The following is a 144,179-nucleotide window of genomic DNA, read 5'->3' on the forward strand; positions in this document are numbered from 1 at the left end:
GTAGTAAAGATTAGTGGTTCTCAAAAATACATCAAAAAAGGGTGGAGTGCAGAAGTATTCAGCTCTAATATTTTGTAGGGCGAGTATAGCTACAAGGTGCAGGGTTTGTCTCCCTGATGCAGGTGGATGTTATTGTCCATATTCCTACTAGGATTACATGGAATTTGGCTCCTTTTATTTTCCAGGCAGTTCTGGCCTGTGTCATTGCATGGATGTTTCGTGTTGGAATTCTGTATTCACTTGTTTGTTTTTGCTTAGATTTGATCTCATCTGACCAGAGCTCCTTCTTCCACATGTTTGTCCCACAGGACCTCTTCTGGTCTTCTTTCAACAATGGTTTTATTTTTGCAGCTATAGAGACCAGGGACATGCAAGGCACCATGTGCAGCACAGGGAACCATTGGTGGCCTTGGCACTGTGATATTTATTGAAAGCACATCTTAAACGTCATGTCTATGTAGTTGTATGCTGGCTGATGCTTAATAATGATCATCACTCTACTGGCTAGTTTTTCTAACAGTCAAATGGGCAACAACAGAATAAAGTACAGCAATGACACTAATGTGTCATTGCTGTACTTTAGTTGGTAATTGTTAGTAATCAATTCAAATTCAAACATTTATAAACCAGCTTGAAAAAAAACATAGTTCAAAGATAAAATTGTAAAATGTGGGGCACAGGTAATATAGGTTTTTAAGTCCTGGAATGCTACATTTAGGCACACTACACTTAAAAAAAAAACATAAAAATAAAATTGGCAGCTTTGTGCAAAATCCACTGTTTGAGCTTTACATTTTATGTTTTGTTATGTTGTTCTCTCGTCAAAGATATAACTGGAGTGTTGCCTTGATTCTTTCATGCATGTTTGAGAAGTCCTTTAATCACCATGGCAACCATTCAGCTGTGCAATATGAATGGGTGGACGTAGCACCGCTTTCGAGACGCTGAGCTTCCACATTACAGAGCAGCCGTCCCCCAGGATTCCTCCACTCAGCTCCTTCAGACTAGCCAGCAGCTATTGGCAAACACCTGGTGGAACTGTGCACCTGCTGAACTCATTGCAGGAGCTACATCTCAGTGCAATGCTGGTTTAAAAAAAAACATTAAAGGGTTAATAGAGGAGTTGGTATGACTTCCTGGAGGAGGAGTTTCTAAAGAGACAGAGGCCCAATTTGTATTCTTTGATATGTGCAGCATTTATACAATAAGTGAAGGTAACATAGTTACTTGATTGTGCTATAAAATGGCACTATGTGCCTGGAAAACACATAATACCGGCCCTTTCAAAAAAATAAAATAATTTCAGAACGGCACTTTTTTTTTTTTTGTAAAGAGGAAAAAGGATGGATTCTCTAGCCCCTCCTACCATCTATCCGTCCACAGCACTGTTCACAACTAATAGTTGTCCCGTCCACAGATTCTTCCACCTGAGCCGTGGAGGTCTGCAAGCTCCTCCTGAGTTCCCCTGTAACTTTCCACATTCAAATGGTTGACCAGGATGCTGTAGATCTGTTTTCTATCCTTCTCCCTGCTGTGTTCCTCAGTCTTCATGATGCAGTTTGTTCACCGATGTTCTCCAATGAACATCTGAGGCTTTCAGTATGAAGCAGATGTTTCAGCTTAAAACTGGAGGAATATGGCGAAGATCCTTAAATCGCAGCTGAGCAGACACATTTAACAGCCTGAAGGTACAGGTTGCCTCTGAAGAGCAAAGGTAGTCATCAGTGAATTTATGGAGCTAGTCCACACGTCTCCACAAGAGGGGGAAGTTCTTACTGAGGGGAGAAGCTTGTTTGTCTTTTGATAGTGTGTCAACAGCATTTTGTGTTCTAAAGAGAAAGAGGCCCAATTTCTAGGAGTTAAGTCAGTACAGATATTTGAAACCAATCTGTTTGTCTCCTCAAATTAATCAGAATGTCAAAAGGCATCGGCAGCAATCCCAGAAAAAAAATGTACTCCTTAATCTGGAAAATATTCTAAAGCCATTTCCTAACAATCTGGCTTTCTGGACAGAGAGAAAAATGGTTACCAGGAAGAAAACATAGAGCAGCTCCCAGGTGTGGACGTCCCACCAGATTCACCTCAGGGTCAGACCATGCAGTGCTCACAACAAACTTATGAAGCTGCAGAATTTGCAGTGACTTTCAGGGATTACACTGACAGTTTTTTTCTAATGTAATTTGCTATTCTAATACGCTCACATTCTCCAACCACCAGCCATTGTCAAGAGGATTCAGCATCATGTTGTTCTGTTATAAACTTTTAGAATCTGTTTGAATCCATGAATAAAAGGAAGGACAGCAGCAGATACACATGTGACTTCCTGCCCAAAGGGGCGGGGCTACGGTGACCGTGAGAATCTGGTTTGTTTTGACACACACAAGATAAGATAAGATAAGATAAGTTAAGATAAATCTTTATTGTCATTGTCACAAGAACAACGAAATTTAAAAAATGCCATCAGTCAGTGCATATGCTTAAAAACAAAAAATAATTGTCCCACAATTCACACACAATGTAAGAAATAAATAACAAATAACTGATAAAAAAACTAATAAATAAGAATAGCCACATTCTCACATCCATCATTCATGATGATTAATGTTTGTTTTTGATTGCATTTAGTTTTGTTATCGGGTAAAAACTGTCTCTGAGACGGTTGGTTCTTGTTCTGATTGCTCTGCATCTTCTGCCTGAAGGCTGCAGTGTGAACAGAGAATGTCCAGGGTGAGAAGTGTCCTTTGTGATGTGTTGTGCTTTTTTTAGACAGCAGTCGCTGTGCAGGTCCTCCAGTGAGGGGAGAGAAGTCTGATACAATTTATTTAGATTGAACATTACATTTCTGGCTCAGTTTCAATCTGGAAGATCAATCAATTTGACAAGCTGTTCATATCTAGTCGTGTATATTTATATATATGTACGTGATGTTTTTCACCATGTTATCTAATTTAAAAAGTACTTTAATCAACTTGAGTGGCTGTAAAGGTGTTCTATAAATAGAGTTGGTTTATTGACCATTACAGATTCAATAAGAAGCTTTTCTTAAATAATTAACAGTATGACAACTGGAAGACATGGAGGACTTTCATTTTCTTTCCCTAAAGGTCAGTCTAAATGTGATTGACAGCTGGAGAGGAAATTCAGCAGTTTCACGTACATCAGTATTTGGAGACAAGTGCAACTCTGTCAGCTGAACCAAATGTAGGAAACCATGTTGTTAATATCTCACAAACACTTCCTGTTGTCGGTGTTGTAACACCTACAGAGCCTGGGGAGAGGAAGCGCGAGGAAACACAGTATGCACGTCTTTATTTGGTGCCAATGGGAAGATCACACTCTGTACACCAAACTGTGTCCTCAGGGCAGAATCTGATCTGGTTCAGGATTTCTGACCTGTCCCTGCATGGTTTTGTTTACAGTACAAATAATAACTGCAATCTGAGGATCTGCTCTGTTAAGCTGCAGGTTTGAGTTTCTGAATGTTTCAGTGCATTGTGAAGGTTGTCAAAGGTATCCCACAATGCTGCTGTATGTTTCACAGTGTCATGTCCAAGATAAGATTCCTTGTATCTGATATTATATTATATTATATTATATTATATTATATTATATTATATGTCTCGTGTTTTGTATTTGACTCCGCAGAGAAGTTGAAGCTGTCAGGATGCCACTCAGGTTTTACATGTGTGAAAGCAGATGAGCGAATACTTTGGTCCAAACTGTCTGTGGTTTTTCTTAAATGAGTTTTTTGTGACATTAAAAAGGAAAGACACATCCGCATGTTCTCTTGTTCTCCCTCATTCAGGAGGGAGAAAATAAATAGAGGACTCTTTTTTTATAAGAATATTTTGAATGTCAAAGCAATTAATCAACTTTATTTAGATGTGGTCACAGGGAGGCGGGTCAGCTTTTTCGTGTCAAACAAGATATTTAACATAGACAACACCATAAATATAAATAGAACATGATTTAAAATGTCTAAGTGCTGAATACTTTAAAATATTGAAAACTATAGAAACAGCAGAAACCAAACTGGTTTTATAATCTTTAGTTTTACATCTGGGGATCAGCTATCCAAAGTCCAGATGAGAGATATGTTATCTTAAATGTTAGAAAATAGTGCACCTGTAATCATAGCTTTGTGGATTGTATTTGTTAGCTGTTCTTCAGTTTACTGTAAATACATGTAGGCATGATAAAAATGTTGAAGCCTCAAAAGAATCTACAGAAAAACGTGAGTTTGTGCTAACAAAGAACAGAGGATTAAAAAATTCCCCCTGGGGAGTTTTTGGATCTTTATGCTACAATTTGCATAAAGTTCTGATTGATTCTCAGTAATTATTATTGAAAACAATGTATGCTGATATATTATATACAACTTTAAGTCTAACAACAACAACAAAAAAAACACTTGGAATAGAACTTCTTTGCCTATATTTTACAAAGTTGATGTTTTCTCTGTGCATTGTTGTTGATCAAATAAGATTTCCTCAAAAGTGTGTAGCAGTTTCTACAGATGGAGAATGAATGAAAGAAAAAAAAATACCCACATCTCTCCAGTTTTCGCTTTCTTGTGTACTTTTGGCCAAAACTGTGAGTTCCTTTGAGTGGCCCGGGAAGAGAAACACGTCAGAGGTTTTCCCCTCCTCTGATGGCTGGCATGTTGTGGTTTCATGATACTGATCTGTTTCGCTTCAGTCACAGACATGAGTTCAGGCATTTTACTTATAACACTGAGGTCTCAGTTTCTAGAGTTGTGGAATTTCTAAGCAGCTGCTTTCAAGGAAGCATCTACCACGTCATTTTCTGGGTTTGTTCTGCCCTCAGAAGTTATTTCTAAGCTTCACCACATGGACAAAATCTTTGCGTGTGGTCGCAGGTTTCATTTTACAAATCTAAACAGTTAAAGATTAGAGCAACAGTAGATAACAGAATACACTTTAGATTGGTTGAAAGGACAGATAACTTGATGTATTTACAGATTCTTCTGTTTTGCTTTTTCCTTCCTCTTACATGTTTCCCATCAAGCAAATTTTGAAATAATAAAACAGCTTTAGTAAACACAGCAAGTAGTTTTAATAACTACTTGCTATGTACAGTATATATACAGTATATATATATATATATATGTGTGTGTGTGTGTGTGTGGGGGGGGAGGGGGTGTCTGTGTGTGTGTTGATAAATACATATGTTGATAAATCTTAATTTAGTCTGTTTAATTCTTCTTAATTACTTACATTATTAATTTCAAAGAGAAATTATTGTCTGAAATAATAAAAACTTGACCTGATTGAGAAAAATGGATGTCAGTTTTGGATCCAGTGATGGAAAATAGTCCTAATTCAGTTGAAAAACATAGACAACTTCCAAAAAATATTTTTTTCTAAGCCAGTGTCAGCCAAAAGTGGAGCTTTTGAGTGGATGTTGCATAAAACTAACCGAGCCTTTTAGATAAACAAGAGTGGGTAAAGTTTTGTGCGCCAAGTGACTCCAGATTTATATCAAAACACCCCAAATAGTAAGGTGAAGAAAAAAAACATGACTTTAAATTGACTGCTCATGTAGAAACCTTCTAGTGTGTCTGAATTATAATAATTCTGTAAAACAGAGTGGGCCTGGCAGTGCTGTAGCAGACTTTACCACTTATAACAAACACTTGATGACTGCTATTGCTGCCATGGAGGAACAAGCAGTTAAATATTAGGATCTAGAATTTTATACTTGTTTGCCATTAATGTAATGACATTCAATTCTGGATTCAAGTAAAGCCTTTAAGTGTTACTTCTCATGTCTCACTCAGGTTAATGGCTTCATTTGTTTTCATAAAGTCACCTCTCAGCCTGAGTGAAACATGTGGCTCACTGCTGACATGGTTAATCAGACACCTTTCATTTGCTGTTATCCTCCTGAGCTGAGACCGGCTGCAGTGCATCTGTGAACAAAGTGACTGTATAAAGGGACATTGTGAAGGATGTGCTGTGGTCATGTGAATTCAGCTGAGAAGTGTGCCAGTTTCCTCAGAAATGCTGCTGGATTCGACCCAACTCAGACCACATTACTCTGATTTAACCTTCTGAAATAAACCACACCGACGCCGGAGGACAGGATTCAACAAAGTCTGCTTTAGCAATAAACGTCTGAAGTTAAAGGTATATTCACGTAAATATCCAGCATGTCCCATTCAGTAGGATCTCAGTGATTTTTTTTTTTTTTTTTAGATAAATAAACCCAAATCAAATCATCCTGAGAGATGATTCAGATGTTTTTTCTCTTTATTTTTTATGGGATTCTATAGACATGTTTTGAACAGTTAATATCTTACTTGCTGTAGTGTCCTCACTTTACTCACCTAGAGATTAGTTTATCATCTAACGGCTGGTCTGTGTAAGACTGGAAGCAAAGATAATGTCTTCTGCATTCCAGTGGCATTTATAACAACTATTCATCTAAATGAAGTTTCATTAACCTTATGAGGTTAACCTTATAAGGTTATAAGTAACCTTATAAACATTACATAATATCTTAATGTAATGTTTGCATTAAGATATTATTATTTAAAGAGAAAGTCTATGGTTACAGTATTCACAATCAAGACTTTGGTATATCATGGTTTAGCAGCAATGGCCTTCCCATGTGAAACACCAAGAATAACCCCGAGTAACTATTTATTACAAATATAAGGAGACGTACAAAACCAAAAATTTTCAGATTTTTCCAGTTAACCCCATGCCAGTCATCTTCACCCTGGACGCCCTCCTCTTAGATGCTTACTTTGACTTCAGACCTTTAAAGTTTTCTATTTTCACAGAACAAGTTTGACAGACGCAGATTTCAGGAAGCGTTCAGTAACAGCAGAGCACTGCAAAAACACAAAGTCTTTCAAAGTATTTCAGTCTAGTTTCTAGTGCAGATATCTTAGTTCATTTGAAATAAAACTTAAAAGTAACTTTTAGCAATAGGAGCTTTTTTACAGTCAACAATTCCTTAGTCTTGTTGAAGAAGTATTAGTTCCACTGGCAAATTATTTTACTTATATCAAGACATTTTTCTTAGTAAAATATTCTGCCAGTTGATCTAGTACTTTTTCATCAATGAATTATTGACTTTAAACAAGCTCCCATATTTTCCTGTAAAGTTACTTATGGGTCATTTTTGTCATATTTCAAGTCTATAAAGATATTGGCACCAAAAAGTAGGCCAAAAATACTTAGTAAGATGTTGTGTTTTTGCAGTGCAGTTCAGTTTTCATGAGTAGAGGCAAAAAAACCTCTTCGCCTCAAAGACACTCTACCTCATTCTGCAGTGGTTCAATAGTCCTGCTGTCTGTGGACCGAAACAGATCTAAGACATTTTTAGGACCTCAGAAAATCCCTGTTACAGCTCTGGTCAGAGCAGACTTATAAAATAAAACACTAAATAAAAAGTTATGATCAATAATAGTCTGCCTGCTACTAATTTTGTGTTTGTGTCTCATAAAGTCAGTTCCTCACATTCTCCCCAGTTCGTCTTGGAAGTAAAGACAGAGTTATTCACTGTTATTGACTTACTGTGCTATTCTGGTTTCTGAGAAAATCAATTTGCAAATGAAACCTGATTCACCAGGATCTGATCTCTGAGTTCTGGCTCCTAAACGGAGCAAAGGATGAAAGCAAATAGGACAAACTGTTTGCTTTCCGGCAGAAATGCAAACAGTTCATCCTATTGGAGCAAATCCACAAACACACAATGACGTTGAGACACACACTGACACTGTTTTAATCAGAAACACTTTGGACCAAGATTTTTCTAGATTTAACATAATTTTTTATTCAGCCAGGACAAGGAGAAAGGCACTTCTGAAAAGATATGCATCTGTTTAAATTTGATCAAAAACATGTCTTGTCAAACATTATGTTACTTATTTATTCTCAATAATCTATTGAAAAAATCTTTACTGGCATTACAGCAATCAAACACAAGTGGTTTGATTGCTTTATACATGTAGGGTTAATACTCCTGATAAAAACCAGACCCTCATATGTATCCTTTGGTTTTTACTGCTTTTTATTTTGCCAGATTTTTTTGTTGTTGTTTATTTTGTCTTGTTTTGTCTTAAACCTTTGTTCATACAATAAACTAATAAAACACTACCTGTGTTTCACCTTGCCTGTCTATGTGAGCCCCGGCCAACAGCACAAGGCGGCAGTGGCAGGAGTGTGTCAAGTAACCAAACCTCTGCTCTGTCCATCTCTCCAGCCGGCCTGCCTGCTGCTGGTCAGACGGCGCCGGTGCATGGCAGCCTCTGTCTGTCTGCCCGCTGCAGGGCAGCTGTGGCTAAAGCGCTGTACAAGTTCAGGCATTTACCATCAGTACCCACTGCAGGCCAGCTGACACTCCAAGCTGGATGCTAATGTGTTGCAGAGACGTCACATGCTGGTCCAATGATTGAGCTCATGTTACTTTGAGCTCTGGTGTCTGATTTACAAAACACCCTGTCTTCAGTAAGAAGGCAACAGCTTTGGTTCCTGTGCAAACAGAATCTCTCACACAAGCACACACACACACACACACCCACACAAACTGTGATAGTATGACAAGAAAATGTGAAAAATACATATTTTTTCACATTTGCTTGTCATACTATCACAGTTTGTGATAGTATGACACAACTATCACAATATATTATGTATATATTCCATACATAATTTCTTATGTATGGAAGTTATGTATAAGGCAATTTATAATTACATGGGGATTTTATAAAAGTATTTGATCAATAACTGAACTAGATGAAGGTCAGACACATGGGGCTCATATCACATTAATCCCCAAGCAGGCAACATGTCTGACCTGCAGCAACAGTTGCTGTTTGTTCTGTTCCACATATTTACACAGATCATAGCATGAGCTAAATAAGTTGGATTATTGTTTCTGACTGATGGATGAATTAGGGTTAGGTCTAGATTTAGATTTTACAGTTTGTAGCTTTAGAAACTAACATAGACATAAAGAATGTGGAAAGTTCTAATAATAATTAAAATTTAAAAAAATCACACTGGACTAGAACAGTACCTTGAAAAATAATCCAGACCCCTTAAATGTTTCGCATTCTCATTTTTACAGCCTAAAGAGCATTTTCAGGGGTTCTCCTCAGAAAACCTGCTCAGCCTGCTAGTAGGGGTGCATGGCAGTCCACCACTGCCCAGCATGTTTTGGTGTTAAAATTTTTTAAAAATTACAAAAATTTAGAAGTGCAGAAGCAAGCATCATAATTTGGAAATAACAGGGTGAGACCAATGCAAAGCTGCAGGAATATCACATTTGGTGTGCAACATCCCCCTCCCCCCCATTCCCCCTGGATACATCTTTACTGTCCCCATTACCGGTGTGCAAAATGCCTATATAAAATGTACAAATGATGTTTAGCCTGGTGGGTTAAGCATCATTACATATTTCATGATATGTTAGTCATGTTACGCTATGTTCTTATGCTTATGTGCTCTCACCAACTGAACCTCTCGGAAACACACCCAAGGTTAGATATTGTTTTCTTCAGCTTCTCAGGACACAGACTGTCTCTGGCGCTTGGCAATTGTTTTTCTTTCCCACAACAAGGTTAAACCAACACAACAGTGTATAACTGCAAACTGCAAATAATTTGTGCATGTTTTTCCAAATTGCGTGTCATGGATTTGAATCTAACCCTCTTAACTCTGATACGTCCACATAAAATCCAGTGAAGGTGGAGAAAGGAAACTTCTGCAAACCCACCAGGACACATTTCTCTACCTACACTCACCGGCCAGGCAAGGAGGGTATTAAATCAGAGAAGTAGTTACAAAGTCTGTAGTAACTCTGGAGGAACTACAGAGATCTGCAGCTCAGGTGGAGTAATTTGTTGACAGATTATCTATTAGTCACACAATCCACAAATCTGGCATTCATTCCTGCCATTTAAGAAACCTAATAATGAAAGAAGTTTGTCACAGATTGTGTGACAAACTGCAAACATCTGAACACAAGACCAAGTTTTTTAGTTTTTTTTGGCACAATTAAGTCTCAAGTTTTTTCACCCAAATCCCAAATAAAGGCATGAGGGTCTCAACCTGAGCCAAAACTGTTTATTTTGAGTCTTAAACAAATAAATTGACCAATTATGTAATCTCATCTGAGCAATACGGAGGTTTTGAACATCAATCCAAACACAGTTTAGATTTGAATTTGCAGAAATGATTTTGAAAGCCATTTCACAACCATGTACAACTTTGTGTTGGTCTATGGCACAAAATCACAATTAATTACATTGAGGTTTCTGGGTATAATGTGACAAAATGTGAATAAAGTGGTATGAATACTTTTATCCATGGACACAAGAAGTCGTTAAAAACATCCATCTGAAACACCTTCAATTAACAACTCAGAGAACAGAGACTGAGATTAAGGAAAGGACTTTACTTTTATTCTTAGACGCCTCCAAAGGCCTTTCAGTTTAACTCCATAACTCAATTTATGCCTCTGCTCTTTTTCCAAGGGTCTATAAAAAGTTGGGCATGGAATATGTGAAAAATGCACTTCCTGAATACAAGCACTGATGCTGTCTCTGATCGTAATCCATCTGGAAAAAAAAAAAAAATCCAAACTGAGGTCAGGGTAGCAAAAAGTGCAGTGACACAGCAACGTCTTCTACATATGGACTCATATAGACTTTGATGCAGTTTGACTGATGCACTATCAGAGGGATTGTTACTGTGCTTTATGCAACTAGTCCGCTTCCACTATCCGGCTTTTGTATCTGCTGGAGACGTGGATACTTTTGAGAAACATTTACCTGAGGCAATGAAGAATTACATATAATTATTCATTAAATACCTCCTATTAAAAAATTAAGATTGGTGAATGGTTACTAACTCCTGGATGGAAATTGCGGGAGGAGCTTGTCTGCAGCAAATTGTGGCGCTAGGTCCATGTCAGTTTACAGAGGATAGTGGTATACCAAAGTGGAAGAGGTTACCTGTATGAAAGTTGTGTGCGAATTCATCATCATCATTCGTCATTCACCCCCTATTGTCACAAGCTTTTCAAGCCCCCTTCTCCATGCATAACTATTGTGTGACTGGTCCAAAGTTCGTGGGTGTGTTTGCCCCAACTACTCAACTTCCAGAAGCAGGTCCTTCAGCCAGAGGATGGGTGGTTTTAGGGAGCAGACGGCTGTGAGAAATTACGTACTTTTGGACAAAAACCTCTGTTAATATGGAAAATAAAATTTGATATCTCAGCTCTCCAGTCATTATTTCCTCCCTCGAATGAACCTGTGAACTCATTCTAGTCTTACCTCTCTGGTCTGATTGTGTGTTTACTAATCTATAATTACTCTCCTGCAGCTGTTCAGCTTGGTGTGTTTTGTGGGTCTTGATTCTTTGGGTTGTGCTAAGCTCTTCCTGTCCTCTAAACAGTGCAAGTGGAAGCAGCATTCTTGACTTTACTTAGTTAAGCTCTTAGTTTGTAGCAGATGTGTGGTAAACTGACAGCAGAGCCACTCAGCCTTCTAATGGTTCCACTTCTGACAGCTCACATCACATTTACACCAAACAGATTAACCAGACTTCCTCTGCTGCACACCATTCAGTAAGCAGTAGCATGGTGAACTGCACAGGACACACGAGCGCAAACCAAGTAAAAACTAATGAAGACTAAGACTAAAACCATGTGAAGGGAAGCTTTTGATGTAGAATTTCAGTTCAACATGACATTCTCATAAAATACTGCAACAAAAACGACATTCATCCTGTTCGTTTAGATGAATTTATGTTATTCCAAATGTGTCATTAGCTTCAGTCATTTCTGTTTTGTGTCACTGTCCTCTCTCTCTCTGTCACCCTTGCTCTCTGTCCCCTCTCTCTTAGTCCCCCTCTCTCTCTGTCCTCTTTCTCTCTGTCCACTCTCTCTCTGTCCTTCTCTCTGTCCTTCTCTCTGTCCTCTCTCTCTCTGTCCTCTCTCTCTGTCCCCTCTCGCTCTCTGCTACGATATACAGTAGGTTCTCCTGTCAGGAGATTCTGTCATAAATGTTAAGACTAGTCAGCATAGCCACCCATGACAGTTACTGTAACGGTGAGTTTTTTTCTCAGCACATTCACAAGGATGATTGACAGGGCTAAGCCCCTCCTCCTGCCTCTGATTGGTTGTTTTTGGGGCATTTTTGCAGATCGCACTAGTAACACAGGGAGGAGGTGGAGGAAATTGATCTTTTCACAAATTATCTATCTTATATCATACTCTCATGACATGGTATGATATGATATGATATTTTTAACAAATATGTAGAAACATATTTTTGTAAAAGTTACATACAATTCTATACTAATTTCATACTAGTTGGTGTGAGGCTGTAGGTATTCAGACGAGGAAGCAGAAGACCTCCAACTAGACAAACTTTGCCTGTCGACTGCAAATAAGGGGTTTTGAATGGCTTATTTTTTCTAGTTCAAAACTCATGTGTTCAGTGTTTGTAAGTGCGCAAACTTACACAATCAGAATTCAAACAAGCACTTGGTGTTTCCCAAGCTATCTTTACACACCACATGATCAAGAGGAAAACACTCGATTTCAGCAGAGTTCTTAGGCAAGTATTTACATGTACAGCACGACTGTTTGAGGACAGCACTTGTTGCCACAATAGTGTGCAGCCTTACATGCTTTTCTCAAGCATTGTTTTCAGCTTTATTTAACCGGTTAAGTTGATTGAGAATAAGTTCTCATTTTCATCAAGGGCCTGTTCACAAAACATCAAATAACAGAATATCATGCAGCAAAAGACAGAAGAATATCATAAAATAGGGAAAAAACTGAAAATACAACCAATATAGTGCAATATAGTTACTGACTAAATGCACTATAATACAGGTGATAAGTCAAAAGTTTTAGAAGCAGGTACATTGGCCATGAATTATGGACTTTATTTCACTGAAAAATGTTGATATTTCAATAAGCGGGTGCAGCAAAATGAAATGAGGATTAATGATGACAAACTAAGCATGATGCAGCCATGGAAGTTTGCAACTGCACATCTTGAATCAGACTGAAGGTCAGATGCTGTACAAAGAAAAACAGCAAGAAAATGTGCCTTTCATGAAGGTCAAATAACATTGACCTTCATGAGACATTCTAATTCAAATTCAATTCAAAAATACGTTATATATAAAAAAATAAATACTTTTTTTTTAGATGATTACTTTGGAGAGAATTGCATCTGTCGGCCTGTGTGGGTGTGATTTATTTCTCACAATGAGATAATCAGCTCACCATGCATTGCTCACACTTGAACCTGCAGCACCACAGCTGACCTTTGACAAATATTCACCGCTACCTGCCTTACTCTCGCACAGTCAAAATCACAGCCATGCTCATGCTGACATGAGATCAGATACAGCCCTTAGTGGTACAAGTAGAGATTACCTCAGTACAGGTGGTAGCATTATTTTTGGGTCTGTTGCTTTCCTGCACAGGAAGCATCGCCCTTCCTCTGTGAAACGAAAGATGAGCTGTGAATGAGTTTTCACAGCTTGGTTCAACTAAACTAAGTTTTTGGCCTCTGTGTGATTGACAACTAAAATTCTTCTAAAAGCTGAGCCCTAAAGTTTCACTATGGTTTTTCCCAGTTTCATTGGGTATGTTTTTGTTTGAACTTTCTACAGTGAATATTATAGAATTCATTTTCTACCTGCCACTAACTTGTGTTCTGGGTGTGTTATAACCAGAAACGTTACCACTGTTTTCTCGAAGGTTCCTGTGAAGACAAAGGTAGAACATCTGTTAGTGTTTGTTGCTGAGCTGGACTCAGAGCTGTGTGGCTTATAGCTGTCATACAGTAAGTGGGCTCACATGCATTTATATAAAACCCAGTCAGAAAACAGAGCCTCGCTGAACAGATAATGGCTGCTCCTTGGATGAAGTTACAATCAATTTATATTACTGTGGATTTTATTGCTTCTACGATGAAGCACTTCGGAACTTCTATTTTAAGAGGACCATAAAAAAGCCTCACTTCCTTATAAAATATAGCCTACTAGAGTTCTGAGTAAGTGAAAAGGTTTTTAGAAAACTCCTGGAAACAGACTTTTCAGTCTGGGAGTATTTATTCAGGGGAATCACAAACTTAGTTTCTTTCTGTAAAAGAGAGTATGCTAATCTGGGCTGAGCTACTGGGTGTTTTGGCTAACTCCACATTTTCCACCATGCCAAAGAAAACACTGAAGTCCCCATTCATAAAATAGGCTTAACACCAACTGTTAGCAGCTAGCACTCACCACTTTCTAGCTAGTTTTTGCGCTACAATTTATGTTTCCGAGTAGTTTTCAGAATTTTATTTATGTAAACACAATAGCGGCATGTTGGCTAGCAAATCTTTAACAGTTTTGGAGTTTGATTGATTTACTAGGATCCAAACCATTAGCAGGGCAGACTCCAAGTGCTTAAAGACAATGGAATTGTTACAAAGGAGTACATTTTAATTACTGTAGCAATGTCTAGCCGCCCCCTCAAAAGCTACAGCCAATCACCTTCAAGGAAAAGGAATGGCATATTCCAGCCAATAGTCTGTCAAGCAGCACTAGGCATTTCCACTTCCCAAGATGCGTTTCTTTCAAATATTTTAGAAAAAAGGATATTTGCAAATAGAACTCTGGAAAAAATAAAGAGCCCACTGCATTGAACCCCACTGAAAACCTCATGCTTATTCCACCAAACACTGATTTCAGAATTCTTCCTGAGTTACAAAAAAATTTGCATTGTTTCCAAATGAATGTGAACTTGTTGTCTTTGCATTATTTGAGGTCTGAAAGCACTGCATCTTTTTGTTACTTTGACCATTTCTCATTTTCTTCAAATAAATAAAAATATTTGCTTGGAATTTCAGAGACATGTTGTCAGTAGTTCATAAAATGAAAGAACAATGCTCATATTATTCAAACACATACCTATCAGAGAAAATCAGAGAAACTGATCATTTAAAGTGGTCGCTTAATATTTTCCAGAATATTAAATGTAATTTGGATAAGACTGTACTTTTTTGAAACAGAAAATAGTTCTCCACAAGTTCAACACAGAAATCTTATATCATGCATCAGACAGCATTTTTGGTACATTTTGCTCATGATTTGACATAATGAGACTTTTCAGGAAGTGCTACTCTGAATTTCTTTTATGCAGATCAGGCATCAAGCACTGTAAAGGAAATAATAAATGTAAGCACACACTCATGAGTCACGACGCTGCAGAAGTGCATGTGTGTTTCCATCAGGGCTGGAGACAAAGAGTCTAGAGGTTTGAGGATGTGAAAGTTCAGCCTGATTAACAATTAAGGCTTTCGGGTGACAGAAAGCAGTTAGTGGTTTAGCAGACAACTTTTAACTGATGTTTCACTGTATTTTAACTTCACTGGCCCACATTTTCCTTCTCTCTATATTTAACTCTGCTTAAATACCGAGAAGCACTCTGTAATCATTTGCCTGCATTGTTTGTTTCCCCACATTAACTATTCTGAAAGCGTTTGCTGCTGCTGTCAAGACTAAGTTTAGCGTTCATTCCAACGTGTTTCAGGCTGTTCCCACTTCATCAGGCAGACTGCAGCTCTACTCAAGTCCTCACATGATGGACTGAGCCCATAATCGTCTCAATAATCTCAGGGTGTTTTCCTGGCCCACAACCACCAGCTCTTGCCTTCTGCAGATAGGACAGAAACATTTCCAAATGATGACAGTGTGGTAGTGAGACAAATCATTTTTCATAAAATGACCTACATATTTAAATCTAAGTAGATGCACGTTAATGTACAGTGCGTTGCAGAAGTACTCATAAGTCTAAGTTTGTAATTTTGCATTTTTCACAAACTTTGATATGTTTTGTTGGAATTTTACTGGTGGGTAAATCAATCAAGGGAGGCAAATACACATCACTGTACATCTGAGTGAACACTGAATCATTTTCCTTCCACTCCATACACACTCTCAAAGCCGTGTTGGTCTGTCTCATAATATCACAGTAAACACACTGAGGTTTGTCAGGGAGTGAAGAGACTTGTAAAGGTTTCATATTTAGAAATGTCACGTGATTATGAGAACATTTTAAGAAACCTTTGTATATTTTGGATAGTTTTTAGCAGACTTATAGAAAGTGAAACAAAGTGTTGTTTGTAGTTTATTTGTGTGTTTTGCGCATGTTAATGAGCAACATGATGTAAAAGTTCATTATCAAAAACAGCATAAAAAGCTATTCTTGCGAATATCATATTTGTCATGATGGGGGATAATCTTCTGACTGGCAGAATGTTTTGAGGACATGGGTAATGAAGATCAGAAGATTTCTTTACAGTGTACTCACACTGTAAAGCATGTGGGTACACTGCTGACTATGTCTGCATGTATGAAATCATTTTTTTAAATAAACTGGAGCCTGCCGTAGAGACCGGCGTCATGTGTTCATGTTCATCTCCTCCTACGTTGATTACATTGCCTTTTCCTTTATTTTGGATTCCAGCTCTATCTGTAACTGACAAATTGGTTAATTATTAGTGGCATAGTACTGAAAGGTCACTGAGCAAGTAAACAGTATCTTGTTAGTTTTTTTTTGTTTGTTTTTGGCCATCCAGCCTGGTGAGAGTTCAGTCATTCAGCAATGCTCTTTGGGTTTGAATGAGGACTCTGGAGGAAGAATTGAGCTGCAGCTGAAAAGGTAATATTCCAAAATATTTCAACTTAAATTATAATGGCTTGCAGCTGAAAAACTGCAGATTGAAAATGAGGGAGGAGCTGTTGCTCCTTTTCAGGAAGAGGAATAAAGGCTGCAGCAACAAGGCGTGTGTTTCAGTGGATGATGTGTACTTTTGGAAGACGAGGCGTGAGAACATCCAGTAAAGTCCTGATAATGGATGTTATTGAAATACTGTTTTACAGGAGGAGATTGTTTCTCTGGTCTGTGTGGTCATGCTGCTGTGTTGCCTCTGAAATAGAAAGAGAACGGAAACAAAAAAAGTAGCTTTTATCATGGCTTATGGAGAACAAATTCACAACGCTAGCCCGGTTAGCCTTGGAATAATCTTGCTGCTGGAATAAGGAATTCCTTTATGAGATTAAACTATTTGTTTGAATCTTGTCTCTGCTGAAGTTCACATGCTTTTTAAGCTCTGGAGAAAATGGTTCCCAGAACAGTGAGAGGCTTTACTGATGGTGGATGTTCAGACGTTCCGGTTTTGAGCTCAGATTCAGTTTTTTCATCGTTTGGCAGGAAAAGCACTGCTGTAATTACAGAAAATATCAGTTTTAAAAATTAACAGAAAATTCTTCCACGATAAATAAACTAATCATATACATAAATATTTATAGAAATGACTTTTCGCTCTAAGCCCCTCCTCCTGGCTCTGATTGGTTGTTTTTGGCCAAGACAGCAGACAGCTGTAATAGCTCAGGAAGGAGGTGGAAGAGCTTCTTTTCAGAGATGATCTAACATGTTGTCACAACATGGTGACAGTTTTAACAAATATAGAAAAAACATATTTTTTAATTACAAAAAATATGCAGCGTAAACAGGAAGAATATGGCTAATATCAACCAATACCAATGCCAATGCTGATTTATTGTGCATCTCTAAAAAAAATTATATATTTAGTAACAAAAGAACTGGTAAAGTTAGAAAATTATCTTTTATAGGGAAGAAGTTGAAGAATTGTGGTGGACTGTGGAGTGGTTGTAAAGGCGGTCCTAGCCTCTTTGGCACCCTGGGCAAACCACCCTACTGGTGCCCCCTGGGAATTGCTGAAGTTCAGGTTGGTTGGAGTCTGACTTGGTTGTTGTGGCTTCTGCTCCAGGACAGCCTGCTGATTTCCAAGTAGTTCGAAGCCAGAGATCAGACAGGAAGATAGGTGGAGGTAAACGGTGTGTTCAACTGAAGGACAGCAGCGGATTCTTGAGTTGGCTGAAAGGCGCTCCAGGTTATCAGTATGGAGGCGGAGCTGACGAAGAATTAAGTAAAGGACTGAAGTGAAATTATGAGGTGAGTACGTGTAACGGATACTAGAGCTCAGAAGGAGCAGAAGAAAAAGGTTTTTACAGGAACCGCTTTCGACAATCTGGTAGCTGCTGACTGACCAACAGGTTCCTGTTGGTCCTCTTTACAGATTAGCAGCAGGTGTGAGGAGCAGCCCCACCCTTTAAGAGCCGGGGAGAGGAGAGACAGACATGACTTATCCCCAAGCTGCAGTCTGATCCGTTCAATCCATTAAAAAGAGGGAAGAACATTTTTATTGACATTCCTTGCCAGGTGAGCCAGAGATCTGTTTTAAGATGTTATAAATGAAAAGCCAATGCAAATATTTGGAGAGTTGCTTCTAAAAAATATGCCTCAGTTCAGTTTGATATTAGAGGTAATAAAGCTGTAAAAAAAAAAAAAAAGTGTTGCTCGAAAACACATAGCTAGGAAAGAAGCTAACATTGAGGGAAACTGGCAACATGGTCGAGATGCGCTACAACTAGTTAACCCTCCTGTTATGTTGCGGGTCAAATTGACCCGTTTTAAAGTTTAATTTTTTTTTTAAATAGTTGGAAGTATTTTTTTTGCATGAAACTTTTTCTATTTGTCTTAATAGGTGCACTCTACAGATAAATTGAAAATGTATTCATTTTACACATTTGCAACTCCCCCTGCATCTACTTTTTACATAGATACTGTTCGGGTCAATTTGACCCGACAGTCAAGTTGAAGTGCAAAAAAAGATTTAAAAAAATGTCCATTCCTATATGTTTCCTTGCAGCTCTGAACCATATTTCACCACACACACACAAACACACCCCACCATGCACATACAGTATGTGCACACCCAGACACACACAAGCCCACTTTCTCACTATTCTCTTTACTTCACGGGGAAACTGCGAGAAAGCAGGTGTTCGTACAACTTTTGACGGGAATCTTTTCTGTCCCCGTGGACAAACTCCACCCACACTGAGTGGAGGGAGGAAAACATAAATACTCTCTGCATGACTCATTTGTCTTGATTTTAATCAGCAGGTCAATTTGATCCTGAACAGTATGTGTATCTCAAGTTCAATTATAAAGATCACCCATTGAAAAAATAAAATAAAATGTAATATAAAAAAAATTACCAAAGATCTATTTCAAGGAAATTATTGTTTTTTTGTGTCTTGGTTTTTTTCAGTGGACATAAAAAATGTAAATTCCATTTGTTATGTCCAAATGAGTAAATGAGTAGGTTGTCGTCATTGACCCTTAATTTCTGAGAAATAAAAAAACATCATTGCACAAATATTGATTGAAATGGTTAGTATAGGAGTTAATAATCAGATACAAAAATGTTTTGGAGGAATTTTTTGGTTTCTGACACTATTGCATGATTATACACTCCCCGGCTCAAATTGACCCACGAACATTATTGCTGTACCTCAGAAACGAACATAACAGGAGGGTTAAACTACTAGTACTTTAGACAGTAGTAAGTTCAGAGCAGAAGAGAGTTTATGAACAAATACTCCTACATCCCAGTGAATTTTCTATGTGGTAAAGTCTCCTTTTCTTTTTTCTCAGTATAGAAAAATTTATACATTTTCTGGGGTGAGTTTAGTTTCTAGAATTTGTTATGTCACTATAACACATAAGGAAACTGAAAATACATCTTATCTCTCCAGTAGCGGAAGGTTAGTCGAGCAGTCTTGTTGTAGATATCTCTGATCTGTGGTTTAAAGGCAGTGAGGCAATTCTCCATGTTTGGTGTCTTCTTTTAATGGAAGCTTGATCAATGATTATAAACTCTAACTGCACGCGCAAATATTACTTAGAATGCACAGGATCAAAACTATACATACAGGCTCACATACGAGATCTACATGAGCCAGGAATGATGTATTCAGACAAATGGTGCCGAGGATGTTTCAAAGAAACCACATCCTGGTAAGCTGTTAACAAGTCTGCGGCACATTTGACAGATATTGTAGAACTCATTTAATGTTGGTTGGCTTCCATAAAGTTTTAATAGTGTTGAGGCGGAGGCACGTTTAATGTTTTAAAGTCAAAAACAAGTTTTAATGTTGGTGATCATCCTGATCCCATTGGAATACCCAACTCTGTATTCCAATGGGAATACAGTTTCCCACTGGAACTATAGCAACTGAATTTAAATAAAACATTTTACAAAAGTAAGGTATTTAAGTAAGGTGGTCCTGAAATGTATACAAAGCTATATCTACAAACACTTGGTTTGTTCATGCAAGCAGCTTCACATTTTGATTGAGCTATAAGTGATAATTGTAGCATCTAGGTGCTTCTTTCTTGCTCATCAGCATCACAGTCTCTAAGTTGTTTTGAATAATCGATCCAGTTTGACCGTAACGGCGTGGGTCAGTTAAAATCTGGACATAAGTGAGACTTCCAACCGGACAATGACCATAAACACACATTAAGAGTTGTTTTAGAGTGGATGACGCCAGCTAACAACAACTTACACCTTTGTGGTGACTTACACCTCCAACTTTGTGGTGAAAGTTTTATGGATTACATCTCTGGAATGTGATTAAAGACATTTATTGTAGAGCCACAGGATTTGCCTGTTTGCTGATTTTTCTGTGGATCATAACTCCAAAGTCTTTGAGAAAACAACGGGTCTTCACAGATTTATTTCGTAGAACATATGAAAAATATTCAAAAGAAAATACTTTCAACCTTGAAAGCTGAAATACCTTGCACAATGTTGCTTGACATTGGCTGGCTCTTGGAATCAGCCAATCCAAGAACCACTTTTATTGGAATTCAAACTCTGTACATAGACAATTTCCCTGAAAACATTAATGGGAGATGTGGAACTGAATCAGTGAATACTTTTGCAAAGCACTGCATACTGTTGAAAGTTGTGAAAAATGCACACTAATTGGTGCATAAACCAACACAAAGTCCATCATTATTGTAACATTATGCTCCACTTTATCCCACTCTGCTCCACTGTCCACATATTCCTGTATGTTGAATAAGGGACATGTGCAGGATCCTTTTATTTACTTCCTAGGTGGGCATTTTCCTCATCTATCATTTACAGCAGTTAATGATTCTTTTAGCCACAGTTAAGCTGTAGTGGTGCAGAAACATTAATTAGATGTGATGAACGTTGGAACAATGAAGACAGGGGGAAAAGGTGTCAAGGGATTAGAACCTTTAGAACTTGTGGTAAAGGCAAAATGTCAGATTCCAGAGAGATTTTCAGAGAACTTGTTCCTCAGTCTTTGTGTTTATTAAAGGGTTGCTGGTCAGGAGGAGATTTTACTGAGTTGCTTCCAACCTCCGGTGAGCCTCCTTCCTGATGCTGAGCTTTTGAATAGCTGTTATTTACTATCTCAGACTGAAATAAAGCTGTGCAAAGTTATATAAGCCTGTAGGCCAGTAGTCACTATCAGCCTGGATTCCAATTGACTTAAGCGTGACTATGAATGGGTCTATAATTATATGAGCTACAATAACAACTTCTGAAGCATTTATTTACTGTTTCCATCATCCTCTGATCTCTGGTGAGCTTCTGGAGCGGTATTTAAGGGAAACCCATGCTCCATTCAAACTGTAGGCGCTGTCACTGAAGGAAATCAACAGTTTTATTCATTCAATTTAGTCAACTGTTTGTTTTTATTCAGCGGATGGGGAGGATTATCTGGGCTTGTTTAGTAGCTACTGCACTTTGAGTCAACCCTTATCTCCTGTGTACAAAAGTATTCTGAAGTTAAATGTGACACCATTAGCTAGAGTGTGCACTCAGCCATGAGGGCAATGACTCCAAACACAGCAGAAGATATGCAACAGATGAGAGAAAGAAAAAAAAGATCTGTGAGAAACTTTGTTAGCATTCCTCTGCAGAAACTTAAACTAGTCGATGGTGTAGTTGGACCATTTGAATCAGCTGTGTTAGAGCAGAGACACATCTAAAAAAACACACTCTGTGGTACCGCGGTACATTTCATCCAGTGCAACACATTACTGTGATGGTTTATTTGGTATGGTATTGCATATACTATACTACTGTACATATGTCTCGTCTTACTTATGCAAATTGCAAATTGTATGTTTTAGCATTGCACACGGTGTGCTTTAACTGTTCCAGTCCAGTCACTATATGAAATTCCTGCTGTAGTCAGAGACTTTACATATCCCACACTCCATGGTAGTGCAGGTTCAGATGTTACATGTCCCATAGCACTGTTACTATCCACCTCATGTGATAATATGAGTGATAATTGTCTGTGCTGATAGTAGGTTTTCACCAGTTATCAGGCAAATCTGAATGTAGAATGATCCAACATGGAGCAAACTTTTCAGCATGATGGATTGTCAGGCATTTACATGCTTGTCTTGGTTATATAATGTTATCTTAAGAGGGAAACAATCCCATAATTTATTTATCTATTTTCCCAAATCTAAACACTATGCTACATCTGACAGTAAAGTGTAAAAACACAAAATCTTACCATGTAGTTTTTGTCTAGTTTCTAGTGCTTGGATACCAGCTGCTCACAAATTTTCACTCCTCCCTCTTGTTGTTTGTTATGCAACAGCATCTTCCTGATAGCAGAATCTGCCAAGAATGATAAGGCTAGTTAGCATGGCCACTGATGATGGTGGAAAAACAATTTTCCTGGAACGGTAAGTTGCTTCTCCACCATTAGCACATGTAGCAGCACATACACGAGGTTAATTGACAGCCCTAAGACCCTCCTTCTGGCTCTTGTTGGCCATTTTTGACCTGGAACGGTCAATAGTAGCTCAGGAGGAGGTGAAGGAGATCGGTCTTTTCACATTTTATCTGTCATTGTATTGTCACGACATGGTGACAGTTTTAGCAAATATGTGAAAAACATATATATTTTTTTATAAAAGTTTCATGCTACAGCTTCAAGATGATCCTGGGGGTATAGATGTCAAGTTTAAATACAGAAACCCAGAGCAAATAATTTTATTGTATGGTTCCCAGAAATAGAAGGTAGAGGACTGTGTTTCCACCATGTGATATGATCATGAGTAAATATCGACCGGGATCCATCCAATGAGGTGTCTGTCAACAGGCAGTCCAACACTGGCAACTTCTTTAAACACAAATAATAAAACTTAATGATCATCCTTGTACAAATATTCAAGATGACATGACATGCTGATTTTACTAATGTCTGCTTAGCCTAGTTGAGGTTAGGTTATTTAACTAACGAGGAAGACCGACAAGCTAGTGATGAATGAAGAGATTCCTGGGTTGTCAGTAAGAGGTTTGATGAGCCAATTGAGTGAAATAGAATCAATTTCATTGAGAAAGAACCATATTTCTTTTCAGAGTTGAGCCTTTTTCCCACAATAAGCTTTTCACAACAGATGCAGTGAATGGGTAAAACTTGGACGAGATTTGACAGGAAACAATACCACCTGAACAGCGAGAGCAAATGAATGTGGCTCCTCACTTTGAAGATGCATTGTACCCCATTGGACAACATACCCTAAAAGTGGATGAGCTGTATAACTCACCATGCTGATCGACTAACACCCCATGGAGAGCAAATGCTGCTATTATTTTTTTATTTTTTTACCCTGTGACAATTCAGTCAAAGAAGTCTATTTGTGTATGAGTGCATCTCAGGTTTTGCCTCATGTGTCATTCTCCTTCCTGCTCCTAATCTCCTGAGCTCATCTGGAGAACAGCGGGTGAGCAGATTCTATTTCCTGCTTGATTCAATATTAATAGATCGGGGTGCTACTCTGAGACGCTCTTTGCAGGGTAAAAACGGAAAACTGACGCCTCACTGTTTCGTCATCTCTTAGTACGACAGCTGCTTGTGCAGAATACAAAGGCTTTGTGAATGTCAGGAAATGATCAAGAAACAAGATATGTAAAGGAAGACCCCAAAATAAGAGTAACAGGAGCAAGAGAGTGAGGGGACATGATTATGGGCACAGCAGTCTGCTGTTACCTGGGGTTGTGATGTACTAAAAAGCCAACTGGAATGAAGGTTGTCAGAAACAGTGGGCTGTTGCATTAAGACACCTGACAGTGGCTGCTTTTCCAGTGCGCAAAAATAATAATAATAATAAAAAACGCAATTTTGCAATTGCATTGTTTCCATTAAATATGAAACACAATTAACATTACATATGAATAAGTTTGCTCACGCGATAAGTCATTAAAAAACATGCTGCACCATCATCCACCTATCACTTATTGTCTTCTTCGTCTTTTCCACCAATAGTAACATCCAGCTGTTTATCACATGATTTGTGTGATGGAAAAAAGTGTTTTCATTGCAGTTTTGCGCAATACACTAATTTTGATAAGCCCATCTCATCCTACTGCGAAATCCTTTTTTTTTTTTTTAGTAAAAATTGCCGTGTCTCCACAAAGCAAATTTATTTTTGTGATTTCAATTTGCACAACTTTAAGATCAATGGAAATGTAGTGATTTGAGCAGAGGTCCTTCAAACTGTGGCCTCTAGACTGAGTCTGTAACAGAATATGAAGCTCACTATACATGGACAAATCAGTCTCCCACACTATGCTGATATAATTTTTGCAAACATGTTTTGCTACTCCATAATTCAGTTTTGATTGTGTACAGTTGCCCACAAAATAATTTAGTCAGGACAGTTTAAACAATTAAATAATCTAGTATTAATCCCAAATTCAACACTAAATCCTATTTTTAATGACAACTGTTATCTCGAAATGTTGTTCACATGGTTCGAACCACCTTTCTGCTCCCCCCACATTCCCCATCACCCACCGTTCTCCATGAAGTTGTTGGGTACTGTTGATATTCAGAGCCTCAGGTTGTAAGAGAGTGGGAAGGGGGGATTTGGGGAATGATGACCCATTTCACCCCCCACAAAATGCCACCCTGGATGGTTGCCCATGTTGCCTATATCAAGAACCACCACTGACTGTCAGGTTTGTAGAACTCCTTGTTTTCAGTTCTATCTGCCAAATTTCTATGGAACTGAGATCAGGTCTTTGTGATGGTCACTCCAAGGCATTTTGCTACTAATTTGGCAGTATGCTTAGGGTCATTGTGCATTTGGAAGACTGATTTGTGGTTATGTGTTTGATGTCTTGAGAGGTAGCTTCAGGATTTTCATATTATCTTCGTTCTTTATGACATCATTTATTTTGCTGTCCCTTCAACAACAAAAGAATCATATGCGTCTTCCCCACAAACTTCACAGCTGTCATGTTGTTAGGCTCACAAACATCCTCATTTTTCTCTAACAGAAGTCATTATTGAAAAACACCTCAATTTTACTTTCCTCAGACCACAGGACACATCTCCCAAAAAAACAAAAAAAAAAACATTTCATGCTTCCTTCGGCTGACGAGCTTCATAGAGATCCTGATTTTATTTTACATCTCACCAGAACCACAGGCGGCTCTCCTCCATGCCACAATGCATTGATGCAGTTATTCATATAAAGGGAGCCCAAACCAAGTACTGGCTGCATATTCAGTGGAGTTTTATTTTACTAATATAGATGTGAAGTTTGTCAGAATCTGTTTATTTATTCTTCAAGTTCGTTTTGTTTAAGAAGTTATTTTCCCTGCCATTTTATTGGTTTAAGGTAAGCTGATCTTGCTTACCATAGTGGGTTACCACGGTTACAGATGGTGACAGACTTCTGTAACTGTGGTATGTGTTAGAATCAGCACTGTTTTCCTTACAAGAATTATAATTTAACATATTTTAGATAAATTTAATCATAAAGGGTTCTGTGTGTAATTTGTCATTGTATAACATTTTAACTGTTATCGTGATAAATGTCTGGCTGTATTTAATTTTACAACTGTTAACTTTTCATTGGGAACCAGTTTGTTTAGGGTTATTTATTGTATTTTATTTAATGTATAGCGGCAGAAACAGCTGGACTAATGTTGACCACCAACTTTATTTTGTCTCTTGTTAAGTATGTTTTAAGTTTTGATACAATGTAATGTTTCAGTTAACAATTGTGGGTCTTTGAATTTTGTGATTTTATTTTCTGTACTATATTGTAATATATTGTGTTAAACATGAGCTGAGTTATGTGGATTAATTATGTAAATTTATGTTAAATACTATAATACAATCACAGTGACTGTGGGGTAGAAGAACTACCAACTTCATTTTCTCTGTTAGAATAAATACAGTGAATGTGTCTGTTGTGAAATCAACCTATTGGACCTGAGACGAACAAAGAAGTGTTACTTATGTAAATGAACGCACTTTTCAGAAATCTGACATGTCTGTTTAAAACATCTTTTAAGTGATCTTATGCGATATTCTAATTTTCCGAGGCTGAATTTTGTGGTTATTCTTATAACTTTAATAAGCATCAAACTTAGAAGAAATAAATGTTTTAGATAGTTTATGTATGGTTTAGTTACCACAATAAAGAGCCACTTTTACAACGCTAATAAACAGCTCCTTAAAACAAAACATGCCAGGTCCCACCCGCCCTAACTCAATGAAAAAGAAAGAAAGAAAGGAAAAAAAAAAAAACAATAACAAAACTTTGCTGGCCAGCACATACTATCGTAGCGTGGGAGAAGTAGACCAATAAGCGCTATAGGTCTGAGGATCTGTTTCCCTGCTGCTGAGCCAGGACTATTATAGCTGGAAGGGGGCTGAGCCATGGGCTGGATATAAATGCTTTCAAACTGAGCGAAGAGCAGTGCAACGTTGATGTGAGTAATACCCTTCGTGAAGAAACGGATGGTCTGGTGCGATGATCTAAACCCCACTAAAACAGGGAGCGGAGGGGCGCATCTTAAGTCAGTCACAGACGAACTTCCTTATGTGACTCCAGTGGCTGTTTATGGACTTTAGTAAGCTGCTGCGCCTGGGAATCTCTGAAGGCTCTTCTCGCAGAGCTGTTGAGACTGGCTGAAACGGCGCAGTCATGCTGGCCCTGTTCTGCTTAATGGACTAAGGACCTCCACAGATGTTACCAAAATGTGTCGGAGAAGAAGGGAAGCATGGTTGCTTCAACCTGTACATAATTTTATTTGAGGAATCATCTGTTTCACACCCTGGGACTCAAATAAAAAGAAAGGTAACGTTCGCGGACTGTCACTAATTTACAATGAATTGTGGTGTTGAGGACAAGACGTCGTTACGTTCTGTTCGCAGCTGAGGTTGTAGTTTGATTTAAGGGACTGGTTACCTGTTGTCCGATGCGCTACATGTTTTATGTTGCGGACTTCGGTATAGGCCATACGTGTGGACTTTTTTCAAGGAAATTCTGAAACATTTTTATGTCAGCTGAGAAAATATCTCCACCAACGTTGTGTTACGTAGAAGGCCTGCCCGGTGGTTCAGGCTTATGCTGTGCCAACGTAGCGTCGTTAGCATAGCGGTTAGCTCACGCACAACGGTCGCCTCGTATTTTCCTCCTTTTTATTATTCCAAACTAATATTTGTATACCACACATGCATAGTAACAATGAACAGAACGAGGCACGATACTTAAAACAAGTGTCTTTGTTATGACTTAAAAATAACTGCTTCGTTTTGTTAGACCGTAAAGCAAGTTACCGTTATGTTTGCTTTTGCTAACGGACTCGGAATGTTTTTGTCAGGTAAATGGCTGAGACTTCGTTATGACCTGAACTGTAAAGTTTCAGAAGACCCAAACATTGTGTGGGAACTGTCATTGAGGTTAAACTGAACAACGATGTAGCTGTTTTTTGATAAATCTGTTTATTTTTTCCTTCGTTCCTTCGGACATCACCTCATAAACAGGACATTTAAGTGTTCTTTGCAAGAAAAAGGTACGTTTAAAAAACTGTACCTTTTTTATACATAATATATATACAGTATATATAGTTAAATAATGTGATTAGAATTTTGACATTCCCTATAAAAAAGCAGCAAAATGCTTTTTCTTTTATTACTGACCCAAGAGTTGATAACTATATTTTCAGTTTCTGTGGATCTCATTTTTGTATTAGTGTTGTTTGAACAGCTGATGAGCATAGAACGTAAATGTTACCTCCCCTGAACATGGAGTACAAAGGTCTCTGACCCCAATGTTTTAGATCAGAGGTTCCCAAACTTTTCAGATTTTCTGTATTTACGAAAGATTTAAAACAAAAATGTTTTAACACTTAGCTAAACATGAGTTATGACGTTTAGTTAAGTCATAAAATTTCCTGTTGATGCTATAAAATAATATAATAGTGATGGGTAAATGAGGCGTCATGAACGTTTCAACCCATAGCAAAACTGTATTGATACTGTGTCGGTACTGTGTCACTGAATACTGACACCTGCTGGACATTAAAAATCCCTGCAGGCAACATAGATTACAGACTGATTTGATGACCTATAATATACATTAACATTTAAGTCATTGCATTTTATTGTGTATTATATATTGTACTATTTCATATCTTAAGTAAAATTTAAAATATTTGATATTCTTAGATACAGTCAATAAATAATGTGAACGTGTATCATAAAGTGAAAATTTAAGTGAATGTGTTTTGGAATGAGGATGCTTGTGGACTGGGTTTTTTTTTCACAAATCTTTATTCAAAAAAATAAGTTTTTCCAATGTTTTGAAATTTAGCCTGTTAGGCTTTTTTGAGATAACTTCTCCTGCTGTAGAAAACACCCTCTCACACGGCACAGATTAGGCTGGAGTGCAAAGGTATTGCAATGACAACTGGAAGAGGTTTGGATAAATTGTCTTTTTTTTCTGCCAGTATGTCATTAGATCCTGACATCTGCAAATATTGCTGTCTGTAAGGTATTTCTGCACCTCCTGGATGGCATCAGCTGTGGCACTTTTGGTCTGCCTGCCTACTTCAGTGTCAAGATGGTGCCAAAGGTTATCTAAAAACATTTTAGTACATCATGTCCAAACAAACAGCAAATAATGCTGAATGAACCGGATGAAACAACGAAATGAAAATAAATATGTTATTTTCCAATGCGAGATCAAAATGGTCCCACACTGCGGAAAACTTTTGCTTCCCTTGAGGTTGCTCCATAGTTGACGCCGTACAGTAAAAGATAAAGAATCTTTTCGGCAAATGCATCCCGTTGACAGATTCGCTTCCTTATAAACACATGTTAAAGCAACATCAATCTAGGAGGCAGATATCAGAATAAAGATACAAGTTTATTAAAGCAATTGCAATTGGAGAAAGGTCATTTAACACACAGTGGTCATCAACACACATGAGTGTCAAAAGAGTCTCTCTGGCTGCGTCGCCTCAGTAGCCTCCTTTTATACAGACTCAAACACGTAGCCAATGGAGAGATCATTAACCACACAAAGAAAGGAAAAAAACAATAAAGCAATAAGTACAGACAGTTTCTTCTTGACAATGGGGCATAGGTGACACACAGGTCATCTGATGGAAACATCTGCAGTCTCGAAGCGTTAACACCTTAACCACAAACTGCATATAACACTTTTATTGACCTTTTGTTGTACGCGGTTTACTTGCAGAATCAACAGTTTATTCTTGGATAGTTAAGTGAGAAAAAAACCCTATCTATTGTCCTTTTGTTCAACTCACAAGTCTTGCATCCGTGCAGCTCAGAGGCCCCAATTAACGGTGGCTGCTGAGTGAGCTAAATTGTGGTCAGGAAGTTTCCTGTTAAAACAAGTCTCCAGAGAACAGACAACTTGTCACCCTTAAACCGCAGTCAGTGTCAGAAACTGTGACCTTTTAACACATCTAATATATAGTAAAATAGAAATAAAGAATAAATGAGTAATAAGATTAAATGAGTAATAAGATGAGTAAAACAATCAATAAACACAAATAATAAAAGTAATCAATAGAAGTAAAAAGTAATTAATAATAAAAGTATTCAAAAGTATTCAAAACCTTTATGAAATAATAGTCATTAATAATTTACTTCAACACACAGTTTCGCATCGGTGTTGCCGGACCCATCACTGTAATATAAAATTAGGGTTACAATTATGTTTATAGTTTTTTCTTTATTGAATCAGGAAATTTACTCTTATGAGGAATAACATTTCATTCATTAGGTAACTATGTAAACTGATTGGTAGAGCTTTATTCAGCTCCCTAATAAGACACGTTTTTTGCTTCTTGGTGAATGTTCTGCCTTTTAGTGTGTAGAGTAAGTTACTTTCCCTTGTAATATTCGTTTTAAGTCATGTTTGCGACTTTAGAATACATCCTTACCCCTATGACAACTTAAAAGAATATTGAGCTTGCATTATTTTCAAATAAAACAAGTGGAATCCTGAATAAGCTATAAACAAATAAATTATGTGAACTTGTCTGTCAGATTAAGCATGCTTGCAAATCAGATCAGTTATTTCTTGTTCTATAGGTACATTCAAGAAACGTTAGTAGACCATTTGGGTAATGCAAAAAATTTTACATCTCTTTAGGTAAATTAAGCATGACATCGTTGGATTAAAACATTTTCAATAGATGCCAACTATGGGGAAAAACTAGCTGAACCCTGATATTCAGGGTATGTATTTGACGTTAACCTGGGAAAATCTTGAAAGTTTTACCAAAGAGAGAGCAGGTTGTTGCATAATCACTAATCATCAAACTGGAGCCAAAGACTCACTGATCATTTAAAGCTATGTAATGCTAATAGAGGTGAGATTTATTGTTTTTCAGTTCGGCAGTCATTTTTCTGATGGCTAATCCTGAAAAAGTAATTATGTCTTCTTTCCTCCTGCTCATAGCCTGAGAAGGAGAAGCTGGTTGCAAGTCTTAGAGCAGCAGGTGTTTATCAGTCATAGTGAATATTCTTCAATTTGATCTTCATGTGAGAGAATGCAGACTCTCACAAATGAGTGCATCCAAAAAAGAAAAAAAGTTGCAACGTTTAAAGCCCAATTTCTGAGTGTATTTTTCTAACGGCTTCCGGAGGTGTCGGCTCAGACCAGATGTGGTACTGGATTTGATTTAGTCATTTGAGAGTGTGGACATCTTATTTTCAACAGCAGACCTGTCCAGGTTGAGAGGCGTCGTTATTTTGGAGCTGATCTTATCAACATCAATATTGTTACTCTGCTGTTCAATGACAATAAATCTATTCTTTTTTTTTTAAAGTTTCTTTGTCAGTCTGCTGCTTTTTTTTATTATTTAATACAATTTCAGATTTTTGTTTAATTTTGTCCAGGTTGAAATAAAAAATTTGCTTTTTTTGTTACAGGTTAATTTTCTAAGCTACATAAAAGTAATTATTAGAAATGCACAGATTTGAAAATTTGGGTCAATATTGATATTGCTGCCATGTCAGAATTTACCAATATTTTATATATTTTTTTATTTACTTGATTTAATTGTATAAATAGATTTTTTTTGATTACTAAAATAATTATTCACAGCAATCCTACAGGCCTTTAGGTCTAGCTCCATATCTAAACCTACATTTCTGCCATGGACTACAGCTGCTGGTCTCATTGAGTGAATTGTTGATCTCGTTTTTCTGTCTCCCGTCTTTTCTGCATGAAGCTGTGTGAAGGAAAAATTTAGTAGACAAGTTTAAATAAATTTGAATGTACACTTTATGATGTTTTTATTAAAGGTTTGCACTCAGTTGCAGCTCAACAGAATGTATGCTCTTCTGACCCTCCTCAAATAAGTGAAGACCAGGGTGTTCAGCAGTTAGAAATGTGAAGACATGGCTAAGGTGATAAGCGTAGATTGTAGAAATTCAGTTTCTAGTATCTGTTTAGCCATCAGCAGAGAGGCCTTCTTGGAGAAACGCCTTACGTTGAGCTGTGAATGTGTATGCAACTCTGCTCCACTGAAACTTACAGATAAGTAACGTATAGATTTTTACCTGACACTTGAGCCAGGGGGTGTGACTAAGTAATGTGTGATGTATCTAATGTAAATGAGGGGACGTTCAGCCCCAAGTCAGAACTCATCCGATTCTCACTGAGATGTGAGCTTTGTATGTTTTCTCCATTTGCAAATGTTAATTAAAGCTGTGTTTGTTCTCTTTTAAAGCTGAAGTTTGGTCTCGAATTTTGTGCAACTTAACAGCTGCACTAAACGACTAAGGGCCTGTGGTCATATGGTGGGACGGGTTCGCAGGTGATGTCTATGGTGATCACTATCTGAGTTCTGTTCATTTTTAATTCAATTTAGTGTAGAACTCCATCTGAAACAAAGTCTGATGGAGGGGAAAAAATAATGTATGGTATTCTAGAATGCTGTGTAGGATATAAAAGTTTTTGCATGTCTTTCATTTTCATTATGAAAGACATGCAAAAACCAGAAGTCCATTAAAATGCTGTCTACATCTTTTTAAGCTTTGTGATTGTGAGCGTGAGTGGGAATAAAAATAGCAATAGGTATTTTGTTCCATATAACACAGTAGGAGTGTAACCGGTAAACCTTTCATGGATGCAAACTCAACTAAAAACCCACCTGTTTAGGATTGTATTTGAAACGTAATCAATTATAAATTTATTGATGGAACCTGACTTAATGTCGTGTTTTGATTGTTGATTCTATGTTGCATTGTGTTTCTGTGTTTGATATGATGTAAAGCACTTTGAAATGCCTTGCTGCTGAAATGTGCTATACAAATAAAATTTGATTGATTGATTGATTATCTTTGGTTACACTTAGATAAATGTTGCATGTAGTTATTGCTGTTTTAATTCTCCACACATGCAAGGGCTGGCTTTGAAGAGTCAACAGTTTGATAGTCAGGTGACCTTTAGCCTATCAACAGTTTGCCACCATTTAATTTACCTGAATAAATATTGGTGTTCTACATTTTATCAAGAGGTTTAACAATTCCATGACCTAAATTTTTATATGACTTATGAAATTTCATCTTTTAGCATTCCTTTTTAAGTTTGAGAAATTAGTTGTGCTTTGGTGTGAACTGAATTCAACAGTTTTTGTGTTTGTGGCTTTATGGAAACTGATGTATACATTTTATTGAGGTTGCATTAAAGAAGTTCAGTGCCTCCTGTTGGACCTGGTTTGTTGTTCGCCCATAGAGTCAGCTGGTGGTTTATTTTATTTGAGAAAAGTTTTTTTTTTAAAACCATGTCTTGGTCAACTTTCTATTATTCCTATCCTGATTTGATACAGAAAGGACTCTTGTATTCACCATATCTGTGATCTCTGTCCCGTTCACTTTTTTTTCCACTAATAACCTGTTTATCTAAGCTGGCTTTAAATGCAACATAAGATGTTTGCACCAGTGTTACACCTGTGTGGCAGACAGAGACTTGCAGCTGTTCATTACAAGCCAGAGCTGCTGCTGGTGTGTGTGTGTTAGTCATGGCAGCAAAAGGCAAAGAACTTTGCACAATATTTTCCAAACAAACCAAGTGAGTTGAGTAATGCTACAGCTAATGTTGGCTAAATCACTAGTTAATCCATGCCAAGATGGCATGGTTATAATTTCTCCTTAACTTTTCTCAGTTAAGGAGAAATTATAACTTGCTGAGAAAAAATGTATCTGCTGCAGGGAGAAATCAGGCAGGAATTGGGACAGGGTTTTAAGAGATTTCAGAATCACTCATTTATACTCCAAATTGTTTCCCTTGCATAGACTTTATTTTTCACACATCACTGTCTGATTTTTGAATTTATGGAAACAGACTTCAGAGATTGGAAACATTATATTCTTAGGGATTGGAAATATGCTTGATTGAAAATTGTATGTCACTAGACTGTTTTGTTGTGCGTCATTTTGACTGGCGGCCTCAAAAATATAGCATCATATTTTATTTTAACCGGGCAGGTTTTAAATAATATTGGCATTTGCTATTGAGTTGCACTTAATTTTTATGTGGTTTACTTAATATTTAGCAAGTTGAACAGAGAATCCAGATCCCATCACACAGATGAACGTATGAACTTTTTCTCTGCAGTGATTAAAAACCACTGACAGAACAATGACAGGGTCTCTCCCAGAAAACTTGGGAGCCCCATGGTTGGTACGTTAGGGTAGTCCAGCAGCGGTCCACATGTAACTTTTTGGTGTTAAATGTTTAAAAGTTACAGAAATTCAGACATAAAAAAATCCAACCGGATCCGGACCGAGTCCATAGACATCGTGTCCGAGCCTGATCCGGCCCGACTAATTCATTTTAATTAGAGGTCCCAGGCCGAATTAATCCCAGCATATTATTTTAAGATTTTACTGCTTTTGTTTCTACGTACATCACAATTTCAGTACGCTGTGCAACGTGCCCCATTTCCTGCTCCATTTTGTCACTTCTTGTTACGGCAGGGTGTGTGAAGCGCAAATCTTCTATAATATGTGGTTGAAAAGATCCTAGCTCACTTATTACTTTCTGTAACAAGATAGACAGTCTGCTCCTCCATTTAAACAATAACAGGATTAGCACAACATATCTTTCTCTTTAGTTTTCTCTCTTCTGTATCTACTGTTGGCTTGTTAAACGCGCCACTTCAGCCAAAGTTTTAAATCCGCTTTTGAACCAGGCGCGCTCCAAAGCGTCCTACCCATAACTCAACCCGCTGTCAGCTCCTAGTCAGCAAGATGCATTTAGTTAAGTGTCCATGTCAGAGTTGATATTTTATATTGATTGATTTAGTTACCTCTGTGATGTATATTCAAATTACCATTCACGTATGTATGTAAGTAATCCTCTCCCACCATTTCCACTGTTTCAGGAAGCAGTGATATTGTAGGTATTCTTACATAATAAAATTATAATAATATCCTCACCTTCCTAAAATAGAAATTTTTTTACAAGAAAAGGACTTTGATCATAATTTTAGGAAGGTGATGGTATATTTCCTTACCTTGATAGTATCTGAAATAACTCAGCAGTTTTTTGTCTTCACTTTTTCTCCAGATCTGCCCTGCAGTCGTTGTCATTGTGCGTGTTTTTGCCTTCCCTTTGCTGATGTCTGCCATTAAAACTCGCCTCTTCTCTGCTTGTCAGTACAGGTGATGACCTTGATGGTGCCATGTGAATGACCTTAGACCATGAAGCCCACACACAAGCTGCTGTTTGTCCTGTGTGCCTTGCTGGTGCTGGGCTTTATTTACTACTCTTCTTGGAAGCTACATCTATACGTATGGGGACAGAAACCTCGTAAGTTGCTCCTTCAGTCTAACATTGAACGTTATTACTCACAAATTCACCCATCTTTCTTTGTAATCTCTTTGTAAAACCTTGCATCGTCTGTTTGAGTGTGAATGTCTGTCTTGATGTTCTGTTTCACAAAAGCTCGGGGGGTCTGTTAATGTCTCAAACACGGTGTAGGTTTTCTTTCAGCTGGTCAGAGCTGTGGATGTTGCTGGGAGAGAATTGTAATCAGATTTACCCAGAAGGCCTGTGTTAAAGCTACCTGCATGTTGCTCACTTCCTGCACTGGCAGATACTGACATTCACTCCTTCTGAAAGAAGGTGGAGATGACATTTGTAGATTTTCACTCTGACATAGGCACTGTTATTAATGTAACTGTCGTTAAACTGTAAGGAAAGGCTTCTTCTTCTTGATAAAACACCACAGATTGTTGCTTTTTGAGACGGACTCTCACAATTTCAGTACGCTGTGCAACGTGCCCCATTTCCTGCTCCATTTTGTCACTTGTTACGGCAGGGTGTGTGAAGCGCAAATCTTCTATAATATGTGGTTGAAAAGATCCTAGCTCACTTATTACTTTCTGTAACAAGATGGATGGTCTGCTCCTCCATTTAAACAATAACAGGATTAGCACAACATATCTTTCTCTTTAGTTTTCTCTCTTCTGTTAGAGAAGAGAGAAACTCAAAAAAGAGTTTTTTGAGACGGACTGTTTTGTGACACGTTAACAATGAAATAAAGAGAAACTGGATTTAGCTAAAATCACACTATGGACATTTTTATCCCCTCCTGCCATCTAACTTCTCCCTTTTTCTAATGTTTTTTTTTTTTTTTGGAGGATCAGCTAATAACTTTACCTATTGTGGTAATCAGGTGGTATTACCACAGCCACCTGCTATGAAATGTGGTTTAGCCTTTGAGTTGCAGCTCAGGAGGAAAATCTAGCAGATAGTGGTATCAGACTGGAGTACATCCTGCTTTTAGAAGTAACTAACGCTGGTATCCGGCCCGTTGCCAATATCGGTATTGAGAGAACACTCTCAAGAGTATTGTGGGGGAAAATAGAACAAGTCAACTGTTTGTATTTTGTTTCACATTTAGAGCAGTGAAAATTGTGCTAACTATTGAATAAAAAACTGTTTCATAGAGGTGTTACGAGGAACTTCAGTAGCAACAAGAAGTCCGTTTAGATTACACCATATTTTATCATCTTATACTCGAGTTTAAACAGCTGATGTTGGTCATGAGAAAAGTGCTAACTGCTAGTAAAGCAGTTTAAAATGTTCTTGATTTTTCACTACTAAACTCCTCTGTTTTATGAAGCTGGTTCACCTCAGGTTCCCTCAGCAGGACGCTGTCCTATTAGTGAACAATTGACAGTAGACAAGCTTGTTCTATTGCTATATTACAAAATAAATTAGTAATTCAACGTAACAGATTTTCAGATTGGTTTGCCTATGTTTTACAGCTCAGCACAGCAGCAGCTTTAGGATTGTGAAGCTTTCACAAATTCTAACTAAATGATGCGCTAAACTTCAGTATGGTGAAATATTCACTATCAACAAAAGAGTAGTTTCTAAATATTTAATCAGATGAGGTTTGGTCAGTTTGGCTGATTTCCCAGTGCATTTAGAATCTTTAGATGCATCATGTCCAGACTAAATATGTACCGCCACTGTTGGCTTTATTGTAGAGGAAAAGCAGGTTGAAATATGAAGCACAACTTCAGAAAACGACATTCTTCCTAAAAAAAGAAAAATTAGCCAGACAACATATGGAACAATGAGATGGCTGCTGCATTTTTTTTTTGATGCAGTTAAAGTTTGGATTGACAAAAGGGAAACATTAGTGAGGTTTTGTTTTTATCCTACATGGCTAAACTTAAGTCGATAGACCAGGCTTGCTGTAGGTAATAGCAAACCTATGTACTGTTTTCTGGCCTTCTCATTGAATTGTTATGAATTTTTTAGAAATTGTTGAGGTTTCTTTGCTCTTTGGTCCCAAAAACTCCCCGATCTAACCACTGTAGATGTTTTGGTCAAATTTACATGTAGGTTCTCTGTTCTCTAATTATTCCCAGTCATGCAGTCTCATGTTCTATTCCAGTGGGAACTTCTGTAGTCAGGCAGCCTCTGGTGTCTTGTAATTTGATTAGTTTTGAAATGTTTTATTTATTTACTTTTTTACAAACCTTGGTGGTGTTCCTTCTTGGGTCCACCAGAGGGAGCTAGAAGACTGCTCTTTAACTTTATTGGCTTGGCCTGCTGCAGACATAATTACGTGGAGAAACATTGTAGTCAGAAACAAAGTAGATCATATTTTGATACATCCTTCCATGTAGAAGGCCATCCTGTATGTGTTTCTGGGTGAATTTTGAATTTAACAATTGAGTTATTCTAAAAAACTAAAGTCATTAATGTTTTGGTGGGACAGTTTTTTTCTATCCATTTTAAATAACATATGACTTCTTTTCTATTATTTATTATTTATTTTTCCACCTATCTATTATCTTACAACCATAGTGGGGTTGCCAAGGATGCTGGTGCCTATCCCAGCAGTCAACGGGTGAGAGGCGGGGTCACCCTGGACAGATCGCCTGTCCATCAAAATCATGTAAACAATCATGCACGCACACACCCACACCAAAGGAGAATTTGGAGAGATCAGTCAACCTGACAGTCATGTTTTTGGACTGTGGGAGGAAGCTGGAGTACCCAGAGAAAACTCACACATGCACAGGGAGAACATGCAAAAAAAAAAATCCAGGCCAGGATTCAAACCCAGGACCTTCTTACTGCCAGGCAACAGTGTGCAACCCTTATTTATTTTTATTTCTGTTTTTCATGCAATTTTTTCTATAGATTACATCCCAACCATTTCATTTTAGTGTATATGTGCTAGATAGCTGCTGAAAGCAAAACTAAAAAGTTCAATTGCATGCGAAATAAGTTGAGAACTCTCAAAATAATGGAGTAAATGACAACAAAAAACCTGGAATTTATCTGTTGAGGTTGCAGCAGCTTATTAGCTGGTAAAGGGCACCATAAAATGGGCATCTGTACCCACTTTTTTGTTTTTCTTTTGCAATAGTTCCAAGGAGCCTACCTTTGTTGCAGATTAAACACTGGATCAACACAAGACTTTAATTTGAACCTTATACCAGCTCTTTTTCAAAATAAACTTATTGTGGAATTCAGTCATAGATTTTTAGTATTTGTCAAAAATATTCAGCTATTTATTTGTCTTCTTTTATAGAGGGATTATTTGTTTGTAAACATAGCAGATACGTGCGTGAGTTGGATGCAGCAAGAGTCCGGGCTGGCCTTTAAATGCTCACTTGTTATCATGGTTACCCATATTTATCTAGCTGTTTTAACATTGTCTAGCTTGTTGTCAGTGTTGTACAACTGTTTAATACAGCATGATAAAATAAGTTATGCTACTCAATTGACATTAGTGAATGAGATTTATTTTAATAACCCATAAGCATTAAATGTGCTTAACGAGGGAAAATGGCCCAAATGTTGAATATTACTATTATTAAAGCAATTTGTTAACGGCAAGCTCATCAACTCTCAGTGAGATTTGTCAAGTCTCGCTAAATAAGACAAGCATGGTGAACAGTAAGGGCACCGGAATATGATTGTCATTGGCAGTTTATACAAGCAATGAGAGTATGAAGGCCTGTCACAATAACAAATTTTGCTGGATGATAAATTGTCCTAGAAGTTATTGCAATAAATTATATATTGCTTTTGAGACCATTTCCAAGGACTCTAATGGTAATGTCATAATAAGGCAAGAACACATTCTCAAAGACCAATAAACTTTCAATTCTAATTCACATTCTGCACTGGAACTGGAAGACGTTTTAAATATCCAAAATAAACAAACAGAAACAAACAAATGAAATGAATTAGGAAGTTTCTATAAACAAACTTGTCCTTCAAAAAAAGGGACTAGGTGAAACCAAAGCACCAAACTGGAGACTTTTGTCATTCAGTCTTTGGTAAAAAGAGAGAGAGAAACAATAAATCATGCAAATGGAAATTACTGAGCTCATTTTAATTCATCATGCTATTAACTGATTTACTGCTTATTGCGACAGACCTAATGAACATTAACATACAGACACATGCAGTAGTGTGACGTGTTCTTTGCTCATAAAAAAATGTGATATTCTGAATAAGGCATTTCTATTAAAAGAAAATGCAATTAAATTTAGTCTCCAGTCTTTAAGTTACATTTAAGAACAAACTGGGAGGGTAGAGAATTTTTTATTTTTATTTTAACCTCTTTTTCATTGATAATGGAAGTGTAAACCTTACCCTGACACTTACAATTCTGGAAATCCCACGTTTGTTCATGTAAGCCCACAAGTTACCCAAATCTTTTGATATTTGTGTCCAATAATATCCCTTGATTAAGTCCGCTTTCTCCTTGTTCTAATGAATTTCCTGCTCTACTCTGCAATCTGGCAATGGCTGTACTCTACCTTTTCACCTTTTCATATTAATGTTCATAGTTTGCACGGACATTAGTCTAAAGTTCTACACTTAAGCAGTGGACATATTTTTCATCAGTAACCTATTTCTTAAAAATGAATTAATATTTACATTTATGCATTTCATTATTTTATGGTTAAATATGAGAGTGCATTTTTTACAAGGAGCGAACACTTTTCACAAAGAGTTCTCTTAAAACTCATCAGGGAGCCATTGTAATTTACTTCTCTACTTCAAAATATTTAGTTTTCATAAAATGTCAGAGCACAGACTGTCCATGTCTGTTCAAATTCACTTCTGAGGGGATTTATATGTATATTTAAAATGATGGGTAATATATCTCAATAGAAGTTTTGTTTAGAGGTCAGAGATGGAAAATATCTTAAGGGAATTCTGGGACAGAGGAATTTCGAGAATATTACATTTCATCTTTGTTCTGTTGAATGAGCACATGCTTTTCTTATCAGTCATTTGATTAAAGAGGCGGTATTATGCATTTTCCAGGCACATAGTTTTGTTTTATAGCAGAATCAAATGTTAAATAAATGCTATATATATCAAATATGACTGAAGATAAATTTGACTTCATAATTTAGCACTTTGAAATTGGGCCTTCAGGAGGTCATCTCAACATGGCTCCTCTACTAACCCTTTAACAGATTTTTACCAGCATTACACCGAGAAGTGGCAACAGGTGTTTGCTAATTGCTGCTCGCTAGTCTGAAGGAGCTGTGTGGAGGACGAGCGCTTTGTGAGAAGCTCAGAGACTTGGAAACTGCACCTCCGAGGAGGAACTGTGTCCCGTAGGCGGTGCTAGGTCCACCCAGGCATTTTACACAGTCAAATATGCATGAAAGAATCGAGGCAGCGCTCCAGGTATGTTTTTGACGAGGAAATAACATTATAACATCATGTAAACCTCAGGGGTTTATGTACTACTGCCAGAGGTGTGACCAAGTCACTGTGTTGCAAGTCTCAAGTAAGTCTCAAGTCTCTGTCCTCAAGTCCGAGTCAAGTCTCAAGTAAAGAAGGCAAAAGTCGAGTCAAGTCTCAAGTCAGGAACCTTTAATTTCAAGTCATTTCGAGTCGTTTTTATTTTATTTTTTTTTTATAATTTGCAATTATACATAAAATTCAAATAATAGACCATTTGTTCTTTTTAAAATATGTATTTGAGGTTCATTTGTGATCCTCTTATTCATCTGGTATTCTTCAAATCTGTCAGAAGTAAACAGATGTCAGAAAATAAATTACAGCCATTCATGAATTACATTTGACTTCAGTTTACTCCTTCTATTCATAAATAAACATCAACACTACAACAATCATAGTTTTCAAAAAATGAAATAAGTATAAATGAAGTTATCACAAGTAACCTCAGGAAGGTCTGGTGCATTTATTTTTCTGCTTTTATTTCTAAGTATGTTAGTTTCAGTCCTCCGTAAATATGGGACAGATATTCTAAACACAAAATTTTTTTGGGACAGTCACTGTATTTGGTCTTTTTTTTTTTCCCAGCAAAGCTATACTACTTGGAAATGGGTTCTGTGCCACATGTGACAGTCACGCCTTAACTTAACAGTAACTGCAGTAAACAATATATTGTCAATATAATTTCCCAACGTAGATGTCTTCAAATACACCAACCATCCTTAGATGATACTAGACCCGGCTCATCATCATGATGGGACAGAGAGACTCTGTTCCCTGTGTTCAGGTCCAGAATCTGCTTTCTGTTCCGGAGCCCCGCTCACTATCCACCGGCTTCCTGAGCTAACACGGTGCACATTATTTGTGGAGGCATTTGAAGGACCGGATTTATGGTAAATCATCACCAATTTAACCCGGAGTACACATGCTAACACGAAGTTAGCTAAAGTCAACTATCTTACAGCAAAAGAAAAGTGCCACCTACCGATCTTTGTGAAGCTTCAAATGTCGGACAAAGTTGGACGTCGTGGCATCTCCATCCGATATTCTCTTCTTGCATGTTTTACAAGTTGCAGTTCGTTTTTTAGTCGAAAGTTCATAACCTACGTAGCCAAAAGAAATTACTCGTGGAAGCATATTCGAGCGGTTATTTCGTATTTCGTTCCCTGAGCTCTGTAGCTTTGCCGCGTTTTTTTAAACGTCCAAATCCTGTTAATTTGATTGGTTGTGCTGCAGCTACGTACACACACATACATAAGGAGAGAGGAAAAACATAGTGACTGCGCATATTGATACGGAGTGAGTGAAATTAATTAATGACGCCACTTTATAAATAATGTGTTTTAAATTTTAAGACTTTGAGTAAAAAATATCAAGTCTTTTCAAGTAAACAGCTTCAAGTCGAGTCAAGTCCCAAGTCAATGGCATGAAAGTCAAAGTCAAGTCCGAGTCTTTGAGCATTTTTTCAAGTCAAGTCTCAAGTCGTGATTTTAACGACTCGAGTCTGACTCGAGTCCAAGTCATGTGACTCGAGTCCCCACCTCTGACTACTGCCCCTTTAATAGTAAATGCATATCTGTGCATTTTGTTGGTAGAGCTGTGTTAAAACATTACCAAACTGTTTATTGTCCTAATGCAGGGGTGCTCAAAGTCGGCCCTCGAGGGCCGGCATCCTGCACATTTTAGTTCTCTCCCTGGTTTAACGCACCTGAATCCAATGATGGCTCGTTAGAAAGCCTAAGAAGAACAGTGGCATGATGAAAAGGTTGTTGGTACTACCAGGGAGAGAACTAAAACCTCGAGGGCTGACTTTGGCCACCCCTTTGGGCAGATAAAAAACTAAGTTCAGAGAGCTGGTGGACCACTTTTGTGAGGGTGTGATCATCTCATCTGTAGTGTGAACAAAACAAAGGAGATGACTGAACTTTTCCTGTTTGTCTTAAAATCCATAAACACTGTTTCCGTCGTGGGAGAAGATGTGGAAGTGGTGGAGTATTAATACCTCTATAAACACCTGGACAGCACAACAGACTTTCATAATAGCAAAGTTGTCAGAGCGGACTTTACATCTTGAGAAGCCTTTGTCCGACAGTGTTTTCAGTAAGGTGCTGCAGATCTTCTCCAAGTCTGTTGTGGAGAGTGTAATGTCTTCTGCCATCATCTTCAGCATCAGAGCCAGGAACTTAAGAAAACTCAACAATCTGATAAAGAAGGCCGGTTCTGTCGACTGTTCTGGTGATGAATGATAATCCTCTTCACAACACAGCAACAACACCAGTGTCTTCAGTCAGAGGCGTCTTTAAAGTCGCTGTAAGAGAATTCTACAGGAGACCCCTCCTATCTCCTATCTCCAGTCTCTGGCTTCTACAGCAACTCATTGAAGAAACTTTGATAGTTTGAATTACATCGTCATTTAATTTCCGTTTTGGAAGTGATGAAGTACTTTAGATTTTTTGTAGAATTTTGTGTGCCTTGAGGCGTGATGCAGAATCAGCATCTCGTGGTGATGGAGGCGTCTGGCTCAGTGGATTTTTTTTTTTTGACTGATGGCTACAGCTTCCCAGTTATGTCCTTTTTGTGACAGATGCTAAAAAGCATAAATAAGTACCTTTTCTAGATTAGCACAGTGATGGTCATACGTGTAAGACCAGGTGCCACATGCACCCTCTATAGCTTTTTATGTGGCCCTCTAGACTCCAGAGGCACACAGAAATAGAACCTCCACTTTTTGTGAAATTTCCACAAAACCAACAAATGCAAAAAGTCCCCGCAATTTTTCACGCTAATGCATAATTGTGAGTTCATTTCACATTTTTTGCCGAAATGGGTCAAAAATATTGAGTTTAAGTGACTAACTCCCACCTGCAGGTGGCAGTATTTCATACTCAGCATTACTTGAGTATAATATACTCAAGTACTCGCTGTATCAATCATGTAACCCATGATTGATACAGCGAGTAACAAGAAGGCACATTTACTATAATACATGATGTAAGATAAATATAGCAAATTTTTTTGCAAATATTTATAAATTAGCTCTACGAAATCAGTGATTTTGATTACAAAAAAAAAACAATTGTGAAATCCTGGTGGGACTGATCAGTGAAAAGTTGGTCCATATTTAATTTTTAAAAGTACTTATCAAATGAAGATGCATTTAATTATTAATATTTTAACAGTTTTTAATGGGTTTTATATTACATTTTATATTACATATACGTATATACATTGTGGCATAACCTGCCTTTTGAGAACATTCATAATGGCCCAAAATTAAAATGAGCTTGACATCCCAGCCTTAAACAATCTGTTTATTGATATGGATGTTACAGCTGTTTTACCACAACAATTTATTTAAAATTTTGTTTTTATTGTTGTTAAAAAAAATATTTAGGAATTTTTCTGATTAAATGTAAATAAGTAAAAAAAAAAAAAAAAAACTGAGAAAAGCTTCCACAGCAGTGTCATTTAGAGGCAGCCTTTCTTGTGTGATTTATTGTATTTAAACTTGAGACACAGTACAGTGGGGAAAAATATAAATGCCTGTTCCCATTAATCAGAAAAACATAACCTTTTGAAAAAGTTTATTTCAAGTCTAGACCAGTTGTTGAGGCAATCTGTTGTAGGTCACGCTAATATTGCTCTAACGTTAGTACGTGTTTTCCAGCCCTCTGCTCTGAATCTCATTAACATTGAGCTCAGCAGCTGCACAAGGAGCCAGCCATAAATATTCTTGACCCCAGCTCGGTTTTCAACATCAGGGATCGCCTTTTCTCGTCTCCAAGGTGTAGTGATCCACCTATACGGTTTCAGCCGGACCCGTTGAAGTTTTCTAATTGGGGGAATTGGATCTTCCTGGGCTCTCACGGGGAATAGGTCACATGGTGGTCATAATTTGTTATAAAAGAATACATGTTTATATTTTACAAAAATCTGTGCTGATTATTTTTTTTCCCCCTCAGATTTTATGTTGCCAGACTAATCATTGACATGTGGATGAAATGACATTCCAGCTGTTCTTTGGTTATTTTGACTGAAGTGGGATGTTTATATTTGTCTTTTTTTGTGGGGATGCTAGCTCATTAGCAGTTTAGCTTTTCCCCTTTCAAGTTAAGCTAATGAAGTTATATGAACTCAAACTAAATTGAAGTTTTTACTTCTTGCCAAATTCTTAAAAGCATAAATGGTTCTTTCACACATGATGGTCATGTTGCCAACATAAAAATGAGCAGGATCTTGGTGAGGCCTTCTGGAGTGCATTAAGAATGCAGTGGGCTGTCCATGAAGCATGATGCTCCACCAGAGTCTGATGGATTTCAGCATTCCCAAAGCTTCCAAAGTACAATCATTGTGGTTTATTATCGTTGTGTTAGATTATTGGAGAAGTTGGGTGGAGTGTTGGGTAGTATTGGTGGTTTGTTGGCCCTGTATGCATTGCCTCATTCCTGTCCTCACCACCTTGATTGGACCATGAATGCTCTGCTCACATCAGCAGCTGTGTAATAAATACTGCAATATGCATACGCCCCTTTATACATGTATAACGGCATGCGATTGCTGCTGAGGTTGGATTCAGATAAGAAGCCAACGCATCTTGATGTGGCGCTGAGGCCAGGCTGTGCTAGTGCTGTAGCTGCACCTGTTACCTGCAGGTTTACCACCAATGGGGCGAATATCGGTGAAGGGGCTTAATGTTGGATTTCTCTGATGTGTTCCTGAACAATGGTTTCCAAGTTTAATATAGCACGAATTAGCACGAAATAGCAAATTCGTATTCATTATTCCTTTAAAAATGGACAAGTGCATCCTTCAGAGCCTTGTTGACAGCACTGGTTCTATCACCAGTGTCTTGGTCAACCCGGGCCCCATCCACATGGTACATTTTTGTTGATGATTAAGAAATGATGTACATACGCAGGACAGGATGCAGCACAATTGAAAATGCTGTAATAGGTATGCCAGGCCACGCAGTGGCGCTGCAACTTTACTACATGACTACGCAACACACACCGGAACAACATTTGACGGCGCCAGGTTTATTTGTGAGAGTGAGGCGCATGCAGGATAGAGACATGGAGGTACGCCGTCATCGGTTTCTAAAAAGACCTGGCCTGTATTACCACAGGGAGACATTATTTTGAAAGCTGAACCTGCAAAATAAAAGCTAAACAGTAACGTCTTTTTTTTCATAAACCATTTTGTGCTGTAGGATTTGCCTATATTGTGTATAGTCATGACTGTAACTAACGCAAGGTATGCTTGGGACATGTCCCCTGCTTTTTCTTTAGCTGTTCCTTTATCTGTGGCATGCAGATAATGTTAGCTAAATGATTGGTTCATATATACCAGTATATCTTATTAAGTTTAAGAATATGGAGGTTGTTGATTCCTGTTTTATATCCCTTGCTAGTTAGTTAATGCCAGGAATAAACCCACTCTATCCTCTTTAATTTATTTACAGAAGTTCTGCTCAGTGTTGTTTTCCACATATTTAAAAGAAATCTTTATTGTCAGAAATAGCAGAGTCAGGGAGGATTCAGACTAGAGGCCAGGATCAGGACAAGTGTCAACTCAGGTAAGGAGGGATTAGAACTTGATGAGGAAAAGAGAAGGAAAGGGAAGGTTATGTGTTAGCAGTTTCAGCGGTTTCAAAAGACCATGTTACGTCAATAGTAAACCTCACGAAAATGTGCGACTTTGACAGCAGCTTTTTGAAAAGGTTTAGGCCACAACAACCACAAACAATTGCAACATCCTAGTGGGTCTGTTTGCTTTATTATCTACCAGTTAAGAGATGAGAACAACTTAATTTAATGTGGTACACAATTTACCAGTACAGTCCCCTTAATAACCAGCTGTACTTGGTCTGCCTCTATGGTCAAAACAGTTTTGTTGTTTTCTGGAAAGAAAGTTGGATCTCTTCCCAGAGATCACCTGTTTGCAGTTTAAAGGAAGTTTGTCCCAGCTTTGTTAACATTTGGAAGAAAATGTCTTAAGCGCATGCGAGTGAAACTCAGTCTTTCTCCTTCCTCCTGTACCTCGTTTGCATTGACCACACACCTTCAGACAACTTGACTGCACACATTGACTTTAAAAACCCAGCCACATTTGAAAACGACAACAATAAAAGTTTACAAGCTTACCACATGAAAATGGGCTGTGGTGACATTGCTATGACTGTCAGTGTTGTCTATGGTGTTAGCAATGTTGTAGTGGAACATGATCTTCTAGTGCAGAGGTGTCTAACTCCATTCTGAGGGCTTCACATTGACCTGTTTGGTGAGTAACATAGTATTGCCTTTGCACTGACGGGTTTGTTCTAACTCTCAGGGTCCCAGGCTCATTCTAATTTGTGGTGTAGGGGAGCTATTGGTTTCTAATTCTGTCTGAAGAGGTCTTAAGACTGCACCAAAACCTAGAAAACTCCTATTATTTCTGTTTGTTACTGTCTCTTCTTTCCTTGTCTGCATTTGTTATGAAGCTACTGTCTGTGTTTTTGCTAAAGTTGTTCATTTGAAGTCCTTTGCATTACTGTGGTGTTGGTTAATGGTTGTTGAGATGACGTTGCTGTCCAGTCCCAATGGTCTTACTCTAGTGTTAACCCCTTTTGTTCACAGAGAAAGATGCAGAGGAGACGTCTGTAGCGCTGACTAAAGGTGCTGAAGTGAAAAGAATTGCAGGTAGAGGAACTGGGAGCATTTATTCTGCGTGACTATTTTCAATCAAGTGACTTGACTAATAAGATCCCCTAATATTTGTTTTTATGTTGTCTGAACTTCAAATGCAACAGTTTGTTGTCTAAAATGTCTCATTCTCTCATTTGTTCATTTATGGTGCATCTTAATTTACCGTTATAGCAATCACATAGGCACTAATAGGGTTTCTTTGGAGTTAATTTTCCACCTCAATGGAGCTTTTAAGACTTTGCATAAGTTTGACACTCTGAAATCTAATTCACTCTTCTGGGACTGAAGCTACTAACCTTTTATCCTCCTCCGCCTTTTGGTTCTATAATATGGAATAATTGCAGTTTGCCTCATTTTTACAAGTCCAATTTTGCCTCTTCTTACTGAACTCAAATGCTGCTTAATGACCCTTTTCTGTTTCAGAGCTGGAAAATGACATCAACGTTGGACGAATAGTAAGCTCAGGTACATGTGCAGCCACGCAAGCCAAAGCCTCCACCTCCTCGCTCTCTGTGCTCTGCTAGAAAGGAAATGACAAACTCCTACAAAACTCTGGAATAGTAACGCAGCCCCATTTGTGGTCAGAAACTAGTTTGCTTTTTATTAGAAATTAGGAAGCTTTGTCAGTGAAAGCTTTGTATTGAAATAGTTTCACAGTTGGTGATGAATCAGACAGACAACACTGCCCTCTGTTTCCGTTTGATAACAATTGCCAGCAGGAGTTTTTCTCCAAAACATTTTTTCTTATCTGATTTAATATTTTCCATGTTGCCTCGTCTTTCACCACGGCTGTGTGATGCTTCTCAGTGTAAATTTCCAACACAAATGCCCTCACCTTGCTTGTCAGCGACCACTCTCCCTCGGCAGTGCTTTGATTCTTCCTCAAATACTTGTCAAGCATTCCCATTGTCCTTTTCTTCATCTCTGTTTGCCAGCTTCTCTTTGAAGTCAAGACTCACACACACACCCTCAGGAGTAATTCTGCGCTATGTTTAACTTCGACTAATGTCACATCTGTTACATGCGTAGGACATCACATTATTTCACTGATAGAAATAATGTGAAATGTCTTCATTTTCAATGGAAGGCTGCAGTGAACACTGAAATTTCCCAAATCGAACTAAACTTTTCATTTCACCTCAAATATGTTTTTCTTCTGGTTTTCTGTGCTCTTCTGTCTACCTCAGTTCTTCAAAACACCTACTGGATACCCATAGGTGATCTCAAACTGTTTTTCTAATGTTTATTTATTTATTGTTTTATCTCAACAGATGGTTTTTGGCTGGCCTCTGCCTAACCTTGCTTGTTTGTGTTGATTCCTTAATCCAGATGCTTTTACTTTTCCATATGCTGCATTGTTCTCCCTGTGGAAGCCACACATGTCGTTTACAACTACAGTTACTGAGCTGATAGTTGAAATAATGTAGAATGGATGTCCACAAAACGTCCCCAGCAAAGATGAGCCATTTCAAACACATGTGCTTCACAGACTCATAGGCCTTTTTGTTTGTCTTCACTTTGCAGGGTACGATAAGCAGGGCTTTCTGCTGCAGCTGGAAACGAAACTGTGAGTATATTTCTCTCTCATAAATGGTTATTAATGCGACAGGTTCATGGATTCTCCATGCAATGCATGGGAGATGAGTGATTCAACATCTGGCTTTAAAAAAAGTGGAATCACAACTCTTGGAGGGACCAAAAGAAATCATGTACTGTTTTCCAGCCTTCTGGGTTTGTAGAACATCCATCTATTCAGCTTCTTCATGTAACATTCTTATCTGATGGACTTTAATAACAAGGGGAAGAGGGACAGAAAGCAAAACAACATAGAAGAAACATAGAACAACATTCATTTCTTTGCGACCTGAAAATGACAATAGAATAATAGAAAGAACTAGAAAATTCCTGAAGAAATTTAACCTGGGCCTGCCAAAGTGTGCTGGTCGGTTTAGACACAGCGTTCTGATGCTAAAACTTAGCATCAATGCTAAGCTAATCTAAAAAATTACAAAGTAGCATGTGGAGAATCACAAGAATGTTGACTAACATGGACTTGCACCATTGAGTATGTTAAAGTAAGTGTATCAGTTGAAATTAGCCAAAATGCTAATGTTAGCATGCATGTGGGGTATCACTAGCATGTTGTCTTACATTCACTTCCTCCATTGAGTATACTAAGCATAGCTAATGTATAAGAAATAGCTAAAATGCTTATGTTAGGGAAAAGGCTCATAGTGGAAGAAAGTGAAATGATAATATTTGTGCTAATGCATTGCCTTGCTGCGCAAGGCAGCGCACTACTAACCTGAGAGGAATATTGAGGCTTTTATTGACATCTTCTATGACATAAATCTATGTCATAGATCAAAGAACATCTGTTGTTATGAATGCTTCCATCTCAAAACATCAGGTATTATACAAGCAGCTCTTGGACCCTTAGCAGTGTTTTTCAACAATTTTAGTATGGAAGAAGTCTTAGCCACCTTTTTTTTCCCCCTGACTTTTGGCGCTGGATATTTGATTACCACAGGAGTGAGGAAAGTTTTTAACCAACTACTTCCAGGTATCGAATTTGAAACCAGTAGCTACCAGGATGAGTGCACAGAGTACGATGAGTTTGATGCGTATCTTTTCAAACCTTCTCCGGCAGGAGAAGGTTGCTGTGAGAAAAATCTTAACCATCAGGACGAGTGCACAGTCTCTGAGTATGACATGTTCGATGATTATCTTTTCAGTCCTTCTCCAGCTGGGAAACCGGAGAAGGATTCTCTGGATTCTCTGGCCAGAGAAAATGCAGCAGAAGTTTGCAGTGAATTTTCAGAGGACAGTACTCTTGAAGAGACCTCTGTAGAAGGGAACAATCGATTCATCCAGTCTTTCTGAAGAGCAAACGTCTCCGGCTGGGGAAGTTTGCTCTGAAAAGGAGACGGGTGAGTCCAAAAACTCCACTGTCTCCTTTTCAGCGCAAACGTCTCCGCCTGCGAACGTTTACTCTGAAAAGGAGACAGTTGAGTCCAATAACTCAACTTCTGCTGAAACAAAAGCGGCATTAGAAGACCGGACCGATGAAAAGAGATCTGTCCGAGGGAATGATTTCACCAAACGTCACGAATCTCCCAAGATCCCAAGACCACCAATTTTACCTGGCTGCAACATTTGCAATGAAGAGAATAGACGTTGCGCTGAAATGAGCAAATGTTCGCGTAGATGTCATAAATAATAAAAAATAAACAGTTTCTGCTGTGGTGATCAGTACAATGCAACGACAAAAGGAGTAAAAAGGGAACAGAAAATAAATAAATATGTTCTATTCATCTACTTCTATAGCCACTTAATGTGGGCTCTCTGTTAATAAATGAGCTGTTATTACTTAATGTGTCCAAATTAAATAATAAACTCTGACAAACAAACTCCAAATTTGTCAGAGTTCTTGGCAGGATTGTGGTGACGTACAGGGTTTCTGCTGCGTTACCTTGACAGAGGCTGCCAGCTGTATCTTTCTGTTATGGAATCTGTGTTCCTGTGCGTTCCAGGTCTCATTGTCTGAAAATGATCCTGGCATATCCACAATAGGCCAAATGCTACAGCAAAATAACAGCTAGCTTGTTAGCTTCCCACCTCTGTGAGGATGTATTTACTTTCCCAATAAAGTAACAGGGATGTAATTTCATAAAGCTTCAGAGAACCTCACTTTTAAAAAAACCTTTAGGCTCTGCACACTCACCACTCCCAGAAATGTGCAAATAATTGGGAGTGTATCTTTGTTTCTATTGCAAACCAATGCAGCTGATTCAACACCAAAGGTAGTAATTTCATATTTGTTGGCAGGCATTGTACATTCATTTCTTGAAATAATTTTATTTTTTTGTTGTCTTAATAAGGAAATGTGATCCATTGTCATGAATATGGCAAATGCAAACTCACGGTAAATGGGTTGAGTAATCATTTTAGAATTTTGTGTGAAGTGACATATTGGTTGTCAGTGAGGATGTGTTTTAATAGATCATTATTCAGCTATCCCTTTGTCAGCACATCAGTGGATGCGTGTGCAGTTCTCTGAATTTGTTTGACTTAATCACTCCAACTGCAACGGTGAAATCTCCATTACGCTGCCTTTCGCTTACTGACCTTCAAGGTGTCTGTCCTCACACACACACCATCTAAGCAGTCTGTCAACACACAGTTTAAGGTGGATTTTATGAGTTCAGTTTGTATAAAACAGTAACTTTATGTCTATACTCTCATTAATTATATAATGATGCACAACAATCTATTATTCATTGAAAAGCTGTTAATTAGTTTGCAACATGGATAATTAATGTTAGTAGCATGAGTGATTCTTAGAAAATTTCATACCCACCAGTTTATGTATTTCCCAATAAAGTTCCAACTGTAAATAACCTTAAGCAGAATAGAAATCTTGTCAAGGAGAAAATAAGAGCTGTAAATGATGTGCAAATGAGGCCTAGGTGAACCTTTTCTGCTGACATTTCTGACTTTGGACCTCACAAAGAGCTCAGACCTTGTCTCTTTTTTTTTTTCTCCTCCTCCCTGTTTATTTGAACTAAAATCACAGCGCACATCAGATTATTAATGATGGTGGTAGTAATCGGGAGGTTCTAGACTTTGCACCGCTGGTTTGATTATTTAAACAAGGGTCTCACTGTTTTGTCTCGCCACACACAGATGAGACGAAAAGTCACTGACTTATTCAAGTTCTTAAGCGATCGACAGCTCTGACTTTCCTTGACAGTGTTTGACAAGCTCAGTTTTGAGGGTTTAAATGTGTTTCTATTACTGCTAATGACTTATCATGGTGTGTCTGAATGTTTCCTTGTGTTCTGTTAATGTATAGGCCACCGGAGTTGGCATACAAGTATGGCAACCTCAGCGAAGGGGTCTGTAAACCAGGATATGCAACAGCCAAAATGACATCCATCTACCCTAAGTGAGTAGTCTGCTTTATCGCTGTTCTTTTTATATACGAAACGGATTGCACAAAGGACAGATCCTAAAATTTCTTTATGGATTTGTATCTAGATGTTAATAGGAGATGAGATCCTTCTTGGGCATACCAAGATACATGATGTCACCCCCAAAGCCAGTCGGGCCTAAAGGCCTTTTCGTCTGACATAGAAAAGCCTCCACATTCCTGTCCAATCTGATCCTACTATCAATCGTGTTTTTATCGTCTACTTCCCCGCAACAAAAACTCAACTGTGTTCTTGTATTCCCCTGGTACACAATAGAACATTTGTCACCCAAACACAAGGTCTCCCATCTTTCCTCTGTCATATCGTAGAGCCTTTAAAGACTTCTCTATGGGCGACACAAACTTCCTGTCCTGATTCATCACAAGCCTTCCCCCAACCAACCCACATGCTCCACACAGTCCTCCAGAGCCTGATGTCATTTATTCTTTTGATTTTCTTTTTTCTTTATCCCCTCTGGGCGTCTATTTTTTGTACAGCATCTCAGCTTGATCTATAGGGCATTGTTCTATTAGCATTCTATGAGCCAAGCATGGGCAATTCTCCACACTGATGAATAAGAGCCAGTGGCATCACAAAGGAGTACTTGACCTAATTGGGGGACAAATTCACCATCACTATTTTGTGTGTTTTTGTTTATTTATTTATTTGTTTGTTTTTTACAGAACATTTAAACATTGTCCCCTGAAAGTAGAAACTTTTTAAGATAAGACTCGTAGAAGTGTCATCAATCTCGTCATTAAAACCCTCCAGTGTGGCAATAAAAATGTGCTCCTATCATCCAGAAAAAAATGACTTGCTCAGAAAGCCAAGCTGTTCTTTTCAGGTGAAAGTAAAGTGTGGCTTTATTTGGAAATGAATGTCCGGGAGTTTGGAGGAAGAGTGGAGAGGCACAGAATCTACCACACTAAAAGTCCAGTGTGAGGCTTTCAGTCTGTGATGATCCTGGAATTCTTGCAACTTTTCATGCTTTCCTTTGCTGACTCAGCTTTATGAAGACACAAATTCCATGTCTAAACCCCACTTGGCACTTGGTCACCGTGCCAAAAGGTATTAATATCGACATTATCAACCCTGGTGTCACTGTGCTGGATTGGCCAGCAAACTGGCCTTACCTGAATATAACAGAATCTACACTTTTAGAATCAGTAAATAACTCAAAACATCCCCAAGTAGACCTGTTCCTACTTTTGTTCTGGCTAGTCACATATGCCATAGATTTTCTAAATTTTTCTATGTCAAATGCATGGAAATCAAAAAAGAAATAGATATGGCTATTTGAATGTTGGAACTCTGGATTCTAAAATTAGGAGAAAACAACTTTCAAAAATGTACCCAAAACTGCTTTGCAACCTGGGTCTGTTCAGAAAGGCTGTTCATTTACATTACTTTGCATTAACTGATGATTTATTGGAATCCAACAGCTCTTCCAGGATTGATAAAGTTGTGAGAAGTTCAATTCCATTGCTGAGGTCTTCCCTCCTTGTTGTAGCACACAACTGTATGCTTCACAGTAGCAAACTGCCAAAGAACCCTGCTTTTACAGAGGTTTATAGATTCACTTTTACAGGTGATCAAGTTTATTTTAATGATCCAAACAACATTCATTTCTTCCACACCTAGTTAGTTTTTGTTAAATAAAACAGGCTGTGTTATCCATCTCTGTTTCTTGGTAAAGTCAAGATGGTTCTTGTAGATTAAAGTATGTTGAAAAGGAAAAGATACTTGTTTTTCACCATGATTTAGTTTTAAATATTGCCATAAAAATGGGCCCACACAAAGTTCTTTGCTTTTGTTTTGGCTAGAAAAGAACTGAAAGTGTTTTTGGACAACATTGACAAAGCTTCCCAGAGCAACCCCCTTCATCCCCACCAGACCCCCAAACCCGACTGTACGCGAGCGGCTACGCGTTAATGACTTCATCTAATCAGCTACACATGTCTGATCAAAGTTCTGTACAGCTTGGAGCCCACTGATTATTACTACCTTCACTACGGTCACACAGGTCAATCAGCAGAATTAATGCTCTGGCTAGTGGAGGCTTGGAAGATGAAGAGTTAGATGTGGGCTATTTTTATGTATTTTTTTATTTTATTTTAAATGGACTAAACCAATTAAATCTTTTCTCATTAGTTTTTATTCCAGTTTGAGAGGAAAATCATTCTTGAACATTGATTTGTTCTCAATCGTGCTGTCCAAACGGGTGTGACCGACAGTGCAGCGCTTAGAGAAAGCTGCTTAACCTCTGGCACTGAGGTCTTGTGGTTCCCCTTCTAATCATCTCCTGCTTCCTCCTTGTTTGTCTTCTCTGAAACCCCTTGCCCTGCAGAGTCCAATTTATTTTAAAACACCTCCCTCTCCCCTCAGCTTCACCCAAAACTGTTTGTGTTGGAGCCCTAAATCAAGTGTTGGCTGTGAACTTCAAGTGGCACGGTTATGAAAATATTGCATGTGAGAGATGGACCCTGCAGAGGAAATGAGCACAATGCATCCCTGCCTTCTGGCTGAGTTGGGAACCCTCACGTTTTATTTAACATCAAGCAGCCCCTTGTCTGTCTGCATTGTCAGGATGTCAGTGACTGACTGTTGGTCAGGGCTCGGTGACTCATAATAAGTCTTTGTTATTTATTGCCCCATCTGGCCTCACAAGTCTTAAGTTTAACAAATATCCTTTTGCTTAGGCAGGACAGAAGTCTCTCTGTGTGTGTATGTACATGTGTGTGTTCTTGTCAGGTGATGTGAGGACATGTAAAAGCCAATCTGGGTGCTTCGTCCTTTTCTGGCTCTCCTCTCCTCGTTTTCAAAGTTTGGGATTAATCTCAGAAGTCGCCTGCGATGCTGGGAAGAAGTTAAACCTAACCGGAAGGTCTCCCTATGTCGGCCTTTATTTAGTCATTGCGTTTCAGAGATTCACGTTTATCACACTGGTCTGTCGCAGTGTTATAACACAGGGATTCCGGTTGAGACATAGGAGTGTGTGCTTTGCCGTCTCTACTTTCGATTTCCCAGTACCAAAAGTCTGCTAGTTAGTGTTGTCTGGAAGCTAAAGGTTGCAGAGAACGTGTGTATTTATGGCTCCAAGTGCCAGACATCAGGCCATCAGTGGGATTCGAGAAATGCATCTTTGGTGGTCTGGTTCTGAGAAGAGAACTACACTTCAGTCCTATTAATCAATCTCTGCATACCTTCGGTAATACTCAAACCAATGGATTATCCTTTTAGAGCTCTGTGAACCACCACAGCATCGTCAAACTGCCAAATGTAGATATGCACCAATTATAAAATGTCATTATGGAGTTCTTGTGAAGCCAATTTTCCCCAGACAGGTCAGAACCTTCTGAAATAATGGAATCAGAACCTTCTGACCCAGAAAGTTCCAATTTCTGTTATGAATGGCTAGTATTTTATATTAGAAGCAGAGGAGACATCACACCGGGGTGTGTGTGTGTGTGTGGGTGGGTGTGTGTGTGTGTGTGTGTGTAATACTACAAGGTAAGTACAATTTAGCTAATATTTCTAAGCGGTTAAAATGATTACAGCGACATTTGAAAAAGTTTTTAACATGCATATATTCATATTGACATTCAGCACTGCTATTTCCTGATGGAAACATCTGTTTATGTAGTCTGTCAATTTAGCTGACTTAAACTGGAAGATTTACATAACATTGCAAACATTTTCCAGTCTATCTCAAACTAGGATGTTTATAAACCTTCAAAGGAATAAAACAGAGTAACTTTACTGTAATAAGTTCATCTTTCTGCTGAAAGTGTCGCCATCTGAATAAATACCTGACAAGCCTTCATAGAAAATAATTTAGATTTAAATTTTAGAATATGAAAATGGCTCATTTGGTAACAACTTCCGCAACAATGAGTGGTGAAGTTAAAACTACTGTTAGCACTCAGATATTGGGTGTTCATAGATTGAAAAGAAAAAAAATGGAAGAGGTGATTCTGGAAGAAGCTAGTCCTGGAACATCAAAATCACTAGTGGCAGATGGACTTTTAAAATGCACTGAACTTATTTTTAATTGATTTGATTTCTGTATGGACTAAAAAACATTTTACCTCCTAGTCTAATTTAAGAAGAAGGTTGTGAACTGGTGGCTGAGTCCAAGGTACTCTGTGGATTTGTTGCCATGCTATGGCAGGACAACAAAGGACCTGCTGTACTTTTCTGTTTATAAGCATCCTGTTTTATAATGGTAATGAATCAGGATGACATGATCTCAACATAATTTTGAATATAATGGTATCACAGCATTAACACCAAAACTAAAAACTAATCTAATTGCTTATTAAATCTGTTTCCCTACATTTATAACAGAAAGGCAAGAATTGATTCTATTTCTTCTAAAATAATAGGATACATAATGTATCCTAGTCTAAATTTAGTACATGACAATTGTTATCTTAGATGTATTTTGTTTGTCTTTATGTTAGAAACTGCCCACTTTCTTTGTGGGCAGTTTCATTTTCCATAGAAGAAAATGTGAAAATATATCTATGCTCTTTTCCGGAAGATGTTTTTTGTTTTGTTTTTTTTAGCAGCTCTAAATGAATTTTATTTAACTGGACAGAGGGAACAAATTGCTCTTTGGATTGTAAAGGTTGCAGACCTTTACCTTAATGTTCCCAAAACAGCAGACTTCAGGGGTAGTGATTAGTTCTACTTTTATATATTGCTTGGCCAAAATAAAATTAAAGAAAAGCATCTGCACATAGCTTTACAGAAAAACATTTTGCATTGTTGCAGGAATGCTGTATTCCTTGACTATGTGTATGTTGGACTGAAATTTTATTTGGTACTTTATGAATCCCACCCTTTGTGATTAATACCACTCTGTAGATGTTGTACAGATAAAAAAACCCCAAAAACTTTAGTGTAGTGAGAGTGCACAACGGACTTATTATTCTTAAGGTTTTCTGAGTTTGCATTTTAAAATGTCATTATTTGTAGTTTTATATCTGAAGTAAAGGGGTTTCCCTCCTTTTTTCCTTGTAGGTTTGTGAAACTAGCACCCATGTTCCTCGACCGGAACTTCAAACAACACACAAAAATCAAAAACTACCCGCCTCCATTTGGCATCAAAACTCAAGGTAAAGTATTTTTCTGTATTCCATTCGTGTTGATATGCACTGTACTGAGAGCTTCTTAGACTGTTTCACTTTTGTTATAGAATGTTCTATGCTCCTCAGACTCAAAAATAATATTGTTTTTTTTTTCAGTTTAAATAAGTTTAGTTCTGCCTTTTTTGTTGACTTTGACATTTGGCAGGAAATGTTTTGCTGCCATGGTTTCAAGCCTTGTCCTAAGATGTGTTAGAAAGGAAATGCATTCCTGGTAACCCACCTGTACATTTTTCTATGGTTGTGTGATCATCAGACCATAATGACAGCAGAGTGCTTATACATTCCCTTGATTGGTTTATTAATGGACTGTTAGAAATGCCAGGTTTTTTTAAACACAAGAAGTTACCTCAATGTCACATGCTCATTTATTGTTTGACTTTTGGGTCTGTTCCAGTGACTGGCTTCTTATGGATCTGAACAGAAGTCACAATAAAAAGCACATTTTTGTCTACTTAGTAAGTCAGAAAATGTCTTATCAGAGCTTGTATCAACAGGGAGCGATTGAAAACATAAAGGCTCTTAATTTGAGCAAGTTTCCACATTCATCACAGCACAGTGAACTGCTGGCAGAGGGGATGACCCTGAATGCTCAGTGGTTTTGAGGAGATGTTTGACTGTGGTCTGGTCAGTGTGGTCTGTAAAAAAAAAAAAAAAAAAGCCTAATCACAATGTTGATGACTATGGACACTTTGAAAAGACCTTCTTACAGCTTTTTTCACTCATGCCTTTTTATGGCCACACTGCCAGATTTATGGTGCACGTAACGTTCCTGTTGACACATTCCCCCAGCTGAACTGTGGATCTCTGCAACTCTTCCAGAATTACCATAGGCTTAATGTTTGCAGTTGTTCCAAACAGAGCTCTGTGAAATCTCAGGATATTGTTTAATAATCTAACCCTGCTTGGTCTATCGTGCAAAATCCCAATCAAATACACCAATGCTTGTTGTCACATTGCAAACACTCAGTTGGTGTTGCTATCTATTTTAAATAAACAGTGGGACCCTGTTATCCACTTGACCTGCAAAATTTAAGCTAGTTAGTGACAAACCATGTTGCTTATATAGCAGTTTATCATACCATGAGAATGTCATAGCACCTACGTCTGCTATCATTATCAAGCTTCATTGAGCATAGTTGTTAAGTAGCAGACAGTATTGGCGTCATCTTGTCTTGTTAGCTAGTGCCACATCAGTTTTGGCCCTTTCCGGAACATACAGGACCCGGTTCTTACAGCAATCGGTGTCTAATCTTTTTTCCCCTTAGCAGAGTGCACAGCAGGCTTCTGTTTGTCAGAATTTTTTTTAGGCAGTATTTTCAGGATAATTACTTTACCTGGCAACTTCTACAACATCCTAGCTGTAATGCTTTAGCCTGAAGAGATCCTTCTTGCACGTTGATCTTAATACATTGCACCACTTCAGATATCTTGCCAGTAGACACCACCATGGGAACTGAGAAGATAACATTAATCTCTTTCACATGTTTCCAATACTTCCTTGCAGAAGGCACCATGAATGTTACCTTTGTGCTCAGGCGAGTTCTTTGCTGTCACTTGATCACTGAAATGCACACATTCTTACACACAGCTATTATGAAAAGAGCACTCCCTGTGTGAGTGTTACACCTGGTTTCTGTTTTCTCCACGGACTGTGATGGCAGTGGCTTTTCCCTTTGAGTTGTACTCATGTGGAGAGATGATACGTGTGGATCTTGAATAGAACGCCACAAAGGATTCCAAATTGAGAACATGGAGTGGTGATGGTGGGCGGGAGTTTATTTTTACTACTTATTGTGCCAAGAGGTATCTTTGTCATACGTCGGACGCAGCCTCAGAACAGATTTTCTGTTACAGTGACTTGGGTTAATTTTAAAATGTATCCAATTTTTTTAATTTGTCCTCCTTTGGGAAAGGTTTCGCTTATCAAATATCCAGCATCATGAGTTTTTTTATGTTGATAAACTGTGGTGCAAGGCTTAATTTATTTTTAGTTTATTTCCTATAAAAATCTTAGACTAAAAGTGTAACAGTTCCATTTTGCAAACAAAATGCTGCATCAATATCACTGTCACATGACCAAACAGAGGTCACATGACCATCCTGCTCCAGAAACATGAATAAGATGGAGATGAACATCGGTTATTAATGTACTTCTTAATACATTAGTATTAATACTCATATGTGAAAAAATGACTAACATTGGTCAATGCCATGTTAGTTCTGATATGCTGTGCATCCCTAATTGACAGTTCTGTTTAAAAATAATAGAAAAAAGTATTACAGACTAAACATTATTCACTGAGGGTAAAGTCAGCAACAAATATATTACTAGTGTTGGCATGTTTAATATATCACATTTGACCAGTCCTAGTCAAATGGTCTTCCAGAGAAATGTGTTCAGACACAAAGGAAGTTTTACCGCTGTTCATCTGGAGTATTGATGCTTTTAACGTTCAATCACGAATGAATTCAGAACATTTCTGATTGTTTTGGAAGTATGTTGTATGTTGTAGAGGATAAGAAGTCACTTACCTTCAGTGCTGGTAAATAAGGAATTCGTAAAAGCTAGCAACAAGTTGACAAATACCATTAATCACAGAATATTTGACCATCCTTGTTATCACAAATAATTATAGGACGCTGGCATAAAAGCCACTTCAAAAGACCTTAAAGGGTTAGTTCAGATTTTGTGAGGTTCTGTGAAGTCATTATTGGTAATAGTTTCCTTACAGGTAAATAGTAGCGAGATGTGGTGTCACTCAGCTTGTTAAAAATGTAAACAGTCAAACGAACAGCACCCGTTTAGTTGGTTTCAGAAATTTAAAAAAGTCAAACTACAAAATTTTGGTATTAGTGGAATATAATGTTGGTGTATATGACAAGGTTACGATTTACCAACAGAAAAAAAAATGTGGGTTTTTTTTCAGCCAAGCAACATTCTTGTTTCTATGTGAAGTTGCCTTGGTTGAGTCTACCGTTTGTGTCAGTGCAATTATTATCCACCATTCAATCATCAACCAATGGAACCTTCTTTATATTGTTTAGGACACTCTTTCTAACCCTGTCTGTTATTTAAAGCTTCTAGAGTCCTTCTGTTTTACTGTTGAAGAGTTTTTTTTGTTCTGTTTTTTTTTCCCCCAATCTGGGACCGATGTCTGGACCAGCAGCCATTCGTCTTTGACTCCATCATGAGACATGCTTGTCTGAAATGTTTAGCTCATACATAAAACAATTAGTCTCTATGTTGTTGTCTGGAGCAGAGTGTGGCCCACTGTGATTTTTCACTCTTAGGCCCGCCTGGATCCAGGTGTGGTCCTCTTTCTTGTGTTTATGTTGCTTGCGGTGATGCTTGACGGCAGACATCGACACCACATCCAAACAGCAAGCCGTGGCTCGGCAGGTTGATCATGAGGACCTTTGGTTGGGGTGGAGGTTGGTTTGTAATGTCCTACAAACAGCCTTCAGCCTCCTCCCTCTGCCCCTTACTTTTTCTTTTGTTTGTTTTGGCTCCTCTCTTTAGACTGTGTTGTTCGGGGTTATCGAAATACGCGGTGCAAAAAAAAAAATCCAATGTACATTTTTTTTTTTTTTTGTCTTTTGGGTGAAAAAATAGATTGATTATGAGCAGCAGTAGTTTTCATATGAGGGTTGTATTTCATTAAGGGAAAAATGCTGTTCAAACCGCCCTCCACTCTTCTTTATAGAATTATTTTCATTTGGCCACAATGTCAAGTTTTTGAGCAAAATTTAAGTCTGGTTTTTGACATTTCAAATCTTAATTTTCTTATTTTTTTTATTTTGAGTCCTTCAGAGCTGGACTTGCTGGTTTACTTTGAATCACTATTTATGTTTCCATCCAAATGTCATGTCTCAAAAACAGAAAATTAAAATTAAGCACATTTCCATGTTCTGGTTTGGAGCGAATCAACCAGGCTGTGCAAAGCAGGGTTTTGTTAGATGTCGATGTTTAGCATTGCTGTAAAAACAGGAAGTAGTAGAAGTGGTTGCAAACCAGCATGGACCACACATCTCAGAAAAACAGAGAGAGGTTTTCAGGAATTCGTTATTCTGTAATGTCAACCAGCATTGGCAATATTACATTATGTCCGGAGATGTCAGAAACGGCTGACCAGTTGTGTGAGGTTAAATGTTTGCTACATCTCAACTTATTCAGCAAATGTATTTCTATATTCACTTTAGCAAATTACCGCTTTTCCGGAAAAGCCAAAAAAAAAACCAACTCGAGTGACAATGAAAACTGTTTTCTGAAACTGAAGAAGTTATTTTGAATTTTGCTGTTTCCACCAACCTTTTTTAGTGCGATTCACACAGAGCCAGGTTGGTTTGAATTGCTTTTTACCTTATTTAATATAATCATCATGCAAAAACCTGCCGGGATTTTTAGTCTGGTTGAATTTAAATAATTTTGAGCTAAAACATCGAAGTGTGCCAGATGTGCATCTTTTCACAGCATCTGTTGAGTTTATCTGTAATGGAATCTGCACTCTGAATTGTTGTGGAAGACGAATTGTAGATTAGATGACCCTAAAAATACAGGCGCAGAAGAATTAAATAACTATTTAATACTGGAAGCATGACGCCATCAGAATGTCTTGTTGAACATAACAGCTATGTGTGCTATGGCCAAACATCCTCCTTCCTCAGAGCCACGCATGGAGACAAGCTCACCATCGCAGGCTGAACCTGGAGAATGTTCTTGTTTAAAAGCAGCATTCCTCCCTTTTATAGGGAGGTCTTACATATACACACATTCCAGCCTAAAGCATCCATGTCTGCTTCGTTCAGGTTTATTCCTCTTTAGAATTTCTATACCTTACTGATTGTTGATTGGACCAGTATCGGAATGAATGGAGTGTCCTCTCCTCTAGTCTTTAGGACCATGTGGTTGGAGATATCGCCGTGATTTTGATCCTCCTTGGCATGTTCTCATCTGTTAAAGGAGTAATTTTCACACTTTTTAAACATTTCATCATCTTGATTTTAGAACATCTGCTTATCTTTTATGTTAAACTAAGATGCTCCATGTACCGCAGTGTGCAAAAGATTTATTTCTTGTCTGTAAATGTGCAATGCATGAGTTGAGGAGTTTAACACTAATGTAGTTGGTTCATTTATCTCTCAAAGATATGTATTTATATACAAACTGAACTGGATAAAAACATACCTAATGTATTTTTAGCTCGTATGTTCTTGTTTGGATTCCTAAAATGTTTGCAGCGTAGGAAAGTTCTCCGTGTCTCCATGTCATTGACTTTTTCTATCCTTGTTTTGCAGAGAGAATAATCGACAACATTTTAACTGAAACAAGAAGTTTTGGACTTGGGGAGGACCTCGACAGGTACTCACTCATACCCGCATTACCATCATGTGTGGACTTTTCTCTGAGTTACTGACTTCTGCTTCTTTCCTCCCAGTCTCAGCTGTAAAAGATGCATCATAGTGGGAAACGGGGGGATCCTGTACAATAAGTCTTTGGGCTCCCGTATAGATGAATATGATGTTGTTGTGAGGTAAGACGAAGCAAGTATTAACGTACATTAAAGTAGCCGCACCAATGTAGCCATGACCTGTTGGGTGGGCCTGTCAGTCAGCCCTCTCGCCGCAGACACAGAGGGAACAGTGACTGGCTTTCAGACATTTGCTGAAGTAGATGAGACCGGTGGAAAAGATCGATTTCACATGGCAGTATCTGCCAATCACCCAAAATTAAGGAATTTGGGCTCCTAGAAACAATTGTTTCTGTCCAGTGTTCTGGAAAGACCTTAAAGACCATTTTCAAACGCTGAAGAATATTCACAAGTTGAACTGTTAAGACCGTTGATGATCAGCTGTATGTTGCTTAGGAAAATTACAAAAACCCAAAAGCCTCATGTCACTGAGCAGCCCTCAGCTAGCATAGTAAATACAGTATTAAAGTTCACTGATATCATTAGAAAACTGAACAAATGTGACTTATTTCAGGGTTCCCAAAAATAAGCCTATTTTATATATGTTTTTTTTCTATCAATATAATGTAACATGATGGTTTAGGTTAGTTGTTCTTCAGCCAACCATCACATAAGTCTAGATGTTTGGATGCAATAAAAGATGTTCTTTTGGAGAGATCTGAATTAAGTAAAAGAGTCTAATCATGTATTACCAATGGCTAAGCACAGTGGTGGATGGGTGATCATTTCTGGTTGTTTTACAGTCACTGAGTGAAGTACAGACTCCTCTGTATTCCAAAGCTTAGTCATCAACAGAACAATGATCCCAAACAGTAGCAAACCACCGATCAAATGGCTTCATTAGCCCCGCCTTCAATCTTAACGAACTGCATTATTGAACTTTAAAAGAGAGAAACAAATGTCTGTAAACATCAATATAAAGAAACATTTTAAAGAAAAGTAAGCCAATAATCCTTCACAACATAAGACTACCAAAACAGTTTATATTCTTTTTACATACAGTTTTACTTCCTTGGCTTTTTGCACACAGCTTCTTTTTTTTATTTTAGTTGCTATTCAGTAGGTATCTGTGTAATACATTGAGTTCAAAGCACTTTACAAATAAAATTATTATTATTAACTTAGTGAGTTTGCATTTTGCATAGCTAGTGACTTTGTAAGAATTTTATGATTTTGGTTTGAAACACGAAGAAAGTATGGGTATATTTGTTAATATTGTGCATCAAAATGTGGAGTTAAGGAGTATAAAGCTATTGGTTCATGAAAAAAACAGTCTTATGAATGATTGACCTATGTGGTGGTAAAGTCACATGATTAAAAAAGTTTTTTTTCCCTCAGTTTTGAGAATTTTGAATTAACTCAGAATATTTCAGTTTAGCTATGCTTTCTGGCTTCATGCTTTTTCCTTGAATGAAGCCTCCACAGCAGGCACACATTTTTAATCAGCTTTTCTTCTCAATTTGTGATATTCTGTTCAACTTAATGAACTGTCATTATAAATTTAACACATGCACCAATGAATAGGCTCCTTTTTCCTTAGTTCTGGGTGATTGGCCAATACTTAATCTTATCCACTGATCTCATCTCCCTCCACAAATGTCTGATAATCAGAGCCACTGTTCCCTTTTGCTCAGACCTGCCCACCAAGTCACTTCTGCAGTATATAAAATAGAATCGGTATTGGCCAAAATCGGAATTGGCAGGTCAGACTTTTTACAAAATCGTGACCAGCCAAACTGCAATCAGTGTACCCCTAATTTCTACTGCGGGTATTTGTGATAATGTGAGTTTTTCAACTCAGACTTGGAGTTCTCCTCACATAACGCTCAGAATTTGAGTTTATTAATTCAGTAAGACAGATCATTGTTGTCTTGGATGTCTTGAGAGTAACATTCAGCAGCGTCCAGATTCCCTTACTAGTATATAGTTGAACCGTAAATAAAGAGTTAATGCATATTAGACTCACTCATGCTCTGCTTTTGTTGACAGGTTAAACGGAGCCCCAATAGCTGGTTACAAAAGAGATGTAGGGACCAAAACCACATTGAGGATTACCTACCCAGAGGGAGCAATCCAGAAATCTGAACACTATGAAGGCGACTCACTCTTCGTCTTTTCTGCTTTCAAACCAATTGATTTTAAGTGGCTGAAAAACATGGTCTTCAAGGAAAAACTGGTAAGCAGAACACCATGTTCTTCTTGTACTAAAATTAAAATGCTATGCTGCTTTGAATCTTTTTTGAGCTTAGGAAAAAACAGATATATAGACATATATAAAGTAAGGGTTTCTGCACATCCTTAAAAAGTCTAAAAAAAATCTTAAATTAAAAAACTAATTTAGCCTTTAATATGTTAATCACAGGTCTTAAAGAACTATTTAATTTTTTCTACATATTTTTTTTCACTCTCTGGACTTTCTTGTCATGCAAAGGTTTGAGTCGCACTCAGACATCTTCATTGCGTTTTGTGACCTGAGACACATGAGGTTACCAGTAACTCACTGCTAACATACCCTAGCTAGCTAGCTAGCTTTTTTGCATCTGTTATGGGTAAGTTCGAAATTTTTGGCAGTTGGCCAGACGAAGTTTGTACATTTCTGTGGAGATATGGGTCTTGGATTCCATTCATAATGGTCTTATGCTTTGATTGATTGTGGATATATAAACAGAGAAAACATGACGTCGGTGTTCATAAAGCTGTATAGATCCTCAGTTTTCTGGTCCATTTTACCAACCGAGTTCTTTGACTGACTGAAGAGTGTTGAGTGAAGATGAGAATTGATGATGCGGCATCAATGAAGTGAAATGCTTATGTCCTTCTCTTTATGATCATGGGGAGCTGGAATCCTTTATAAGCATTAACCCCCCAGTTTAATTCCAAAGACTTTCATATCACATAAGTGAGAGCAAACTGGCTGAATTTTATCACTGTAAAATGTGTTGAGCACAGATATTCTTAGGAGACATTGGGTTCTTTATATTCATTGTGATAAATAATCCTATTTTTTCTTTACCTTTGTGGATTGCTGATGCTCCAGCTCTATTGAGTCAGATTACATTAAGTCCACTCAGCATCCAAGAAAAGACTTTACTGAGGAAAAACCTTCAACAGCTCCTATACTGAAGGTTTTCACCAGAAATAAAGCTGTTATGCATGTTATCCTGTTATCTATTCATTACAAGTAATAAATACATGCAAGTTTGCATGTACATTATTGCGTACTTTTCAATTAATTTAATTGTTAGTTGTGATGGTGCAACAAAAAACACAAAAGAGACAAAAACCTTCAATCAGAAATGTCTATTTCAACCAGTTGCTAGTAAAGGTTCCCACTGCAGACTTACTGCTCAATTAACCACTTTTGCACCTTTAGTAGCTTAGAGTAACAGTTGAAATTTAACTACTAGAGGAGTTAAATATCTCAGGCCTGGATTTAAGTGACCGGAATTTTTCGAAGCAGGATTGTTCTTTCTAATCAGAAAGCAAAGAGTTGGAAAAGAACTCCACACAGCTGGGACTTTCACTGACCAGCTGATTTCTCAGACTAAAACAAAATCAGAATGAATAAGAAAATATAGGTTAAAACCAGAAATGAATAACATTCTTACTGGATGGACATCAAAGAAAAAGCCAGTCTGCATAATAGCGTGACTCTGGATTAAAGGACAGGAGAAGGGCTAAGATAGAGAGGATAATAGCTGGGAAAAAGAAAATAAGTTGAAGGTAAGCGAATTGGTGGAAAATGGCTTACTTGGCCATTTTCTGGGCCCTTTGATAGGGCCCAGATTTTCTGGCTTGTCAGTGGGAGAGGACAGTGGAAATGGCTGCTCCGGATAATTGATCTGGCCTCTGGCGTCAGCCTCAATCTCCTTTGAACTGCAGAGGAAGGAAGAATGTCTCTGGTGGGTTAATAATCAGAGGCAGTCTGCAAAAAAAAAAGAAAAAAAAAAGAAAATCCTTAAGCAAATGTTTTCTTTTTAAGTCAAGATGAGGGTGTTATTCTTGTACAGTTAGAAATGAATAACTTATTTACCTTTTTGATTTGACTAGAAGGTCTGTTTTGTTTGTCTTGGGACAGACTCAACTGTTGCATCACAGTTTATACTTCAAGGTCTGTGATCAGCGTGTGGATGATTCATTACGGAAGAAATTATAATCACCATTAGTCTGATCAGCATTGGAATCAGGATTATTAAAACAATTACTCATTGGGTTGTAAAAACAAAGAAAAAAAATTAATGGCTGTGACCATAAAATTCTTCCTGATTTCTTTTTGTTGAATCGTGCCTTAAAATAGCTCCATTCCCTTAAAATAAATATATCTGTATTTATTTAGAAGTATGCATTGAAAATATATACAAGTATTGCATTTCAACCTTCCATGGAAACTAAAACACAACTTGACCAGATATGACAAATATCAAAACATATTCAGTTACAAAAAAAATTTTAAAGTATAAAATTTTGAACTAAGTTAACTGCAGGGTGTGTAATTAATGAAATTTTAATCAAAAAGCATACATTGACAAAATGAGCAAAATTTTCAATTCAAAAGCTCTTTGCTTCAGAATTATTAAAGAAGTATAAATACTCATATGAGCTCCACAACCAGCTTTCCAGTTTTTCAGAAAGCCCAGATGATTGTTGGAACTTCTTTAGAAATGTGAACTGTGGATACTGACATTAGTGTTGGGGATGCCTGTGCTGCTGCTTTATGTTTAGCATTGAGATGCTATTTTAGGCTTGAATAGTTTCGCTGATATGTAGGCCTGTCGCGATAAACGATAAATCGATTAATCGTGCGATAAATTAAAACTATCGACGTCATTTTAATTATCGGCATTATCGTCTCTGCCGGCCTTTTTCTCTTTCTGTTGATGACACTGAATGAAAAAAAGGCTCAACTCCGGTGCTCTCCACTGACTCCTCCCTTCCTCATTTCCTTAGTGTAAAGCCCAACGCACACTACACTATCTTAGAGCTGTCGGCCGATTGTCGGCCCATTTTCAAAACCTGACAGACCACAAACTAGCCGACAGAAATCCTAGGTATAACGGTTCGATCGGGTTCGTTCCTGCCGTGTGGTGTCCAACAATGGGCACATAATAATGGCTACAAGTCCAGTGAACTAATTTTAAAACCAGGTATTAATCAATGCTTTACTACAATCTACCTGCAATGCATGTGGCTAGTGTCAGCGTAAAGTCCTGACTGAATGAAAATCATTATAACCTATTTACGTCACGTTAACGAAGAACAGCTGAAAAGTTACCGGGTTTATCAACTGCGGTAGCAATTTCGCTCCATCTCCTCCTCTTGTCATTTCTATATTCTTTGCATGTTGAATAAACATTAATGTTGTTTCCACGTATCATCTCCAATGTCCGCTGGACTTCGGGTTGCGCCGTTTCAGCTGTTTGGGATTCCCCGACGTAATTTCCCCTCAGAAAGTGCAGAGGAGAATCCGCGCTTTCTGATTGGCTACCTGTCACATTCAACAGGCTGCGTTAAAGCGCCCAGTCGGGGAAAACCCTGATTTGGATCAGAGCGGCAACGACGATCTACCATAACACACCACACAATCTTAGAAAGATCAACGTTTTAAGATTGTTGTAAGGGGAAAAATAGGAGCAAAAAATCATGTAGTGTGAACTATTGCATCAGGTAGTCGATGTGCCCATCTTTTCTATTTAAATCTAATTATTACTGAAGGGCAACATAATATACAGACTTCATAATCTGCACTCTTTTGGTTGAATGCAGTATTTATTTCCACTTTTACTTTATGTTGTTTAGTTTTTTTTTTTCAAGTGCGTTTTTTGTTAATGGAGACCATTTTATTTTTGTTTTTGGTCGTTTTGTTTATTTTGTTTATCAGTTCCAGTGTTTAGTGTTCTTTTGAAAATAAAGTGTATCTATCTTTGGCAAGAAATCGCATGCATTATTATGTCATTTCCATTAAATCAGTGTAAAAAGGTCTTCAAACAATATTATCGTTTATCGCAATAATTTTTGAGACAATTAATCGCTCAGCAAAATTTGCTATCGTGACAGGCCTACTGACATGCTAACTCCTTTTAGCACAACTTGAACACAACAGTAGTCTTTTCCATGGTCCCATCAATATTGATATTGAAGCAAAAATTAACTCCAATTGGGCCAAGAGAAGTGGCTTTATTGTCCATTGCTGTCCACGTGCGTCAGATTTCCCGAAAACTAGTGAATTCAACGCACCCAGCCAGAACCTTTTTGTTTGTGGAAAAAAAATACAACTAATTGTTTTTGAAAAATTTTAATTGTTACATTTCATCTGATTAATTAATCAAAATTAAGGCATTAAAGTCCTGACCCTTAAAAATGCATTATGGGAAAAGTAAAGTGCCAGTTTTTTAGCCAGTTCTAGTTTGGATTTGATCAATCTTCTGTCAGCCAATACCAAAGTACCAAATCTCTTGAGGAGAAAAAAACTTTCTTTTTTTCTAAGGCATTATTGCAGAAGCACTAATCATTGTTCAACTCAAATAAGAACAGATCAGACCTTCTGTTTACATTACACGCTTTGCAGTAGCATGAACATATCCACCCAGGAATCCATTTAGAATGCTGCAACTAAGGCAGAAATGATTGTGTTTCCATGGCGACACAGTGTTTATCTATGGATTTTCGGTCTTGGCAAAAACATGAAAGGTGCCGCTGGTATCCTGTCTTCATTGTAGCTGACTTAGAATCATCAAATCAAAGTGCAGTGGAAATATAAAGAGGTAGTTATCTGTCTAAAGGTTTCTTCTGGGAAATGTTCCAATAATAATAACTCATAAATACTTTACTTACTTTATTTTGTGCTTCTTTCTTTTATTAAATATCAAACAGGAGGCTGAAATTTAGGATACAGAGCAGGAAATCCTTATCAAGTCACAGCAAGCTTCTCTCCTTGTTTTTGCATTTTGTAGATTCTGAGGGGAAACACAGTGTCCATCTCTAATCAGTGTAGTTGGGAGTTTCTTTTTGTAACCTGGACATTTACAGTTGGAAGGGATGCTACAACACCTTCACTTGTTTTACAACGGAGAGGATTTCCTATTTTATTGGTTCAATTCAATATTAATTTTTCCATGTGTGGAAGCTTTGGGTTGCAAAGCTGTGCTGTCTGAAGTGACTCAGGCAGCCGCTGGTACTTGACTCTTCTGAACTGTTGTTATGGCTTTTTACATTCCTGGAGTGCAGGGTTGGAAGTCTGAGCTGAATCCAGTTAAGAGGGGAAATTTCCAAATCTGCCATTTAGTGTTCTGTATACTCTGCCAAACAAACACATGTAAGCTCCCGCCAGCTCTTTCATTCACAAACCTGCAAACTGGGGGGGGGGGATTTTCAGGACGACTCCCGGTTTGGATCCGATCAGCATCCAGGTCTGTTGTGGACTGCATACATAATCAGTGGTGCGGCATCAAAAGGCTTCCTGAATCCCTCATTACCGCGGCAATCATTCTACGACTCAGCTTTGTCACTCCTCCAAAGTCTGACCCGACGTTTGCAACAGCCTGCCTTATTGTGCCGTTGGATGCTGTTTACACATGTGCTCAAACACCATCTCCACACTCGTTGATACCGAAACTTTTTTTTTTCTCAGTGTCTTAATTTCAGGGTTTTTTTACCTTGAATTCTCACAGGCCGTTAATGCACTTGCAACCACAGCTGTTTGTATATGCGGGGTTATTCTTAAACAGAACCATCGAAGGATATACAGCTGGTTGTAAACACGGGGTTTGAAGGTGGAGGGTCGGTGTTCTCTCCCTGCTGTTTGTTTACAGGAGCTTTCCCTGCTCACTCCGGGGCCGAAAGATGAATGATGGATGCAGACAATTTGAGGAAGAGAGCACTTCTCCTTTAATAGAAATAGAGGCAGGGGTTCCTCCTTAGAGGTAGCTAAATGTTGTAAGAGGACTAGGATCGTAAAAACATTTCAACACTGCCATTTCCTTGGCAGTGTTGGAAAGAGAGTTTCCAAGGAATTACTGAAAAGTTGAACCAGGTATCACAAACTTCTTGATGAACTTTTGTTTTCTTAAATATTACAATCATAAACCTCTGGTAATCTCCGTGTACTATCCAGATTTTTAAAATTAATAAGCCTGACATTTCTGATCCAAAACGTTGACTATAACTCTTGTCACCGAGGCGCAGTGTAGGTGTCTAGGCAGATCTTTTTAAGAATAAACATCTGGTAAGCATCTCCAAAAAACATGGATACATGCAGTCGTAAATATTTACATACTCGTAAACAAAATTTTTTAGCACAAAACGGCTGACTAACGTGCTGCGTGGATGTTGTTAATTAAAAGGGCTTTTAAAAATAAAACTCTTGGCGTTTGTGCTAAGCTTAAATTTCACAAGGTACACCAGGCACAGTACGTGCTGATGGTTTTAGGATCAACATTTTGCACATCATGATGGAGCTTTACACCAGGTGTTCTAACTGGATTGTGTGCTTTGCAGAAATAATAAAACCATTGGGCTACTCCCACAGTTTATCATTTTGACTTTTACGTCATTGACGTGCATCAAAATTCTGCACCAGAATAGGCAAAATCTGGACGTAAACAGTTGCTTAAAATTATGGTTATGAAACTAACTATAATTTTGTTAAGAAGTTTTGGCTGTGTGTTCAACTTATTAGAGAACAATTATAGCCATTTTCACCAATAAAGGGAGGTCATTTGTAGAAAGAGATTTCCCCAGTATTCAGTTTTTTTCAATGGTGTGAATTAAGTTTTTGTTAAGGTTTGAGTTGGGGATATACAGTACTTGTAATGGTCCAGGTTATGGACAATGTCTGGGTTAAGGCAGCAGCTAAAAAGAATGGAAGTCGATACAAAATCCTTGAACCAATAAAAAGTACAAGAATTTTTGCGTGTGTGAGTCTCGTCTACTGCAGCTGGCTTTCTGGATGAAGTTGAAACATTCGTGCAAACACACACACTCCTAGGCTGACGTGGTGCCCATTTGTGCTCTTCTTGGTTAAAATTTCTAATAAAATAAGAAAAAAGAGATAAAATGTTATAATCATAAAGCCTTACAAGGAAATGTAAATGTAAATTTTTACTTGTATAGGGGAAACCACATGTTCTGTTGTGTGATATAGTTGAAGTGAAGTTAACTTCTTTTTTGTATTGTAATATAAAAAGTTTTTTTGTTTAATTACAATAGTGACCATATAACCAAAAATATGGGCAAATTATAGTGGTTAAACGACCACGCAACAAAAAGGAGTTGAGCCAAAAATGGGAATTGATTTTTACCCATTTCCCAGAAAGCCGTGCTGCACACAGAGGTCCTCAGGCTAACAATGTTGTGAAGTGTTTGCTGTGTTTTTACGCTCGCTGTCATGGGAGTGGGTTTCACACACCGGATAACCCAGAGAGAGGCAGGAACTGGGAAAGCACTGTGACCTCTGTGGAGACAGAGGTCATGGTATGTGTCAAAAGACACCAGAGACAAATTGGTGTGTTTCAGATGCCAGACGAACAAAAGACCAAAAATGCTTGGAATTTCATCGCTCTTGATTTCACCAACTGTAATCCCTCCTGCTGTGCACCTGACCTTTTAACACCTTTCTGTTTGCCCTTTCAAACAATCTCTCTGTAATGATTCCTCTTCAGTGGAACTTGTATGTAGTGAGAAACTGCACCTTGTAAATCCAAATGCTCTCTGCATACTCACCCCTAAAGACCTCCAGACAACCTTAATTGGGATTGTTCTATGTTCTTTGCTGCTGTTTTGGTTTTTAAATTGCTTCAAGTCAGCCTTCCGGAATTCAGTCCTCCTCATTTAAGTTATCCACTTCATAAAAAGCCAACACAACCACATCCTCACCCAGTTGTTTACAGGATTGAAGAACCCAGTTAGAGCCAAACAGTTCGATAGTTGTCTAGGATGCGAACACGTCTGCCTCTCCAGATGTATTAGCCAATTATTGTAGACAATTTTCAAAATTAGGCCATAACTTTAAAAGCGAACACATACCGTGCCTGATGTGAAGACAGTTAAGCTCCCCTCCTCGAAGTCTGTTTACAGAATAAGGCTTTAAAACCACCTGTAGGAACCAGCATATATGAAGGAAAGCCTCCCTCCCTTATCTACAGTGTTTCAGCCCTGTTCATGGCTGCTGTAATTTCCCTCAGCCCCAGAGGAGCCATATATTGAGCTATCTGTTTCATTTGACACAGAGGAACATTTTTGTTAAAACGGGAGTCGGGTTTCATTGGCTTGTGCCACAAAGAAATTTAAGCCGCAGTGGAACCTAACTACACTTTAAGCTGTAAAAGCAAGGCTAGAAATTGTACAGTTTACTTATTTAGACATTTTACGTCTTTTTTGGAAAGCATGTATTTAATTTTATGTGACAGGAAAAGGATGCAAGGGATAATGGGCATGCCCAGCCTTATTTAGGAACTTCATCAACGTTGTAACTTTTGACTTTTTTTTTTCCTCGTCACTCTTCCATTCAGGCTGGATCACTGTTTCCTTTAGTTTGGTCGCCGGTTTCGCTTCTCCTTGTAGGATTTTTACCTCACCCAAACTATTGTCTGCACTAATCCGTTGCTTTAAAGTCTTTATTTGATGGTTTCTGAAGCTTTGATTGTCCTTCAGCTTTGAGATTGCATGGCAGGTACGCTTAGCCTTTATAAAGCTACAGCTCTTGATGACAACACTGCTATAGAGGAACTCGAGTGTTATTAGATACAGTTTGGCAAACACAGTAATGGCATGCTCAGAGGTTTCTGGCTTATACAAACTATCTTTATTTGTGTAACTTTTCCTCTTTGAAGACTCCACCAATGTTAATGGATCCTATGACTGTCATCGTTAAATGAAAATGAATAAGGATAATTAAAAGGATCCATCTTTATATATTGCAAAACTTAACAGCTTTCTCCTGATAATCCTCTGGTAATCTCTTTATTTCCAATAATTTAACACAGATAACAGTGAGCCTTTTCAAACCTGCCCTGAGAGCTTCAGTGCTCCTAAACAGAACATAAATTCCACTTGGTGAACATTTTATGGTATAGTTAATTAATTTTACTGTAGCAAGTGGTTTATTTATGTTTGTTATGGTAGACTGTGCCATTGCTGGTATCATTGGATGACTGCATTTGACCAAAGCTCACATTTTCTCACCTTCCTCAAAAAGTGACCTATGATTTGTCAAAATGGATTTTTAGCAAAACAATCACCACCTCTTGGTTGCCAAAAGACAATTTTAGGCAAAAAAAAGACTTATTAAGAAAGTGACAATTTGAAGTTCCGTAATGCAGCGCTCGTGGTGTGCAGCGTGCTTTAATTACAGCAACGCAGCTCATCAAGCTAGCGATGCTAAAGAATCACCTTTCTTCAGGTTGTTTGTTGCCTCTTTTGGTAGATGCTTTCACACAGACAGGAGTGTTAATGTGGAGTCCAGCCTTTCCTTTCTAGATGAGTCAATCTCCTTGAATTAATTTGTTGAACTGAACTTGTAAACCTGGGATTCATTGTTCATTCATACCAAGATGTTTATTTTGTTCTAAGGTCTTGACATGTGGTTGTCAAGCTGGAGAGGTAAATGTTGTTGTTGTTCTTGCAATGTTCTACAGATGACACTCATTAATCTAGGTTTAACGATCTAAGCAGAAAACTATGTTGGCGTCGCATTCTTGTGGGTAGAAAAACCTCAATGTGGATTTATCCTCATGACTTTCTTAAATTTTGTCAGGAATAAATGCCTCACACCACACACCTTATTGACATACAGATATGAAAAAAACATTAGGACACCCTATAAGCCATTATTTTTCTAACGTATTTTAACGATTAATTACTAGAATAAAGCTAAAAAAAAACTGACATATGTACAGTATATGTGAAATTGAAAGGAAATCTGCAATAGAAGAAATGTGGGGCTCTATGTTCTACGTTTCGACCCAGAGATGGAAGTACAGCAATAACTCATCAAGCTAGCGATGCTGACTTAACACCTTAATTAAGAAAAGGTTAAAGTTGATTGCTCATTGGCGAATTGTAATAAAATCCTTTTACCAAGTGCCTAAGATTGCCACGCCTCATCGGCACTTGGCATTTTAAAGAAATCCCTCATATCACTGATACATGTAACATCAGTGGAGAGGCTAGAACACTAGCCAGATACCTCTGCTCCCCTGCTCCACTCTTTTATCCAACATTTTTTATCACTTACGAGAATTCACCAAACTCTCTCCATTTCCTCTAAATCGTCTGCCATGTTTCTTTACTCTAAAGTCTCATATGGTATTGCAAGGTTTTAGGGGAGTTCCTGTCTGGAATCTGAATGCTGGTGAGTGGAATCAGTGTGTGTTTGGCCAGACACCACACAATGTTCGACCAAAACCATTTTACCTGAGATTTATCATCAAGTGTCGTCTGTCAGGTTATGAAAATGAACTAGGCATTAGAAATGACAGGGGCATTTACTACCTGAAATAGTTTTTAGTAATTTTTTCATATGCAATGGAGACATTTTATATCAGATTAATAGAAATATTGAGCACAATGTGATTCTAAATTAACTTTAATTCATGCAACTTGTTACATTCAGCTCAATTTTCTGAGCTGAATTTTCACTGTCATATGTAGAGCAATATTTTGATTTTTCTGTGTTTGTTTTTTAGAATGTAGAACACAGTGGAAGACAGAAGTCTAGAAGTGACAGGGGAAATAAATGGATGCAGGTGAGAAAGTTGCCAGGTGATCTGAGATGAGGCCACAAAATGATTGTCATGTCAGGAGAGTTCACATGTTTCCACTTTGTTGTGTAATCCAATAGTAAAATGTTCTTAAATATAGTTATTCACTTACTTCTAGTGTACCGTTATGTTCTGGTTATTAGCTTGTTTTCTACTTTATGTGAAATTCAATAATTACATTTTCTTATGTTCAGAATACAAAGGTAGGGATGAAGATGAAAAAAGGGATAAAGTACAAGATTCTCAAGAAAAAGGTGAGGAATAGAAGAGTGATGAGGTAAAAACACACTGTTGCCTGTGTGTGTGGAGTTATAGAGATCATAGGAGATTGTCAGTGTCTATTCAACCAGTGTCAGATCGACTGAGTACAAAAAAGATCCTTTCAGAGTACGACACGTTTATCTGGCTGGAATTATCAGTGGTAAATCATACATACATCACAGGTAAAAATAAACAGGTAAGAAGACTTGAAGAAAATGGGTAAATTAAACTATACTTCTTCAAACAGTTACATGAAATGACCACTAGGTGGCAATATGTGTGCCAACCGGTTTACTGAATATTATTCCTGCACCGTTTGTCACTGTAGAGCTTCTGTAGCATCAATCCGAGAACACAGCTGCTCATTTATCAACAGAAGCTTCCTGAGGCAGTGGTCAATAAATGTGCTAAAATTATCCAGTCATTTTAAATTTTGTTGGGGGGATCTTGCATTGTAACTTGGACTACATTCACACTGCAGGATTTAATGCTCAATTCCAGTTTTTTTGTGAATTCTGAGTTGGAAAAATAAAGAAACTTGTCTAAAAAAGAAATGCTCAGTGTTTGCGTAAGTAAACACGGATGCTAACGGAGGGGAAGAGCTTATCGTACGTTTTTAAATTTGTCCAACACATTAACAACTTAATCCTCATCATGGTTTGCCATGTTTGTTTTTCTTCCCGCTTGCACATATCAGGACGCAGAATAGTAAACATTTGTCGCGTATCAGTGATGTTTAGGTTGGATGAATGCGACCTGGCCGTACAGACTCGGGTCACATTTGAAAAGATTGAATATGTATCGGATTTAAAACACATGTCCAAGTGGTTTGGGTCACATTTGTAAAAAAATGATCTGTGTTGTTCAGACCGTCATGAAAAGAGCAAAAAAAAAAAAAAAATCATATTTGGGTCACTTCAGGTGGAAACGTAGCCTGGGAATGCATTTGAGTGTAATGTGTATTTCATTTTAAAGGGGAGTTTGTGATGAATAGTTGCTGTTTTTTGACCTGACAACTGGCATTACTAGAAGGTAGTGTGTAGTAATTAAAATGTTTATTTTTTTTTTTAATGCAATGTTATTTGAAAAAAGTAGTTTTATTTTGTGGCCATGAACGATCTGTGGCTACCATCCAGCAGCTTGCCACAATCAGAATGTGAATGATTGATTCACTGAATGTACTGTAGTGTGAAGCTCTTTCGGTTCGTCTGGACTTGATAAACAGCTATACAAGTACAAACCATTTACGATTTTATACTCAGCTGAGTTTGTTTTCACCACCCAAAAGTGTTGCAGCTACTGAGAGGGCATTGAATTCTGGCACTAACAGAGCTCAAATAGTGTTCTGACTGCAATCAACCTTCCATCTGGTGTTTTTACTTCCCTCGGTGGGGCAGATGTCTCTTTATACCTGAACACAGCAGTTCCATTAGCACAGTTCAGAGTCATCTGTCGGTAGCAAAAACAGAGGAGCCTTGGTCACAATTTTAAATCGTCTCTTGTAGGGCTGCACTGACTGCAGTTTTCTGGTCGATCACTGATCTTTAAAAATCCTGACCTGCCAATGCCAATGCTGTACGATACCAATTTTTATTTATTTATTCATTTTTTGTCTGAAGTATCACTAGAAATAGCAAGAAAGTCGCTGAGTTGGTAACAGTGAGGTGACTGTTGTTAACTGCAAACATGTATGGGTGGTTCAGTCAGTCAGAACCTCTCACAGCAGAGCAGAAGAGGACAGTGGGTGATTTTTAGACCTTTGCTGAAGTATATAAAAACAATGGATAAGATAGGCTTCTCGTGTATCAGCCAATCATTAATCTACCAAAATTGAGGAAATCGGCACCAATAAATCAGCTGGCCAAAAAATCTGTGCACCCCTAATCTCTTATGTAAATTGAGCAAGTACTCAGAGTATGTTTTGCTGACTTAAAAAAAATAATATAGCAGCAGTAATATATATATGTATATACTGTATATATACTGTATATATATATATATATACAGTATATATATTACTGCTGCAAATAATATATATATATAAACTTTTATATATAAACTGCACAGTGGCGCAGTTGGTAGCACTGTTGCCTTGCAGCAAGAAGGTCCTGGGTTCGATTCCCGGCCCGAGGTCTTTCTGCATGGGGTTTGCATGTTCTCCCTGTGCATGCGTGAGTTCTCTCCGGCTTCCTCCCACAGTCCAAAAACATGACTGTTAGGTTAATTGGTCTCTCTAAATTCTCCCTAGGGGTGAGTGGGTGTGTGAATGGTTGTTTGTCCTGTATGTCTTTGTGTTGCCCTGCGACAGACTGGCGACTTGTCCAGGGTGTACCTGCCTCTTGCCCGGAACGTAGCTGGAGATAGGCACCAACAACTCTCCCGACCCCATTAGGGACAAGGGTGAACAGAAAATGGATGGACAAACTTTTGCCTTGCTGACAGAAATTTGTTGTGACTGCACATGTTATTTTTTACATAACCCATATGTAATGAAATTTTATATAACATAGCTAATAGAATGATCACACAAACAAAATATAACAATGGTAGTTTGAAATATGGATAGACACAGACTTGAAAGAGCTTTTTTTTTAAAAGAGGGAACAGGAGGAAGAAGGGGTCTGGGCCCCAATGTTTCAAGATCCTAAAAACGCCCCTGGGGGGGAACATTTCCTATCCCAAAATTATGTTTACTTCACCGTAAGCCTTGTTGTGTCTTTATTTGAGAATTAACAATCGTCCTGCAGCTTTTTCCCCAAAACACTTCTCATAACACTACCTTTATTTAATTTTTTATTTTTTTACAACCTCCCTCCCTTCTAACAACATTGAATCATTCCATTCTAAATGTCTGCATAATTCTGAAAACCACCTGTACCCTTGCTTTTAAGTCTTCAAAAAGATTTCCGCCCTGTGATATTTGTCTGTGTACGTTGGCTCATTACTCTGTAGAGCTTACGGGTGTGTGTTATGAGTTTCTCTCTTTCCTAGAATAAAGGGGGAAAAAAGCAGCATCACTCTCTTTACTCAGTTCACACAGACATTTAAGTAGTGCAGCTAAAGAGATTCCTGGCAAACACAAGCTGTGTTGACAGGAGAGATGAGCTGCTGTTCCTGTTGCAGCTCGCAAAAGGCTCAGAGCTGGGCACACATTCAAAGTGAAGCCACAAAGTCAGCAGACTTGTTGCTACTGCCTGTGTTAACCACCATACACACACACACACACACTTTCTCTCTTTTCAGGAGACGTACAGTGTTGTATCAAAGGTGGCACGGTGGGTGCTCGGTTGTTTGAACAGGTGATTCCCATTTACATGGACTCACTTTATTAGCTTTTTGCTTTTAGGAATCCACATCATCAGGAAAGACCATCACACAGTACCGGATTGTTTCCAGCTCCTTTCCTTGGAGTGCAACAGATTTGACAACTAGACTTATATTTAATTTAAAAAGAATTTTAAAAAATCATTAAAATGATGTTAAAATGAAGAGCCAGTGAAATTATCATCAAAGCACATGCTAGTAGTTATGTGTTGGCCAGTTACGGGTACGAAAATAAAAAAAGGTTTGAAAAAGTTACGATTTTAAAATGGCTGAAATGTTACATTCTTCTGGTTTAAAGTCACTTCAGGGGGTTCCAGAGAACATGTCGGTCTGGAATTTTGTCCAGGTCTGTGGAGTATGGAGGAGCATACTGCTGCAGTCTCCCACCTGTTGCTGTGCACTGCCAGACAGCTGATTGAAAGAAGTCTACAATGCTTTTTCTTTACATACATGAGAAACTAATTCAGTTTTTCAGATTCATTGCCGTAAGTCGTCCTTCCTTCCTGTAGCATAGCATTGTTTTAAAGCTAGATGTTTTCTGACTGATTGCAGGCGCTACTGTAGTAATTTATGTATGTTGTTACGACTCAGCTCAGCCAGGGGGAAGGAGAAGTTAAATTAAAGAAACCTAGATGTTAAAGGTTTAACAATTTGGGGTTTATTGTTTGGGTTTAACAAAATAAAAAGGTAAAAATCAACTACAATCAAAAGTTAGGGTCTTATAACCAAAAATACTAAATAAAACAATATCCACAAAACAACCAGAGTTGTAAACCAAAGATCTTAACCAAACAGAACTGAACCAAAAACCTAAGGTTAAACAAAAAACAACAAAACTCTATAGGCTACTATAAGCTTACATACAAAGCCCCCACAGGGACTATCAAAGGTAACAAAGATTTAGAAAAGCTCACAAAAAGACAATGCTGTGTACAGCTGTCAACAAACACCCAGCAAAGTGGCAAGCTGTCTGAACAAAGAATCAGCCACGCCTTCTCCTGGGAAGACTTGGGTTTAAAAAGGGAGACCTCATCAGGGATTGGTGGAGCTGATAATTGGTGAGCCAATCAGCTCTGCGGTAGGCCACAGGGAGTGGCAAAGGAGGATGAGGGCTGCATCCATTTCCCAGTGGAATCAATTTGGTTGGAAAGCTGCAGATATACAGAAACGGAAGAGGAAAAAGAAAACATACAAGGCCACTGGCTGTAACAATGTGTATATGTATATACAGTATGTGTGCATGTTTATATATGTGTATATGTACACATATATAAACATGCCTGTGTTAACCACAGGCATGTGTACATATACATGTACATGTGTACATATACATGTACACATGTACAGTATATGTATACATATGTGTACATATGTACACATGTGTATACATATACATGTATATACATATACATGTATGTATATGTATATTTTATTTTTTATTTAATAAAAAATAAAATCCTTAGGCATAAACATGAGTGATTTTTTTTAAGACCAACCCTACTGTTTTAAGTTGAACATGGTGTTAAGTGACTCAGAGACCTAATTCTCTTTGCCTCTCTTCAAGATGGGGAAGATAAAGGAAGACAGCTCAATAATATACATATATATATACATGTGTACATATGTGTATAGGTACATACTGTATGTAGATGTATATAGATTCATCCATCCATCCATATCGTCTTTGGCTCTGCATAGACAGTGGATTGACTGACAAAACCGCCCACCAGGTCATGTCTCCACGTGCGCTGTCACCAATAGTCTTCCACTGTTGCCAACTTAGTAACTTTTTCACTATATTTAGAGGCTTTTATGACAAACAAAAAAACCACTAAAATTGGAATCAGCAGATCAGGATTTTAAAAGATTGCTAGTAGGCCAGAAAACTGCAATCGTTGTACACTGAATTTCTAGTCATATTGAGAACTCAAAAAGCTATTACACAATAATTGGTACATCCAGTCTTTTTGTCTTTTGTTTTTTGCTATACTTTTTAGACACGTGTAACAGATCAGGGTGAAAATTGTTTTCAGGTTTCTGCTCAGTGACAAAATCTGCAAAATCTTATGTGAAAAAGCCTGAATTTGATTGATTGGTTGTATTAGATTTCACTGAACTGATGGTGTTATAAAGAATGAATTAGATTGAGGTTGATAGACAAATTGAAAAATTGTGGTGCTGTATATCATCAATCTGAAGTGGTTGTTATCCATGGTATATCCAATGACTGTCACCTTCCTAAAATAATAGCCAAAGTAATTTTTTGCCATAAGTGTCTCTGTCTACAAAAATCACCACCGATCTGTGCCCACAAAAAGGGAAAAAAAAATCACTTTTGGCAAAAAAATTACTTTTGACCATTATTTTGGGAAAGTGACAATATTCAAGAAGCAAAACATTCTTTTTTTCTCTTAGAAATCAGTGCCAAGCCAAATTCAGAAGAATAAAATCCTACTGTGAATTGATAGAGATCAGTTTAACAGTCAGTTTAGACATGACAAATACCAGGTGATATTTAAATTTGTGAGCAACATCAAAAGGTATAGTTTTAGAAGAATGGGAATACATTAAATACTTATTATTCCTGAGCATTTTCTTAAGTCTACTAAACTTTCAAAGGATGTTTCTGTATTTTAGTAACTTCTAAAGCCTCCAGGACGTTGACAGCCCTCTCAGGCTGTTAGACCTATTTTCTGACAGCTCATAATAGCAGATGCCCTGCGTGTCCTCCGTCCTTACAACATCCATTAAAGGCCAGAAAGCCATTTCCTTAATGAGTAGTAGAAAGGCCTTGGCTCCTGCTTAGCTTCTGTGTTTTATGTCAGTTCTACATAGGTAAGTGTGCTGTCATGTTTTCTCAGTGAACCTCATCGCCTGTCTACAGTTGAGTCATGTTTCCATTAATTTGTCTGGCTGGGACAAAAAGTAGTCTACCACTGATGTTCTAAATGACTAATGTACAATGTTCTCTTTTTCTCCCCTGCTTCCTTTTCAACAATCAAGAATCGTATGGAGGGCTTCTGGAAGTCTGTAGCTCAGCATGTGCCTCGGAAGCCAGCTGAAATGAGGATCCTCAACCCATACTTCATCCAAGAGGCTGCATTCCAGTTCATAGGCCTGCCATTTAACAATGGTTTAATGGGGAAAGGGGTAAGATGCTCAAAGTGCCAGATTCACGTCTTTTCACAGTTGTAACATTTCTTTTAATTGGATACTTGAAGTATTTGTGTCCCTTTCAAGGCTGAACCTATATGCTCAGAGCGGTCATAATTTGAAAAGTCAACAAACTAGCAAAAGAAGGGAGAAGGGGAGCAATAGCAGCGTCAGTCAACTCATTCCAGGTAGTTTCAAAAAGTTGGGAATGAAACTGCACCAACAACCGCTAAAGGAAATGACACGAGCGCAATTTCCTCCTTCATGAAATGTAAACAAAAATGGTGTTGCGTCAGATTTTAGTTGTAAGATTTATTTGTACATGGGCCTTTACCTCCTCGTCACTCCATTTCTGACTACGAGCCATTTCTCCTGCTAACACTAGACAGATATGCGTTTGTTTTGGTTGTATTTACCCAGAATGCCCTGTGCTATAGTCGGCTTCCTGCTGTTGGAGCGGTGTCCGGTCCGCTTGGTGTTCACATATGCATTGGAATTGCACTAGAGTTCACTTAAACCAAATGGAGACCTGGTTTTTAGGTAGACCACACTTAGTTTTTTTTTTTTCAGTCCCTGTCAGAGTTTGATTCCGCATTCACACCTCCCAAAACGAACCGGACTTCATGGATTAAAATGGACTAAACAGGGCCAGTGTGAATGAACCCTTAAGAGTTAGACAGACACTGATGGAAAAACCCATAATGGGAGTTTTGTTACTCGGTGATAACTGCTTTACCTTGTAACTCAACAAATCTGGGCAGCCACCTGAAGTTAAACACAGTAACCTTTGACTGACTAATAAGTATGGATTCACCAATATGAAAATTTGGGCCAATATCCAATATGAGTTTTGTTGTTATGGCCCACAGCAATATTCACCAATATATATTATATATTTTTATATGCACATCAGTAACCTTTCACCATCTTTAAAGAAACAACCACACTGCTGACTTCACCTCTGCTTCAGTTAAACTCCCCACAGTCCTGCTCTGCACCCTGTCGTATTACCAAACAAACACATGATCAATCTCCTCCCCTCCAGAATAAAACGACAACCAGATTCAAATAAAATCCATAGATTTTAAAATAAAATAGAGTTTTATTTATTATACTGATACTAATAGGTGTTTAAAAAATCACTAATACAGGCTGATACCAGTATTATTGCCATCCTTACTTATAAAGGAAGTGATTTTCACCTACATTTTCATACACAAAAATAAATGTACCTTGGATAAATGTGTGAAGAAATTTGATTTGTCAAATAAGTTGATGTTTAGTTAGTTATGATTATTTAAAAAATGTTTATTTCTTCTGCAGTTTAGTTCTTAGATATTTTTAATTGATTTCCAGTATTTTTTTTCCCCAGAAGATGTTAGACTCTTATTAGTTTTATTTTTTTAATAATGTCTTTACAGTATTTATAGTCTTTATAGTATTTTCCAGACTATAAAGCGCACCTCACTATAAGCCGCACCCACAAAGTTTAAAAAAACAACTGGAAACTTACATATATAAGTCGCTGGTATCTCCCCCTCTCTCTGTTTTTCACAAGGACACAGCAGAGGGCTGCATCCTTAATAAATCTGCTATTAATGACGCAGCCCTGCATCCCCAACGCTGAACCATGGATTCGTTCACGCCGAGCTTACGTGCATCAGCTATCGATCTGTACTGCCAGATCGATAGCCTTCAACTTAAAAGCGGCATCATATTCTAACACATTCTTCGTGTTGTTTCCATGATGAGGGGGTATGAGTTTGAAAACATTTCTCTGTCGTGTCTGCTGCTTGTTCTAAAGGAAAATCAGCACTTTCTTCTTTGATTTCCAATTTTGACTTCCAAAAGCAGAAAGTGATTCACTTCCTGCTATAGAGGCCCCTTGCGGTTGAAGAAAAATCGACAGAAAAGCCGCACCAGGCTGTAAGCCGCATGGTTCAGAGCGTGGGAAAAAAGTAGCGGCTTATAGTCCGAAAAATACGGTGCTTTGAGGAAAGATTGTACAAGAAGTTTCAGGGAAAAATGTCATGTTAAATGCACTGTTCTCTTCTAAATGCAGCAAGTGTATTTTGCTTCCAAACTCTGTGAATAATAGTCAAAATAATTGTGGGTTCAGAGTTGACCGAAATAATTTTAATATTTCTTTTCCTAATAGAATTGTAGCATATGTTGCATTTGCAGATACTTTGTGTGTGCTTTGCAGGGGGATATAGTTAGAGAATTAGAGGCAGCATGAGGAGTGTATCAGCCTAACTCTGCCCTGTGGGGCTACCACAACACCCCTACATGAACTTCACCCTGCAACATGTGTTAAACATGTGGCTTTATGCTTGTGCGTGCGTGTGTGTGTGTGTGTGTGTGTGTGAAATGAGGAGATAATGAGTTTGTGTTTCATGTTTGTGTGTTTGCCTTGCTGTGTTGTAAACTTCAGGCTGCAGACTTATGTGATCTGGCACATTTTGTTTTCCCCAATAACACTTCCCAATTTCTCCTCTAAATCCTGTAGTAAGTGTTTATGGACATGGAAATTAATGAGGAGATCTATTTGTTCTGCATGTGTTTGATGTTGAGTGTGTGTGTGTGTGTGTGTATAAAATAATCACGATTAGAACACGCAGTAGGAGGTTAGCCAGCTGTTGGTCCAGCTCCACCAACCCTGAGGGCTGCAAATCAGGGTAATGATTTAAATAGGACCTCCTTGCACTCTCTCTCCTCCACCTGCATGTCCAAGGCCGATGTTTTTTTGTTGTTTTTTCCCCCCTCCTCCATCCAATGTCCACTCCCTCAATCATGCACACAAAACATGTGTAGAGCCAGGATCTCTGGCAGCCCAGGGCGGTTAGGAAGCACACTTCAACCTTGTACATAACTGTGTTGGTGGGGGGTGGAGGTGAGGTAGGGTGGGGGTGTGGGGGCTCCAGGGGTCACATCTTTAAGGTAATAGTTAATCACCAAGTGCTCAAATTCAGTTAGCAGCAGTGGAGCAGAACAAAGCCAGGAGTGCACAACAGGCACAGAAGCATGTCTGGCTGCTTGATTAAGGCAGAAATCATTGTCATAATAATTTTTAGTCCAAATGAAAGCAGAAAGTTTTTATTAATCTTTCACTTTGTTATGAGTGGAACTAAACCTGCCACAGCCTGACTGCAGTTTCCTGTCAGCAGAGCAACGAAGGCATACCGCTCCGAAACACTGGGACTCAATGCACAAGTTTGAACTAAAGTTGCAATTTTGAGAAACAACCCAAAAAGAAAAAGAAAAAGACCTTTATCTCACTTATCTAGATGTCATAATTAGAATTGAACATAAGAAGTCTTAATTGCTCTGGCTTACAACCAGATGTGGTTATGTGGTGGCTAGTCCGCCTGTTTGTTTGCAGGATTTGCATGAAAATATTCCTCAGGGGGCAGAGTGGAGCGGGGTGTGTGTGATTAACTTTTGATGACAGTCCAGATCTTGATCTGGGGATTTTTTTTGTACTTATCCAGCGTTAGTGAAGGCATGCAGTTTGCATTTTTTTTTTTTTTTTCCTCCGAAGAGTTTTTTTTTTGCGGCGCTAGTGGCTCGTATTTTTTCTACAGTAGGCAGACAGGAAGGAGGGTGAGGAGAGGGGGGAAGACATGCGGCAAAGGTCGTCGGGACCGGGAGTCGAACCCGCGACGTCCGCGTCGAGGACTAAGGCCTCCAAACGTGGGGCGCGCTAACCCCCTGCGCCACCACAGCACGCCCCGCAGTTTGCATTTTAATGTGTGTGTGTGAGTCTTTCTCTAGGCCTGTGCTGTAACCACTTCTCTGTTTTTACTGCAGAACATTCCAACTTTGGGAACAGTTGCTATAACCATGGCACTACATAACTGTGACGAGGTGGCGGTGGCTGGCTTTGGCTACGACATGACCGCTCCTCAAGCACCTCTGCACTATTATGAGAGCGTCAAGATGTCTGCCATTAAAGAGGTGAGTTTCATCTTCACTACCATTTTTATTCTGGACATGACAGAATTCTTTGATTTAAATCATGAAAAATGGGAAGGCATATTACTTCTCAACAGAGTCTGCAACCTTCCCAATCCAAAGAGCCATTTTATCCCTCAGTCCAGCTAGATAAAACCTGTTCAGACCAACTAATGTTATGTGAGCTTTTGGAAAAAGACAGCATAAATTTGTCATCTCTAAAGAACCACCATGTTATTTCTATTTTTAGGTTTTAAAATGAAAAAAAATATAAAACATTTGCAAGAAAGAAAAAAAAAAAGCATTGTTTTTAAAATTGTAATTTTTAACCTAATGACAGGTTAAATCGATGTAACTGCTGGCACATTTAGTCATTCTATTGTGAAAATATAACAATAGTTCTATGAAGAAACTAGAAGCTGATAAAATCTGCATTTATGTAACATTGGCATAAAACATTCTTGTTGATTCTTTATCATTTTTAGCAAAGTAGTTAAAGTTGTAACTTCTATTAAAAATATTTTTAGCTTGTTTTATTAAAACTCTATGTTGGGACAGCAGGACATTATAACAAGAGATGGATCAATAGATCATCTGTTAAAAAAACAGAAATCAGTTAAACAATGTGCAGGCTTTTGTATTAAAATAATGCAGTCAAAAGATGTAAACCAATAGCCACTTACACATTTTATTTTAAAAAAACTAAATAAATAAAATTCACATCATAATAAATGAGCAGATCTGCAGACCAGGAATGGACCAGTTGAAGACACTCCTGTGGAAAAGAACCTTCAGAGTCCCTAAATAGACAACTTTCTTACCAGTCTGAATTGAACTTGATGCTCTGTTTGATATCTAGGATCAATTGGAATATATGTCTGGATTAAATTTGTTTTTATTTTAAGTGATATGACATATTGTGAATTTGTGATGTATTAATAAACTGAACTGAATTTGAAAGAATCTGTGAGATACAGGATATTTCAGCTTAACTTGTCCATGTGTTGTGGTATTTGTCTAAATTTATGGTGATCTTGAGGGCAGAAAGCTATTAAGGTAAACTACTAGTTAATGTTTCATAAACTTGACGCTTTTGCGTTAGATCATTTCTGTTCAATTTCATAATAAATCAGTTGAAGGTTGATCTAAGATTTTTCATAATATAGTATGGAGATGATCAAATTCACTGGAAATCGTGAACTAGTCCTGTAGTGCTGATGGGAAATGTTTTGCCTTATTCTCCCAGTGCTTACAAATCATTCAGAAGTCGTTTAACCAAGTGCCCAGTTTTTTTTTTTGCCTTTACAAGTTCCCAAAATGTTTCAAAGACGTTGCTGTTAGAGAAACCTGTATGCGACCAATCAATTTTTTTAAAGATCAGTAATCGGACAGAAAATTGCAATCGGTGCCGCCCTCACCACTGTGCATGTGACGTGCATTCCACTCATCTGAATTGCTGGTGATTGGTGCTTTCACAGAGGAGAAATCCTAAAAAAGCCGTTATCAGATTTTTTTTTTTTCCTCTTTATTTCTTTGTATTACTACCTTCAGACAAAGCTAACGGGTTAATAAAATAATGAGTTAATAAATTCCACAATGGCAAATCTGATACCACTTTTCTAATGAAATGAAAAAGAGCAACAAAAAGATGGAATGATTTCCCAGGGATCTTTCATCAGCCTTTATAACATCGTGTGTCGTTTGATCACTCTCAACACAATCCGTCAGTGTTTCTCTGCGTGTTTACACTGGGATGCAGGGGAATCGGAGATGTCACCCCTGTGCTGATGAGTGTAAACCATGAGCTCAGTATGATGATAACCTTTGTCTAAACTCGCCGTGAACCTTTGGCATTTATTATCGTCGTCTTCATCAACACTGTCATCATCTGCCACAGGAGGCTAAATAATGGGAGCGCCTTTGTTTGGAAGCTGAAAAGCCAAACTTGCAGCCATTCACTGGGGTTATTATTTGCTCCTAAGGAACCACGCAGCTGTGAAACCATCTGCTTAGAATGGAACTGTTTGTCATAGAGGGCGATATTCCTGACCCAAATATCGGGATCCCACTTACTTCATCAAACGCTGATATGAAAATGTTAGATACTTCAGCTTTGACTCTGTGGTACCACATGGACGCCATGTGGAGTGTGTGACGCTGCGTCTGATCCACAAGCTTCTGGAATCAGTTCATAGTTGATACAAAGTCACTTTCCAGTTCATCCAGCTGTTTCAAAACAAATGATGTGTATCAGTGTAAAAGGTGATTAGATCAGTGTTCTGTCATCAAGCTACACCACCCTTCACTGTTCCTTCATTCCTCTTTGCTTTCTAAGCATTTAGCCTCAAAACAGTGCCCTTTTACCTTATTAGAATATCAGAATTCTTTTTTTACAAAAAATTATACCCAAATAAATAATTCTAGAATAAAAGCTAGAACATCTCATCACTGCATCAGTGAAATAACATTTACTTCTATTAGGTTTCTCTCTAAGCCTGATCATTGATGTGATAACAGCAGATTTTCTTGGACTGTATTCCAGCTGAGGAGCCATGTGAAGGAGAGAGTGCAGCAGCTTGTGTTGCCTTTTCAACAAATTCAAATAAACGAGCTCCACCTTTGGATTACTCATAAGTAATTCACATGGAAGAAAAATTGTTTATACAGGTTTTTAGTAGTGGTGGGACTTTATTAAAATTCTTAATAATTAATCACATTTTAATTGAAAACTAAATATTGACAAAATAAGCAACATTTTCAATTCAACATCCCTTTTTGTTGCTAAACTATTCCACAAAAGGACATAAGAGCTCAACAACAAAGATGCTTATTATTTTTTATCTGTTATTTGGGTCATTTAACCATCAGATTGATGCAAAGTGTGATTATACCCATTCAACTTTCAAGTGTTTCAGGAACCCCAGATTATTCATGTCAATAGCACCTTTAGAAATTTTTTTACTATGGCAAATTGCAATGTGTTCCATGCTTATTTTACCTGTTGTACATAGAAATCCCCACATCGTGAGGAAATGGGAATAATGAAATGCTAAACTAACCCAGAGAATTGTAGTCTAATGAATGTCCAGATCTTGGTCACCTTCCTTCTGGACTTGTGATGCTGTATCCACCTAAAATCTCTTTCCTTACTTTTCCCCCTTGCAGTCTTGGACACACAACATAGCCAAGGAGAAGGAGTTCCTCCGCAAGCTGGTAAAGGCCAACGTTATCACAGATCTCACCAAAGGTATCTGAGTTTACACCCAACTCCAGCCGCCTTCCGCCATTTCTGTCGGAACAACGAACTGAAAGCTGGATTGACTCATGGAGCAGAGAACCCCCACCCCACCCCACCCCCCCCACCCCCAACCCCCTAAAGCCAGGCCTGCTCACTGCCGGGGGTAGAAGGGGATAACTATCAAAGAAGTTTCTAAGAGTTTTGATGAAAGATGCACTCATGTGCCTTCAGAACCAAAGACCCCTGCTCATCAAAGCGGGGGCAGAACAGGCTGCTGGAGGATTGGATCTGCCTGGCACCTGTTGAAGTATTGCTGTGCTGGGCCCATCACTATAAAGTATCACACCTGAAGCGGAATGGTAACAGTGAGAGGACAGTTGAAGGAATGAAGCGAAACTGAACGTGTGGGGGATGGGTCGAGTATTAGCAGTGCCAAATGTACCTCGCAAAGGGGAGCAGACCCCCCCTCTCCTGTTTTGTCTGAATGTATCCTCTGTAAATATCAAAGATTTGTACTGTGCTTTTTACCAAGCTGCAGTAGCTCCATGATCACATCCACTTCCTTCCGTTCATTCACTCATGAATTCATTCACTCATCTATTCATCCTTTTCTGTGTTCAAGTGTAACTCCTTCCAAGCCCACTGGCATCACACCACCTGCTGCATAAAGCAGCAAAATCATAAGAACGGAGCTCCACGAAAGGCATAGTGAGGGGTATGGACTAGGGGTTGCACGACTTCATATTTGTTGATGTTGGTATGGTAAAACTTGAGTCGACATCGCCTGTCACTGATGTCATAGAAACACAAGAGAAAATGCTTCACATTAGCTTACAGGCAGTCTTAGACACACAACATGTCCAAGGAGAAGGAGTTCCTCCGCAGGAATATTTGTCAATATTCACAGCAGATATTGACAAAAGACCACTTAGACAGAAACTGTCAGATCCTCAGAATGCAGCTTGAACCACATCTCCAGATGTTGTCATAATATTTTTCTAAGCGTAAAACCATTTTTTAAAAAGAAAAACAAAAGGGGCAGAAGACATGTGGCAAGGAACAGAGGCTGCCGTCTGCGGCCTCTGTATGCGGGGTGTCTGCTCTAATCACATCACCATGTGATGGCCCTATTCCGTTACCTCTGTGGTAACTTAGTTTTAATTGCATTTTTATACAATTCAAACTATCTGACAAATTCACATAGTTTCTTATTTTTCTTCTTCTTGGAAGTGTCAGTTTTGTCACATGATTGTGATTAGTGAACTAGCCACCTAAAGGAACACTGCAGAATAAGGAATCAACTAGTTGGTGCAACCCCTAGTTTTAGCCCTTTGCAGCTGCGTCACCTCATCATGTTGAGGCGCCATGACGGATATAGAAAGTGAGAGACGGGAGCATTGAACAGAGTTATGATTGTTTTCCCAATTTTATTTTTGCTAGAATAACAAAAAAATATTGTGCTTCTTCTTTTTCTAGTCAGGCTTATCACAACAAGTTTGGATTTCCTTCTTGTCAGTTTGTTATGCCTGTGCACAACACTCTGACCATTTTTAAAGTGCAACCAACAACATGAAAGTGATATTAGGTTACCAACTATGTTTTTTCACAAACTTTACAGGAGTTACCATGTGGATAGGTTGTTTTGACGTCCGTCATGGCGGAGTGTTACGCTTTCTGAAGAGCATGTCGTCACAGTTATCCAAAGACAAAAGTTTGGAAACTGAAGTAAATTCATTTCCATGTTTTTCATCACTGGATTGAACCAGAAACCTGAACATTTCTCACTCTCAAAGACAAGTCTGTTCTTATTGGAAGACCCTTCCTATTGCAGATTCATTATTTAAAAGAATTCCCTGTCACTCCTCCAGAGCATTTAGCCTATATATATCAATAGCTACTTTTAGCCACATATCTGAAAGGTTAGACACCATCAACATCCAATACTGAAGAGTTACGACTTAGTACTAAGGTATGTCTTTGTTTAATGAAGAAACTGTAGCGATATCTATTATGATTTGATTCATATCTTCATCACTTCATCAGCTGTAAGCGTTCCCAACCAGATCAGTAAGGGGCTCCACTCTGCTCACCGATAAGACGCATGTTTCAACTCCCCTACTGCTGCAGGTTTTGTGTTCTTTATTAAACGGTTAAATCTTGGTTTGTAGAAAATAAATATGTATGTATTTTTTGTTGTTGGGTTGATTTTGCCTGCGACAGACTGGCGACCTGTCCAGGTTGTACCCCGCCTGTCGCCCGGAACGTTAGCTGGAGATAGGCAGCAGCACCCCTCCCGATCCCATTAGGGACAAGGGTGTTAGAAAATGGATGGATGGGTTGATTTTGATTATTTATTTTGTTACCAAATCCCCTTTCCGTGGTCACAGGTTGACCTGCTTCCTGTTGCAAGCAAATACGAGCAGCTTTGAGTTTGGGGAATCTCGATTCCTGACTGTGCTTCCTGAAGACACTTGATGCATTCTGATGGAACCCGTGTGTGTTCCAGGTGTTCCGCTGCAGTAAAGAGAAAAATTGAAGGAATCTGAGGTTGATGGAGCTCCAGTTGACTCAGTACTGATCTGATCTGTGCGTTCTGGCAGGTTCTTCTTCACCTCAGTATTTTAAAAGAAACTGTCATGTTGTCTCAATCAAAAAATCTTTTTTTTGTTTCCACTGAACGTCTACAATTGTTGTTTGTTTGAATGCTTTAATCAGCTTACATGGCATGTCAGGACTGCTTTTATAAAGCAATCTGTCTGTTTTCAGGTTTCAGCTGGTGTTTGGTACATTGTTTACACCACTTCAGATTGTCTCCTCTCAATCACTAAGCTCTTGCTGCGTCTGTTGTCTGAATATTTTGTTCAGTTTCATGTGGCAGTGTGTACTCTGTGGCGTTCGGCGGAGGTCCTGGATTGGACTGTGTTTAGAACAAAGGTACAGCCACACATGAGCTTTGAACCGTCACAGTGCCATCATCGGGGACCGCAGTTGACTCAGTATGCGAGGCTTGAATGGGGCGGAGCGCTTAGCATATCTGCAGCAGGTCTGTTGATGAACTGGTGGTGTCTTTAGCTCGTATGTTACAAATTGAAGCTCTGCAAACGGGGTTTCTGTTTTGTGCCTTTTTATAGATGGAAACAGGAGCAGGAGGAATGAGAACAGAGGTCAGAGCGCAGTCTCCTCAGACTCCTGGGTATTGGCTCTAATTGGACTAGGATCAGTCTGACATGTTCCCTAAAACCAACCAAACGTCCATCACCTTCTGCAAAGCTCTGACCTCTGAAGAGTTAGCTTTTCCCAATATCAAATTATGGATGAGTTTATATGGATTGAATCTGAATCACCCCTCCACTGTACCCCCACCAATCATGGATTGTCTCTGAGGTGGAATGTATTTGCTTGATTTTTTTTTTTTTTTCTGATCATTATATTTATAAATCCTTATTTTTCAACATTGCAGCATAAGTGGAAAGTGAAGAATCAAGTATTTCTCTTTTTGTACAGTTATACAGTTCTGTATAACAGCTTTAAACTATTCAATAAAAAAGTTCAAACACATGTCGGCATGTTTGTCTCTCTTTATGCTTCACAAAATTATTCAGACATCTTGAAGTATTCACATTTTGTCAGAAACCTTTAGGTATTAGGGTGGATTTTTAGGACATTTTTTCATAATTTGTCTTGTTTCAGTCACAAACAGCCATAGGTTCTGATGTGATAGACCAGCACAGTGGTGCATAGTTGCAAAGTGGAGACCAAAATCTAAAGGTGTTCATTTGTATTCAGTCCCACTGGGTCAGTACTGTGCAGAAGCATCTTTCACTGTAATTCCAGCTGTAAGACTTTTGAAATGTGTTTCTACTCACTTTGCACGTCTAGAGAGTGGATTTGCAAGGAAGTATTGACCACTACTAAAGTTCAAGCTTCAGTTGAGTCTTCCTCCAGATCGTCAATTTGGATTTAGGTTCAAACTTTTTCTGGACTGTTTGGAGGGTTGTGGCCAGCAACCGCTTATTTGCTGGTCACAGCAAATTCAAAATACAAGTAACTACAAAACTCAACAAATATAAACTAGAGGTCATACATCAAAACAAATGAATTATAATAAAAATCTACAAAAGAACATTCACTTCAATATGTTAAGTAACATTTATCCATGTGTTCTGGTGCCCCTAAATAGGAAGTGCATGGCAATTATAACAACCTTTATATTTTTGGGGTGAAGTCAAAGTTTGAGGCTTGGCCATGTCCCTTCAACATGCACAAAAGTCAGAATTTTCATAAATTTAGATCTCCAGTGCCTTATGAGCAATCTCATCAATTTTTAAGCCCAAAAAAATCAAAACCTCTGTTAAGAGTTCAACCAAATAGAGGCTATGAATGACCAAAATGTGTCAAAATTCAAAGTTCATTCATGGTGGATGACTACCTGTTTGCTGTAGAAAGTGGGTGTAAGACTTTTTATGTAGGTCTTAGGAAGTTCTACAAGTGCATCAAGTTTCATATCTCTATGATAAAGGGTGTTTTCAATGTTACTGTGGGGCGCTCTTAAGGTATTTCTCTTTAAATACTTAAATTTTCACCAGGTCTGATGTGTTTTACAACATTCGGTGAGTTTTTGTTTAGGCCTCCAAAAAACCAGCTAATTTGTGGAAGGAATAAAAAACACTCCAGTTGCAACGGATGTTCACAACGCCCCTAAAAACCTCAGCTTCTTACCTTCCACTATGCTCACTACTTTGTATATGTCTACCACAAAGACAATAACGCCAAAAGCATGTGTTTATGCTTCTGGTTATGACACAAATTTGAAATGTTCAAAGGAGCAAAAATACTGGTTTGTGAAAGGACTTTGAACTTCTCCTGTGTGTTCTGGCTCCTTTCTGCCGTGTCATCTATCTGACTGCTTGACTCTGTAATATCTTTTGCAGAGAGTGTGGCCTGTAGCTGGACAGCCTCATGGATCAGGTATAAACCGTCTGTCAGTCTGTTTCAGAGGGGACAAACTGCAGGAAGCTCCGTGACGACGGAGTGACGGGTCAGGCAGCTCAGAAAAATCCACCCTGAACTGCTAGGAGAAATCATTTTGAAGTTCTACACAGACTCGGCTTCCATCTTCAGGTCTTCTTCCTCACCCCTCACCCGGTTCCTCACAAGCATTCCTCCTCCTTTCCTCATAATCTCTCTTTGTGTTGTTGTCGATCTCTGTTTTTCTCAAGGCCGAGTAGCATCTTGTTTTACTGAAAGCCACAAAGACCCCATCTGAGATTGTTTTACTCAATAAACAGAAGGGAACATCATTCTGCAGCCTTGAAACTTTCACCAGCTCGCAGCATCAATAGAATCCACCCGGACTCTACAGAGAGAGAGGGCTGTCCAGCTGCAGACGACTGTTTTTGAAGTGAGCGGACAGGACGCAGAGGACTCCTAAAGCGCCTCTGGACCGTCCCATCCTGCCGTTAATGGGGTGCCAGAAACGTTCAGCCCCAACAAAAGTCACGCCTCACCTCTTGTCGGAACCACCAGGCTCCGGCTACACTGACCTGACAGATTTCCTGAGCTCCACAGGGTGGGATCGAATGCTCGCTCCCTGCAGCAGCAGAATATTTGCCACCTGGGATCTCCCCGAGGCAGCTGGCCAGGCTGGCTGGCTGGAGGCGCTCGGTCCTGTTAGTCTGGTAGACGGGGGTAGGAGCACTCCTGCACCTCCTCAGCCGGTGAGCCTGTTATTCTCTACGACAGGTTTCCCCCTCCTGCCCCACCTCTTCTCAGAAGGGCTGGAACTGAGAGGCCACGACCTGCGGGCCTGAAATTGAAACTGCTCGTAAAAAGAGTTCGAAAGGAAAAAGAAAACACCCACCAAAAAAATCCAGACCTTATTATTTATCTTTGACTCCGTTTACCTGTTTCTGGATCAGCTGAGATGATCAGTTTACCTCCTTTACATGCAGCACATCTACAAGCCCATCTTGTTTCTGCAGCAACTCAACCAAATGAATATTTATTATTTCAAACAATGTTGATGTCTGTCTGCCAAAGACAAACCCAAGTTACATAGCTGGCAGAATTATTTAATTAACATATTTTAAAGGGGCATTATTACGGAAGAGGATTAGGGCTACCGAAAAAAAAAAGAATTCTGAGATTAAATAAAATCAGAATTCTGAGATTAAAGTCAGAATTCTGAGTTTAATCTCAGAATTCTGACTTTCTGACTTTAAACTCAGAATTCTGAATTTATTCTCAGACTTCTGACTTTAAAGTCAGAATTATTTCTTTTATTTTTTCGGTGGCCCTAATCCTCTTCTGTACATTATTGTATATTTTCTAGACATAGTTCACATCCTCTAACAATGACTGCTACCCTGTCTACAAAACCAGGTGAATAAAAACATGGATGAGAGACTTTCGTGTGGAGGAACTTGGCTGGTCTGCACACAATCCTGTCCTCTACTTGAAGGAACACATTTACAATTAATCTGAGGAAGCTGTGAGGTCCAACATCAGTGTCTGACCTCACAAATGTGCTTCTGGAAGAATGGCGAGAAATAAATTTCCATAAACACTTTAACTTGAAAAGTCTTTCCAGACAAGTTGAAGCCTCGGTGGACTGAGCTCCTCCTCTGAGCTGCAGTTTCCAAGCTTCTGACTCACAGAGCAGCCGTCCGCCATGACTCCCCCACTCAGCTCCTTCAGACTAGCCAGTAGCAATTAGCAAACACCCGGAGGAACTGCTCATCTGCAGAGCTCATTCGAGCTTCTTCTCAGAGCGAAGCTGGTAATAAACTTTGTTATTGCCTTAATAAAGGCGCCATATTGTGATTACTTTCTGAAGTTTCAGAAAGAGTAGGAGCTTTTAAAGAGACAGAAGCCCAATTTCAAGATGTTCAATTACAAGCATAATAGCTATGGTTTACCATAATGAGGATTAAGTTGTTAATGTGCTGGCTCCGGTTGGACAACAGCTTCAAGCTGCACCCCACCATTGCCATCCATCTTTACTTCCGCAGACACTGAGAAACCTTCTACTTTATGGAGGTTAGCAAAACACTGAGCACCCTCACTATGTGTGACGTCACTGCGCCCTCTACTGCACATGCGGGACACTTTTGGACTGTTTGCGGTTCACACAGGAGATCGCATACAAGTCACAAAAATTTTTAAATGTGAACAGCCACGCAAAAAAAGTGAATTTCAGTATGAACATAGCCATAGTTACTTGATTGTGCTATAAAAAGGTACTATGTGTAAAACACAAAAAATTGCCCCTTTAAAGATTTCACATCACATCTGGAGGAGTAAAGCTTTCTTTTCTCCTTTCTATCCTTCCTCCAGCATCACCAACACCGCCTTTTCCTTCCCACATGTCCACCCTGACCTCTGCTTGGATGGATCAGGCCGCCCAAGAGGCCCGAACCTGCTCCCTGTATCTATGGAAACCACCGTGCACATCCCAAGAGGTAAGAGAACATTTCGGAATGCAGAGTGAAGTTTCACCAGATGCACAGAGAAAACACAACAAGTCCAACAATCACGATTCCAAGTCCAATTCTTTATTCTTAAAAGGAAATGAAACATTCCTCCCCGGCTGTTATGTTGCCGTCGCCTGCCAGAGAGGCGGCCTGTTCTGGCTCTGTGTGTGTGGGGGTGTGCATGCGTGTGTGTTGCTTGCATGGGGTTAACTGTGGGTGTAGGAACAGTGTCACGGTGCAAATCCCTTTTAGAGAGCCGAACAAGTTCCTCAGCATGGCTCAGAGTGTCGCATGACTGCGGCACCCTTCACACCAGCTCACACACTTCATCCATTTGTGCTTCCCTGAAATTCTGCCATCTGCCCTTTGAGGCAGCTTATTAGGAGAACTTTCAATGATTTGAAATCCTTTATAAAAGAGAACTTTAAAGCTGGAGTATGTAACTTTTATAGAAAATATGTTGCAATTTTATTAAAACTGTCAGTGTCATGGGACAAATAATCGGTGAAAAGATCGATCTCCTCCCGCTCCTCCTTGAGCTACTATTGCCGCCTGAATGATTGTACCAATCCTGAACAAAAGAGGAGGGTCTTAGCGCTGTCAATCAGCTTTGTGTACTCACTGCTGAAAGTGCTTATGGCGGAGAAACAACTTATGGTTACAGAAAAACTAACCGTAAAATGTCTGCTCTCAGTTCTTTACATAGATGAAAAGGCCATGGTAGCTAGCCTTAGCATTTACAACAGGCTCCGCCAGCTGCAGCGTAGCAAAGAACAATGGAGGGGAGGGAGAGATGAGCAGCCACACACAGGATGAATTACAGCTCTAAGACCCGCCTCCTGACTCTGATTGGTTGTTTCTAGTTGGCACTGAGAGAAGACGGAGGAGCATTGTCATGGTGACAGTTTTAACAAACATGCAAAAGTTGCATACTGCACCTTTAAATCACATCAGTTGGACTTCAGCGTTTAGGTTTGAAATTTCCATAAATTAACCTTGAAGCTTTGCTAAAGTGGTAGAATTGTCTGATCTTCGTAGGCTGTTTTTGCACTCATCCTCATTATCTAAGCGAACATTCCTGCATGTCAGCCACCTCAGCTGTGTACATTGTTGCTTGCTACTATTATTAGTGGCGTGGAAGAGAGCAGGGAACCTCCCTGCATTTGTCTGTGCCTCAGCACAGAGTGGGCCTGGAGAAGGCGGCTGAGGAGCTGTTTACCCAGCCTTTGTGCCTCCATGTTTGCCCAGCAGGGAGTGCCGGGGCTCAAAGGCCCTAGCATGTGGTCCGTCTGTGGGTGGGTGCTCAGAGAAGAGAGAGCAGAGACGCATGGGACGAGCTGTAAAGGTGGCCGGTGTGTGACACTTTCCTGCTCCATTTGTCCATCCTTCAGGTTCCATGGCAGGTGTTGGGGTCAGAGGTCAAAATGTCTGCTCTCAGTTCTTTACATAGATGAAGAGTATCTTTTATATACCAAGGTGCAGAAGCATTTTCTTAGTTTGTAAATCTGAATCTTTAAGCTTTTCAAGAAATGAAGTATTCTCCAACAATCAAGGCAAGCTGGTACTTTCACTATTCTTCAGTTTTCCAATAACTTAGAATATTATTGAAAAGTCCAATTTCTTTCAGGAGCCTTATCACTAAGGCATTACACAGATTAATTAAATGCAGATGGATGTTTGAAAGCCTTTATTTCTGTTAATTCTGATGATTTTCAGCTATTAAAAATGATATTTAAAATTAGAATATTATATTGTACCAATTAAACAAAAACATTTTAAGTACATAACTGTGGGCTTATTGAAAAGTATGTTTAATATCTTATTAAAGATTGTCAACTTTCAAAAGGTGCTGTTTAAAATAAATAAATCTGAAAAGTGTGGCATGCATATGTAATAAATCCCACCAAGTCAATAATCTGTTGATCTGCTTTGTTTAGAATAAATCAGATTGAATGATAACATAATATTCTTAACTGGACTTTGATTAGACCATGCTAGCACATGAATGTCATCACTACTGTTTTGATTAAAACTAACATTACTCAAAGTTTATCTTCAAAGGTTTTTTCCTGACAGTCTGGATGTTTAATTGTCAGCGTGTCAGAATCAAGCGGTTCGTTAACTAAGCCATTTGGAACTGCGGTGTTGAAACAGAATCACATTTAAAATATTCACCACACCGACCCTGGAGGAGGCGAGCTGGGAAGTGTCTCTTGCTGAGACATTAGTCCTTTAATCATGGAAATGTTCTTCAGGTGATAGAAGGCCGACTTTGTAACTGTCTTTATGTGGCTCTGAAGGTTCAGGTCAGAGTTCATCACTACACCCAGGCCTGAAATAACACATGGGAGACTTTATTTATTACTCATTGGGTGACTTTTGAAGGCACAGAGTTTCAGAATAAAAAGTATGCAACCGTTTCCCGGATTTATTGTAGAGACGTTTCGCTTGCTTCTCCTTCTCGGAACTCCTCCTGAAGTGTGTTCCAAGTATCCAGAGACTGCCATCCGTTTGGGGCCTTGAGTCTGTCAGGAGTCTAAACGAGCAGCTGAGAAAACAGTCAACAACACATCCAGAGTGTTTAAAATTGATGCAGCAACGACCACCGTTCAGTCTGAAGGTTCCGGCTCAGCCCTGCACAATACACACAAACACGCGCGCGTTAGATCCTTGGAATGTGCGCAGGGTCCATCCCGTACCGCGCTCGTGCTGAAGCCAACGCGCTCTACATTTATCCAGATCGAGAGTATAAACAGTGAAGGACAGATGTCTGTTGGCAGATTCTTGAACAGAAACGCTCCCTCACTGGTCTGTGTGACAGCTGCCCCCCCACACCCCTCCCTTCACCTCCCCCACACCCCCGCTCCCAGCAGCAGGAACAAAAAGACATCTGAGACATGTGGATGGGGAGGAAAATTGAGAGCACTTTGTGAGGCCGCCACCACGCTCCGGTTTCATAAGGTCTCTGGCTGTCAGGCGAGGCGCGCTGTTTTTACGCATCGCATCCATTCCTCTCTGTAGCCGCGCCGAGCTCTGCTGGGAGAAGACAGAGCGGCGGAGCGGTCTATTTATTCACACCAGTTCAGAACTTCTTTTTTTTTTTGGTTAATTTATTCATGTGTTTAATTATAGATGCGTGTCTTTCTACGCGCGTTCTTGGAGATGCGGGAAAAGGGCTGCGTAAAAGGCGCGATATGGGCAGATCTCGGAGAATATTTTTTTGCAACCTTTTCAACTTCCCAGCTCAGATCGCCACCTGATGCGTAAACAGGAGAAACGGCGGACTTCAGAGTGATCCTGGCACAGCGGCACTCCGTACTCGGACACCTAGAAACCGATCCGAACTCTTTCCCAGACAAACACGCGGGGGCCATTATTAGAGCCGTGTTGTTATTTACTCATTAAGCTCTGTTAGAGGCAAGACCGAACAGGTTGCTGGAGGTAAAGAAAGAGGGAGCCTCGCCTGAAAAACTGGCTTCAATTCATCAAGCGATGGTGAGACGTGAGTCACCGGAGCGGCACAAGTAGATTGGGGGTAAACATTTTTTTTTCCTCTTCTGGCTGTTTGTCTGTCTGTCCTCCTACCTCCATGTCCACCTCGCGCTCTGCTGGATTGTTTACGCCGCCGCAAACAAACTCTGGAAAACTGAAGTTTATTGGATATAAACTTGGATAATCGTCCAAAATTCCCATCTTTGTGATTCTATTTCCTCTTGAAATGCAACTAGTGTTTGAAATCCTTTACATTACAAAAGAGGGAAAGAAAAAGTGAAAGTTTCAGTAATGATGTACAATTAGTTTCTCTGGCTTTGTGTTCACTATCTACTCTCCCTTTTTCTCTCTCTCTCTCTCTCTGGGTGCTGAAACTCAACAGGCCAAAGAGGGGAAAACCGCATTCTGGCCGCGCGCACCAAGGCGCAAGGAGGAGGCGCCTCTTCGGCTTTCTCGATGGATTCTTCCAGCCCGCTTCTGCCTCAGATGAGAAACGCTCTGCCGTGGACAGTAGCGAGCCGTGACGCCACGCTGTGAAAACATGACGCACCGCAGCGCGCGGAGAGCCGCAGCAGGCGCGAGCGGCTCTGTTCCTGCGCACCGGGAGCGGATTTCCCACGGGACAGCAGGTAAGGCTTTTTAAGGTCCGGGGACCACATCATGTAGCTGGTTAGCGGTGCGTTTTTGTGTGCGCAATTGTTGAATGTAGATCTGTGAAAACACTGAGCCGATTGTTTGATGTTTGACTTCCTTTCACTTCGGCGGCTTCTCTTGGCTGAAGCCGGGAGGGATCCCTGCACGCACCTGCCAGCTGCGTGGGACTCAGGGACACACTGACCTCCAGTCAGTTCGCTGTTAATGGAATGCAGTTTTGTGCTCGGTTTGCATGAATTCTAGAAAGAAATGTTTACAAGGTGCGAGTGTGAGGGCTGTGAATTGTGGGAAAGTATAAATCAAAGTGTGTGTGTGGGGGGGGAGAGTTTGTGTTCTGTGGTAGGCTGCAAATCCACGAATCAAAGTGTTGCTAATACACACATAGGTGGGATCAGAGACAGATTAGGCGTTTTTAATGCTCTGGCTTTAGCTAACCAGGGGCAGGGATGCTGCCTGGGGATGTTTAGGATCATGTTGTCATTATCTCAGCTCCGGGTTCTGTCTAACCCAGAACACACCAGATTTATCTGCGTCAACATGGTAAAGGAATTAGATGATGCCTCCCTGAGTCACATACTTACAGATGAACTTTCATACTTGTTCCCTGACTCAGTGACCTGCTGACTCATTCGGTCATGTACATACACACTGTCACTCAGACACACATACACACAGAACGTGACAGACCTCTTTCTTCTTTGTGTCTTAACGCTGCGGTGCTTTTCAAACATGCCTCTATCATTTAAGCTGCTTCACATTTTGTCTTATTACAAACACAAAGTGTAGGCAACTGAGCGACAGAGCATAAATTCATAACTGTGTATCGGAAAAAGAGGCATTGTCAAAGTGTTTTTTTTTTAATAGAAATCTGAATTGTGTGGCGGGCTTTTTTCTTTAGCCCCCTTTACTTTGGTATTGCGTAATGAGATCCAGTGCAACTGACTGATTTCAGAAGTTGAATTATCATTATTAAATAGAATCCTCCTGTGCGTGATTTAGGTTCAGAACACACCGGATCCGTTTCAGTGTCCGATTCGACAGAAAATCAGGTCAGATGATGCGCAGCAAACTGAAAACATTAAAGTCGGTGGAGCCTGGCAGATTGCTCACGATTCCCTACGACTGCGTCTCCAACTGTCCGACCAAGATACACCTGAGGTTCGCTTTGTTCAGAGAAATGCAGCAGTGAGGGAAATGTCACAAGTGAGTCAGGAAGTGAGCTGAAGTAAAATAAAAACACATCCGCTTCGGGGGGAAAATACAAACTAAAATATTTTACTTTCACAAAAATTAAGTACACTTTTCCAGAAGTACAGAAAAAAAATGTAAAGGTGAAACAGTGTTGTTGTTTGAGCTTAACAAGACATAGCTGTCAATTTGAACTTAGGCTGAGGAGCAAAAGAATTAGTCCAATTCTTAGGTGGGAGAGTCTGCTGCCAGTACCAACTATCAGTTTGACTAATTCTGACTTTTAAGGAAGAGTGATGAAAAGAGAGGCAGTGTTGAAGTCCACCCAAAATAAGTTCTGTTTAAAGTTTACTTCAAGCCATGTAGGGGATACACACAGCACATGTGGAAGAAGGCGTTCTGGTCAGAAGAGACCAAAAATTATTTTAAATTGTCTTTTATTCTATCTGAGCTGGAAAAGTAGCTCAGACTCCATCATGCTTGTCTTCAGCAGGAACAGGGAAGCTGATGGAAATCTGCTCCATCCATTCCGCTTCGCTTCGTCTCTACCAGTTTCTTACTCAGCAGGTTGGAAGAAAACCAGCAAATGAATGTTCTGCCTCCAATCTGATTGAGAACTGGGCAAAGAAAAAATATCAAAGTATTCAGTCCGTAGGTGTTCAAGCTTTCCCCCAGAAAAGCTGCCGTTCAAAAAGTTAGAGACAAAAAGTTGTATTGACAGAAAACACATCTCAGTTCTCAAACTCTATTCACGACAGTTTTGGAAAATTATGCATCATTTCTGTCCACTTCACAGTGATACGTTAATGTGAGGACATCCAATCCAATCACATTAGAAAATACTGACGTTCTTAATTACGAGACAGAAAACAATCCAGGGGTCTGAATACTTTAGCATCAGCTGAGGCATGTCGCACATTCTTCACTGAACGTCCGTGAAATGCATTCAAGCCTGAAGTAAAAATGCTGTTGTTTTCCTTGGTGCTGCAGCCTGTTCCCATGCTAAACAGGAGGACATGCTCCTCGCTTGGGGCATCTCACACCACCCCGTCACGCCGCCGCAGCCTTTACTTCCTCCAATCACAGGTCACAGGGTCAGCGGCCCCGCTGAGGGTCAGGTACAGCAGGCTGGCGTGTTCTCTTTACCACCCGCCTGCTGATGTGTGGTCTGGTTTGTTTTAACTGGCATGTGGCTTTAGTAGAGTTAGCGGTGCTGTTATTTGCCGTTATGGGTTTAACTCTTTGTTACTCAGTTGCTGGTCAGAGTCACAGAGAGTGGCTTCAACTGCAGAGATTAGTTCTTCTTAAAAGCAGCTGGCAGCTCTGTGGTTGTGATGAAGCTGTTTCTGGCATCTAGCCTGATCATTTTAATCCAAACTCTAAAGGATTCATCTGAATTCAACACAAAAAATTCAGAGATACTTTTGTATTAAAGATGTATTAACTACCAAAGTTTTAAAAGTCAGATGCACCGATTGTAATCTTCTGGCTGATCACCAATGTTAATAAGAAGTCAGATCTGCCAGTACTGATTTTTCTTTTTGTATAAAAAGTCACTAAACATAGCAAGAAAGTTGCTAAGTTGGCAACAGTGTGGTGACTATTGTTAACCGTGGTGCAGACGTGGGTCAGTCATCTCTCACTCTCACTGCAGAGCAGATTTTCAGACCTCTGTGTTGGTCGATAAGATCGGTTTCACATTTATCGGATGTTCTCCAATCTTCTGAAATTTGACAAAATGCCACTAGTTTATTGACTGGTCGGATTTATCGGTGCACCGCTATTTAAAAGGTTCGGGTTCTCAGTCAAAGAAATGTTTCACCAGAGTACTCTTCAGTTGTATGAACAGAGAAGAGCAGTGCTGCCCCTTCCCCACCTGTTGCTACACACTGCCGGTAAGCTAACCAAAAAAATGCTCCTAAACTTTGTGACACAGAGTTACAGTTAATTCAGCCATTTCAGTCACAAAGAACAGACAATCATAAACTAAAAGAGCGCCGCTCATCAGTGTTATTACTGCAAGCTGACTTCCTAAACAGACCGCCTGACTGTTGTCATAATATTTAGCAGGTGATTATTTCATATTTTTTGCTTAAGTCTATTTTTAAATTCAGAATAAACAGAAAAAATATTACATATTATATGTAATTTTGCAGGTAGTAATAGTAACACATTATATTTTAGCTGCAGCTTGCATTCAGACTTAATGCAACAAAACAGAAAATTACAATTGATTAAGAAAATAGGAAAAAAAGTCTTTAATTATGTTTTTTGACACACTACTTTTGAAATATTCCCTGTTCTCTTCCCCTACAAAGGAAATAATCTTTAGTACTAAACAAAATCTGACATTTCTGTCATACAAATGTTTCCATCATAGATAAACAATGATAATTTGGATGTTTTTATGTCAGAATACAAGTGATGGCAGGTCATAATAAAAACACTATAAATTGTACAATATGACTAACGTAGGAAAAAGAATAATTATACAGATAAAAATGTATGATGCAAAATCTATTGTGTGGAGTTTTGGGCTTTTCTAGATCAATGTTTCTTCTATTTACCATTTCAGAACATAGTTATTTTTACAAATAGTGTGATTACAAGCTTTTAAAAGGCAGAGCATATTAACCAACACATCATTTGTAGCTGAAAGCTGCTGATATGCATTAGCTTAGCTTCATTATGAACTGAGGACAACCTGAAAACATTTCCTCCCTGTTTTGCATCTCCTGCTGCTGGCGGGATCACAGAGATTCCCGGGTTCTGCATAAGGGAGCATGAACACTTGTTTCTTGTTCACAGTCATCAGTTGTGTAAATATTTTCCACGTTTGGTGGTTTCCATTCAGAACCAAGATCATATTGTGCTTCCAGCTTTGTGGCTATTTTTGTTAATTAGCTTCCTACTGAGCGACAGACATGGTTTCAATTTGGACATGATGCATTGACCTCGTTAACATGTAACTTCACGTAAAGCCTTTTACCCTGTAGCCCCGGTTGAAACATACTTTATGTGCAAATTTAGACAGTTTATCTCTCATAATGTCACATAATTCACACACACAGCTGAAAATCTGTAAGTGGCACAAGTAATCAGTCGTGCAAAAGCAACAAAGTCAAAATCAAAACTAGTTCCAGAGTTAAAAGGAAACACATTATGCAAGGTATTATTAACTTAATGTACTGGTAGAAAAAACTGAAAGTACAAGTTGTACAGTTTGATTTGACAGTAAGATCCCTCATGGACATGATGAGGATCACTCAGGAATTCATATTTATTTTAGAAAAGGCAGTTTTTCAACAGGAATCATATTTTCCTATCATGTACTGTGGCAGTTTCTGTGTCAATTTGCAGTTTTACACCAAATATATCCAGATTTTAGCCCAGCTGTCTGCAAAAATTATGCATGTAAAATAATTTCAGCATATAATTTACACCACAGTTCACCTCATAATGCTCAATTATTTGGGTATTAAACTTTTAAGTAATGAAGAACCTTTAAAGGGGACACAAATCCCAGCAGTGCTACATGGAACCCAGTTTGAAAACTCGATAATTAGCAGTACGGATTTTAGTATCCAAATTTATCCAGATTCATGATGTGTATGTTGAGTTCAACTGCAGTAGTAGGAACTAGGGGTGAAAAATGGGATCCTTCCCAGAATAAAGCAAATAGTTGTGATCTGGATTATGAACTATTATGAAAACAATAAACTGCAAACCTCAAAAACAGTGTGGTTATACTTTTTGCTACTTCTGTTTCAACTACATTTTCCACAGTTGATTCAAGGTATGGACATTTATCATGTAATTTATCTTTAATTTTTTTTTTTATCTTGTTAAGAATTGTACTTACTGTAATAGCAATGAATTCCCTCTACTGATGTCTGAAGCCCCCAAAACCTAAGTACCGACAGGATTATTACTTTTACTTTTATTTCTACAGTTGGTTCCATCAGCAAAAAAGTCTATAAATTCAAAAACAGGATTAAATGCAGTTGTGGTGTGATAAAAGCCAATTTCAAATTGGGATTTTTTTTCTGTTTGTTGGGTTTTGACTGCAGTGGCATCTAGTCATAGGTACACAGTTACCTAAAAAACAGCAAAACATTTTCCCTTTCATCATTATTGCAATAAATACCAAAAATAATCATGAGTCCAAGACATAATTGGTCGGTTGTTAAATAGGTTTAAATAGATGATTGAATACAATTACTGTGTTCTGTTTAGTAGTAAAGTTACTCTATTTTAAACGCTTTACTGAAGTTAACTCTGAATCTGGATAGATTTGTTTTGAGCAGTTTTGTTTGTGACGCTCTTACACACTCCATTGATTATACTTTTATCATCCCTCATCTTGCTTAGCTTGATTTTATCCATAAAAACACGTCAATATCATTCTAATACTGAAGAGCTACTCTGAAGCTGATAATAAGGAAGAGAAGGTTAACAGCTAAACACATTGCCAGGACTGGGTGTGTCTAAATTCAAGGCCTCCAACATTGGAAGGTCGCCTCCAAAGGCCGATTACATCACTGCCATGTTGTGAAAGCTGTCCAAATTCAAAAACAACTCCAAATGCGTCCTTCCTTTTCCCCATGTTTGAATGAACAGGTCTGGTGTAGCCTTTGCAGCCCACTCTACCCCAACATTCAAGTTTGGTCAGACTGAATATTTTTGATATAACTTTGACAGACAAAGGGAAAGAGGATATAATATAGGCTGCTAGTAGCCTATGTTAATATCTGGTGGTGCAACAATTAAAATTTTAATGCGATTTTGTTGTTAGGCTTTAGTTATTTGCATAGACATGTTTTTAATGTCATTTCTGAAAAAGTACATTTAGGATTAAATAAGTAATAAAAAAAACCTAATGGATTATTTAATTCTCCATTTTTACCAGTGTTGTGTTTAGAGCCGCCATTGTTGCAAGACAACAGGACATGTGCTGAGATAGAGGAAAGCTGCACCGCCCACTTTCACAGCCGCTCACTTTCTTCAGTATCTGGGGATGAAGGACCCGCCCTGCGTTGACTGAGTAGGCTGGGTCCTTTGGCCAGATGTGGACCCTGAATCTCAACACATTCAGTGGTTAGCCAGCTAGCATCAGCTGAATGGTACACTGTTAGCACGATTATCTGTTAGCATAAAGTGTTTCTACTTCAAGCTGTACATCAGTATGTGAATGGTTATTAAGATCATAAAGCACATTTATTCATACAATGCTCACTTATTAAACTTCCCAAGGTTGTTTCTTCTTTTCTTAGTGAAACGTTTAGCTAGGTATAATCTAGTCTCTGTTGCTATAAATCCGTTTGGGCCCAGGAAAGTGCCAAGTCTTTGGCACACAAACGTCCAAACAGAAGGAACTTGAAACTAAACCACTAAAAGTATACTGATTGCTTAGAGGCATAAAACTATACAACACCATTTTAAAAAATCCTCCAGTCAACAGATTAATGTGCTTGGTTCATTCCACAGCCAAACTGATGCCATAGAACATTCAACAAATTAAAGTTGGGCAACGTCTCTGCAGATTAATGGAAATGTGTCAGTAAAAGATGGATGCGTGCGTCGTGTTGGGAGCCTTGTCTTTGGCTGTGTCTCAACTTCGGTGTGTAACGTTAGTCTGGCTGTTTTGCCCCACCATTAATGGAGAGCGCTTAGTGAGAGAGATTGATTATGCAACCTGAAGTGCCACAGGGCAACTTCAATCTGGAAGTGCTTAGAGTACACAGCCAACCACAGTGATTCCTGCAGGGCAAATTGTAGGAGGCATGATCTGACAAAAAGGAATTTCAATTTGTTAGCTGTATTCCTTCAGACAAATGCTTCCCATGGTACTTCTGTTTTCTGCCCCTTGCTTTGTAGCAGTGGACAGTCTTTTTGCAAAATCATGAGAGAAAAACTTTCTGCCTGTAATCTTGAGTTGTTGTGTTGATGTTGGGCTCTTTTCTTAAAGTTCAAACAGCTTAAATTGTTAAGAACAAAGCAGCAGTTAATTCTTTCAGGATTGCTGATGAAACATGTCGCTTAGTTCTGACCTTATCATGAAATCGGCCTCTTTAAAACAATTTTTTTCTTTAAAATACAGAAGAATGTTAACTGGCTGGGTACCGCTCGTGTTTTTAGAGGGCTTTTCGATACAACGAGCTGTATTCTTCTGAAATTAGCAGGTCACGTTCATTAATCATAGTGTTTGAGGGCCGCTTTGAACTATCGGGCTCAGGTCATTAAACCGAGCCTGTCTGGGGCACGAGCGGGCGACACGGAAACTCTCTGGGTTCGGCCAGACGCAAGACACACTCATAACGATCTGGATGTGTGAGTGTCTGACTTATGCCCACTTCTCAAAGCACAGTCTCAGGTTCAGTGTGGGATTAATTTGGAGAAATAATAACACAAGTTGGGAGCAAGAAGAGGTTGAAATGGGGAGCGAGGGAGGGGTGCTCGTGTGAGAGGGGATTTCAGTGCATGTGCGGTTTTCCCTGAGACAGTTTTACTGGATATATGACTTTTACTCTGTGCATTTGGCAAGAAAATCCTGTGACAACGGTATGGTTGTTTTTTGTTGTTTTTTTCTGTTCGTTCCCTCTTTATCCTTATCCGTTCTCCCCTGGTGCTCCTCTCTTCCAACCACCGGAAAGCGAAATCCTACCCTGTGATCATTGGTCCAACATAGCTAAAATGTGTTCCCATTTAAGGTGAGGCTCACCCAAGCGCTCTCTGTGTGGCTTCCTCTTAAACCAACTTAATCAGGCAGGAATTTGGGTTATTAGGGTCATGGACACTGGGAAACAGTGTGAGCGGGAAGCAAAGTGCAGAGAAGTGAGACGATGAGGACACAGATGTGTCGCATCAGAAGACTTTCTGAATCACAGTGTTCATGGGAAAATGGACTCTGCCAGGTGGACGACGACGTCCCGTTTAATTTACCTGAGTGGGTCACAAGACCCTTGTGAGTCTGCCGGACTGTGGATTTCTGGGTTGTTAATTAGAGCTAACAGTACTTGAACTAAACTTTCCAGTGACCCTCCTCTGTAATGCTGAAGTGGAAAATCCAAACACTCCTAAGCCTGAATTCTGGCTCCCTCTCTTTGTTTGGGGAGTTTGTAGATTTTCAGAAAGTACAAAAACAGAAAGGTTCAAAACCTCTGCCAGAGTCTTGACAGAGAATTGTTCAGGACAAACTGCAAACCATGAGGGCGAGGTTTTTTTTTTCCGCCCATATCTCTTCAGTCTTCCAAATATTGGGACAATAATATTTTTTAATATCCATGAAGGGTTTCAATGCAGTTTGGAATAAGTTTGGATAAGCACAGAAACATTAAACATTGGTATGGAAAAATATTCATATTGTTTTACCTGCTTTAAAGAATTTAAATTGGATACATTTAAATGACATAGATTTTGAATTAGAGTTGTGTTTTCTTGATTAGTGAAATTTGAGGTAATGTGAATGCATTTAAAATTTCACAATATTGTAAAAAAACTGCTGGAAAATGTTGCAAATCAGAGTATGAAAAAAGAACAAAATAGAGCAGTTACAGGAACCATGAGCATGCTGAACGATGTTATCTTTGTTTTTATTTAACTATATTTATCATAGAGTGGGAATATACAGCATTATGCAATGAGATACATTTTATCAGAGCTTCATAATTAATTAGGATTATGTTAATTGGGCTCTCCATTGAATTGTGTCCCTTCTGTTTTTGTTATTTAGATCTTTGTCAAATGGTTTAACTAAAAACTCATAAAAAGCTCAAAAACTGGAAAGCAGAAAAAATCTTGAAAGTTCAGATTTGGGTTTCAAATGGAACTGAGAAAGCATAATTATCAAAAAAAATATTACCTGTAGTATACTACCCTCTTAACATTTTCACTTTGAAAAAACATGGATTTGTTTTTCAGTCAACAGCCTATCAGAAATTTTAAGAGTAAACTCGCCATCATCAACATTTGTCTCTCATTTACAAATTTTGTTATCTTCTATATTTTTTTTATGAAATACTACTTTTTATCTTACAGTGCAGCAGTGCCTGATCTACTGTATATGTTGTCTTTTAATGACGCTGATGTTTAAAAATATTTAACATGGCCCGTGTGTGCATATTGTTTTGAGTTTAGTCACAGTGTTTGTGACATCTGCTTTGATGCATAAATGGGAATAATTTTTTGTTACACTTAATTATTGAGTTAAACAGTTTCATAGTTTTTATGTTACTTATCAACTATAGATGCTCAAATGAAGCCAAGGTTCATCCATTGAGATTACGTCTACTTCTGGGTTGTTTTTAATAAAACACATCCCCTTTTCTCTCAACCATGCACTAGATAGCTATTAGCTGAAAAAACAAATTTTCTTATTATCATAAACATGACGTAGGTAACATATTGACTGGTCATAATTTCTTAACAGAACCCTTTTAGAATAAAACCCAACTTTTTTGCTCTCCTCTTTCTCCCATAAGCAGTTTATGGTTAATGAGCAGGAAAGATTTTCTATTTGTCAGATAGACCACAGTGTTTGTGGTTAAAAAAAAGAAAAGAAAAAGTAGCTGGAATTATCTTAAAATGAGATTTGTGAAGGTATGTACTGAACCAGAATTGTAAATATGTAGCCCCTTTGATCCAAAAAAGTAAAAAAAAGCTTCAGCTTAGTAAATATCAATGTGGAACAGAAGGAAACTAAGGAATCTGTTGGCATGTCATGACAAACTGGACTTAGATTGGGAATGGATTTTTTTCTCATCATTCATCGAGTTAAACACACTAAATTAAGATTTCCTGCAAAAGTCAAATGTCATATGCATTATTTTGGTAATTTAGTTATTTTTAAGCTTAGGCACTTATAGATTTACCTCTAAATAAATTACAGTTCCACCCCTTGGTTTGCTTTGTTCCTACTCATTTCTAATAAACCCCTTTGATATTTTTTTAATTGACCCTAGAGATGATTGCTTTGAATGATATTAAATCTGCAAAACAAAATTTGGGTATTGTTTTCCTTTCAGATCAGTTGGTGAATAACCCTGAACCAGTTCAGCCAAGCAATGCTGACAGATTGAAGACAGTGGCTTACGATGAGAGAGGAGCCCTGGGGAAGGGTTGCTTGTGTGTCGACCAATAACAGTAACAGCAATGTGAAAAATTTACCAAACAAGTAGTGATTACGAAGGTATGTGGGAGAACAAAAACATGTGAAAGCAAAGGGAAGGACCTGATTTGACTATCTGGGACATAACATAATGTCTGAAACATGCCGACAACTAAAATAACATCACGCTTTTTGAAAGAGGTCTAAAATGTAAACTTGTAACCAAAAGCTTCCATAAATCCATTCATTTTCTTCTCCTGCCTAACAATAAGCAGTCTTGCTGAGGTTTTGGAGGCCGTCCAGCTGAGAAATGTCTGCAGAGTCCAGCAGTGTTTCTGCAGGTTTCTCTCCTATATGCATGCAGTGGTGAAACTTCAGCTCTCTGCTTCACTTTTCCAACATGTGGGGTCACTAGTGGCGTTAGGTGGTTCGGGTGGTTGGCATGGTGACAGCTTTTCCCTGCTCTTTCTTCTTTAATAAAGCCATCAGAGGTGCAGCTCACAGCTGCTCACGGCCCACAAAAACATATTTTATCGCGTTCTCACCGTGACCCACTGATCTCAGGACCTTGTCAACTGCAGTAACTTTTCTTTGGCAGCCCTAACCTAAACGTGTAAGGGCAGCAGTCCAGGCCTGTTACACTTCAAACACATTGTTCTCCACTGAAAGTGCTTCATTTATCCCACCAAAGAACCATTAGACACGTTTCGTTAGAGCTCCGCTCCTTTGTTCAGAAAGAAAGCTGCAGGGTCAGCGTAGGAAATAACGTTTCTCTAAGATTTACTCCTGGGCATCCAAAAAGTTTTCCTGTCTTTCTAATGAGAAACAGATTAGTGTTAAAAAAATCCTCACAAAAAAAGTCTAAAGACATTACTTGTTTTCCCAGAATATGAGCCTTGTTAACTCAGTTCATACAAGTTATCAACAAAATGATGCTGCTGTAATTTTAGCTTTATGTCCATGTTTTATTTTTCTGGTCTTCTTATTGGTATCAGAAATAGTAACAATGTCTGTAGGTTCCAGTACATGGCCAGGTAAAATGTAAGTAAAGTAAAATGCTATGCTAGCTTCACTCAGAAAGTGGGAGTGTTTATTCTTGTTCTTCTCTATTGTTTTTGCTTTTGTTAGCTGAAGGTTTTGACCTGTTATCTATGACAGTTAGTATGTTTAATATCACAGCTGGGCATTGATTTGCTCATGATAGTGATTTTAAATCTGTGAGAGCTGCAGATATTTTGAAGCTCAAACTTGAAATGCTGACATATTCACAAGCTCTGCTTTGGGCAATATGGCTCTTCACCCACGATGTCATGGCCTGAAGAGTTTCACAAGTACTCAAAACATAAGTGATATGTAATCCATATTGGTGATATGGATGCCCAGTCAACAGGAAGTGGGTGTCATGCTTTTTTTTCTTCCTTTCTTTTTTGCAGGAGCCTCTATTTACTCCTGATATTAACAGTTACCAAATATAGTGCTTTGAGTGGCACTGCACATCATTTTAGCCTTGGAAACTGCATGAGAAGTATATATACTGTATGTATATACATATATATATATATATTGTGTACGGTTGTCCAGAAGGTTCAACAGAAGTTATGCTAGCAAGTTTGTCATAAATTCAGTTTTCGCTTAACTTCCATTGAGGCTTTTACTGTTGTGTTGACCTCATCTTCCTTTAATAAAAGAAAGGGTTCTGGAGAATCAACTGTCTGTCAGCTGGGTGACTGACAGTTGGAGCAACAGGTGGGGGAAGGACAGCACCAGTCTATGCTAAATAAAGCCAGGCAAAAGTGCAGTCACTTTGCTTTTTTAGTGGAAAATATCCCGCAGAATATTTTATGGACATTTTTGGGCTGTTGAACCATGACTCGTGTGTGTGCGTGTGTGTCTGGTATGGGTAGAGTAAAAATTTTTGACTTACTTTTTGTGTTCACCAGATGAAGGGCAAGGTGTGTCCCCATAAACACTCCAAAAGGCATAATGGTGTCATAAGCCACAAACACATGCTTGTGTGTTTGTGTGTGTGTGTGTGTCTGTGTGGGATATGCTCCTACAGAGGCATGTAAATTATTCGGTGGATGTGAAGGTTGTGTCATTAGGCCTGTGGGGGGAGATGGGAAGGTGGTGAATGCCTAAGTAACCCACCGCAACTGTTCATATACTTTATCCTGTCATTAAGTTTATAGAGTTGTTTTATTTTTTGTATTATTATTATTTTATTTGACAGTGATAATCATACCAAGTGACATTCATGCTGCTGTGTGAGTGAACAGTAGCTTTACCATTTTAAAGTGTCTGTAGCTTCTAATTTTAGCAGACAGGCCAGGCTAACATAAGAACTGCAGTTTTGTCAGTGCTACATTTGCAATGGTGGATTCACTGGTTGAAAAAAAATTTGGTTTTTTGAGCCTCCCAATCAGCTGGTGACAAGTCAGGAGGGGCCAATCAGGGTAAAGATCGTCTGATTCTGTCATACAGCTTATTTTTCCTGTGCAACTTTAATCAATATGAAATATGATACAGCATTTCTGTAAAATTTGTTTTTCATCATTGGTCATCTGGGGGAATTACACCTTTCATTAAACCCATGCCAGCACAGCTCGAGTTATTCACAGCCACCCTGCTCCTGACAGATTATTCAAACTCCCTGCCTCTCGCCCGGTCTGATCCTGGCCTGAAACACTCTCCGACACCTCCACACTCACATGTTGTCAGTCAGTTAATAAAACCACCTGGACGGGTGAGATCATTCAGATTCCCCTCTTCTCTTCACCATCCTCCTCCAGGCTCTGTTACGTCCACATCTCTGATTACCCTCGGGCCTCCCTCTTGTGTGTGGCCTTGATAATTAGCAATGAAGAGAAATGAACAGAAAGTAGAGACGTATCTCTTGTTTTGTATCCAGAGAATGGAGGTTGCTGACAAAAAGTGTGCACACACATGCGGGGAGTTGAAGAGGCCGGGGCCCTGAACCGAGGCATGGGACCTGCTATCTGTTTCTCATTTAGCCTGCGCTCTGTGGTTTTCCTGCAGTGACAGGCCTCCGAGTGGAAACTGGCACTAACGAGCAATTATATCCTGCCTGCCTGGCAGGGATTATGGGATTATAGAGTGATCGGCTTCAGTCTGCACTCTCTTTCTGTACTCTCATTTTCCCAATCACCCTCTTCCCTGTTTTGGCTCTTATCTCTCCTTTTGGATTCCTCCCGTTCTGTGGCTCAATTATCCTTCCCTCACTTCTCTTTCCCCTGGACATAACTCATGTTTGGAACACTACTTTCGCTTATCATATCTTTTTAATTATCTCATTCTCTTTATCACTTCCCCTGTTTTGCTTTTTCACCCTTGTGGCTGCCTTACATTATTAAAACGGAGAGATTCATGTGGTCCAAAGTTGGAGAGAAGCACTCGTCACGAGTCAAAAACACAATAAAAGTTTAATAGGTTTAACATCTGATTTGTGAAAATAGAAGAGTTCTAATTACACTAAAGGGAGAGTTATCTCAGTTTTTATTGTCCTGAGCAGCCCTTTTTCCTGAGGCCACTTCTTAGATTCTTTCACTACATCAGAGTACAAATTTAACAGGTGATGTAATAGCCTAAAGCTTCTTGCATACCATGTTTATGGAAAGTACTTCAAACCCTGTCAGCAGAGTGTCATACGCTAGATTAAAGCAAAGCTACAGAACCAGTTTGTACGTCTCTGTGTGCAAACGGAGCTTTTGGAGCCCCAGCAGATCTCCTCCAGCTTCACTTTCTGGGACCCCCCCAGGTTTCCCGGTGTCTGTTAGTGATCAGGCGGCTCTCCGGGTGTTCGGCCTCCCTCTCCTCCGTCTCCTCTTACACCGCAGGTGTCTTTTATTGAGGCGGCTGTGATTTACTGCTCTGTGTTTTTTGTTTTTTTCCCTCCCTTCTCCTGGATCCTGCAATCAGGCACCACAGTAGTGACAGGTTGAAGCTGGAGGTCAGAGCATTTTACATACATACATACATCCACAGCAGAACACGGCGCGTCCCTAATGGGAGGTCATTACCACATATTAGACAAGAGAGCGCTCTTTCTCTGGAACAAGGTGAGAGGTTTATGGAAACTCTGTGGGCACAGATCAGCTCTGAGGGGGTAACTGCACACAGATCAGAAACACACTGAATTTATTTTCCCCTTTAGAAACAGCTAATATGGACAAAAAACATGTTGCTTTTATCATATTTAATGTGATGTTCAGGAAATAACTTCACATTAAATGCAAATGTTTTAATTCAACTGCATGTTTTAATTCAAATAATTTTCATTTTATGTCGTTTAAATAAATAATGATGCACTCTGAAACACATCACATGTTCAGGCCTTTATAGGTGCTCAAGAAATGTATTAATTACCATTGACTGAAATCATTTGTAGAGGTTAACCTAATATCATTCTAGAGATGAGACTTCATCTGCTAACAAGATGAGAAGTTACAGAAAAACCTACAAATCCCCATTTATTGGTTTTGAGAAACAGAGAAAAAATAAATCACAAATTGTGTTTTAAATAATCCAGAATGATTATTTATGATATAGAATAATCCAGGCTGGACTGGTGCATAAAGTGTTGTTTTTATGCTATGCATAATATTTGGGCAGTCCTAATACATTGAATATTCTCCATTTAATGTATACAGTTTTTACACTTTTGTTTTCTTTTTTCTTCTTTTGCTCTTTCCTTTGGTTTGTTGTTTTGTTGTATTTCCTTCTAATTCATGTAAAAGACTTTGAATTGCCTTGTTGCTGAAAATGTGCCATATAAATAAAATTACCTTATCTTAGGTATTTACTAATACAATAAAAGTTTCCAAAATGTTCTAAATATTTGGTGAAGAATCTTTGCTTAGTGCTCATTAGTTCAGTTTTGTGGCAACTATTGATATTGAATTAAGAATGATCAGAAATGTAAAATACCCCTTTTGTTTTGTACTAAGCTAACTTTAGCATTGTTATTTTCTAATGGTTATCCACTCATAGTATTCTCACACTCATTACAAATAGTTTGCATCTTATCTGTCACAATTTCTTCTTTCGTTTTCTGCCATTTTCAATGTGCCCCTGGGCAAGGCACATAGCTCTTAGCAGCCTACTGATATGTGTATGATTGTGTGAGTGTGGCTGAACCAGTGGTGTCCAACACTGGTCCTCAAGGGCCTGCATACTGCATGTTTTCATTTTTTCTTTGATTCAACACAACTGAATAATGATGGTTCACCAGCAGCCCTCTAGAGAACCCTGACATGCTGAATATGCAGTTGGACCATTTCAGTCAGCAGCCTGGCCACCACCTTCCTACACAATTCCTCTCGATTCTCAATTCCTTTCAGTGTTCTGTCTGGGATTTCTTCCATTGAGCTGGATTTCTCTGGATGTTTTCCATGCTCAATATCTGATGTAAAAACGCTTTGTATAGGTTGACTGATTCGCGCCAAACCAGTAGATATACTGTATAAACACACTTTACTTTGTTTTTTTATGCAATATTTTCAAAGTTTCCTCAAAGTTTGACATTTGGAAGGTAACATTGCTACATGCTTTGCAGTGGAGTTGTTGGTAAAATGTATGAATTAGACCTTAATCGACTGTCAACACAGCAGGGCAATTCAAGAACTATTTCTGTCTTAAGAGTTTAAAATAGATTTGAGTTGTACAGTAGATCTCAAAGTGCTCATCTTCATATCCAGGGTTCATACCAGCAGCTTCCACTAACTTAACTTTATTAAGTTACATCATGACACTTGGTGACCTCTTCGCAAAACAGACTTCACTGAAACATTGGGAAGATTTAATATCCCCCCAAAAAATAAATAAGCGTTGGATTTATGATGTATTAGTTTTTGTATTTATAGCTAATCTTTTAAAAACAATACACTACATGTCAGAAAATTTCTGATCACCTATTTTGTAGTTTATAGTGAATTCTGACTCTGATGATACTGAATTATCCAGTTTTCTTCAAGAAATACAAAAAAGCAATACAATCTTTTTTTTCTGCTTATTTAAAAGGTGTTTATGGAGAAATAAAACTATAACTTCTCAATAACAGGCCACTCTAACTTTCTTCAGGAATGTTCCTAAATAAAAAAACCCAGTTCTTTCCAACCTAATGCTGCAGAGGAAGCGGGGGTGATTTTCAGTTTCATATCATTAAATCATGCATTTTTTTATTGTAACTATATACATTTCTGAAGAATCATTTGTGGTTCTGGTTATTAACCATGAATTATTTATATTAGGACTAGAAGCAGCATCACAGCATGTGGTTGAATTAGAGGGAAAGGGAGAAGAAAAGCAGTTTGGGTTGTTGTAACGACTTCTTGTAATTCTACTTTCAAAGGTGTGACATGAACTTTTACTGCCAACCATAAAATTGGTCAATTATGGTTAAGTGTCGATTACTTGTTGCATCTACAAAAACTTTGACCTGAAACAATTAATCAGATTAATTGTGATGAATCAATTATTGAAATAATTATCAACTAATTTAGTAATCAATTTATATACTATTCAATATGTTGAATAAAACAACATATTCATATCAGTAATTAAGCCAAAGCTGTACAAGAATATATGTATATTTTGTATTTCAGATAAAAAAGTATTTGTTTGTAAATATGTTTCAGCCAAAACTCCTCAAGTGTCAGTTTTAGCTTCACCCAGTTCGGATTCACTACAGGAATGCTGTTATTGTATTTTAGGCATTAACATTTTTCTGTTCTTTTCTTTTCTTTTTTTTTTTTTTAGAAAAAGGAATTCAATTGTTTATTTGCAAATTTTAATGTATTTTGAATTTTGCATTTAATAAAGGCTTAAATTATTAAATTAAAAATTTGCAGAGTCTGAATTGGTTTTTATCTGATTAATTGTCAGAATAATCAATAGAATAATTGATTACTAAATGATCACATTAGATCAGAAACATTGAGGAGTTTAATATCACCCCAAAAAAATAAATCAGCGATGGCTTTACAATGTATTTGGTTTTTGAATTCATATATAATCGTTTAAAAACAATAAACTATATATCAGAACAATTCTGATCGCCGATTTTGTAGTGTGTAATGTAAAGATAAATGATCTCACATACATTGCTTACTGTTGGTTTCACCAGATCTGATTAAAGTCTTTAAGATAACTAACAATCCCTGTGTTGTGTTTTCAATAATATAGTCGCAAACAGGTTTTTTTTAGAAATACGCAGTATATTATAATTCATAATTTAGATTTTAATTAGACTTAAGCAAATGAATCCTAAAGTCTTTAATAAGCAATAAAATATCCATTTGGTTCAGCTTTAAATTGGAAGCAGCCAATCAGATCCCAACCTGAGCATCAGCATTCAGCCCCACTGCTTTACTTTCATTCACTGTTCATGAATATTTCAACTCTTATGTCTGTTTATTTTTGTAACCAGGAGCCAATAATGCTGCAACACTAATTATTAGTTTTTTAGACCTGTTGCATCATGTTATATGTTTGCATGACCTCATACGTATCATTTCTGTTACACTATCAATTTATCTCAGGTCGTCCTCAATTATATCCAACCAGCATGACATCAGGCAATCCACACCAGGAAAAGAGGCAGTGTTATATGTTTTCCAGGCACATAATGCCAATTTATAGCACAATCAAGAAACTATATTAATTCTTGTTAAAAAATGATGTATGTACCAATATGATGTAAAAGAAATCTGACTTTGTAATTTAACCCCTTGGGCTTCTGTCTCTTTAAAACTTCTTGCTCATTCTGAAATGCCTTCAGGAAGCCATCACAACATAGGTCCTTTATGAACTCTTTAACATGGTTTTTTCCAGCGTTGCACTCAGATGTAGTTGGTATAATGAGTTCAGAACATGCACAGTTTCAGCAGGTATTTGCTAATTGCTGCTGGCTAGTCTGAAGGAGTTGAAAGAGGTGTCACCGGGGAGGGCTGCAGAAACTCAGAAGCTTGGAAACTGCAACTCTAAGGAAGAGCTGCGTTTTTATGGTGGGGCTAGGTCCACCCAGACATTTTTTGTACAGCTGAATGGTTGCTACAGGAGATTAAAGGATTTCTCAAACATGCAAAAAAGAATCAAAGCAACACTCTGGCTATGTTTGAGGGAATAACATTATAACATGATGTAAAACTCATAAAAGTTTATTTTTACATAATACTGCCCCTGTTATGCAGCTCTTGTAACTGCAGCGACTTCTGTTTTTGGGGAGTTTATTCTCTAAACAAACTGTGAAGAGCAACTGGACAGCAGTGGACCAACAGTGTAAATGGGAGTTGACAGGAAGTCTTTCTCCCTGCAGCAGACATGCAGCCTGATGGATAAACCAAAGGCTTTAATCAGCTAAACAGGGCAAAAAAACACATGCTTGGCTTCTCTAATCACACGTAGAGACACGCATAAACACCATCAGCTCCTTAGCAGCTAAAGAACCGACACACTCCATGTCGTCCCCCCCATCCTCCTTCCCCCAATCTCACCCTGAAAAGGCTGCAGGCGTGGTGCTGTAAACAGCTCCGGAGTGCTGGGCTGAAATGAACCAGCAGACGGGCAGGGTTAGACTCCCAGCTCATTGATCTAAAAGCAGCTAAACACTCCCAGCTGTGGCGTTAGGGACTCGGACCTGCAGCATCAGTCCCAGCTCACTTTGCTGCTTGGTTTTAAATCAGCTCAGGGACAGAGCAGGACGGGAGCCACTGAGTCAGCAGTCTGCTTTAAGTTCGCCTTGATGGCATGCAGGTTGTAGGTTCTAATTTTGCTCAGTTTTGCCTTTTCTTCTAGTTTCTTCCAGTCAGTCCCCCCCCGCAGCCCCCTCAGTGTGTGCAACTGTACTTCGTCTGGACTGGATCACCACAGCTGGAACATGTAGGATTGCATAAATGCATCAGCAGCTCTTATCGTGGGCCGTGATCCATAACCTGCTGCCAGTCTTCCGTCCCGCTACAAACACACAACTGCTGGGATTAATTTTGACTGTTAAATAAACAAGCTGCGGAGATATCGCCGGGGATCTAGAGATCCGCGAACAGTTCACGCCGCCGTGTGCTACATCTAGTGCGCAGCGCTGCCGCAGTTCATTGCCAAGGTTAAACAAAGCCTCACACAGATGATAGATGTGGTTTCAAAGATGGTGGCGGGAGTGTTGTTTACTAAAACGTTCATGCCAGATTTAAACAAGTGAGATGTTTAATGCTGAATGGATGTGATTATTGGCGAGCAGGAAGGTTAACTTAAAAATAGCAGAGAGAAAGAGCTTTTTTTCCTCTTTTAGTTTGTAAAATTTTGCTCTGTTTTGGCTGGCGCATTAGCACCTTAATCTGTTTTTAGCCTGAAATCAGCTCTCTCTCTCTCTCACCGCCCCACAGTACTCCTGAGGGCCGCCTCTGGAAAGTTTTTTAAGAGTGGCCAGCTGGGGGCCACCAAACCCAAAGCCTAACCAATATTTCAGGAATGTCATGCTGTTAAAGGAGCTGAGAGACACAGTAGATTTTCATGCTTAGGTGCGATTTCTTGCTGAAATCCATGTGTGTGGGTGTGTGTGTGCATGCGTGTGGGGGTGTGTGTGGGGGGGTGCGCATGTGTGTGTGTGTGGTTCTACTGGTAACCAAATGCGTTCGCAATCAGACTACTACGTGAACGGCTTATGTCCCCAAAGCGACCTGAATGTGTAGAAGAAGAATGTAGACTGATTGATCCGCAGACAGCGGCGCCATCTATGGATGGATATAAACGTTTATCAGCTTTGGGTTGCATTTGCTTTTGTAGTGTAAACACAGTCAGACATTTAAAATTGACATGTAAAAAAGACAAAATCTTATGAATAAATGTTGAATTTGTGTGTGAGAGAAATTTAGAAAGTGACCAATTTCCATAAATGCAATTGGAATGCATCAGGAACGTTGCACATTCTACCAAAAATCAAAACATGATAAATATATTGCATTTTGTATCAATCTGAAAACATTTTTGGATAAATGAATATTAAACAGTTTTAAACAATAGCATTGTAAGCATTTTTTCTTCAGAAACTCAATCATTTAGGGCAGGGCTGTCCGAAGCCTGGCCCACCCTCGGCTGCAGTTCAAGAATAGAACAAATTTAGCCCTCCAGCAAATGGAGCTGTTGCAGTTGGAAGCATTTTGGTGTTTTCTGGTTTGAGATTTTCCATCTTCTCAAATGAAAAAAGTTAGGTTAAAAAACAGTATTTTTCTTCCATTAGTCATGTGTTTTTTTGTTTTGTTTTGTTTTTGCTTTTATTTTTTTATCATAGTAAGTTGGGCCACAAACATCCATTGACTTGTTACTCAAAAATAGACTTGGGCATTCATGAACAGTCTGGTTTAATAGAGCACTGGTTTTAGTTGCTGGATATGGACTAAAAACATTTTATAGACCAACAAAGTGGTAAAAATGGATCCAAAAAGTTTGGAAACTGTACACCTTTCCTTTAACTAAGGCAAATGTCTGAGATTCTTTTTCAGACCTACAGTTCGGTTAGTTTCTCATTTGCTTAATTGAAATGTTATATTTAATGTATTGCTAAAGGTAAAAGGTAAATAACTGTCAGTAAAATTAATTTGAGGTCGGGCTGACCGCTTAATACTGTTAACCATGTTGGTCTCAAACCAACCAGAAATGGCAACTTAATTTGCACTTAAGTCACAAAAATAAAAGACTTCAGATTTTGTAATTGTGCCCTAAAAACTCAAGACTTAACTTGTACTCGTGGTCTGAGACTTGTGTCTTATTAATAGTTTTTATCTCATGTAAGGAAAAGTGAAAGGAAGCCAAAATGTGAGCTACAGACTGCAATTGCTGCGGATTGTTTACTCTGAAGGCGTGTGTTTGTTTTCTTATCCAGTGACGTTGGTGGATTATGGGATGTTAATGGCTCATAACAATCTGTTCACGTTATTTGTAACTTCATAACAATGACCACATGAATGTCTCTCTAAATAAACACTGCATCAAATGACTTTGGATCATTTCAGAGCAAAATAAACATACCTGTTAAGCTAGCTGCCACATTGCAAGGACACCTTTGGCTTATAATATGAAAATAAAAGCGTTTTTTGCAGGTGACTTCTGTGATCGGTGGCTGAGTCTTTGACATGTCAGCTTTTCTTTGCTCCATTTAGACCAGTGGTCTGAAGCAGCATTCCTCGAGGACCAGGGTCCTACGACTTTTATATGTGTCCCTTGTCCCACACACTTGAGTTAAATGGCTAAACTGCCTCATTAGCATGCAGTCAAGCTTTGCTAATAAGCTGATAGTAGAGCCAGGTGTGCTGAGGCACAGAGACATCTAAAGGGTGCAGCACACCGGCCCTTAAGGAATGCAGTTTGAGACCTCTGAGTTAAAAGTTCCTTTCCTTCTTGGTCCATGCCTCTTTGGTCTTGGTTTGTATTTTAAAGCATTTGAGATTGTTTTATCTTTACTGTGGATCATTTTCTTTGCTCCAGTTTTATTTAAAGTAAATTAAAGTAATTTAAAGTATGCTGCTCCTATCAATACTATGAATTAGCTTTATTCAGGTTTTCAGAGAAGATATTCTACAACCAGCCTAAAACACATGTACCAATATTGGCTCATCTGTATTTTACAGACTGAACTTCCTCACCAACTAAAAACATCCCTCTCAATTAAGGGCGCACCGATCCATGTTTTTCATTTTGGGTACCGACATCAATATTTGAGGTTTAGTATCAGCTGTTACCAAGCTGATACAGAATTGACTTAAACACAGACATAAATATATTGAATTACAAATTTATTTTATAACTCTGCACTAGTACAGCTCACTTAAACACACCAACAGCTCCACAAGCTTCAAACATGTGAAAACAACTTTCATTTGCTTTTTACAAATTAAAGTTGTTTTTAATTTGTTAGGAGTATCAAAACCAATGTGAAATAAAATACAAAGAAACTGACAAAAACAAATGGCTACAAATGGGTTGGAAAGTGCAATTAGGAATTCTAAATTTAAAATAAAATAAACAAAGCTTGACGTCGCTCGGAGCACAAAGCATAAAATTAGACTGAATAGATCTGCCTTCATAGATCAGGCGCATTATCACGATACCCAATCTAGATTTTTTTTTTCAGTATTGGTACCGATACAGGTATTAGCATCAGTGCATCGGTACGTCTGTACTTTCAGTTAATGATGCAGTTACACAGTAACAGGATGTCAGTGTAATGATGGTTGGCTCTGTTGGTCTTCTTTTACTGTACCACATCTAGTAAATTAGTCTGCAGCATAGAACTATGTCTACTAGAAACAATGTGCATGTGGTTGGTGATTTTGAACGCAACTGTACGTATTAATTGGAAACAACTTCTACCAAATTATCTATAGATTAGAGAATAGATTTTTTAGATTACAGACATAAAGTCACATCAGAATTCAGATCAACATCTGTGTCCCAGTTCTCTACCTGTTCCATCACATTCTCACTGTTTAATGTTCGCAGGCCAGGAGGAGCAGCCAGCTACTGATTCATTCTGATCACTGTTTGCATGTAGAAATGCTTCATTAATAAACACTGAGCAAAGTTTGCTGATGTTGGCTTAGAATGAGTTCGAACTTACAACTCTCTCAACAGTGCTGGAATAATATGCAGTGATATAAATCTGTGTGTTACCCGAAGTTTTTGTTGTTTTTCTATATCTACTGTAAGCTGTTTGGCTTCATCCAACACTGAACATACCAATGGGCATTTCCCCGAAAATACAAGGGAATGGATCAAAGAAAAACAGCCGCTTGCAAGCCTCTCCATTAAAAGATACAATTGAGTGTATTAGGGCTGAAACAAATAATTGTATGAATAGAGATTAATCGATTTTTGAAGTAAACAACCAATTTAGTAATCAATTAATTGTTAACTGAAGTATACACAGTCAAAAAAAATGCTGTAAGAACAACACAGTCAGAGCAGTAATTAAGCCAAAACTGTTACATTTTTTAAAATATATTTTGCATTTAAGATATATAAAAATGCGACAGACTGGCGACCTGTCCAGGGTGTACCCCGCCTCTCGCCCGGAACGTAGCTGGAGATAGGCACCAGCAACCCTCCCGACCCCATTAGGGACAAGGGTGAACAGAAAATGGATGGATGGATGGATATATAAAAAAAAAACCTTTGTAGATATGTTTGGCCCAAAACTCCTCCAGTGTCATAGTTTCAGCTTCATCTGGTTCAAATTCTGGGAAAAAAAATCTCCTGTTGAGCATCTTTTGGTATTCATTTATTAATCGGCTTTTCCAAAAGTGAATCACCAGATCAGCCCTTCACTGTTCTGATGTCAAGTCCAGCAGAAAGGCCTGAGCTGTTCAGGCTGTTTTCTATGATGATCATGAAAAGCTCCATTAGAGAAAAATGTTTTTAGCTGCAGGTGAAACCTGTGCTACAAATGATCAAGGGAATGTTGTTGGGAACATTCACTAAGGGAATGTTGTTGTTGCATTTTAGGCAATAAAATGTTTATTTTACTGTTTAAAAAAGGGATTGAATTGTTTATATGCATTTTATTGTGCATTTCTAATATTGTATTACAGAACGGTTTAAGTGAAAAATTTGCAAATTGTGCCCATTTTTAAAATCAAATTAATCAATAGAATAATTGACTTCTAAAACAACTTTTAGTCGCAGCTCTGGACTATATGCTGCATTCCTAAAGAAAACACTTTTAGAAAGTTTCTACATTGTATCATAGCTCCAAACTATTCATAGTCCAACCAAATAAATGAAAAGTTTAAAGTTGTTTCTGGTTCATATTCTACTCGACATGCACCGATCAGATATTTCTGGCCCATTACCAATCTATGTTCTTTCCAAATACCAGATCCCAATTATTAATAGAATGATGAATATTTTTTCATATGCTCTAGTAGGGCTGTTGTAAACAAATATTTTGGTAATCGAGTAACCTATCGATTATTCTTAATATTAATCGAATAATCAGATAAAAAAATAAAATTAAATATTGGTAAATCTGGCATAACACCGGTGTTACTATCGCATATCAATATCAGTCCGATTTTTAATTTTTGAGCTTCCCTAACAATAACTTTTCTGTAGTTTAGAAAACTAACCTGTAACAATAATAGCTCACTTTCTAAGTTAACCTGAAGAAAAGTTATACAAAGATCTGAAATTCTATTCAATTTAATAATAAAGTGGCAGGCTCACAAATACGCTTACTAAAAATTGGTATGATCCAGCTTTTGGTTTATGTATTCATCTTCAGTCAGTTTAATAGATGAATTCTCACCTTACCCCATACCTGTCAAGCTTTGGGTTTGAGAATACGGGAAATGTCGCCTGGAGTTTCAGGGATTGGGGTTGAGGGGCAGGCGAAAGAATGAACGAAAGAAGGGAGGAAATAGACCAGGGGACAGACGAATGTTAGTCCTTGGACCGAAGGTAAGAACGGGGGGGAGCAATAGAATACGGGATATTTTTGGCACCTCTGTTCGTCACACTCAGAAACTCGTCTACCAGCCATGTACCACCACGATGATTTCCGCCAACCATTTGTTGATACCGGGATGATATGAAATTTATTGTGTGGTTCATCCGTAAAGCTACAGACAAACCGCACAACTACTCAGCATCAACTACTCAGCCGTCCGCTGTGTTCAGTCTATCCACTCACCTGCATAAATACTCCTGCAGCCTCTTCCCACCGTTCTCTCTGAACACAGCAGCTCCCGGAGGAGAAAGGCTGCCGTACTCCAGGCATCACGCCAGTCATTTTAAGGATGCTTATTGGTTCCCCAAAACCCATAAAAACCTGGGCATTATCATTAACCAATAAAATCCCCATGGGCCGAACTTGAAAATTGGACGTTATGCCGCTAACACTTAGCTTTCGTCAACAACTCAGAGGCAGAAGTCAGAGCTACGCATTACGCAAAGGTGCGCTAAATAATAAAACATAAATTAACGAAGCTTCGAGGCAGGTAAATTTTCCTCGAGGAATTTTAATAATCGAGGTACTCGAATCACTCGAGGAATCGTTTCGGCCCTATGTTCTAGTATATATAATATGTGACGATCAGAAACTTTCCTCCCTTTCGAATAAAGAGTGAAATCATTACTGTTTACTTATGCCTTCCTTTAAGCGCCAAAGATTTCCTTATTAATGTCACAGTTTAGCTTCTGTTTGCTCAAAATTTTATTTTATTACTTTTTCTTATATCCTGCCATGTCCCATGTATTTTTTTGTATGGATATATTATTTTTTGAGAATTCACAACGCATTAAACATTATGAGTAGTGTACAACAGTACATACTATTTCTGGTTGAGAAACAAGCTACAAAAATAAACCTCACCCAGCCCATACATTCTCTCTACTCAGCAATGCATGCAGTATAAATTTAATGTAGCATTACACTTCACACAAATATCTAGAAGGCTAGAAATGTGAGAAAAAAAATAACATTAAAATTGAAACAATTCAGCAAAGACTAATACAGATCAGTCCCTCTGGTCCAATCTCATTATAATGGAGTTCATGTCCAGTCAAACTCTGTTAATGCCCCCCAGACTGAACGGAGCATTTTTTTCAGACTTGCATCACAACAGCAGTTCGTTCATCTAACATTTCTGGTTTGGAGATTCTGTAGATTTCCAGGTTTTTTTGCCGCAGATGACCCCACCAAAACAAAGTATCTTTTGCAAGGAAATAATTTCAGGGACTCAAAATCTCCAAGTACCCAGATCTTAGGATCAAGATCCAAAGAAAGTCCACAAACCTCTGATGTCACCTGTCTTTCCTGTTTTGAGAGACAGGTGGTTGTTTCTCAAAATAAATCATGAGTTTCAATTACTTACACAGACTAAGTTTGAAACATTTAGAAGATAATCCTCCTTTTTTTTTCTTTTTACAGGTTATCATTTCAATGACGTTTGTTTTTTACAAAAGCCGAAGCGGATGACCTCATGTCACGGTTGCTCGGCGGACAACAGTATCTTCAGCGGCTCACGTACTATATATAAACATCTGCATCAGTGGGATTCCTTATCAGCTGCAGTGCCTCTCTGCGGTTTTTGTCCGGGACCTTTGTCCGGGTCCCGGCTATGCCTAGTTTCCCCTGCTTATACCTCTGTCACAGAAATAGCCCCAAGAATGTCTTTGACAAGACTATCACAGACGCTGCCTTTTGTTGCTCGACCGGGGCCGTTTCCGTGGATGTATGAGCCGACAAGCCGACACTAGCCGTAGCTGTTGGCAGAAAACACGTCTCTTTTTCTAAAAGCAGCAACAAAAACACCGTCCTCATTGCTCTGAGGACGTGATTTATCTGACATGCTGACTTGTTGGGGGCCCGCAGGGCGTTTCTTTTCTTAGCTACAGTATCTGGACAATTGTGAATATATACGCTTCACACTACCCGCATGTTGCGCCTTGGGTTTATGTTTGTCTTTTTGGTATAAAGAAAGCTGACGAGGTGAAACCTTGTTCTTGTTCTGAAATTCCTCTCTGCCTTTCGTCCTCTGTTTCTCCAGGTGGGACCAGATGGAGGGTTTGGAGGAAGGATAGACACATTTCTTCTGTCATGTCAGCAAAGGCCAAGGTTTGTCAGGAACATCCTCTCCTTCGTCTTCATTTTGCGCTCAATCCAGTTTCTTCACTCTTCCACTGATGTAAGAATAACAAAGTCAGCGAAAAAAAGTTCAGTTCAGTTTATTTGTACAGTAACTCAAGGCACTTTACAAAAAAATCAATTCGGACCAATGCCACATGCCATCATCATCAAACAATACAACAAGTTCAGTTTATGATTAAAATTAGTTAAAAAGTTTTCTATCTGAGGAAACCCAGATTGCGTTGCGCAGCAATCTATCATACCGAGCATGCATGTAGCGACAGTGGAGAGGAAAAACTCCCCTTCAAAAGGAAGACACCTCCAGCAGAACCAGAACCAGAACCAGAACCTGGCTCAGTGTGAACGGCCGTCTGCCTCCACCGTCTGGAAGTTTGAGGAGACAGAGCAGAAACATGAGCACCGATCCAGGAATACTTTCTGTTAGAGAAAAATAAGATGTAAGGAATTAAAAAAAGGAAAACATACAGTTAAAAGTTTCAAAACAGTAAATAATGCGGAACTGTAGAGATTAGTAGGAGAAAGTGACAGAAGGAGGAAAAGTGGCCATTCTATCCTCTAGCAGTCTAAGCTAGAGGATAGCAGCGTAACTACAGAAAGGGGGGGGAAAAAAGTTTTTAAGCCTAGACTTAAAAGTAGAACTGATAACTAAAGGCTCTGTCTCCCATTCTAGTTTTAGAAGCTCTAGGAACCAGCATAAACCTGCAGACTGAGAATGAAGTGCTTTGGTAGGAACATCTGGACCAATCAGATCTCTGCTGTATGATGGAGTTTAAGGGTTTTATATGTGAGAGGGAGAAAGTTCAAATAGAACATGTGAATATATATCAAGAGTTTTTAAGGAATTCTGTCAAGGGCAAACTTTTCACCTTGCTTTTTTACCCCCTTTTTCAGAATTTACTTTAAACTATTTGTTGAAGTTTTTGTAATAATGAGGAAGTTGCAGTAGAGTACTAGAGCCACACTAAGAAAATGTAAAAAAATGAAATTATGATAATGAAGCCATAAAATTACTAGAATAAAGTCATAATGATACAATTTTATTCTCAAAATATTATTCTCATATGACTTTATTTTATAACATTGTGGCTTCTCTTAATTTTACTTGTTCAATATTTTATTTTTTATTAGCATGGCCCTATTACTCGTCACCATAAGTTTACCTACAGTGGCTTGCAAAAGTTTTCGCACCCCTTGTTCTTATCCACATTTTGTGACGTTACAACCACAAACATATTTTTACAAATAAACATTTGAAAAGTGCGGCGTACAAAAGCAATCAGCCCCCTTTTCTCTGAGTGCAACCACTTTCCTTCAGAAGTTTCCTGATGCCTGCTAATGACTAAACAGAGTCCACCTGTGTGTAATCTAATCTCAGTAGAAATCCAGCTGCTCTGTGACGCCTCAAAGGTTCAGAGAATATTGGAGAGCAAACAGGAAGTCCAAGGAACACAGCGGACAGGTCGGGGGGAAAGCTGTGAGGAAGCAGTTTAAACAGGACTCCACATGGATGCTATAAAATGATTTCTCAAGTTCTTATTATCTCACTGTTCCATCCATCAGAGAGAAATGGTAAGAGTCCGGAACAACTGTAAACCTTCCATTCAAGGCCGTCCACCTAAACTTCCAGCTGAACCAGCAGAGCTCTGATCAGAGATGCAGCCAAGAGGCTCATGGTGAGTCTGGACAGAGATCCAATCTGTCCATAGGACAACTATTAGCAGTCGGTGCACAAATGTGTCTTTCTGGAAGAAGAGTGGCAAGAAGAAAGCCATTGTTAAAGGAAAGCCATAAGAAGTCTCGACTGCAGTTTTCCAGAAGCCATGTTGGACACAAAAAACATGTGGAAGAAGGAGCTTTGGTCAGACCAGAACAAAATTCAACTTTTAGGCCACAATACAAAACACTGTGTGTGTAGGAGAACTAACACTGCACATCACTCTGAACACACCATCCCCACTGTCTAATGTGGTGGTGGCAGCATCATGTTCTGGAGTTGCTTCTCTCCAGCAGGGACAGGGATGATGGTCAGAGTTGATATGAAGATGAATGGAGCCAAATACAGGACAATGTTGGAAGAAAACCTGTTGGAGTCTAAAGACTGGAGACTGGGGCGAAGGTTCAGCTTCCAGCAGAACAACCATCCTAAACATAAAGCCAGGGCTGCAACGAAATGGTTTAAACAAAATTCATGTGTTAGGATGGCCTAGTCAAAGTCCAGACCTTAACCCAATCCAGAATCTGTGGCAAGATCTGAAAACTGCATCTAATCTGACTGAACTTGAGCTGTTTGGAAAAGAAAAATGGGCAAACTTTCAGTCAATGGATGATCCAAGCTGGTAGAGACAAACCCTACAGACTAGCAGCTGTAACTGCAGCACAAAGTGGTTCCATAAAGCATTCACTCAGAGGGCTGAATACCTTTTACACACTGCACTTTTCAGTGTTTTATTTGTAAAACAAATTTTGAACCATGTATGATTTTCTTTCTATTTTACAATTACACAGCACTTTGTGTTGGTCTTTTACACTGAATTCCAATGAAATATATTTATGTTTGTGTTTGTAACGTGACAAAATATGGGAATGTGTAAGTGGTTTATTAATAGCATGGCCATAAATCAATGGGCTACAACAGAGAGCTCATTTCAACCACACTGTCATGACTGCAGCAGTAAGCAGCTCCTGTAGTGTTGATGGCATTGCATTAATTATGAGTCTTCCTTAAAGGAGACACGACCAACATCACAGGACCAGCTCTGACTTTACTGTTCTGAAGCTCATCATGAACCATGTCAGAAGGATTTCAGCTCCTGGCCTCACGACTTTAATGCTCCAATGCAACATTTAGTTAACGCCATTTCCTTCTGTCTGACAAAAATCTGTTTGAAAAGTTAAAAGTGTGTGGAAATGTTTTCCATCCATGGACTCGGTTCTGATATAATCTTGTTGCAGGTAGACACAGTTTTAAAAACAGACTGTCATGCTTTCAAAATCCTGAGAGAACCGGAGCGTCGGAACATTTTCTCGATAAACTGATAATGACCCCCCCACCCTCTCTCTTCTTGTCGGTCTGCTGGCCGAAATGAAGGGAACTCAACATTTCAGAGAGAGTAACAGACACAGCTGCTTACTGTTGTTTTTTTTTTTTTTTTTTTTTATAAAGCTGGTTTGAAGTCAGCAGAACAGTCAGTAAAAAATCAGGGGCAAAATGAACTGAAAAACACATTTTAACAAAGAGGATGCGTATATAATTTATAGTAGCATAAGCTACCGTAACTTTAAGGTGGCCTGCTGGTTTTCTGCTGCATGTAATATTCGATGTTTTTCATTACTTGTGCAGAATATAATTTTGAACTTAATCTGAAAATAAGTCTGGCACTGATCTGGAATCAGATTTTTAATAATAGCAGCACAATCACAATGTCCGTGTAAACATAAGCATCACCATGCAGCCTTTCTCTGTGAATGCTTGGATCAAAGTCGAAACATTTAGAAGTAAATATTACAGATTATAAATGATAGCTATAAGGCTATTGATAGTAGAGCAAGAGTGATGAGAATAGTTGCATTTTTGGTTTCAAATAAAAATAGAATATGTTTTCAATTTTCGTTTAAGATTTGATGCAACACTGTAAACCCATAAAACCATTGGATCAGTGATTCCTCCAACACATGTTTACATTTCCAGAAGATGAACATTGAGAGCTGATGCTGATATCAGCATTTATTTTTCTCCATGTGGATCTGCTGCGGCTGCTGGTACATTTCTGTTCAGACTGGTTCAAAACAAACAGAAATAAAAATAAAAGAAAACGGTGCAAAATAAGTCGGCTCTGCAGTGGCAGCTGTGCCCCGTTCTCACACAAACACAGAGTTTTGTTCTCTGTGGTCAGTTCTCACTTTATTTACTAAAACCACAGCTAGCAGAACTCTCAAGAGGAAAACAGTTTCAGAGTTATTTTCCTTTTGAAACGTCAAGACAGAGGAATTCATCCCAGTGCTTGGATCAAAGCTAAAGCAGAAAGCTGACTGTCGTCATTGTATAGATACAAACTCATACTTTCATTTATCTCTCTGCTGGAAGAGAATGGATTTGCCATGCAATGTCACAAATAAAACACAGCAACATTAAAAGCTGACTGTTCTAGTTCATAGTGCTTTTATTACCCACAATGCAAATCAGTAGAAACTAACGGGATGTAATTACTTCATAAACACAAAATCTTAAGAAGTATTTTTGGTCTGGTTTCTGGTCCAAATATCTTATTAAACTTGAAATAAGACAAATTAACTTAAAGGTAACTTTTTAGCGAGATATAGAGGCTAAATAATTTCTTAATATTGATGAAAAAGTACTCGTTCCACTGGCAGATCATTTCACTTATAATGTGAAAAACATCATAAGTGAAATAATCTGCCAATGGCATACGTACTTTTTCGTTAATATTAAGAAGTTATTTACTTAAAACAAGCCTCTATATCTTGATAAAAAAATACCTAAAAGTTAGTTTGTCTTATTTCAACTTTACTAAGATATTTGCACCAGAAGCTAGACCAAAAATACTTCTTTTTTTTTTTTTTTTTTAAGATTTTGTGTTTTCACAGAGTAGCATTTTGGTGTGCTGTGAGGAGTTAGAGGTGAGGTCTAGTTTGTATTTTCTGTGCTCAGGTCCTGCTGTGGGTGCTCATCTCCTTGCTGCCGCTGGTGGAAGGAGCTCACATGAGAGCCGCTGCTGCTGGTGGAGGACTGGGATCAGACCTGAACCATGCTGCAGGCCTTCTGGAGGCTCAGGAGGGGAGAGACTTTCCTGTCACGCTGCCAGAGGTGGTGGAGGACAAGGAGCAGGAGGAGGACAGCGAGCCGTACCCCACATGGCACGCTCTATATGGTACTGCTGACAAAGCCCACTGCGCTGATCGGAGTCTGAGCTTTAATGCAACAGTTTTTCAGTAACAGTGAGTTGTTTCTCCACCATTAGCACATTTAGCAGCATGTTCATGAGGATGATTGACAGCGCTAAATCGAAGAAGCAAGGTTTTCATACTTTAGCAGTTTTTAAGTAGTTTTATTTTCATTTAGTTTTGACTTCAGATTTCCAATTCTATTTTAGTTTTCATTAGGTTGAACTGTTTGCTAGTTCGGTTTAGGTTTTATTCATTTCAGGTATAGTTTCCGTCTTTCTTTCTAATATGAGTCCCTCCTGGAGCAAGACTGAAAAAAAACCTGAAATAGTTGTTGGTGTCAAAACCCAAGAAAATCATCAGTTTTTAGAAATTGTGGCCAAATGAATGACCAGACCTACAGCTATGAAAGGTGAAAGGCAGAGAAACTTTCAAAAAAAATCCAGTAAACACAATAACAGCACCTGAAAGCAAGTCTCATGGACATGATGAAGTTGTCTTAAAGACTTGTGGGATTTTCCCAACTTAATATTGTTCTACATATTATATCTGGTTTGTCTGCAGGACACTTTTATCTAAAACACAGTTATATTCAAAATAATCCCAAATTGGACTCTAGTGCTTTCTCTCTGTTTTTCCTGACATGATGCTCTGTGAACGCTCATTACAATTTCACTTAGTTTTCCTTGTTTTTTCTTTGCAAACTGTCTTTTTTATTTTCATATCGGTTAGCAAAAACGTTTCCTTTGCATCTACTTTTTGTTATTTCCTTAGTTTTGGTTAACGATAACAACCTAGCAGAGAAGCAGCCAAGATGCTCATGCTAACGGTCTGCAGTTTGCCACAAGCTAAGCAGAGGACACAGCAAACATTAGAGGAAGGTGATCTGGTCAGACGAGAGGAGAACTGAAGAGAGTGGCGGAAAGCTACTTTGAAGAGATCATTCATAGATCTGGTTAGACCAGAAAATTGAACTTGACAGATTCTGTCCATCCTGTCTGGCTGAGCTCGAGTCATGTTGTATAAAAATTGGGCTGTCAAAACAGAAACAGAAGCAACAAAATGCTGACTAAGGGGAGTTAAATGCAAATGTACTCCGTACTTCTCAAATTTCTATCTGTAAAACTATTTGAGAACTATAATTTTCCTTCGACTATGCAATTATGCCCTCTTTGTGATGTTGTGTCACATAAAATTGTTAGAAAAAGACACAGAGGAGAGCTTGGAATGTGTCAAAGTGTTAAAAAAAATCCCTGATTCAAATTCAGATGTTTTCTCAGATGTACTCTACGTTGGGGCGCGGTTGCCACCAAATACATCATGTATTAACTTGCATTTTCAGGTCCATTATACTTGAAATAAACCCAAAGCTATTTCTAATAAAGTTTCATATAAATATCAAGCGTAGCACTACAGCAAAAGCCATAACACTCCACTTGTGAAAGTAAATCTATAGAGCCTCGCATTGACACTCGGACACCAACTCTGAGTGCCGCTCTGCCGGACAGGATACGATAAAAACATTTTAAAAATTCACCAGTACAAACAGTTTTGTAAGGGTTTCTATTTTAGATCTGAAGCAGCGGGTCAACTCCACTCCAACACACCTGAATTCTCTCTCCAGCAGTGGTTCAGCTCTGCAGAGCGCCAGGTCCTCACTGTAACTAAGAATTTGTTCTTAATAAGTCACCTGGTTAAATAAAAGAATCCTGGTAAAGAACCATTCATTTGATTCAGGTGTTTATGAGGAGTGAATCTAAAAGCATCAGGATGGTAGACCTGAAGAACCGATTATGTCAATAACTTCACAGATCCAGCCTCTGGATCTTCTGTCATTCTGTCTGCTACATCCTTTTATGGGTTTTGTTTTTGTGTTTGTTTCAGAGCCCTTTGTGATGGACGAGCTGGATGACCATCCCAGCGTCCGCTGGGCGGGGCGCTCCCCACGCTCCTCTGACCCCACAGCACCTCAACCCAAGGGGTCGCAAAAGAAGAAGAGACGAAAGAAGAAAGGAGAGGACGAAGGAGAGGAGGCGGGAAACGCGGACAGAAGGGGGAAAGGTAAAAGCCGCCCCCCAAAACAGAGCAGCAGGGACTGCCGGGTGGAGAAGAAAGAGATGAAGGTTCGGGACCTCGGACTGGGCTTTGATTCGGACGAGATCGTCCTCTTTAAGTTTTGTGTGGGCTCCTGCCAGAGCTCCAGGATAAACTACGATCTGGCGCTGAACGCGCTGCTGGAAAACGGCTCGCTTCCGCGCCGCGTCGCCCGGAAGGTGAGCAGGAACCCCTGCTGCCGGCCAGAGCGCTACGAGCCGGTTTCCTTCATGGACACCTCCACCACCTGGAGGACCATAGAGTCGCTTTCAGCTGCCAGCTGCATGTGCATCGGCTGAACGGACGCTGAGTGCTGTGTGCAAAAATAAAAAAAGACCAGAGGGAGGCGCTGTCGCACATAGGAAGTTACAGAGCCTGTGTGTTGGGTGCAGCCGGACGAAAAACGGCTAAAATCAGAGACTAATGTGGAACAGCAGCAGGGAATGAACAGACTGTTTTCACATCCATGTCGGACACAGGATTCAGGAACCTGCGGGCCCCGGAACTCCTCCGAAAAAAACCCCGAACAAAAACTCCTATCTAAACGTGTTTTGACTTTTTGTTGGAAGAGACCTGAGATAAAAGAACAAAAAAGCCTAGTTAAAGGACTGACACTGTGTTTATACTGTAACTTTAACTAAACGCTTACTGCAAACAGTGAAACCAGCACTTCCCAAAAAACCCCAACAGTCTTTTTCTGACCCCCACCCCCATGTCCACCCTCACCCCACCCCCCACACACAAACAGAGACCTCACATTATATCTTTTTCTATACGTTCAGGTGAACTCAGCCTAATGGATGCCATGCATCTTCATGTATTACTGTGTAAGAGTAAGATATATTTATTACAGATAAATTATTTATTTATTATGGCTTCATATGAGAGCTGTTTTATATGGACTCTATAATGTAGATACAAATATATCTATTTATTGCCAAGATTCACATTTCACCCTCGCAGCTGCTTTTTGTTGACTCCGTCTCAGTGATTCATTTCCACATTTTTCCAAACGTAGGAACACAAACCAGACAGTTACTGTAACTATAGTTACTGTCTCTCTCACACAGTTCAACCCCAACCGGCAGAACGTAAATTCTCCTCCATACTGCCGTAACGATCCTGATTTATTTTGTTTTTACCTCAACGTCGCCTCTCAGTCTAACATGTAGGCATGGGCCAGTAGAAAACTCTCATAACATGAAGTGACAGCAGCACAGCTCCACTGTATTAACACAAACTTTTAACATGACATGATCTGTTCCCCTTTATTAGAAGAGCTACAATTATTTCTGCGGCTGCTAAAATGACAACCTCCTAATTGTTTGTGCCAAATATATATTATTGTTAAAAATCCAGAATGAACAACTGGTTATGTTAGTGCCAGAATATTGGACATTTTTGTGGTCTCCTCCTTACAGAGTAAAACAAATTCAAGAAGCTGATATTAGTTGGTTAGTTAGCCAGGCTTCCTGCAGGTGGAGTCTCCAGCAGCTGTTTAACACGCATGCCACTTGTAGCTTGTCAGCCGTACTTTAACCCTTTCATGCATAGTGGTCACTACAGTGGACAGCTATCTAAAAGCCATTTTCTTGTGCTTCCTATGGATTTTTATGTTATAAATGCACACAGACCACTGAAGTGGACACTAATGCATCATAAAATATACCATCAACTACTGGCCATCAGCTGCAAATGCAAGAAATTATTTTTGTTAAATACAATATGGCCGACAGACAAAAAAGCATGAGAACCGACCCGGTCCCTCCTTCTACTGTAGACGACTCTTGCAAGTAAAAGAAATATTGTGACATCAGATAACCCCTAAGGAACAATACTACTGATGTATTTTTCAAATAACAACTTTGTATTTGGACAAAATTACAATTGATCACATAAAAAAAAAAAAAATTAAAAAAAATTTATTTTTACAAAAAAATGTTCCTACCTTTTTTATGCCTTAAGAAAAGAATTTTAAAAAATGGAAAAAAAATTCTGACACAAAGGATCATAATTCATGCATCAGAGGGTTAAAACAGCATTACTTTGAAAGGAGTGCTGGGTGGTTCTTCTTCTAGTTTCTACACCACGACTGCATCTGGGTTTGTCTTTTGTCTGAGCCAGGAAGCTTTGTGAGTGTAGAAGCCTTCTTTCAGCCAGCTGACCAGCAGTCACTGCTGGATCTGGAAAGCCGTGGGGCCCTGGGCGAAAGCCAGGTTGCGTGCAAAACCCCGTGTTTCTTTTATTCATGCAAATTACCGTAGATGGATAGTGCGGTAAGCACTAATTTATTATTGTTGGATGTTGTCATCATTTTCGTTTTCTAAAACAAACTTAGTATTTGTTTGTTTTCACAAATCCGGGCTTGTTGCAGCGAAGAGGTGTGGGTATGATTTGATCACATCCTTCAAACGGTTGAGTTTACTTTTTTTTTTTCACTTCTACACATAGACGCCCTGACAAATGAAAACACCTCACAGTGATAGGAGCTCAAACATTTCTGGATGGGATGTCATTTGACATCTATTCTTTCAGGCCTTTAAAAGGCCTTTTATATATATATACAACTTTTTTCTTAGATGTGGCCCCCTATGAAATTTTCTGGGGGTGCCAGAAAATTTCTGTTAGAACCTTGGTGTACCAGAAGTACCATGAAACTGACCCATGCCTACTGCCAGTGACACGGGAAGTTAGCTTAACTCGACTAAAATTGTCCAATTGCAAACAGATTAGATATTTTTTAATGTAACAAAACCTCCAACTGTCTTTCATGCATTGTAGTGGTTCCATAATTCATATAACACTACAATGTTATACACAACTGTTACCCATCATCATCATCATCATCATTATTATTATTATTATTATTATTATTATTATTATTATTATTATTATTATGAAATGTTCTATATTTTTTTATGGCATTATCCTCCTAGAGAATAAAGTTTTCAAAATCTAAATAGTTTCGTCATTGTACTGCTCAGACATACAGTATGTGTTCAGTTTCCTCGACTGAATCATTTTTGGAAACCTGTCGCCTTGTGGATTGAGGTTGCAGCACCACCTGGTGGCCGAAGCTGAAAAGCACCGATTTAATCTGGGAGGTTTGCGTCGTAGCTCGCACCTCTGGACACAAACAAACCCAAACGACAACAATCAGCTTTAATGTTTTAGTCATTTATTTATTTTTCCTCACGACCAACAGATCCAACATAAATCTCTTAAAGTGTCTGACAAAAAAGACGTTTTTTTTTTCTGTGTGAGTGCATAAATCTTAAAAATGAAAATATGTAACATGAATACCTAGCAAATGCACAATGTTTACATTAAATTCTCCACACATTACAAATAAAGCAGTGCTTGAAATGAGAGCATACAGATCAACAGCAACACATGATGGATGAACAGCACAGTGGATGACACTAACATTTCCACTTTGAGCATTAATCTCTGAGGATCATACACAACTTGTACCCATGGGGTAGATTAATATAATATTTCTGCTCCAGTGCTTAGAAGAAAAAACTCAAACATTCCTATTCACAGATCCATACTGCAGCCGATGTTTTTTCATCAGAGAAGTGGAAAACGTGTTTTGCTCTTCACCCCACAGTGATTCAGCTGCTGACCTTAAAATCCTCCAGTTCCACTATGCACAGCTTCAGACCTTACATTCTACCTCATTTTGTCTTGTGCTTTTATTTTGGGAGCTATGAAGACATCTGGCAGATGCTGGTAGAACATTTTTCCAAATCCAGTTTTAGGCTAAAGAGCAGCATGTGAGCCAGCACCACCAGAGTACACTGCTGGTTGGACTCACGATTAGTGGCTAAATGCTGTCAGTGTTTCATTAGGCAGGATTTCCCATCATCCTGACCAGGCCTTGCTGATTGCATGAGGTGGAACAGTGTTTTTAAGATGTTCAACAAAATGTGACACACTTTGGTTGGACGCTTTGCTGCGATTTGGCTGAAAACACAGAAAACTCAACACTGCTGGAAGAAAAAATACAACCAGAACCATAAAAATTGGGTTATAAGAATAAAATACAACAGGAAACTGACAATTATTTGGGAATTGATTCCAAATTAACTATATTTAACTTTTGTAAATGTCTAATTTAAATCATTACTCTGTCTGGTATTTTATGTTATTTTTCTTATTAAAATTGTGTTTGGTTTGGCTCCACAGTTGACTGTCAGAGGTCTGCAACTTTCATTCAGTGCCTTCCCATGTCTCTACACAGACATACAAATCTCACTGTGTTTCGGTTTCAAATAAAAGTTACAAATTGGAATTTTTCTCTCCAGTTTAATGCAGTGTGTGAAAAAGCTAATGCTTCATTAGCTTGTTAAATCATAAAACCTGCTGGCAGAAACCTGCTTTTTTAACATCACTGAGGTCATCTGCTGAGAGGAAACCTTTGAAAAATGTTATATTTTTTCCACATCTAATGAGATTTTTCTACATTCTAAAGCATGAAACATGTTGAAGTAAGACTTATAATGACCAGGAAGAAGAAATAAAGGTATAGTCTACTAAAATCCTTCTTAAAGGGACAGTGTTATGTGTTTTCCAGGCACATGGTGTAATTTTATAGCACAAGCAACTGTGTTAACTGCCGTTATGAAAATGCTTTATGTATCAAAAATAACATAAAAGAATTATGACTTTGCAGTTTGATGCCTTGAAATCGGTCTCTGTCTCTATAAGAAGCTCCTACGCTTTCCGACACTCCTCCTTCAGGAAGTCCAAGCAGGAGCTGTGTGGAAAACACATCACTTGGTGAGAGCAAGCGTTTATGCACCCTGATTGGTTGAGCCCGGAGATTCCTCAAAAGTGCATGAAATAATCAAGGCAACACTCCAGGCATGTTTTTGAAGATCAAATAACAGAACATAAAGTAAAGCTTAAAAAAGTCGATTTTCCCTGATACCCAGGTTAATCCCAAACATGTGTTTAAATCTGCCTTACTCTCTGGTTGTTATGGGAACTACAGCTGCACAATATTGGAAAAACTGACATTGTGATTTTTTTATAACTCAATATGAAAAAATACAAAAATTTTAAACAGATGACTTGAATAACACCTTAAGCTATGCTATCTTCCTGCCATCTTGTTAAAAATGAACCTAATTCTTTGTCTGTATTTGAGAGTTATTCTTGATGTTAGGGCTGCAAAATATTAGAAATCTTGCAATGGGGATGATATCAGTAATACTGCAATGAAGACATTATAAAATGAAATAACATCAAACTTAAATAATGCTATTAAGGTGGCAAAATATGACATTAGCATGAAAAATACAAGTTCATAACACTTTGAATATTTTAGCCAACAATGATTGCCCTCCTTTGCGATATGAATATTGCACACATTGACACTGTGATGATGACACATCTACGATATAACGTGCAGCCCTTAGTGGTGACGCACAATTCCTGCAAAAATGCCCACCTTAAATTTCTTTGACATCCCATTGCTTGGTCACTTACAAGCTTCATCTTACTCCAATATGCAGTTAATGATGGAGTTGGTTTTCCATTAATCCAGCTGACAACTTCAGCTTCAGATTTTCAGACTTTCCAAAACATTTCTTCCCCTAATTATCCACCAGGCAATTTCCCTCTCACTGTGCTTTCTGGTTCAGCTTCGTTTTGTCCTGGACCTGGACAAACATGACTGGTACCTCCCACTTATAGAAGAGAGCCACAGGTTTACAGAGCTAACCCTTTACTAGACTTGCACAAAAACACCAATGAAATCAACTCACTGAGCTGCGAGTCAGCAGCCAACAGCAGAGAGAACATTCACCTGGGTGATCTGGAAGGCTTCATCACTCCCCTGACACAACACACACATCCACTCCTCCATAGATGCCTGCTGTCCAAAATAACCTTTTAGAAACAGGCCAACACAGCATCCATAATCACTGTACACTACAGTATTTCAATCCAGGCTTGACCAGTGAAAACATTGTGCTTTTCATGTTTTCCTACATCAGGTAGTTCTGAGGTGCCAAAATGTTTTTTTTGTTTTTTTTTTGGTTGTTTCACAAATAAAATAAAGATTTCATAATAATGTTCAGTGTAGATCAATCCAGCTGAGGTCTGACTGATCAGTCTAAATATGTGAGGTTTTATTTCCCAGATGTTCTGACTACTTTAAAACATATAAACAATCCTTTAACTTAGCTCCGAATCATAAAAAGTTAAACGACACTAACTCCACCCTCAGCGTTCTTCGTTATTATTATTATTTTTTTTACAATGCTTTCTGTTTGCTCACCACGAGGGGGCGTCATGTTTATGGACTGGTTATGCAAATAAGCAATAGAAAAGCTAGAAAACCTGTTTAGAGCCTGATTTTCTTTCATGGTGTTGTTCCACCCTCGGCAGAAAGCCTTCCTGTTTGTATCTAAAACCGCTAAAAATGCTCAGCATCCAAATGATTTATGAGTATTTTACGTATTTATAAAATTTAGCTGCCTTCTCTGTCACAGACAGACAAACTGTAAACATTCTGACGCTTTGTCCTGTTTGTGAGTGCAACAGTAGCATTAATGACATAAAATGCATGAATTTGACACGTTTGGTTTGATGGAAGGAAGGAGAAAAATGGAAGCAAACAAAAACAGATAGAAAAAAAATATTCAACCATCTGGAAAACAGAGACAGGGTGAGTGGAACTGAGCAATAACCTCAAGAAAACCTTCAAGAGGCACTTATTGGTATGCTTTAAATTACATCGGTGTGTTGTCTTTTTCTTGACTAAAGCCTCTTTCTTTAGACGTTGCGCCCCTGGCTCATTAAATGTCTCTGGACGGCCCTGGAGCCCACCCTGGGGGCATCACAAGCATTTGGCAGACTGACTGGAGCTCGGGGTGCTAAACGTGCAGGTAACGATGTCCACTCTGCGGACGTGCATCACGCCGCCCCGCCCTGGAGAAGCCGTCTCCGCCGCGTCCTGTCCGGGGTGAGTCGCTGCTTCTGCTTCCTCTTCGCTGCCGATGATCGCCGCGGACTCCACGCCGAACGGGTGGAAGTTGACCCGTGCCGTGTCGTACTCCCACGCTTGTCGGAGCGCGAAGTCTGTGAAAGAGGTGTTCTTGATGGTCAGCGGGAGCCTCGGCTCGTTCCTGTAGCTGGCCGTGCGCAACGACGCGTAACTGGTGTCATTGCTGTGTATAGATGGGGGGGAGTTTTGACCCTCCACCCAGCTCTTTTCGTCCCCACGGCCGTCCTTTGCCCGAGTGATCACACTCTTGAGCCTTCCGCAGCCTTTCAGCAACAGGTTCTTTCTGCACAAAATGTAGACCCAGGGGTCCAGGATGGGGTTGAAGGAGGCGAAGCGGATCGCCAGCATGTCGCCCCGGTAGTCAGGTCTCCCCCCAGCAGAGATGTAGGAGGGGTCGTAGAGCTGGTTCACAAAGATTCGCACCTGGCAAGTAAAAACAAGCAAATAAAACATAAACAGAAATATGTAAATTGTGGGGTTTTTTTGTTGTCGTTGTTGTTTTTTCCACAATAGAACAATGCTGAAGATAATTCAAACTTACCACTAACGGAATGGAGCAGACCAGAAACACGATGGTCATGAAGACCAGCAGCCAGAACATCTGGATCTCTGCGGCAGAGGTTACAGAAGACAGCCGGGGGAAGCGACGCCGTAACCCGCTGTGCTCACACAGCTCCGTCCTGACGATCCCCGTCCTCTGGTTCATCCCCACCAGAGACCTGCACACCGCCAGGTTGCACATGACAGTCACCGCGATCAGCAGCAGCATGGCACCGCCGTACAGGAAAGAGTAGCACGCGCCAACCGGATCCATCGACCTCCAGTCCAGAAAGCACCAAGTGCCGGGGAAGTGCCTGACGTGCTGGCCGAAGCCAAAGCTGGGCATGATGCACAGCACGATGTTGGCCAGGTAGGTGACCAGGAGCGCAAAGCGCGCCATGGTCCGGTCTATGTGCTTGGAGTAGAAATAGGCGTGGTTGATGGCCAGGTATCGCTCCACCGCCATTGCGCAGAGAATGGACATCCCCGCCGAGCCGAAGAACAGCATGGAGAAGGAGAAGAAGTGGCAGAGCAGCTCGCCTCCCGGCCAGCGGCTGGCCACGTACGTGGCGATGACCACCGGGCTGGTGAAGCACGTGCCCAGCAAGTCGGTGATGGCCATCCCGCACACCAGCGTATAGAAGGTGGTTTCCTTCTGCTCCTTCTTGGAGACGCACAGCACGACAATGGCGATGAGGTTCCCCAGAACTCCTACGGCAAACATCGTGGCTGAAGTGACCAGCGACTTGGACTCGAGTCGGAGCGCGGGGAAGGTCGTGAGGTTGTGGCTGAGGAGATGAGAGTGCATGGGCTCAGAAACATCGGTGTCCAGTTCCCCAAACGCAGCGGTTTCGTTAATCATTCTTAAAAAGAAAAAAAAAAAGAAAAATCAACTAAGTCGGAACTTTGAGTAAAGTGCAGAAAAAAGTTTGGGGGGAAAAAAGCTAATCCATGCCTGCAAAGTTTGTGAATCATAAGAAACTGTTCACTTCAGTTCTCAGCATGTCCACATGGAGAAGCAGCCGCTCTGTTTACTGTTTCAAGCGCGCGAGGTTGCAGGTATTTAAGCCGCGTGCTGATGTCAGCCGAGTGACGTGCGGGTAGTGCGCGCGGTGAGACGGGTTTCCAAGAAACCCACTGCTGCCGCCAGAGTGGGATTAATATTCACCTTTTTTTCTTTCTTTCTTTTGTTTTTTTTTTTGTTGTTGTTTTTAGCCTACAGCTCAGAGGTAAACACGTCAGCTAATGACACGCGTGAAACCAGCTGTTGGAAGGAAATCTTCATAGCCTTTGGAGGCGAAACATCTCCATCGACTACAATTAGATAGATAGATAGATAGATAGATAGATAGATAGATAGATAGATAGATAGATAGATAGATAGATAGATAGATAGATAGATAGATAGATAGATAGATAGATAGATAGATAGATAGATAGATAGATAGATAGATAGATAGATAGATAGATAGATAGATAGATAGATAGATAGATAGATAGATAGATAGATAGATAGATAGATAGATAGATAGATAGATAGCACAGAGACCAACATATCGATGATGGACAGATACTAACACGCCTCATA

General features: G+C 38.9%; 3 protein-coding genes and 1 long non-coding RNA gene across 10 annotated transcripts; 2 read left to right on the top strand and 2 right to left on the bottom strand.

Annotated features, from left to right (window-relative positions):
• Nucleotides 1–11,215: 11,215 nt before the first annotated feature.
• LOC116721497 (uncharacterized) lies at nt 11,216–29,427 on the bottom strand. The gene is made up of 3 exons (XR_004339610.1): nt 29,097–29,427; nt 14,279–14,284; nt 11,216–11,250 (listed from the first exon to the last, which is right to left on the bottom strand). It is a non-coding gene; the product is annotated as an uncharacterized LOC116721497 (long non-coding RNA).
• On the top strand, nt 16,606–93,029 carry st3gal3b (ST3 beta-galactoside alpha-2,3-sialyltransferase 3b). Of its 7 annotated transcripts, none has more exons than XM_032565264.1 (15): nt 16,606–16,704; nt 34,929–35,076; nt 47,124–47,186; nt 47,616–47,657; nt 48,717–48,759; nt 52,048–52,140; nt 57,191–57,285; nt 62,614–62,677; nt 62,754–62,849; nt 64,776–64,962; nt 75,467–75,526; nt 75,736–75,795; nt 82,130–82,276; nt 86,090–86,236; nt 89,399–93,029. In XM_032565264.1, the coding sequence occupies exons 2-15, from the start codon at nt 34,968–34,970 to the stop codon at nt 89,486–89,488; spliced, it is 1,296 nt and encodes a 431-aa protein (XP_032421155.1). In that variant the 5' UTR covers nt 16,606–16,704; nt 34,929–34,967; the 3' UTR covers nt 89,489–93,029. The 7 variants fall into 7 exon arrangements, with proteins under 7 accessions (XP_032421155.1, XP_032421156.1, XP_032421157.1 ...); XM_032565263.1 differs by lacking the exon at nt 16,606–16,704 and adding an exon at nt 26,617–27,075; XM_032565265.1 differs by lacking the exons at nt 16,606–16,704; nt 47,124–47,186 and adding an exon at nt 26,616–27,075.
• A 6,778-nt stretch (nt 93,030–99,807) lies between these two features.
• On the top strand, nt 99,808–135,978 carry LOC116722331 (uncharacterized). Its single transcript, XM_032566567.1, has 5 exons — nt 99,808–100,478; nt 100,818–101,064; nt 127,937–128,004; nt 132,707–132,926; nt 134,824–135,978. Exons 2-5 carry the CDS (start codon nt 100,977–100,979, stop codon nt 135,330–135,332), a joined length of 885 nt encoding a protein of 294 aa, XP_032422458.1. The 5' UTR covers nt 99,808–100,478; nt 100,818–100,976; the 3' UTR covers nt 135,333–135,978.
• Nucleotides 135,979–140,148: 4,170 nt separating this feature from the next.
• On the bottom strand, nt 140,149–143,751 carry ptger4c (prostaglandin E receptor 4 (subtype EP4) c). The gene is made up of 2 exons (XM_032566566.1): nt 142,593–143,751; nt 140,149–142,474 (listed from the first exon to the last, which is right to left on the bottom strand). The coding sequence occupies exons 1-2, from the start codon at nt 143,451–143,453 to the stop codon at nt 141,884–141,886; spliced, it is 1,452 nt and encodes a 483-aa protein (XP_032422457.1). The 5' UTR covers nt 143,454–143,751; the 3' UTR covers nt 140,149–141,883.
• Nucleotides 143,752–144,179: the final 428 nt, after the last annotated feature.

This window comes from Xiphophorus hellerii, chromosome 6 (assembly GCF_003331165.1).
Source record: "Xiphophorus hellerii strain 12219 chromosome 6, Xiphophorus_hellerii-4.1, whole genome shotgun sequence".
In the NCBI taxonomy this organism is placed as follows: Eukaryota; Metazoa; Chordata; class Actinopteri; order Cyprinodontiformes; family Poeciliidae; genus Xiphophorus; species Xiphophorus hellerii.

What these genes read in the sequence shown, in the direction of transcription:
- st3gal3b (XM_032565264.1), top strand. Translation starts at nt 34,968, where the DNA reads ATGAAGCCCACACACAAGCTGCTGTTTGTCCTGTGTGCCTTGCTGGTG. An exon ending in CGTATGGGGACAGAAACCTC is followed by an intron (nt 35,077 to 47,123) that starts GTAAGTTGCTCC and finishes TTTTGTTCACAG; the next exon opens with AGAAAGATGCAGAGGAGACG. An exon ending in ACAAGATTCTCAAGAAAAAG is followed by an intron (nt 75,796 to 82,129) that starts GTGAGGAATAGA and finishes TCAACAATCAAG; the next exon opens with AATCGTATGGAGGGCTTCTG.
- ptger4c (XM_032566566.1), bottom strand. Translation starts at nt 143,453, where the DNA reads ATGATTAACGAAACCGCTGCGTTTGGGGAACTGGACACCGATGTTTCT. An exon ending in TCTGCTCCATTCCGTTAGTG is followed by an intron (nt 142,475 to 142,592) that starts GTAAGTTTGAAT and finishes TTTACTTGCCAG; the next exon opens with GTGCGAATCTTTGTGAACCA.
- LOC116722331 (XM_032566567.1), top strand. Translation starts at nt 100,977, where the DNA reads ATGACGCACCGCAGCGCGCGGAGAGCCGCAGCAGGCGCGAGCGGCTCT. An exon ending in GATTTCCCACGGGACAGCAG is followed by an intron (nt 101,065 to 127,936) that starts GTAAGGCTTTTT and finishes CTGTTTCTCCAG; the next exon opens with GTGGGACCAGATGGAGGGTT. An exon ending in CACATGGCACGCTCTATATG is followed by an intron (nt 132,927 to 134,823) that starts GTACTGCTGACA and finishes TGTTTGTTTCAG; the next exon opens with AGCCCTTTGTGATGGACGAG.